Source organism: Chiloscyllium punctatum, chromosome 27 (genome assembly GCF_047496795.1).
Source record: "Chiloscyllium punctatum isolate Juve2018m chromosome 27, sChiPun1.3, whole genome shotgun sequence".
NCBI classification, from domain to species: domain Eukaryota; kingdom Metazoa; phylum Chordata; class Chondrichthyes; order Orectolobiformes; family Hemiscylliidae; genus Chiloscyllium; species Chiloscyllium punctatum.
In genome coordinates this window covers 38,457,970-38,602,148 of record NC_092765.1, presented here as the reverse complement: position 1 = coordinate 38,602,148, position 144,179 = coordinate 38,457,970, and the positions used below count along the sequence as shown (strand labels likewise).

The window sequence follows — 144,179 nt, the reverse complement described above, 5'->3', positions numbered from 1 at the left end:
AAGCCACTCACCATCCTGACTTGGAAAGATATCGCCTTTCCTCCACTGTGGCTGGGTCAAAATTCTGGAATTCCCTCCTTAAGGACATGTGGACTGCATCAGAGAATGAAGGCAGCTCACAACCACCTTCTCGATGCAGTTAGGGGCAGGCAATACTGGCCCAGCAGTGACGTCCTGAGTCTTATGAGTGAATTTTTAAAAACTCACCCTATCAGATCCCTTAGCTCCCACTACCAATTACTGTCAGGCATCCAGCCCTTGAAAGTTAACAAGAACGTAAGATTACAAAAGAATATAGGCATCATGGTACCCCCCCGGGTATATAGAACCTTGTTCCATGTTGTAGTACCAGTATCAGGGATCATTTGACCATTGATGGATTGGAACTTTTCTTTTGAAATTCTGTTACATTATGATATCAGCTCACCAATGTATGGTCTATCATGCCCTGCAACTCGGGGGATGCCAGCACATTGGCAATGTCTACAGCCAGGCTGCAACACAGACCACATCATGGAGAAATTAGATGAACCAAAATAATCTCTCACCAGTTGCTTCAGTAACCCTCGTCTTGATGTATTTGTGTGGTGAGGATTGGGAGATTCCTCAAAGGTCCCCAGGAAAGGAGCCAGTTGCGTAAAATATAGCACGGCTGTCACCTTGACAACCACTGGGATGGGACAGCCACCCCAGATCTTAATGTCACTGTATCCACTCTAGCAGCCCAGTGACAGTGCCTCAAGTCATCCTCAGCCTGTACTGCACTCCATCTCACTCATCCAGAGGGAATAGCATTGAGGCCAAAGACCTTAGCACTTCTGAACTTCCTGCATACCCTGGGTGGAACCTTCTACTGTGACCTCTTCACATTGCAGGCTGCTTGGTATCTGCTGGTCCTAGGCTTGCTGGTACATCTGTTCACCTCCATATCTCTGTGGCCTTTGTTGCATCTCAGCAACAGCAACAATAACCCTTGCATAGCTGGATCCATCAGTCACATATGCAATGAACCTGAATGGGGAACAAAAAGAACAGAACAGCTCCTTAACAATGCAAGCAATCAATGTTTGCAACCATCATAAATATGAGCTTAGCATACCCATTCCTGCAATGGGCCGTGGAGTAGTCAGACATGGATATTTCACATAGGAGCTTATTAAGATAGTGCAGCACCAGTCATGTCATAAAGCGATAATAGGAGATTAGGGTTGCTGTCAGAAAACTAAGAACCTGTCCTCCATCACCCAAGAAAGGATTCATTGCATGTAAGAGCATGTTGCTGAATAGTTATGTTTCAAAGTGAGAAGGAATCTGTTCTATGCCCCTGTGCAGCTTAAGAAATATTGCACCATATTTGTACTTTATAGCTCAGAAGGACCACTCAGTAAAGATCATCTACTAGGTAAAAACAATGACTGCAGATGCTGGAAACCAGATTCTGGATTAGTGGTGCTGGAAGAGCACAGCAGTTCAGGCAGCATCCAAGTAGCTTCGAAATCGACGTTTTGGGCAAAAGCCCTTCATCAGGAATAAAGGCAGTGAGCCTGAAGCGTGGAGAGATAAGCTAGAGGAGGGTGGGGGTGGGGAGAAAGTAGCATAGAGTACAATGGGTGAGTGGGGGAGGGAATGAAGGTGATAGGTCAAGGAGGAGAGGGTGGAGTGGATAGGTTGAAAAGAAGATAGGCAGGTAGGACAAGTCCGGACAAGTCAAGGGGACAGTTACTGAGCTGGAAGTTTAGAACTAGGGTGAGGTGGGGGAAGGGGAAATGAGGAAACTGTTGAAGTCCACTTTGATGCCCTGGAGTTGAAGATCATCTACTGCCCATCCCTAAGTGCCCAGAGAGCAGTTAGGAGTCAACCACATTGCTATGTGTCTGAAGTCATATAAAGGGCATTGATGAAACAGATAGGTTTTTACAACACCAAAAAACAAAGCAGTGGTTAAATTTCGTTTACTTGTTCATTTTTGTGGGGTGTGGGCATTGCTGGTTAGGCCAGCATTTATTGCCTGTCCCCAGATTCCCTTGTGAAGATGGTGGTGAGCTGCCTTCTTGAACCACTGCAATCCACCTGCTGTGGGTTGACCCACAATGTCATTAAGGAGGGAATTATTGGAGGATGGTCATTACTAGACTAGCTCTTTCCCCCTTTTCATTGCATTCAAATTTCACAATCTGCAATGGGGGGACTTGAACCCATGTAGTCAGAGCACTAACATGAGATTCTGGAATATGAGATCATACTGAAGTAACCATTACACTACCTTCCCTTCCCTGCTTCACAGAGATGACTATTTTCATTCTGCAATGATTCATGACATGGTCAATGTTGCTTGGGGCCACCATTTGCACTCCACGCAGTTGCACTGCACAGATTTCACAAGCACAATGTTATGATTACAGATGACTCCAACATGACTGTGAAAGTATCTCATTAATGCAATTGTCCCTTGATGGGCCTCACTTCATGCACAAATAAATCCTATGTGCTCAGACAGAAAATGAATACTCACTCTGCCCTACTCTGGGTGTGATCACAACACTTTTCCATTTGCCGTGAGTAGCTATATGCCTCTTGAATATGGAACACAATGCAGCTCATGATTGGTCCAGTGATTCAAAATTATCATCTCTGAACTTTTATGTCCCTTTCTCCCTGACACTCCATCCCATTGGTACTGATCGTCCACATGTTCTCACATACCAACTGGAGTTACGTCTGCTTCTCACATCACTATCCATCCCCACCTTTTATTCATGCCCACCATTATGTTGCACAGTCACCCTGCCAGGCCACAGTGATTGCTATTGCCACCCTCTTTATATATCCCTTGGCCTCCCATGCACTAACATCTCCCCAAACCTCATATGTAAATATTCTCCTTGATAATTCTCATCTCCTCTGCCTCTCAAGTTGCTGTCTCCAATCTCCAGCACTAAGTTCCTCAGCATTAAGTGTTTCTTCATAATCCTATCTGACCTGCATTAAACTCACCCTCAGACTTGACCGTGATCCAGCCCCTAACAGATTTAGACAGACAGCCCCTACTGACTTAAGTGCAGCTCCCCGACTGGCTTGTCACGAGTGACTGGGTCCCTCCCCCAGGGTGTAGACCCAAACTGTGTCTGTCTCAAGTGATCGACAGACTGTGTCTCAGTCCCTGGACTGAGATCGAACAATGCCCTTGACTGGCTGTACTGGGACACCCTGAATGACAACAGCCCCTTTTAACTGAAGAAAATCCCCATAGACTTTGAGACATGGCCATTTGGTTGATGTACAAACAGTGTATTTGCCACGTAATTTGCTGACACATTCTGTAGGTATGCCAGACACTAACATGTCCACTCCCTTGAGGGGACCAGTGTTAACAAGCACAACCACCTGCATGACTTTGTGTCTGAGCTACACAGCAAGACAAATCAGAAGACAGAGTAGCTTTTCTGCTCTGGCTGAGGAGACAAAGTGTCCTTGCAGCAGCATTACAATGAAAGGTGCCAGTCAGCTCTAAAGTGAAGGATCGAAGTTCAGAACCACATTAGAATATAATTGATTTGGATTGTACCACGTTGATGCAATGAAGTTGTTACATGGCAGATACCAAGGTATGTGTTACGTGGCCATGAAGATGTTGGTGCCTGGTTTCCAAGATGTAGGTCTGAACGAGCAAAGGGGAAGCTGGAGTTTACAGGTAACTGCTCTAACTGTCATGTCGGGAATTTGTACCACCTAGATTCTAGTCAGCAGTTGGGAGAATGGGAAAAATATTTCTAATCAGCCTGTTCTGCGATGTTAATGTTAGCTCTGTGGGACCTGAACCCAGATCTCCTAGCTCAAAGGTAAGGACAATGCTACAGCACCACAAGAGCCCCTGGGAGAATGGGAAACTGTATTTTAATAACGTGAGATCAGGTGATGATCATATATGCAAATAGGCCTCTCACTGCTCACTAACAAGAACCTTATCTTGCCATTCAACAATTGGTTGGAAATGGGACTTTTTGCTCTCAATATCAATAAGGTCCTCACTGAACATCTCACATAACTTGCTCAACCTTCCTGCTGTTGCCCACACCACTTAGAGGTTGGGAAGATTCCACCCTTTCTCCTGTTATTTTCTTACATGACCTTTACTTGTCCTTCCTTCACACTTCTCCAGATTAAATTTAACTGTCTTATGTCTGACTTTTTCACCAGTCTATTTCTTCTTGAGGCGAAAGTAAGGACTTCAAGTGCTGGAGATTAGAGTCGAGGGTGTGCTGCTAGAAAACCACAGCAGGTTAGGTAGCAGCCGAGCAGCAGGAGAATCGACATTTTGGGTAAAAGCCCTTCATTAGGAATCAATTTCCTCTTGAGGACTGTCAATATCCATCTATCATTTCCTGATACTTCCAAAATTTGTGTCACCAGAAATTGTGTCCTGCCCATTCAAAACTAGGACGTTAATATCAATCAAGAAAGGTATTGGACCCAGTATTGACACCTGAGAAACACTTGTATACCTCTCTCCAATGCAAAAAATAATCCATCACCACAACTCTGCTTTTAGTCTCCATTCTGTCAGTTACTCTTCCAGTCCGTGAATTTCAATTTTGCTGACAAACCATTTAACAAATACCATTTGGAAGTTGAAGTGCACCATATTACACACATCAACATCCCCTGCTTGTTCATCGAAAAACAGTCAAGTTGGTTTCACAAGATTTGCCTTCCACAAATCCTTAGTGGCTTTCCTAAATTAACCCACATTTGTCCTAGTCCAAGTATCATTGAGCATCTTTGTAATTCTCATCATATTTTGTGGGAAAAATAATTCATTTTTATCAAGTGGTTAGTGTTTTTGTTGCTTTTTTAAGTATAGTAATGAATTAGGGATATTGCAGGGTTATGGGGACAGGGTGAATGCTGAGTCTGGGTGGGTTGATCTTTGGAGGTCGGTGTAGACTCGACGGGATGAATGGCCTCTTTCCACACTATAAGGATGCCATAGTTTTATGGTTCTATGATTTCTAGCCTTGCTGCAGTCTCTCAACATCATCAAATAACTCCAGTTTGCTTAGTTCAGGTCTTGCCCTGCATGCTGATCGTGTAATTACACAGTGTTCCTGTTCAAATATTTATCTGCACTTAGATACAATAAAAACAAGTTTGTACGGTAACTATCAAAATAATTAAGATTGCTGAAACTTTCTGTCTCAGATCATGAAGTTAACTTTCCTAATAAAGTGTATACCACTTGCACTTTCCACAGTTGTTTCTCTTATTCTTTCACTTTGCTAGAGAGAAAAGCTTAGTTAGTTCAAGAACTGAGATTCAGCATCAGTTGCTGCTCCAGTGACTTGTAGAGCCCAGAAGGACTACAACAGATGGTGATCAGCTATATCATACTCCATTTGTAAGCACATTCATACTCACATGGGTCATAAATTGGTGAGGATTGTATTGTGTTATGGCACTGCAGCAACCATTGTTCTGTGATGTTCCACAATTTGTATACCTTTAAGAGATACTGTGTGTCTGTATACCTTTACAAGATATTCTCATGATATCATCTCTATGATATGACCTGAGGGTGTAAAGTTCTCAGATACTAACTTACTAGAGATAGCCTGCAACATGACATACTATTGAAAGCATGCTGCCCTGTTATAACCAATTGCCTAATACCAGCCTACATTTCTAGGCATGTGACTTAATAGTTGTAGCTATCAGTGATTGGTAATAAACATCTGTTGCGGTCTTCGATTTCATACTCACACCCAGTTTCTAGTGTACTCTGCAAGAGGTGAAACCCATTTCAATTCAAGGTCCTGAATGAACAACCCAAATGTCATTCGTTATTTAACTTTTAACAAATGAATCGCTGTTAAATTAGTGAAAAGCTTTGTTTTATGTGCAGTACCATACAAAGTGCATTAGGGTCATAGAACAGTGAAGAATACAACATTGATTAAATGGATTGGTAAGTCTGTGGCAGATGGTTTCTATTTGGCAAATGTGGGGCCATCCATTTTGTGGGACCTAAAAAAGATGCAACAGAGTACATTTTAAATGGTCAAAAATGAGAGACAATGTTGGACTGAAGAGGCTCAGGGATACAAAATTCATAAATCATTAAAATGTCACAAACAACTACAGAAAATTTTCTGAGCGGCTACTGGAATAGTGTGTTTTGTATCCACAGGACTGGAATGCAAGGGAACTGAAGTCATGATCTATTTATATAATAATCTCAACTGTGAGAAAAAAAAGACAAAGGGAAACTGGAAAAACAACTCTGTGGTATTTGTTTACAAGATTTGTTTGGTACATTTTTGCTGTTCAGAAGGTTTCTCCCCAACCTTCATTTTTTCAGATTCATTTCATTGTTTTGCAAAAGGCTCAGGGTGGCTGGGCCATTGAAGAGTGGTTTGGTTTTTGATTTAGCCAATTCAAATTCACAACTTCTAGCATCCGCTGAAGGAAATATTAAATTGCTTATCTCAAATTTGAAGTGGCTAAGTGCAGAGAACTGAAGGAGAGGGTTTCTCCACTGCAGAACTGCTCACTTCGTTTCCGATCTGACCCACAGGTTGCTCTGGTATAATATATATTTCATCAATGTGATTGGCTGTAACGTGATTGATGAATTGTGGACATTGTTTGGATAATGGCAACTTTCTACTGAATGGGTACAGTGCTTTTCTATAGCAATCTTCTACAGTGCAATTTTCCATAACAGTTTTTCATGGCACAATTTTTCTACAGTGCGAGATTGCAGAGGAACATAATTGTCATATTATGCCAGAACACATTGTACTTTTCTCTGTTATTCACAGTGTAAGCTACTTAACTACCTGGGGACAATCATACACTTGCTACTGAGTTCCCAGCGATAGACACGACCTGTTAGCTACAATATGTTTTGGTGTTTATGGTCAATGTTATTCGCTGAGCCGTTGGTGGTGGGGAATTCAGAGACGGTAAACATTATTATTGACTTCAACTGTTCTAGATCTCCCTGATATTATGCTCAGTGAAATATTGCCCTGATGTAAAGGACAGGCATTCTGACCTTTCCTCTCTTGAGTTCAGCTCTTTTGCCCCATGTATAAACAAGAGGTCAGAAGCTGAGTGGGCTTGGCCCAATCAAGTTGAGATCGGTAAGCAGATTATTGCTGTGTAAGTGCCATTTGATAGCATGTCAATGACACCATGCATTAGTCTTCTGGCACACAGGAGTGAATTGATAAGATGCTTATTGGCCAGGTTGGACTTATCCTGCTGTTTGTGAATAAGACATAGCTGGGGGAAAAGGAGAGGGTGGATTCTGTCACTTGGTTCCCTGAGCAGACTGTCAAAATCATTTGACAGAATGCTCCATCACCAGAACTTTCCAACAAGCACGAAGACATTGCTTGGCTATTGAAGAGAAGGGCACTATCTGTGAGATCCTTCATATACATTCTGACTCTCAGAAGCACCACACGCCTTGAAGCAGGTGTGGGCGGTCTGGGGGAGGGGGGTTTGGTGTGGACATGAGGGAACGGAGTAGAGTCTATCACATCCTTCATTCTGGAATGTGCCTTTGCAAAGGAAGCCTGGAGAGAGATGCGATGGTTTTTGTCGGGATTTGTCCCAAGCAGCTCCATGACACAGGTCTCTGTGCTCTATGGTCTGTTCTCTGAGACGCACACTGAAACAAGTATCGCCTGGAGGACCATCAGCTCAGTGAATAATGCTGTCTGGTCTGCCTGAAACTTGCTAGTCTTCCAGAACAAGAAGCTGACTTCAACCAAGAGTTGCAGACTGGCACATTCCAAGGTCCAGGACTACGTGCTGAGGGATGCATTAAAGCTTGGGGCAGCTGCTGCCAAGATGCAGTGGGAAAAGACCACCATTTGAGGTCTTCCTGCTGAAGGTAAATAGGGATCTATTCAGTTATCGGGGGACCTCAATCACAAGTACTTTACAGGCAGGGTTCAGGGGAATGTTTTACCTCAATGGACCCCAGCAATTTCTTCAGGCACAGTCGAAGGCAATGTTGATTGTGGTTGTAGCTGGGGTCTCCCTTTCTTCCTGACTGTCAAGAAACACTTGAAATAGCACCCTTACCAGAGGCAATAGTTCCCTTCCATTGTTGAGGAGCACCTGCAAACCTGTGTTGTTGTTGTTAAGTTTAAATCAGGATCCTATTTGCAACCTAAGAGCCTGATTTCAAGGGCAGAAACTTACAAAGGTCTGAACAATGTTAGCTGTGATATGAAATTGTGTATTAGGTCCAGAGAGACCTATCTTAGCTTTGGGAGCATCTAATTTTATTTATTTCACTAGTTCTGAGTGTCGAGATTTGTGCTCAATAATGGTGAGGTGCCAGTTAACACAGATTAATATATGTAAATAGCCTCATTAACACCGATTCTTGCCTCATTAATACAGCCTCCTATTTTCACTCTTGCCAAAAGGGAACTAGTCATCAATAGTTCCTGACATGTAAGTCTGAGCAGGAACCTCACTGCTTGTACCTCCAGGCATTGTATCTTGGTCACTACATCTCAGGGCACTTTCCAGGGCAAGAGCGCCATGTGCCTTTTGTACAGAGACACTGGCATCTGACACCTGCCAACCTCTTCCAACCCTCATGGCACCTCTTTGACCAACTTGCAGAATGCTGTTCCTCAGTGCATGCCAACAACTAGCATTGAGGTGCTGCCAAGGGCACTTTGAACTCAGGGAAATGCTCACTCACTCGAGGGAGTGATGCATCTCACCACTGTTCACCCACTGTTCTTAGCACTCCTTCAATTTGAACCTATCTGAATGCTCACTGAGTCCTTGCTTTGCCTTTTTGTGCTTTGCCCTCTTAGCCGGAGATAGCAGACTTACATTACTTCTGTCTTTGCCAGTTAATAGAGACACAGAGCAAGGAAGTTTGTCATGCTTACCAGCAGTCCTCAGTCACATCCGAAGATGCACCCAACAGCTGGGAGCCCCATTAAAACTAGGGCAGACTCCGAAATGTGTCCAGGAGTTTTAGAACATAGAACATAGAATTTTACAGCACAGTACAGGCCCTTCAGCCCTCAATGTTGCACCGATCTGTGAAACCAATCTGAAGTCCATCTAACCTAGCCTATTCCATTTTCTTCCATATGTCTATCCAATGACTATTTGAATGCCCTTAAAGTTGGTGTGTTTAATACTATTGCAGGCTATCCCATGCCCCTAATCTGAAGCTGGCAGGACACGCTTAGTCAGCTACTTGGTGTGGTCAGCATCAGGATCCTCTCCTTGCGAGTAGTGAGGATAAAAATGTCAGGTGACTGAAGATCCATCCCATGAGGGAAAATATTACAGGCAATAGTGAGTGGGTTAGAGCTTGACCTACAGAAGGTTTAATCAGTGGCAAAGACAGAGTGAGTGTGAGGTAGCAGACTGAAGATGGTGGCTCTTACACTGTTGGAGTAAGGAATATAATTGACCATCTTCTACAGTGTTGGGCAACCTCCAGGTGCCCTCACTTGGGTGGAAACTTTGAATCAGACTTTCAGGCTCTGGTCTTGTGGCATTCACTGCTAATCCTGAGGGAAGGGGATTATCCTCCTCTACGTCATCCCATTAACCAGGACCTTCAGGTCCCTGTCCACAAAGTGGATTGGCACTTTCTTCTTCTCTGCCACGTCCAGGCCAAATATCAGTCGCCATGCAGGATAGCACCAAACTGATCATCTTAGCTGGGCGCCCAATAGGCTGTAAAAGCTAATGCCAGCACCAGGGATGCAGTCATTCCAGGATAACACGGCTGTGGCATGTTCTCAGGGTCTGGCATGGGAGAGTCCTGCTAGCTTCAGTTGGGAGCTTCACTATAGGGTGGGGTAGGTAGTTATTGAGGCGAGTTTAGAACAATATGGAGAAAACTCCCAGTGGGCTTTGCAGAGAGAAATGCTCTGTGAAAGTCAACAAAATCAACACTTAGCCAAAATGTGCCAAAGGTCAGCTCTGTATGTCAGTGAAGTGTACAGATTCTCCAAGTTTGGACACTCGTGCAGCATGCTACTGGAAAAATGCTGCAAGTTGGTCATATGTTCTCTATTATTTTGCAGTTGTAAATTACCCTGACCTATGCCTGTCTGTTATGGGGGCATGATTAATGCCCAAGTCACTGGGGTGAGGTTCAAGCCTTCTGATTCAGAGCTGTGAGAGTTTACTTTGCGTAGTCACTTAAATTTGATTTTCCTAATCACATTGGATATTTGTAAAAACTCTAGAATAAATTTGCATGTATTTTTCATCTCTTTAAATTATCTATGAAATTTCCTTGCTTAGTCTCAAGCCAGTTTCTCAGAAGCACAGATATTTCATTAGACATGAAGTTATTAATCAGAAAGGCAGCATTGCTTTTGTATTCGTCTGTATTCCTTTCGCAAGGCCTTTCGAAAGGGGTCAGTTCCATTCTCAGAAGGACTACTATATTGGTTGTTGCATGCAATAGCTACCACAAGCCACTATTGCATCCTCTTCCTTGAAAGATTCATTTTTGGTGTGATACCAGATAAGCAAAATACCAAGAAAGAGAAAGAAGCCAGGATAAAAGGATCAAAGGAAAGAAGAAGAAAGCAATTCTAAGTAATTGCTAAAATATATACAGAACGGCTGAGAAATGTCACAATGAGATATGTTGCCGGGGAAGAATAATTGAATGTCATTCACGTAATCTCGACGTTTGTTTATGCCTAAAACAGAAAATGTCCCAAGGTCCAGTACAAATAGCTTATGTCTTGTTCAGCACGGCATCTGCTCAAAATGACCACACCGGTGAATAATGCTCTCCATCATCTTCTCATTCTCATCATCGAGAAACCAAAGACATAGCTGCAGTATTTACCCACAGGAGAGGGGGATAGAGGGAGCAAAAGAGGATAGGATTAGTTTATGACCATCTGCTGAAGGCACTGAAGAACCTTTGGAGAAATTCAGTCCCACTTTTTTAACAGGAACAGTAGACCTTCTGCTAAGGACGCAATTTAAATCAAGTAGCCTCTACAAAGTGGACCAAATTCAGAGATGAAGTAAAACTTTACCTAAAAGATTTCCAATTGACAATGGAGTCTACTGCTTTACTGGGTCTACAGATTATTGATATTTATCTATTAGCCCATGTGACGATGTTGTCACTTTAAAAAGGTTATTTTGTCCTGGGTTTTGTTTTGGAGAGAGGTTGTAAAGATGGAGGTGTTGACCTGGCTACTAAAAATGACTTAAGCAAATAACTTTGTTTTTTTTTAAACAGCTGGAACAATGGAAGAACAGCAGCCAGCTCTCACAGACTGGGTTTTCTGGGGCTTTTTTAGCTGTAGCACTCAGAAGCTGATGGGGATTCCAGAAGGGCTGGAGGCTTCAGCAAATGATTCTCATCTGATACTACCTCTGAAATCTCTCTAGATGTTGTTTCCTCTGGATTGGAGGACTGCATGTAAAAATCTGTGTCTGAATTTACCTTTTTGAAAAGGTGCATGTTTATGGGATGTTACTATTCAGCTACATTTTCCAATAGTTGTTATTCTAAATTTCCCTTTACTTTGTATTTTACCTATAGTGTTTAAGTAAATTATGTTCTGCTTAACGTCAAGTAGTTTGATCAGTCACATCACATCTGGAGCACAAACCTCACATCTACTTTTAAAATAAGAAAAAGTTAAGATCTAGGCTATTTTCTTAAAATATTTTGAGGAGGTCTGGTCAGGTCCATAACAAATGACTGAAAGAAATTTACTTTAATAGGTTGTTCTATGTTGTGTTTGTCATTGCATTCATTTTAAATTTATTTGTTCAAAGGATGTGGATTCCAGTAGCTAAGCCATTGTTGCCTTTCTCTAATAACCCTTGAGAAGGCAGTGGTGAGATACCTCCTTGAACTGCTGCACTTCATGTATGGTAGCTCCCACAGAGCTGGGACAAGAGTTTGAACTGTAATCTACATTACACCAGCTCTAAGTTTTGGCCTTTATCTCAACTCTCCTCATCATCATTTGATGAGGCCAATATCAATTTCATAGTTTCCTACTGACTGTTCAGCAATTAACCCTTTACACTACAAGTTGTGCATATTATTTTATAACTGCAGAAAAAGTATTAGTTACATTCACTAGCAGATAATTAGTGAGCATTATGCCTGTGATTCCTAATTGCTTAGTATTCACTCATAAAATTAAAACAACAGTCTTTTTGAGAAATTTAGGGCACATTTTCATCTAGTTGAAGGAAACATAAGAATTTTAGTCAATGATTATTCTTCCTCATATTTCAGTTGAGAGATACAGTAGAGAAGATAATGTGCAACTTCCTGAACATGTTTATAGAACACGGAATAGAGATTAGTTCATAAGTGGAAAAGTTGCTTCTATTGCTCTGGACACAGTGTGGCAAGTGATGCCAAGGAGTGATAAGTAATGTTGTCCAGTCTCGACCCAAAGAGTGAGTTCTGATGAAACACTGATAAGAAGCCAGATACTGTACTTCCCTGCATAAAAAAAATGTGTAATTTAATACCAACTTTCACTTGGCTTCTCTTCACTAGCTAAAAAGGTAAAAACAATGACTGCAGATGCTGGAAACCAGATTCTGGATTAGTGGTGCTGGAAGAGCACAGCAGTTCAGGCAGCATCCAAGAAGCTTCGAAATCGACGTTTCGGGCAAAAGCCCTTCATCAGGAATAAAGGCAGTGAGCCTGAAGCGTGGAGAGATAAGCTGTAGGAGGGTGGGGGTGGGGAGAAAGTAGCATAGAATACAATGGGTGAGTGGGGGAGGAGATGAAGGTGATAGGTCAAGGAGGAGAGGGTGGAGTGGATAGGTGGAAAAGAAGATAGGCAGGTAGGGCAAGTCCGGAGCTTCAGGGCAGAGGAAATGACCTGGGAGTTGCAGTGGGAGAGGGACTCCCTGAGATTCTTGTAGAGAGAGGAGGAAAACTTCTTCAAGGCAGGCATCCTTGCAAGAGGATTCGCAGTAGGATTAAAATCAACGAGGTAAAAACAATGACTTCGAAGCTACTTGGATGCTGCCTGAACTGCTGTGCTCTTACAGCACCACTAATCCAGAATCTGGTTTCCAGCATCTGCAGTCATTGTTTTTACCTCGTTGATTTTAACCCTACTGCGAATCCTCTTGCAAGGATGCCTGCCTTGAAGAAGTTTTCCTCCTCTCTCTACAAGAATCTCAGGGAGTCCCTCTCCCACTGCAACTCCCAGGTCATTTCCTCTGCCCTGAAGCTCCAGACTTGTCCTACCTGCCTATCTTCTTTTCCACCTATCCACTCCACCCTCTCCTCCTTGACCTATCACCTTCAACCCCTCCCCCACTCACCCATTGTACTCTATGCTACTTTCTCCCCACCCCCACCCTCCTCTAGTTTATCTCTCCATGCTTCAGGTTTACTGCCTTTATTCCTGATGAAGGGCTTTTGCCCGTAACGTCGATTTCGAAGCTACTTGGATGCTGCCTGAACTGCTGTGCTCTTCCAGCACCACTAATCCAGAATTCTCTTCACTAGCTACCAGCACTCAATAGAATTACATTGACAGATGATTAAGGATATATCACCTGCCTGCTCATCCTGTTACTTCTTGTTAGTCAATAAGCAACTTGAAAAATGCTAACATCTCCCACCCCCTAATTTTCTCCATTATGCATTTCCCCACCAGAGAACTCTGTCAATAATGACTTCCCATTCAGAACTTCCCAACTGTTTCTTTTGAACTATCTCTGTACCAGATTCAACAATCATTTTGACAAACCTTCCAGTACCTTCACCTCTCACTGTGTTAACTCCTTGGCCATACTTTTTTTTATCTCTGGGAGAACTAACCTGTTGGATGACAGTGTTGTTTATGTTTTTGAGATTAGATTAAGATGAATTAGATGTTGCAAAGCTAAAGATCAAACTAATAATCCCATTGTTCAGAGTGTGATTTGCTGCCATAGTGATTAACCATCTGTCTGTTTGAGAAAGTATGGGGATTGAATTTCCCAAATTTTGCTTTCCTCAAAGAAAGAAGCCATTGGATGAACATTCCTGGTACTTGTTTTTGGGGAAAAGTGAAGGTTTTTAAGATTTTGCTAATTGGTGCATCTTGCCCTTAAGTCAGGTAGCTACTTACTTAAGATTCAGTTTGCAATTCAGCAAATATATTTTGATTAGAGCTTTATTGATAGTCCTCATCTCTCATCAGAGATGCTATCTTTCAGCTGAGATGTTCAGATGAGGCTCTGTCTTGTCTGTCCACACAGATGAATCAAAAGGATTCCATTCTACTATTTGAAGAAAACAGGATCTCCTAAACTCTAGGCAATGTCATTATATTAACCCTCCAAACAGTGATTAACAAAGAAAGGGCTGTGACGGTAAATTTTGAAGAGAAATATCAGCTAACTTAGATTCTTTATCTGCCCATTTTGCCACAGAACAGTGAACAGACAATGGACTGCTCACTACATTCAAAAGCTGTTGCAGAGACAAGCCATCTTTTTTGATTCAACTAAGGATCCGGATTTTGCTGGCTGGGTTAGCACTTATTGTCCTGGAAAAGGTGGTGGTGAGCTGCTGCAGTTCACATGATTATTTAGTCAATGATTATTCTTCCTCATATTTCAGTTGAGAGAAACAGTAGAGAAGATAATGCTAACTTCCTGAATGTGTCTATACCTGCTTTGCTCTTGGGAATGTTAAGTGCTGATACTTTCCAGGATTTTGACTTGACATAATCTGGATATGGGAGACACCCTTCCCATAAGACAACATCTCTGCCATCTCGGCCCAGGTTTGGGAGACAAATAAAAAAGGTAAAGTCACCCTAGTCCCGTTCACTCATTAGAGAGAGATTGGTAGTTTAACTTTAAGGTCACTGCACCTCAGGGGAGGGGTGAGGGCTGAAGCTGAGAACGATCAACTAAGCCAATTGACTGTCCATTAGCTACATGCCGGATTAATTGCAATGAATAGTACCTAGTAGCAGGAGCTGGACCATCCTGATTTCACTCATGCCCAAGCTGGATGTCTCCATAAAGATCTGCATTGACTACCAAAATGTTAATGCAAGAACCAGAGCCAATACCCCAGGCTGAAGATTGAAAACACAGGACAGTTAAAGCAGCCTGCATTTCTAACATTCATTTATTCAAAGAATACTGGTAGATTCCCTTTACTGTCTACAAGAAGGAAATCTCCAGATGGGTTATGTCAGTGTTGCGTCGGATGCTGAAATGTCAAAGGCTGATGAACCAAATAGTGGCAGGCTTATGTAATTGCATAGTGTGCCAAGGTAACCTCCTCGTGTACAGTAGTGACACATAGAAAACACACTAGGAGCAACTTGAAGCCTCCTTCCAGAAAATACACTCGTCTGGTGATCAATCTTAAAAACAATGAATTCACTAAGATCCAAGTGACCATGTTGTGGGCTCAAGGATGAGTACCACCCTGGATTGCAAGGAGAGAAGCAGTGACACAACTTTCCATTCCTACAGCAAATCAGGAAATTGAATAAGATTGTAGGTACTCTGTTCAGAACTTAAAGAGACGCAGTTAGAACTGATCAAATTACTCTGATGGAGGCACGCTGTGTGTGTTTGTTCTGTTATACATTTAATTCTTCTTCACGCTTAGAGTCATAGGGTCATAGAGATATACAGCACAGAATCAGACCCTTCGTCTATGCCGACCAGATATCCCAACCCAATCTAGCCCCAACTTCCAGCACTTGGCCCATATCCCTCCAAACCCTTCCTATTCATTTGCCCATCCAGATGCCTTTTAAATGTTGCAATTGTATTAGCCTCCACTACTTCCTCTGGCAGTTCATTCTATACATGTACCAACCTCTGCATGAAAACATTGCCCCTTTGGTCTCTTTTATATAACTTTCCCTTCTCACCTTAAACCTACGCCCTCTAGTTCTGGACTCCCCTAACCCAGGGAAAAGACTATGTCTATTTATCCTATCTGTGCCCCTCATGGTTTTATACACCTCTATAAGGTCACCCCTCAGCCGCCCATGCTCCAGGGAAAACAGCCCCAGCCTATTCAGCCTCTCCCTACAGCTCAAATCCTCCAATCCTGGCTGATAGCTAAGTTCGGTACCCATAGGGAGGGCCTCAGTCGGGACCTTGGGTTCATGTCGCATTACAGGTGATTACCATTGCACTACACACACACAAAGATATTCCTACACACACACACACACACTCTCACATACACATGCTCACAGGTACACACAGACCGCACACAGACACCCACACACACCCTTATAGACACACACACTCCCACACCCACGCACGCACCCCCTCACAGACGTAAGACGCTCTGCACTCACTACACACACACACACACATATTCTCACACTCACAACCCCCACCCCGGACAGACAGACAGACACACACACACAGACAAAAACCCACATGCACACATATATTTTGTGGGGTGAATTTGTTCTTGCAGAGTTACATTGCATTTTGCTCAAAAACTGCATACATTCATGTAGAACTCTGAGCTCAAAAACTGCATGAATTTATGTAAAACTCTGTCATCTCACTTTTTAGATTAGAATCAATCTAAACATCAGGTCATAGACAGAGAACACAGGGTGCTAACACCTTCAACATATTGTCTAGCTATCACCATTGTTAACAGCTAACCCGAGAATGCAACTTTTAAAAAAAGGTTTTGTGATTTACACATGAAAGAAGTGAAACTATCCCTGTATTCTAACAGATGAAAGGCTTAACAGACAATCAATTTTTCAATGTATAATTTCAGTTCCATCACACTGCAAATTTTTGCTATAAATTCTGTGTTACGATCGAGCCCTCCACAATCACCAGATGAAGGAGTGTCACTCCGAAAGCTAGTGCGCTTCCAATTAAACCTGTTGGACTACAACCTGGTGTTGTGTGATTTTTTTAACTCTGTACACCCCAGAAAACACCAGCATCTCCAAATCAATCCTGGCAACATCCTTGTAAATCTTTTCTGAACCCTTTCAAGTTTCACAACGTCTGTCCGATAGGAAGGAGACCAGAATTGCACGCAATATTCCAACAGTGGCCTAGCCAATGTCCTATACAGCCGCAACATGACCTCCCAACTCCTGTACTCAATGCTCTGACCAGTAAAGGAAAGCATACCAAATGCCTTCTTCACTTGTAATGAAATGAGAATAGATGTCGTTTCATTCATTCTGCAGCCAAGTGTGATGATGACAGATCAGAGCTTTGAAGTGACACAGTAATTCTTTTGACTTTCAATTCAAAAAAAGAACTGCTACAGCCTGAACAGAAACTATGGATTTAAAATCAATGCTGTCACGCAATGTTTTGTGTTGAACCTAGGAAATGTCACACCCATCGAATGTCAGGGATACTTCAAACAGAGAGAGACGTAACAGGATGAGGTAATGAGGTGCAGGCTATCTTGCCCCCTCACAGAAAAAAGACATATCTTGCAGACATTTTTTGTGTTTTGCCCTTCCAGGAACATACAAAGGGAAATGGGATTACAAAAAACTGACTGCAAACCTGGTCTGTGTGCATTAGCAAAAGAATATGAGCTGGTAAATTGCAGTTCATGTATACTAGCCTGGTGTCAAGCACAAGTATCACAATCAAAGAATTACCCACTAGTCATGTCTGCATTTCAGGTAAAAGTCTCATTCTCTCCCTGAGTGCAACTTTCAACACTCCACTAACTCCTCTTCAAAAACACCCAGAGATACCACTCCAAATGTGATTTAATTTAACACTATTTTTGAACTCAATCCTGTATGTATGTGTGCTAAGTCATTATTTTTCACATTCAGAGCGAAGAAACAAATGTTTTTGTAAATTCAAAAAAGGCTTGGTGGAGTAGTCTCTACCAGGTGAAAGACAAAGACTAATTGATGTCCCTATGGAGCTTGTTGAGTAAGGGTCATTCGGGGACAAAGCGTGAAAGGGTATAGAGAGCAATGAGTGAAACTGTTTTTGAGGGCAATGAGTAAAAAGGTCACCCAGAGTAGTTAATTTGACACAGTGAGTGAAAATGTTTCTGAGAATGACCATGAGTCATTATACAACAAGGAACTCAAACTGCCTATTGAGGGTTATTCCAGAATTATGACAGAGTACTATATGGTTCCAATATGCTTCATGACTTGCACACATTGTAAATCAAGGCATTTATTTCAATTATTTCCTTGTTATTGGAAGAAATAAACTTGATGCAAATTTTCAGGGAGGCTCCCATGAAGGAAATTTGAGTCCACTGGAGCATGTAGACCTGATACTTCGCCAATAATTTGCATAGAAGTTAATCTTGGCACAGCTTGAAGATCTTGCTCTGCAGGTCAGGTGGTGTTTTGCATGGAACACTTAAATTTAAATAGGTATTTCCCTGTAGCAACGAAGTCAGCCGAAAGTTAATAATTGGTCAGATTTTCCGATATAATGAGATCAGAACGATATGCAGTAAAACAGCTAGGCTAGTAAGCAAATTTCATCCTTACATAATTATTCCTGTGTGATTTATTTTATTGACATTGTGGCAAGTATTCAAATTTGGAATTGAAGTTGATCACCAGATGTCAGCTTTGAAACATTTCTGAAGTATGGGTGTCAATCCTGAAACTTTGAGCTCAAATGTTGCACATGAATGCATCCAAATTTTGTCTGTAACATCTTTTTTGCCTGAAGTGCTTGGAGTTACCTTAGCTGAGCTGCTGAGGAAACATCCTGACAGCTAGTTTCAGCGATTTCACACAGGCATCTCGTTCTCTCTAATCTTTTGTGGTGCATCCCTTGCCTCAGGATTCTCTGTGGCCATTGCTAAATCATAGTATTATAGAATCATATAGAGCAGAAGAGGCCCTTTGACCCCTTAAGTAAACTACTCTAAGTCAACACTAGTCTGACTTTACAGCACTTTGTCTATACCTTTGAATTTTATGACATTTCAGGTGCTCATCCAAGTATTTTTAAAAGTTGTGAGGTTCCTACTTCTCGTGCCTTCTCAGGCAGTGCATTCCAGATTCCCATCACCCTCTGGGTAAAGGTATTTTCCTCAAACCCTCTTGAAATGTCCTGCCTTTCTCCTTAAAATTATATCCCCTTGCTATTGATCCTACAACTAAATGGTCAGCTGTTTTCTATCCACCATGGCGTGCCCTTCACAGACTTATATACCTCAATCAGTGACCCTGTCAGCCTTCTCTGCTCCACAGAAAACAACTTGAGCTTATCCAGCCTCTCTTCATTACTGAAATGTTCCACCCAGGCAACATCCTGGTGAATCTTCTCTGCAACCTCCCCCATCCACTAACGACCCAGAGCAATGACATCCTGCCTAAATAGTAGTGACCAGAACTGCACTTCAGCTGTGGACCAACCAAAGTATAGTAAAGCAACAACATGACCTCCTGGCTCTTGTAACCTATGCCATGACTGATAAAGACAAGTATCCCATATGTCTCCTTAACCACCTTATTAATCTGTCCTTCTATCTTCAGGGGTCTGTGAACCAGCTCCCCAAAATCCCTAATTTCCTCCGAGCTTTCTCGTGCCCCTCCATTAAATGAGTACTCCATTGTCTCCAACTTACCAGGGTTAAATTCCACCTGCCACTGATTGCCCATCTGACCAATTTGTTTATATTTTCCTCACTATTAACCACCAAGCCAATCTTTGTGCCATCCACAAACCACTAATCATCCTTCCTCCTCCTCTTCCTCCTCCCTTTCCCCTCCACACCACATTTTCCTCCGTATCATTTTTATGTATCATGAACAATAAGGGACCCAGCACTGATCCTTCCAGTATCCACTAGACACTTGGGCGTGAGTCACTCAAACAGAGTTCTACAGTTAACCTTCATATCTTACCACTAAGTCCATTTGGATCCAATTCACCAACTTACCTCGGATCCTGTGTGCTTTAATCTTCTTTATCAACCTCCCCCGTGGGATCTTATCAAAGACTTTGCTGAAATCCATATAAACTATATCAACTGCACTACCCTCATCTACATACATGGTCATCTCCTCAAAAAATTCATTCAAATTTGTTAGGCATGACCTCCCTCTGACAAAACCATGCTGACTATCCCTGATTAATTCTCTCCTTCAGAATTTTCTCCAATAGTTTGCCTACTGTTGATGTGAGACTCATTGGACTATCATTCTCTGGTTTATTTCTACCACCCTTCTTGAAAAGTGGAACCACATGAGCTATCTTCCAGACCTCTGACATCTACCTTCTGGTCAGAGAGGAATCAAGAATTTGGGTCAGAGTTCTGGTAATTTCCTCTCACCTCCCACAGCAGCGTGCAATACTACTCATCTGGATCACTTTTAAGCCTGGCAAAACCTCCAATACTTCCTTACCATCCATGTCAGTTTGGTCAAGAACCCCAACGTCCCACTCCCCCAATTCTGTACCTATCTACTCTTCAAAAGTGAAGACAAATGTGAAGTATTCATTGAACGTCTTACCACAGTCATCTGGCCCCACGGACAAATGGACTATTGATCCTCTCTTCAGAAACAAAGCATTTCAACCCAGGCCAATGTCTTGGTGAATCTCCCATGTACCCTCCTTGGAGCAATCACATCTTTCCTATAGTGGGGTGACCAGAACCAGACTTAGTATTCTGGCTGTGACCTGATTAACATCTAATAAAGATTCATCATAACCACCCTGCTCTTGTAATCAATATCTCATTGAATAATAGCAAGTATCCGACACAACAGCTTAACCACCTTGTTTACTTGTAATGAAAATAACAAATACCGTTGATCACAATGGGTCAGGCAGCATCCATGGAGACACAGCAAACTAACGTTTTGATTCTAGATAAGTCTTCGTCAGAGCTCTTGATCAGATTCCCAGTATCTGCAATAATTTGTTCCTACTTATCTACTTGTCATGTTGCCTTCAAGGGTCTGTGGACATGCATACTGAGATCCTTTTGATACTCTGTAATTAGGATCTGAAAGGGAAACAAAAGAGTGTGGGGGAGTTGCATTGCTGTTTAGGGATGATGTCACAGCTTTGTTGAGGGAGCATGCTTCAGAGGGATCTTGCAGTGAGGCATTATGGGTGGAGGCTCAGGAATAGAAAGGGGGAAATCACAATATATTCTATAGATCTCCCAACAGCCCATGGGAGACAGAAGAGCAGATATGTGGTCAGATTTTGAAAAGGTGTGAAAAAAGGGAGGTAGTTGTGGTGGGTGACTTCAACTTTCCTTTTATTGACTGGGATTCCCTTCAAGCCAGGGGCTCAGATGGAGAGCAAAAAGCCTCCATGAGGGCTTTTTGTGACAGTATGTTGACCATCCAACCAGAGAGGAGGCTATACTAGACTTCATAACAGGAAATGAGCCAGGATAGGTGATTAATGTTTCATAGGAGAGCATTTTGGGCTGAGTAGTCATGGACAACAACAAGAGTGACCCTCAGTTGAGGATGCTCAATTGGGCAAGGGCCAATTTTACCCAAATTAGACAGGAACTGGGTAATGTAGATTAGGAACAGTTATTTAAGGGCACATCTACGTCTGGTGTGTGAGAGGTTTTTAAAGACCAGTTGATTAAAGTGTGGGACATGCATGTCCCTGCAAAACTGAAGGTAAGGAATGGCAAGATTCAGAAGATTCTTAGTCAAAAGGAAAAAGGAAGCAAAGGTCTAGGCAGCTATAAACTGACAAAGCCCTCGTGGAGAAACTTGGAAGAAACGTAAAACGGGAAATTGGGAAGGCTAAAAGGAGTCTTGATATGCCCTTAGCAAACAGGGTTAAGGAGAATCCCAAGGTTTTATATGCATATATTAGAAGAAAAAACAGGTAGCAAGGGAAAGAATAGAGCTACTCAAAGACAAAGGAGGGAAGTTACATGTGGAGCCACAGGAAGTGGAAAAGAATCCTTAATGAGTATCTTGCATCAGTATTCACCAAGGAGAAGGATATGGCTGGTGTTGAGGTCATCTCTTATAAATGTCATATACCAGTAATGATGTGAGTTTTGGCTGTGAAGTGTTCAACACAGGCCATCAACCTGAAATGTGAACTCCCATTTGTTCTCCGCAGTGGGAACAAAACTGCTGAGCATTTCTAGCATTTTCAGTTTTTACTTAATTATTTTGCAGAACAAGTGATTGAAATAACTGAATGCATGAGAACTCTCCTACATCATCAGGGAAATTAGCAACAGAATTCTGATTCTAATATCTTGTTCTGCAGTTGAAAACAGTACCTAGAGGTAGTTCTCTAATGCTGTAGCTGCGTTCCAGTGAAACCTCGCTTAAAAGAAAATTGCTTAATAGCGAAAATGGGCCCATGGGAAAAGTGGAGTCAGGCAGACCAACAGAGAGAACACTCACAATCACTCAAAGATCATCCAAAAGCCTAACATAAAGTATAGCACAGCCTGAATGATGGTTTTAATCATATTTATTTATGAAAAAAAAGTAAATTTAGCACATTACATTGAAAAAAAAATTGTTAATGCAGGGACAGAGGATCATCGTCATCACCACCTTCAGGTGCAGTTGTGGTTGCAGAGATGGATGGTTGTGGTTGATTGTCTTCTGTCTGTTTCTTGGGGGTTGGATTAGATTGTGTGATATGCAGGTGCAAGAACAAATTAGAACGGCAATGGTATATATAAAAGTAACGCAGTGCTGCAGGAATTATACAGGCCTTATACAGGAATTATACGAGAATAGTCTTGTCTCAGAGGGATAGCAATGAACATTCATTAGCTTAATTTTTGAGATGAAGCTGCCTCAATGTATAGTACTGTACCTCTCACATGCTCTGATGGTGCTGATATCAGCGCATTTGCAGAACGAAACGTGCAAAACGATCACTGCTGGAATTGCGCTATTGCGAACAGAGATAAGCATTCTTGAAAATACTGTTCCCTAATTCTTCAGCAATCTTACAGCCAAATTGCACTGCCGAAATGCATCTTATACGAGAACTACTTGAAAAGTATTTCATTTCGGCACTTGTACCAGACCAGTTTGGATTAACCTAGATTCCAGGTTTACATCTAAACCCATGCATAAAGCAAACGCTTCGATGTTTCCATGACAATCCCTTCAGATTTTTTTTCTCTTCCCGACACAGTGATTCAAAGTGAAATGATTTGTAAATATTATCTTTCTCGTTGTGTGGATCTGGATAATAGCTATCACTGGGATGTTTGGAGAGGATTACAGCCAAACCTGACTCTGTTGCAACTTGACAGTATATAAGTATGTTGCCAAAGGGCTCAATGGAAAGAAACCAATTTAACATTGAGGAAATAACGATTGGAACAGTTTTTCAAAAAATATTTCTTCTTAAGATATAGGCATCATTAATTAAGCCAGCATTTATTGCCCACACCTAATTGAGTGTGTGTGTGTGTGCGTTTGAGGATGGTACATGCTTTCCACAGGAGCTGGCATGTGTAGAATTGCAGGAAATGGCTGAGATACGAAACAAGTGGTTTGCCTCAGTATTTACTGTGGAGAAGGATATGGAAACTAGAGAACTTGGGAAATAAACAGTGATATTTTGAAAAGAGTTCAATTAACAGCTGGGTGGCAGGATGAAATGTGATGAGGATGTTAGGAGATTACAGGGTGACCTGGACAAGTTAAGTGAGTGGGCAGATGCATGGCAGATGCAGTTTAATGTGGATAAATGTCTGGTTATCCACTTTGGTGGCAAGAACAGGAAGGCAGATTACTACCTTAATGGTATCAAATTAGGTAAAGGGGCTGTTCAGAGAGATCTGGGTGTTCTTGTCCACCAGTCAATGAAGGCAAGCATGCAGGTACAGCAGGTCGTGAAGAAGGCTAATAGCATGCTGGCCTTCATAACAAGAGGAATTGAATATAGAAGCAAAGAGGTGCTTCTGCAGCTGTACAGGGCCCTGATGAGACCACACCTGGAGTACTGTGTACAGTTCTGGTCTCCAAATTTGAGGAAAGACATTCTGGCTATTGAGGGAGTGCAGCGTAGGTTCACGAGGTCAATTCCTGGAATGGCAGGATTGCCTTACACGGAAAGACTGAAGCGACTGGGCTTGTATACCCTTGAGTTTAGAAGACTGAGAGGGGATCTGATTGAAACGTATAGGATTATGAAAGGATTGGACACTCTGGCAGGAGGAAACATATTTCCGCTGATGGGGGAGTGCCGCACCAGAGGACACAACTTAAAAATACGGGGTAGACCATTTAGGACAGAGATGAGGAGAAACTACTTCACCCAGAGAGTGGTGGCTGTGTGGAATGCTCTGCCCCAGAGGGCAGTGGAGGCCCAGTCTCTGGATTCATTTAAGAAAGAATTGGATAGAGCTCTTAAAGATAGTGGAGTCAAGGGTTATGGAGATAAGGCTGGAACAGGATACTGATTGGGAATGATCAGCCATGATCATATTGAATGGCGGTGCAGGCTCGAAGGGCTGAATGGCCTACTCCTGCATCTATTGTCTATTGTCTATTGTCTATTGTCTAACAGAAGAGGAGGTGCTGGATGTCATAAAATGCATAAAGGTAGATAAATTTGATCAGGTGTAGACCAGAACCTTGTGGGAGGCAAAAGAAAATTGCTGGGCCCCTTGTTAAGATATTTTTTATCATTGATAGCCATTAGTGAGGTGCCGGAAACTTGGAGCTTGGCTAACATGATGCCATTATTGAAGAAAGTGGTAAGGAAGAGCCTGGGAAGTATGAACTGGTGAACCTGACCTCAATGGTTTGTATGTTGTTGGAGGGAAATCTGAGGCAAAGGATTTACATACAGTTGAAAAGGCAAGGGCAGATTAGGGAGAGTCAATATGGCTTTGTGCATGAGAAATCATGTCTCACAAACTTGATTGAGTTTTTGAAGAAGTGACAAAGAAGATTGACGAAGGCAGTGCGGTGGACGTTGACGATGTGGATTTCAGTAAGGCATTTGACGATATTTTGCATGGTAGACCGGTTAGCAAGGTAAAATCACGGGGATTAAAGGAGAATATTAAATTAGCCTGGAGCAGTGTATTATAGAGGAATAAGATGGTGCTATTTTCTGGGTCTGTAGATTGGAAGAAGCAAAAATGGTCTTTAGTAGAGTGATATGCTCTTCTTGTCGGATGTGGGAGTTTAGGGAGAGTTTACACGTTGCTGAGGATTATATCTGCAATAAATACCATTGGTTGTGAATCCTATCAGATTGAATGAATTGGTTGGAGTGCCAGATAAAGGCGTTGAGGAATTTAGAAGAGCAAGGGGCTGTGATGGATGGTAGTTATAAGAAGGGAGAAAAGCTGCAGGTACAGTTACATTGATTGTTTAGCTCCAGGAAAGATAAGAGTGGTAGGCTGGTAGGACAGGAGTCTTCTGTGGTTATCCCCATTTCAAACAAGTGTGTTATTTTGGAAAATATAGAAGGTGATGGATTCTCAGGGGAATGTAGCACGAACAGCCAAGTTTCTGGTATCAAGACAGGCTCTAATGTAATGAGAGGTACGTCTGGTTCCAAGTGATTGATTGTGTTAGGGGACTGTCTAGTCCAAGGTACAGACAGACGGTTCTGTGGCCAGCAGCGAAAAATCAGAATGGTGAGTTGCATCCCAGGTGCCAGGATAAAAGATCTCTCCAAGAGGATGCAGAATGTTCTCAAGGGCGAGAGGGGCCAGCAGGAGGCCACTGTATACATTGGAAACAACAACATAGGAAGGGGAAAGGATGAGATTATGAAGGGAGGATATAGAAAGTTAGGCAGGAATTTTAAAAAGGAGTTCCTCAAGGGTGGTAACATTTGGATTACTCCCAGTACTACGAGCTAGTGATGGTAGGAATAAGAGGATAGAGCAGCTAAACACGTGGTTGAGGACCTGGTGTATGGGAGGATGATTCCCATTTTTGGATCATTGGAATTTCATCTGGGGGAGAAGTGATCTATACAAGAAGAATGGATTGCAACTGAATTGGAAGGACACTAATACACTGGCAGGGAGATTTGCTAGAGAGGCTCGGCAGGATTTAAACTAGTAAGGTGGGGGATGGGACCCAGGGAGATAGTGAGGAAAAAGATCAGTCTGACACTGGTACAGTTGGGAAAAGGATCAAGTCAAACAGTCAGGGCAGGCAGGGACAAAGCAGAGAACAAGGTAGGACTGACAAATTAAACTGCATTTATTTCAATGCAAGAGGCCTAACAGGGAAGGCACATGGACTCAGGGCATGGTTAGGAACATGGGACTGGGATATCATAGCAATTCAGAGACATAGCTCAGGGATGGGCAGGACTGGCAGCTTAATGTTCCAGGATAGAAATGGAAGGATAGAAAGAGAGGCAAGAGAGGAGCAGAAGTGGTGTTTTTAATAAGGGATAGCATTACAGCTGTACTGGGGGAGGATATTCCTGGAAATACATCCAGGGAAGTTATTTGCATGGAACTGAGACATAAGAAAGGGATGATTGCATTATAGACCGCCTAATATTCAGCAGGAAATTCAGAAAAAAATTGTGAGGAGATTTCAGTTATCTGTCAGAATAATAGGGTGGTTATAGTGAGGGATTTTAATTTTCTAAACATAGACTGGGACTGCCATAATGTTAGGGGTTTAGATGGAGAGGAATTTGTTAAGTGTGTACAAGAAAATTTTCTGATTCAGTATGTGGCTATACCTACGAGAGAAGGTGCAAAACTTGACCATCTCTTGGGAAATAAGGCAGGGCAGACGATTAACGTGTCAGTCGGGGAGCACTTTGGGCCAGTGACCATAATTCTATTAATTTTAAAATAGTAATGGAAAAGAATAGACCAGATCTAAAAGTTGAGGTTCTAAATTGGAGGAAGGCTAATTTCGACAGTATTAGGCAAGCACTAAAGCTGATTGGGCGCAGATGTTCACAGGTCAAAGGATGGCTGGAAAATGGGAAGCCTTCAGAAATGAGATAACGAGAGAAAGTATATTCCTGTTAGGGAGAAAGGAAAGGCTAGTAGGTGGAAGGAATGCTGGATGACTAAAGAAATTGAGGGATTGGTTAATAAAAAGAAAGAAGCATATGTCAGGTACTGACAGGATAGATCGAGTGAATCCTTAGAAGAGTATAAAGGCAGCATAGAGTCATAGAGTCACAGAGATGTACACCGTGGAACTAGCCCTTCAGTCCAACCCGCCCATGCTAACCAGATATCCCAACCCAATCTAGTCCCACCTGCCAGCACCCGGCCCATATCCCTCCAAACCCTTCCTATTCATATACCCATCCAAATGCCTCTTAAATGTTGCAATTGTACCAGCCTCCACCACTTCCTCTGGCAGCTCATTCCATACACATACCATCCTCGCATGAAAAAGTTGCCCCTTAGGTCTCTTTTATATCTTTCCCCTCTCACCCTAAACCTATACCCTCTAGTTCTGAACTCCCTGACTCCACGGACCAGACTTTGCCTATTTATCCTATCCATGCCCCTCATAATTTTGTAAACCTCTATAAGGTCACCCCTCAGCCTCCAATGCTCCAGGGAAAACAGCCCCAGCATGTTCAGCTTCTCCCTATAGCTCAAATCATCCAATCCTGGCAACATCCTTGTAAATCTTTTCTGAACCTTTTCAAGTTTCACAACATCTTTCCGATAGGAAGGAGACCAGAATTGCACGCAATATTCCAGCAGTGACCTAACCAATGTGCAGTACAGCCGCAACATCACCTCCCAACTCCTGTACTCAATACTCTGACCAATAAAGGAAAGCATACCAAACGCTTCTTCACTATCCTATCTACCTGCGACTTTACTTTCAAGGAGCTATGAACCTACACTCCAAGGTCTCTTTGTTCAGCAACATTTCCTAGGACCTTACCATTAAGTGTATAAGTCCTGCTAAGATTTGCTTTCCCAAAATGCAGCACCCCACATTTATCTGAATTAAACCCCATCTGCCACTTCTCAGACCATTGGCCCATCTGGTCAAGATCCTGTTGTAATCTGAGATAACCCTCTTCACTGTCCACTATACCTCCAATTTTGTTGTCATCTGCAAACTTACTAACTGTACCTCTTATGCTCGCATCCAAATCATTTATGTAAATGACAAAAAGTAGAGGACCCAGCACCTATCCTTGTGGCACTCCACTGGTCACAGGCCTCCAGTCTGAAAAACAACCCTCCACCACCACACTCTGTCTTCTACCTTTGAGCCAGTTCTGTATCCAAATGGCTAGTTCTCCCTGTATTCCATGAGATCTAACCTTGTTAATTAGTCTCCTATGGGGAACCTTGTCGAACGCCTTACTGAAGTCCATATAGATCACATCCACTGCTCTTCCCTCATCAATTCTCTTTGTTACTTCCTCAAAAAGTTCAATCAAGTTTGTGAGACATGATTTCCCACGCACAAAGCCATGTTGACTATCCCGAATCAGTCCTTGCCTTTCCAAATACATGTACATCCTGTCCCTCAGAATTCCCTCCAACAACTTGCCTGCCACCGAGGTCAGGCTCACCGGTCTATAGTTCCCTGGCTTGTCTTTACCGCCCTTCTTAAACAGTGGCACCACGTTTGCCAACCTCCAGTCTTCCGGCACCTCACCTGTGATTATCGATGATACAAATATCTCAACAAGAGGCCCAGCGATCAGTTCTCTGGCTTCCCACAGAGTTCTTGAGTACACCTGATCAAGTCCTGGGGATCTATCCACCTTTACCCATTTTAGGTATATACCTAAGAGGGAAATCAGGAGGGCAAAAAGGGGACATGAGATAGCTTTGGCAAATAGAGTTAAGGAGAATCCAAATGGTTTTTACAAATGCATTAAGGACAAAAGGGTAACTGGGGAGAGAATAGGGCCTCTCAAAGATCAGCAAAGCGTCCTTTGTGTGAAGCCGCAAGAGATGGAAGAGATAATAAACGAGAGTTTTGCATCAGTGTTTACTATGGAGAAGGTCATGGAAGATATAGAATGGAGGGAAAAAGATGGTGACATCTTGAAAAATGTCTATAATACAGAGGAGAAAGAGCTGGATGCCTTGAAATGCATAAAGGTGGATAAATCCCCAGGACCTGATCAGGTGTACCCTAGAACTCTGTGAGAAGGTAAGGAAGTGATTGCTGGGCCCTTTGCTGAGATACTTGTATCATCGATAGTCACAGGTGAGGTGCTGGAAAATTGGATGTTGTCTAAGTTGGTGCCACTGTTTAAAAATGGTGGTAAGGACAAGCCAGGGAATTTTAGACCAGTGAGCCTGACATTGGTGGTAGACAAGTTGTTGGAGGGAATCCTGAGGGACATGATGTACAAGTATTTGGAAAGGCAAGGACTGATTAGGGTTAGTCAACATGGCTTTGTGCTTGGGAAATCGTGTCTCACAAACGTGATTGAGTTTTTTGAAGAAGTAACAAAGAGGATCCATGAGGATTGAGCGGTAAAGTGTTCAACAAGGTTCCCCATGGGAGACTGGTGAGCAAGGTTAGATCTCATGGAATACAGGGAGAACAAGCCATTTGGATACAGAACTGGCTCAAAGGTAGATGACAAAGGGAGATGTTTTTCAGACTGGAGGCCTGTGACCAGTGGAGTTCCACAAGGATCAATGCTGGGTTCAAAAGGTTTCATTATTTATATAAATGATTTGGATATGAACATAGAAGGTATAGTTAGTAAGTTTGCAGATGACACCAAAATTGGAGGTGTAGTTGACAGCGAAAAAGATTACCTCCATTTACAACAGGATCTTGATCAAATGGGCCAATGGATTGAGGAGAGTCAGATGGAGTTTAATTTAAATAAATGCGAGGTGTTGCATTTTGGGGAAAACAAATCTTAACAGGACTTATACACTTCATGGTAAGGTCCTCGGGAGTGTTGCTGAACAAAGAGACCTTGGAGTGCAGGTTCATAGCTCCTTGAAAGTGGAATCGGAGGTAAATAGAGTAGTGAAGAAGGTGTTTGGTATGCTTTCCTTTATTGGTCAGACTATTGAGTACAGGAATTGGAAGGTCATGTTGCGGCTGTACAGGACATTGGTCAGGCTACTTTTGGATTATTGCGTGCAATTCTGATCTCCTTCCTATTGGAAGGATGTTGTGAAACTTGAAACTGTTCAGAAAGGATTTACAAAGATGTTGCCAGGGTTGGAGGATGTGAGCTACAGGGAGAGGCTGAACAGGCTGGGGCTGTTTTCCCTGGAGCATCAGAGGCTGAGAGGTGACCTTATAGAAGTTTATAAAATCATGAAGGGCATGGATAGGATAAATAGACAAAGTCTTTTCCCTGGGGTGGGGGAGCCCAGAACTAGAGGGCATATGTTTAGGGTGAGAGGGGAAAGATATAAAAGAGACCTAAGTGTCAACTCTTTCATACAGAGGTTGATGCATGTATGGAATGAGCTGCCAGAGAAAGTGGTGGAGGCTGGTACAATTACAACATTTAAAAGGCATCTGGATGGATATATGAATAAAAAGGGTTTGAAGGGTTATGAGCCGGGTGCTGGCAAGTGGGATTAGATTGGGTTGGGATAGCTGGTCAGCATGGACAGGTTGGATCGAAGGATCTGATTCTCTGCAGTACATCTCTGTGACTCTGACTCTAACTTGTCATTTGGATACAAAACTGGTTTGGACGTCGGAGACAGAAGCTGGTGGTGAAGGGTTGTTTTTTGGACTGGATCACTGATTTTAGTCATTTGTATAAATAATTTAGATGTGAATTAAAAGCAATGCTTAGTAAGTTTGCAGATGACACTAAAATTGGAGGTGTAGTGGGCATAGAACATCGAACATAGAAATGTATAGCAACAGTACAGGCCCTTCGGCCCACAGTGTTGTGCCAAGGATTAATCCTACTCTAAAATAATCTAACCTATGCTCCCTTCAATTTACTGCTGTCCATGTGCATGTCGAGCAGTTGCTTAAATGTCCCTAATGACTTTGCTTCCATGCGCTCACAACTCTCTGCGTAAAGAACCTACCTCTGACATCTCCTCTGTATCTTCTCTCTAACACCTTCAAACTATGCCCCCTTGTGGCAGTCAATCCTGCCCTGGGGAAAGGTCTTTGGCTATTTACTCTAACCATGCCTCTCATTATCTTTTACACCTCGATCAGGTCACCTCTCTTCCCCCTTCTCTCCAGAGAGAAAAGTCTGAGCTTAGTCAATCTCTTCTCATTAGACAAGCCCTCCAGTCCAGGCAGCATCCTGGTAAACCTTCTTTGCATCCTCTCCAAAGGCTCCACATCTTTCTTATAATAGGATGACCAGAACTGGACACAATATTCCAAGTGTGATCTCACCAGGGTTTTGTACAGCTGCAGCAAAACCTTGTGGCTCTTAAAACTCGATCCCCCTGTTAATGAAAGCCAAAACACCATCTGCCTTCTTAACAACCCTATCCACTTGGGTGGCAACTTTGAGGAATCTATGCACTTGTACACCCAGATCCCTCTGTTCCTCCACACTGCCAAGGATCCTGTCATTAATCCTAAATTCAGCATTCGAGTTTGACCTTCCAAAATGCATCACTTCGCATTTATCCACGTTGAACTCCATCTGCCATTTCTCAGCCAAGCTCTGCATACTGTCAATGTCATGCTGCAGCCTGCAATAGCCCTCAATACTATCAATGGCATCTCCAACTTTTGTGTCATTGGCAAACTTACTAACCTACCCTTCAACCTCCTCATCCAAGTCATTTATAAAAACTACAAAGAGCAGAGGCCCAGGAGCACAGCCCTGTGGGATGCCACTCACCACTGACCTCCAGGCAGAATACTTTCCAACTACAACCACTCTCTGCCTTCTGTCAGCAAACCAATTCTGAATCTAAACAGCCAAATCTCCCTGTATCCCACACCTCCTGACTTTATGAATGAAACTATCATGGGGAACCTTATCAACTACCTTGCTGAAGACCATGTACACCACATCCACTGCTCGACCTTCATCGACACGTCTTGTCACCTCCTCGAAGTACTCAGTAAGATTTTTGAGACATGACCTTCCCCTTACAAAGCCATGCTGACTGCCTTTAATCATGCTATGCTTTTGCTAATAATCATAAATCTTATCCCTCAGAATTCTTTCCAAAACTTTGCTGACCACAGACATAAGACTGACTGGTCTGTAATTGCCAGGGATTTCCCTATTACCCTGCTTGAAAAGAGGAACTACTTTCTCCTCCCTCCAACTCTCCAGTACAACTCCCGTGGAGACTGAAGAAATAAAGATCCTCCCCAGTAGCTTAGCAACCACCTTTCTTGCTTCCCGGAGCAACCTAGGATAAATCTGGTCTGGCCCTGGGGACTTATCAACCATAATGTTTGCCAAAATTTCCTGCACATCAACTTCCTCAATCTCAATCTGTTTGAGCCTGTCTCCCTGGTCCTCAAAGTTCTCATTCACAACAAGATCTCTTTCCTTCATGAAAAACTCATTTAGGACTTCCCCTATCTGCTCAAACTCCACACATAAGTTCCCTACACTATCCCTGATCAGCCCTACCTTCTCCCTGATCATTCTCTTATTCCTCACGTATGAGTAAAATGCCTTTGGGTTCTCCCTAATCCTTCCTGCCAAGCCTTATTTGTGCCCCACCCTGGCTCTTCTCAGTCCATTTTTGAGCTCCTTCCTAGCAAGCCTGTAATCCTCTAAAGCTGTGCTGGAGCCTTGCTTCCTCTACCTTACATAAGCTGCCTTCTTCCTTTTGACAAGAAGGTCCTCTGTTCACATCATCCAAGGTTCCTTAATCTTACCCCATCTTGCCTGCCTCAGAGGAACAAATTTATGCATCACCCGCAACAGCTGGTCCTTAAACAGTCTCTACATGTCTATTGTGCTCATTCTGTGGAACAATTGCTCCCAACTCTGTACTTCCCAACTCCTTCTGATAGCGCCATTATTTCCATTTCCCCAATTAAGTATTTTCCCATGGTAACTGCTCCTTTCCCTCTCCATGGCTATGGTAAATGTGAGGCAGTTGTGGTCACTGTCACCAAAGTGTTCTCCAACCACAAGATCTGACACCTGTCCTGGCTCATTGCTGAGTACCAAATCCAAAATGGCCTCTCCCCTCATCAGCCTGTCTACATACTGAGTAAGGAAACCATTCTGAACACACCTGAAAAAAATGGCTCCATCCAAACGATCGGCACTAAGGAGGTTCCAATCAATATTGGGAAAGTTGAAGTCATTCATAACAACAAAGTTCCATTGGCACTTTTCCAAATTCTGCCAGCCTATGAGTTCTTCAAACTCCCTACAGCTATTAGGGAGTCTGTAGAAGACTCCCAGTGAGGTGGCTGCTCCCTTGCTGTTCCTACCTTCCACCCATACTGAATCAGTCAACAAATCGTCCTCAACAAACTTCATTTCTGAAGCTGTGATGCACTCGCTGATTAGCAATGCTACATCCCCTCCTCTTTCTCCCGCCTCCCTGTTCTTTTTAAATGTTCAAAACCCTGGAATGTCTAGTAACCATTCCTGCCCCTGTGAAACCCATGTCTCCATTATGGCCACAACATCATTGTCCCAAGTACTGATCCATGCTCTAAGTTCTTCACTCTTATTTCTGACACTCCTTGCATTAAAGCAGACACCAATCCCTCTGTTCCATCACATGAAAAACCTTCCCGATAGATTCACAAGATCCTGTCACTGCCTCATCTACAACTACCTCCACCGGTTCCCCCCCCCAGCCCCGCCCCCAGCTGTGTAGATCTGATTCCCACCCCTGCGAAACGATTTTCAACCCTCCCGAACCACTCGAGCAAATCTTCCATCCAGGACATTTGTGTCCCTCCATCCAGTTCAGGTGCAACCCGTCCTTCATGTACAGGTCCCACCTTCCCCTGAAGGCATCCTAATTGGTCTAAGTATCTGAAGGCCTCTCTCCTGCACCAGCCATGCAGCCACGTGTTAAGCTGCACTCGCTGTCCATTCCTCACCTCACAGTCTTGTGGCACCAGTAGCAAACCTGAGAACACTAGTCAACTCGTCCTGCTCTTCAGCTTCAATCCCAACTCTCTGTCATCACTCTTCAGATCCTCAATCCCTTTCCTGGCTATGTCATTGGTGCCAATATGTACCGCGATTTCTGGCTGCTCATCCTCCCCCTTCAGAAACTTGTAAACCCGATCAGTGACATCCCGGACCCTGGCATCTGGGAAACAACATACCTTCCGGGAGTCCTGTTCCTGACCACAAAATCTCCTGCCAATCCATCTAACTAATGTATCCCTTACTACTAGCGCTTTTCTATTCTCCCCTCTTCTCTGCTGAGCCACAGTGTCAGGCTGAGTGCCAGATAATTTTTCGAGTTCTGGTAGTGAAGTTTACCTCAGAGTACAATGGGAATTTGATCAAATTGGCAAATGAGCTGAGGAGTGGCAGATGTAGTATAATTTAGACAAATGTGAGGTGCTGCATTTTGGGAAGACAAATCAAATTGGGTCCTGGGGAATGTGGTTGAACAAAGAGACCTTGGTGTATAGGTTCATGGTTCTTTGAAATTGGTGTCACAAGCAGACAGGATGGTGAAGAAGGTGTTTGGTATGTTTTCCTTTATTGGTCAATTCATTGAGGATAGGAGATGGGAGGTCATGTTGTAGCTATACAAGACATTGGTTAAGCCACTTTTAGAATACTGCATGGAATTCTGGTCTCCCTGTGAAACTTGAAAGTGTTACAAGGATATTGTCAGGGTAAGAGGGTTTGAGTTACAGGGAGTGGCTGAATAGGCTGGGTCTATTTTCCATGAGAAAGTGAGGACTGCAGATGCTGGAGATTAGAGTCAAGTTTAGAGTGTTGCTGGAAAAGCACAGCAGGTCAGGCAGCATCCAAGGAGCAGGAAAATTGACATTTCGGGCAAAAGCCCTTCATCAGGAATAAACCTTTTCCCTGGAGTGCCAGAGGCTGACCGGTGACCTTCTTGAAATTTATAAAATCATGAGGGCATGGATAGGGCGAATAGCCAAGGTCTTTCCCCTAGAATAAGGGAATTAAAACCAGCGGGCATTGTTTAAGGTGGGAGGGAAAGATTTAAAAGGGACCTAAAGGGCAACTTTTACACACTGAGTGTGGTGCATGCGTGGAATGAGCTGTCAGAGGAAGTGTTGGAGGTTGGTACAATTACAACATTTAAAAGGGTGCATGAATAGAAAGAGTTTAGAGTGATATGGGCCAAATGCTGGCAAATGGGATTAGATTAATTTAGGGTATCTGATCGGCATGGATGAGTTCAACCACAGGGTCTGTTTCTGTGCTGTACAGCTTTTTGCCTCTATGACTCCATGAGGTGTTGGAGTTCCCATTTACCTGCTGTCCTTGTCCTTTGAGATGTTGGAGGTCACAGGTTTTGAAATTGCAATTGAATGAACCTTTGTGAGGTGCTGTCATGCTTGCAAATGGTTCATACTCCTGCCACTATGTGTTGCTATCTAGGGAGTGCATGTTTAAGGTGATCGATAGGATGTTAACCAAGTGGGTTGCTTTGTTCTGGATGGTGTAGAATCTCTTGAGTGTTGTTGGAGCTGCACTTACTCAGACAATTGGAAAGCATTTCAACACACTCCTGATATGTGCCCTGTACATTGTGGACAGGCTTTGGGAATCTGAGGTTGAATGGCATGCCACAGAATTCCTAGCTTGGTGGTGGATTATCAGATGTAAAGTCAGTGAACATTTTCTGGCAGTCAGTGACCTCCGGATGCCTTCATGCTGCTACTTATCCCAAAAGATCAATAGTCTCACTGTTTACAAAAGTCTATAAAAATAACACTTCAAAGTTGACATTATACAAGGTGCAAACTAAATTAGTTTCTTCCATTTCTTTATGCTACTTGTTTCATTTCCGATTAAGATAACATTTACAAAATTCATCACAGATTACCTATAGAGCTCAAGGGGTTCATTTCTTTTCAGCTCGATGGTGCTAGATTAAATCCAGTCCAAACTCTGGACAAGAAGGCACACTTGATGTTGGGGTCTTTCTAGTACTTTATGGTGCTTGCCTCTTCTGCCATTACATTGTACAAGGTAAAGGGATGTTTCCTGCCACCAATCCTCCTTTGTCTTTGTTTTGTTTTTGGACTGATGTAGCCATTTCCCACAAAGAAAAATAACCACTCCTCGTCTGCCCTGGCAAGTCCCTTAAGAATCTATATATTTCAATCAGGACTCCTCTCATCCTTCTAAACTTCAGTGAATACAAGCCCAATCTTGCCAGCCTCTCCTCAAAAGAAAAACATTCCAGCCTGAAAGCAAGCTTGTGAATCTTATTTGGACTGCCTCCAATGCCAGTGTGTAAGTTACATAACAATTACAACATCATTTGGTTCGATGTAATTATTAGGACTTGGTATTGATATATATACTTCCTACGAAAGCTGGAGTAGAATTTGCTGTCTCCAAACACAGACTTGTGTGTAATCAGTAGAATGGATGGAGACAATGTTTCATGATCATTAATCCCTTCAGAACCATTACATGAACATATGCAATCTGAGAGTTTTATGTGAAAGTAACATGAAGTCAATTCAGTGTAGGAGCTATATTATAATGATAATTGCATAATTATATATTATAATTGCAATTTTTCAGACCTTAACTTATGAAGAATCCATTGGCCCTCTGAAATGTTGTATGACCAAGAATATGCAAAGCTCTTAGAAAATCAAGAGGAAAAGGTATTTTGGAAATTAAAGCGTACAACAATCATGGTCAAATTCCTTGCCTCTTCTTCCCTTCCAAATTTCCAACAAATTATGATCTGATCAATCTTCACAATTACAAATTTGAAATACAACTTGTCTTGGGCAGTTTTACGAATGTCTTGAAATAAAGAATCTCACTTCAGGGGCATGCATTGTACTTAAGTCTTGAGATTAAGCAATCACAATCAGACATTTGCCAGACTAATTGCAATGAATGCAGCATTTGCTCATTTAGAGTTCAGCTTTCCCATCAGTTTAAGGAGGTGACACTGGAAACAGGTTTTGACAAGCTTTTCATAACCCAATTACTTATTCAAAATATTCAGTCACACGGTTAGGCCTGCTGAAAACTGAGCAGTTTGGCTGGTTGTGTAACCTTGGGTTTTTAATCAGCGCAGGCAAATAAAGTACAGTTTTTCACATCAATCATGTTGTTGCAACAATAAACCAATATCTGTTAATAGTTGTATCAACCACAAGTCAGCGGTTGAACCATGCAAACCTTCAATTTTATGCAAGGTATTGCATGCAGAAGCTCTTTTGCCTTCTTAGTTCAGAGACCATCATCTTTTCCCTTAACTTTTGAAGGAGAGCCACCAGGCAATCTGCTGTCTAACCTCTAGCTATGTACAGATGTAAAAGCTTCAAGATTTTGATGTTAGTCTTAGTACAGTGATGGCATGTTCAAAAAGCCTTTGGGTTAAACTGCAGAAAACTTGAGCGTAATATCTAGTCTAAACACATAGTACAGTTGAGAGCAAGTGCTGCACTGCTGGAGGTGCTGTCTTCTGGAGGACAAGTTAGATTGACTATCTGTTTTGTGGATGAATCAGGCTCCACCACATTATATTGATGAAGAATAGAGGAGTCCTTCTTGGTATCTTTATATTTATTACTCAATCAATTACATCAAAACACGGTATCCAGGTGTTCTCATGTTTTTGTTTGTTGTGTACTTGCTGTGCATTTTCTAAATTAAACAGTGAATACGCAGGTAGACTATCTCAAATCTGGCAACCAAAATGCAGCATTTTCCAAAAACTGGGCATTTTCCTTGATTGGTCTAGTCTCATCTTAAACAAGTTGCATTGATGTGAAGAAGTGAGAGAATCACTAAAGGTTTAGTAAATACAATGCGTGCGAAGTGAATTCATATCAACAGCAACATGGGCATTAATCTAAAATATTTTGCAATTATATCAGTTGACTTTCCGCTATTCCCTATTCACTGAATTAAGGCATCCCATTTTCAAAAAGTGCTTTCCAATTAACTTTCCTTGGACAACCCTTTTTTCAGATGGAGAATGTCTGCAGCATTCTGAGGTAGAAAGATCTAGCTGTTCCAATGCACAAGTCCTAAGAAGTTAGTACTGTATGCAGGTGCAGCATGTAACCAGGAAGGCTATTGGGATGCTAGCCTTTATTATAAGGGGAATTGAACATAAAAGTAAGTGAGTTATGATCCAGTTATAGAAAGCATTGGTGAGACCATATCTCCATATACTGTGTAGAGCTTTGGTCCCCTTATTTAAGCAAAGACGTAATTGTGTTGATGAAAGTTCAGAGGAGGATTACTAGATTAATACCTGGAATGAATGGATTATTTTATGAAGAAATATTGGACCAGCTCGGCTTGTTGCTATCGAGTTCAGAAGAACGAGGGGTGGTTTGGTTGACGTTTAATAAGATTAAAAGTTTACAAGTATGGTCTTGACAAGGTGGACACAAAAAGGATACTTCCTCTTGTGGATCAGTCTGCGACTAAGGGGCAGTTCTAAATTAAAACTAAAATTAGGGTTCACCTTTTTAGGGCAGAGATGAAGGGAAAAGAAAATTCCTCGGAAGGTTTTGCAAGGCTGAAACTTTCTGCCTCAGAAGATGGTGAAGGTGGGCTTTTTGAATATTTTTAAAATAGAAGTCGAAGATTTTTGGTAGGTTAGGGCATCGAAGTTATCCAGCATCAATGGGAATTGGAATTTGAAACAGAAAACAGATCAGCCATGAATTAATTGAATGGGAGAGCAGGCTCACAAAGGGCCAAATGGTCTACTTCTGTGTGTGTTTGATTGAACAGTACAAGAACCATCTGACATAGCTAAAGGGGACTAAAAGGTTTGTGATGAATTTTCTGATCCCACACTCCCATCAGAGAGCAGCACTCATAGGGAGTATGAGTCCGAGGTTAGACTAAAACGTTCTGAGCTCAGCTACCCCTTTTGAGTCTGGATTGGTAAATTTGTTCTTTGTTGAGACTCACTAGCCTGTAGCAAAACTGTGAAAGTGATAAATCACAGTGTTTTACTCAACTGTATGTTTTTTTGAAGAATCAAGCAGTACTTAGATTCACACGACGTAGTGTCCATGATAGGCTAATTGGATATAAAATTAACTGTTAGTGTATAAATCTGATTCAAGCGCCAAATAAACTTAGTCCTGAGAAGGATTGTGTCTCAAACATGAAGTAAATTTATTTCTAGCTGTTTCCTTTAGGGTAGACAACAGCTGATAGCTAATCTAAGAAGAAATAAATGATAATGCTTCTGACAAGTGCTTGGGTCATTTTATTCTATTAAAGGCATTATATAAACCTGAGAAACTGTTATTGTATATTGGTATGGTATACTAGCTTCTTCTCAGGCATTGTTCAGAGCAAACAGCCTGCACTGGAGTAACTCTAATCTCTTACAAACTGTAGCTGTAACTATTTCTCTTTGTGGAAGATATATGGTTTTGGCTCGATATCATTCACTTGGATGAACCAAAGCCTCTTCTCAGGATAAGAGCTCAAAATATGCTACAAGACAAGTGGTCTGAGTGAGACTGTATGTAGGGATGGCATATTGAATAGCTTTCAGTCCAGTTTGGCTGACACTACCTAGGTTTCCCAGAGAAGTTGTGTGCTGAGTGACATGAGATGCTGCCTCAACAGTGCTCAGAATTAATTCAGCAGATCCCTTACCTCTTGACCTTTCTAGACCTTGTTTGAGATGATGAAGTACCTGCCGCTGGAGAGCACTGATATCATCCATTGTGGCTGTAAGCTCTGATACTACATGAGAATGGCTCTCTTCTCCAACCCTAGCTTGTTCCCTAATAACTGAACAGGCTACAGATACATCAATAATTGAATAATTAATCAGCCGTGCAGCAAAGTGAAAAGATGGTGGAATTGATTCCCCCTTCAAATTGAGCATTTTGGCTACATACGGGCAAAGGACAAATCATTTACTCTCAAAATATCATGAATCAATGCTGGGTTATCAAGTCAACCTTTCTTCATAACTGTATATGTACCTCATTGGAACACTCAGTCACTTTAACTGTGCATCAAGCTTGATTTCACAGCCGATATTATTTATTTTGATTCCAACTTCTTGTATTTACAACCATAAGCCATTTATTTGTTTTCTGCCAGCCTGCAACACAGGCCTAACAGAGTGTTAGATGGTAGGCTGGTTCAGTGTCTTGGTAGTGAATTATTTCATATGACAGTACAAGCTGTCAATTCCTGCCCCTTATCTTTCAATGCCAGCTGAAACTCCTGGCCAAGAGTAGAACAGCAGAAAACATCCTAAATGATCCTATCTTAACTGTCACTAATTGTGACAATTCAGACTTTCCCCACCTCCCACACTGCCCTCCCCACATTTCTCAGCAAACTCATATCTTCTCAAAGATTAAACTTACATTCTGAAACATGACACATGTCTCCTATGAAGTGGAGCCTAAAAGACTGTGCTGAACAAGGGCAGTCTGTTGTGCCACATGAACAATGCTTACCCTTCAAAATGACATTTTATAATATTTTGCCCATCTTGTAGAGCATTAGTTTTTACCAACATCAGTCATGTTCAGTTTATTTGTAAAATTTCTTTGCAAATCAGACAACTACAGAGAACTCAAAATGACCTGACAGTACACGTATAATTTATACATCACTGAAATGATGTATAGTGAAATAGGGTCAACACAACAGCAATGTTTAGTTGACAGTAAAGGCTGTATTTTTAAAATTTTTCGGTATTTTTGATTGTGGACTGAAGGAAGGAAAGAATATTTTTTAAAACCAAAGTTTACTGAAGGATTACTGCATTAAACCAAGTGTGGACAAATCTGTCATACTGGAATTAAAATGGTGAGCAGAATCTGAGTCTGCGCGGGCAGAAAATAGGAATTAACTTGACATTACAACTGCAACTGAATGTGCACAGATAGATCAAGACACCAGATTGCTGTTAGGAACATACATTGCAAATCATCAAACACTATCACTATACTCAGGGATCAATCCGACTCTCTTTAAGAACAACTCACTGCTGTATTTTTTTATATAAGTAATTATCCAAGTTTCATTTGAAAGCCTTGACCAAATCTACTTGGCCCATGCTTTCGGGAAGTGTATTTCAAGCTCTAATCTCTCACTGCCTAAAAAAGATTTTTCTCATGTCCCTGTTGCTTCTTTTGTCAATGGCCTTGAATTGTCATCCTCTAGCACCTGATACTGACACCAGTATTGGACAGAATTTTTTTCAGGTGCCAGAATTCTCACCTGCTGACTGGAGAGATGGAGATGGTCCCATGGTGGTCTCTTTATGGGAAGGCCCATTGGACAATAGGCCAATCAGAGTGTGGTGAAGCCACCAGAAGGACTTTTTTTGGAATTATGGCCCCAAGGGTAGCAACGTGAGTGCTCCCTTTCAATATGAGCTTTTGAGTTTAGCAGCCACTGAGGAGGCTGTGAATGCTGCTGGGAGGACAACCTCAGATTCAAGGATTGCAGAGGGCAAACGCACTGCTGTTAATGTTCAGTGCTGTGTGGGGTTGTCATAGGCAGAACAGGGTACAGTGGGTTGAAATGAAAATGCAGGGGTATGTTTCCATTGGGTCCCTTCCTTTTCTGAGGTCCAGTCCCTTGAGGTGACCTCCTCAAGGAGATGAGTGATTGTTACATTTCGATCCCTCAGAGGTGCCATATAACAACAGGCTCACTTGTAACTCAGTTAATCCCAGTGTCAGTGAGATGAGGCTCTTAAGTGTACCATAAATAACCTTTTCATGGGCTCATCTGTTGACAGAACAGGAAAGTCTTCCCACCCAGAACGTAGTTCTGGTGGAGCTGGGATATGACACCATCCATCAAGTTGAATTGCTTTTCCGTCTCTAAACTTGCCACAAGTGAGATTCCACTCAGTTTACCTATCACTCTGTCCAGACACCTCAGAATTATGAATACACTATCAAATCTCCTCTTCAGCTTCTCTTCTGCAAGAAAAATGGCCTCCGTTTCACTAATCTTTTCTGCATACTTTCCAATATCTGAGACAAATTGAGAGGTATCTTACCTTGCCTTCTGCTCCTTTGCTGAACTGCCTGCATTTAATTGATTCTCATTGGAACGAGTACAGAGAAACCTCAATTATCCGAAGGACACAAGTGGGGAGTATTTCGTTCGGTTAATTGAATTCTGAACAATCGAATGCCAGATATTATGGTTTAGCCAAGCATCGGGACCTTGTGATCTTACCGGATAATCCAATATTAGAATAGTCGAATGCCGGATAATTGAGGATCTTCTGTATTCAGGTTGCAAATGCTGAAAAGTCTGTACATAGCCACATGCAGGTGGCCTACCTAGGAGGGTGCATACTTGTGCTTTGCATCTTGAAGAGTGACCAGCAACCCCCATAGGAAAAAGGAAACTTTGATCTTAACCTTCAAAGTTACCCAAAGCAATGGAGTGCCAATATTGCAGAAAGGTGGCTGTATAGGTGCTCAGTGACAGTAAGCTTGTCGAACGGAAATGTTCAGAAGTCATCTCATGGACTCCTTGGGAAGTAAATCTCAACCTTTGGGTCCTGACTGTTGCCACATCTCCCGCCAACGAAGTTGCAAAACAAGTTTTTGATCGTACAACCTGAGGCAATAATGGCGTGAAGCTCAAACCGGTTTCTGAGCTAAATCCTCACCTATTTCTCTCTTGGTGAACATGGTCCAGGACTGATCTCAGAGGCCTGATTAATGCTGTAACAAAAAGCCTGTGAACAGGCAGAAAAACCCTAGAAAGGAAGGTTAGCTGGAGGGAGTGAAGGAGGGAAACGTGGGGGTATAGGAGTGGGGGAAGAGCATGCTCGACTCATTCTATTACACTTGACAACTTTTGTACCCCAGTAAAATCGACGTTTCGGGCAAAAGCCTTTCAGTCCTGATGAAAGGCTTTTGCCCGAAACGTCGATTTTGCTGCTCCTCGGATGCTGCCTGAACTGCTGTGTTTTTCCAGCACCACTAATCCAGAATCTGGTTTCCAGTATCTGCAGTCATTGTTTTTACCTAACTTTTGTACCCCAAACATTTCACCCCAGGCTCACGGTATATCGAAAAGGGAGTCACACCAGGAAACCTTTGGAAAGTACTGTCTGAGGGGTGAGTCAAAACCAATCACCTAAATGGAATTAAAAGCAATAGAATCAAGGATACCAATTCAAAATGTTCTCAACATCCCACAGATGGATCAACAAACTCTCCTTACGTTAGCAATTTTATAACATTGAGACAAAAAAATAGAAATTGCTGGAAAAGCTCAGCAGGTCTGGCAGCATCTGAGGAGAGAATTCAGAGTTAACATTTTGGGTCAAGTGACCCTTTCTCAGAACTGATGGTAGCTGGGAAAGTGTTGGTTTATATGCAGAAGATAGAGAAGATGGTAAGGAGTAAATAATAGATGAGAATAGAGCCCAGAGAGGGAAGAGCAATTACACAGACAAAGGAATTGATAATGATCTATCGAGGAGGGTGAATAGCTGTTAATGGGGACTGTTAGTGGTTAACAACGGGTGATGTGCAGTAGCAAGGACTGATTGTGGAGTTTGCAGTAAGGACATGGAAGAGCTGAAGCCCTAAAATTATTGAAGTTGATATTCAGTCCGGAAGGCTGCATGGTCCTCAGATGGAAAATGAAGTGCTACGTTTCTGCATTTAATATTTCTGTATTTCTCTTTCTTGTGTTATTGTCCTACCATAAGTTTCAGACCCATCAGTGTAATTAGAATATCTGAATTCATATACTATGACTATATAAACACAATTCATGACCTCTCAGTTGTTCGGAGACTGAAGGAACTGCTCCTTGTCTTGCTGAAGCAGCATGAACCAAAGAAATTCCCAGTATATTCATGGGTCTGTGCTGAGTTAGGTGATCTCTAATTAATCAAAATATAAGCTCTTTTAAGTGGATTAGACAAGACATTCCAGAGGTAACCTAGAGGATCTAGTTCATAACCATGAGGGTGTAGACTGAATAGATCCTATGAGCAGCAAGATAAAGAATCTGGGAGCATTAATGTAAAACTATTGAGAAATGTACAAAAAGCGACATGAGGGAGAATTGTTTCATGCAGCCTGTGGTTGGGATCTGGAATGCAGTTGTCAAAGTGGAAATGAGTGGAGAAACACCTCCGGTTTTTTGACTCTCCCTCATGCTCCGCACATTTTTCTCTGATAAGAGAGGGAAGAGGCCCATGAGTGAGCAATGGAATATGTTGAGGGTGGAAAAGCTACATTTGTGGAGAATCAGAGTGAGGAACAAGTGTGATATTGTGTTTAAATGTAGCTGAGTCAGTATTGCATGATAAAGTGGGGATGCAAGAGCTGTTGAGACCTAGATGCAGTTGCAAGGTGCACTGGCACAGGGAGTGAGCAGAAGAAGGCTTGGGAAGACAATGCAACATAGTTTGGAGTCAATGTATCATCCTTTCCTGCTCTCATGTGGTCATGAAACGTCTTCTGATACTGTATCCAGCAATGTGGAAGCTCAATCCTGTGTTGAGCCCCTTCCCCATTTCAACCCCACCTTCCTGCTTTCAGAAGCAGATACAGAATAACTCTGGACCCTTATCAGCTCATGCAAAGTTCTTTCAGGGAAGGAGATCCTTACATGTTCTGGTCTACACATGACTCCAGATCCACAGCGATGTGGTTGATGATCAACGGTCTTTAAAAGAGTCAATAAGTGCTGGCCTAACTAGCAGTGTGCCCAGATCATGAACAGTTTTTTTTAAACAATTTTTTATACATGGCACTGCTTTGCCATGGTTTTAGAGGAGCTAAATTAACCAGGCTTCTTTCTTGAGTGAATAAAAGACTGAGTTTATTGGTTATTCAACACAAAAATAAATACTAGTGCATCTCTCTCTTTCTCCTTCTCGCACACACATTAGTGAGTTCAATAAAAGATAAACGCTAAAGGATAAACTAATCAGTCTCTCTGGATGGTTTGTGAAATCTCGATACCTTTAAAAGAAGACTGCTTAAGACAAAACATGAGTGCAGATGGAATATTATAGTTTAACAGCTGATTTCTCGAGTTTGCAATTAGTCAAAATCCTTTTGTCTAGTTTCTTTCTGACTAGCTTGCTGGCAAGTTGACTTCTAGCATTTAGGCATAGAGAGTCTTCCTATCTGCAAGACAGGGGTGACTAGTGATTGATTCTGAAACTGTGATCTTCATAGCACACAGTGTTTGAATGTAGGTTGGCATACATAAGAAACTGGTCACTGATACACCTTTTTCCATTGCTGCATCTTCTTCCACAAGCACACGGGAACCAGGCTTGGAGTCAGTTTTTAAACCTTTTTTTTAATCTATTCCAGTACTCTGAAAAAAATTAGAATGAAAAGTTATAATGTTCCCATAGCACTTCAGGATTCTCATCCACCACTATGTCAATGACATCAGAAGTGCTCTGCCAGAGTGATGGTAGGCAATACTTCACTCTGAGAACGAATTTACAATAGTATAAAATTTCAATAAATGCTTGCAAACTTTGGACCACATGACATGACTAAAGCGATTTTTTAAAAGTGCAATTCTGCTCTTCTGCTTAAATTCTTTGAGGTTCTGATTCTCATTAATGCACTGAGAGAGATTACCTGTTTATCTGAGTCAGTGACATTGTTTTCTGTGTCCTGAAAGATACTGGGAGTGGAAAGGTATAATTTCATACTGGTCTGGGTGCATACATTTCAGATGGTAGGCACAGCCGAACACTGTTGAATGTTCCTGTTGCATAACTTCAATGTATTTTGCTTGTTTCTGCAATTCAGCACTTCCCTGGGTTTTCCAGCATGACTAAGAGGAAACGGATATCTGTTTGTCTGACAGGACTCTGATTGTAACATGTCTGTAACCTTCAAAATGTTCCAATTGTGCAATGCTTGTTTCTCAGAACAAAATTATATGGAGAATACTGAAGACGTAGATGACCATGGAATAGGCCTTTATTTCAGATGATTCCACAATCAGAAAATCTTTGACTGCCACACCTCAAGAAAGTTCTGCTTAGAATCCGACAGTCATGGAGATATACAGCACGGAAACAGACCCTTAGGTCCAAACAATCCGCACCGCCCCTCCGAAGAGAAACCCATTCCCCTAACTAACGCACTTAACACTGTGGGCAATTTAGCATGGCCAATTCACCTGACCTGCACATCTTTGGATTATGGGAGGAAACCAGAGCACACCCATGCAGACACGGGGCAAAAGTGCAAACTCCACACAGACAGGTGGGAACCGAACTCAGGACGCTGGTGCTGTGAGGTAGCAGTGCTAATCACTGAGCCACCATGTCACCCTAACAGATAGCCTAACATAATCCAGTCCTATTTGCCAGCATTTGGCCCATATCCTTCTAACGCTTCCTATTCATATACCCATCCAGATGCCTTTTAAATGTTGCAAATGTACCAGCCTCCATCACTTACTCTGGCAGTTCATTCCATACACGCATCACCTCTGCATGAAAAAGTTGCCTCTCGTTCCCTTTTGAATTTTTCTCCTCTCATCCTTCTAGTTCTGGACTCCCCCACCAAAGAGAAAAGACTTTGTCTATTTACCCTATTCATGCCCCTCATAATTTTGTAAACCTCTATAAGGTCACCCTTCAGCCTCTGACACTCCAGGGAAAACAGCCCCAGTCCTTTCAGCTTCTCCCTGTAGCTCAAACCTTCCAACACTGGCAACATCCTTGTAAATCTTTTCTGAACCCTTTCAGGTTTCACAGTATCCTTCCGATAGGCAGTAGACCAGAATTGCGCACAATATTCCAAAAGTGGCCTAACCAATGTCCTGTACAGTCACAACATGACCTCCCAGCTCCTGTACTCAATGCTCTGACCAATAAAAGAAAGCATACCAAACACCTTCTTCACTATCCTATCTACCTGCAATTCCGCTTTCAAGGAACTATGAACCTGCACTCCAAGATCTCTATATAGCAACACTCCCCAGAAGCCGACCATTAAGTGTATAAGTCCTGTCCTGATTTGCCTTTCCTAAATGCAGCACTTCACATTTAGCTGAACTAAATTCCATCTGCCACTCCTCAGCCCATTGACCCATCTGATCAAAACCCTTTGTATTCTGAGGCAACCTTCTTTGCTGTCCACTTCATCTCCAATTTTGGTGTCATCTGCAAACTTAGTAACTTTATCTCTTATGTTCACATCCAAATCATTTATATAAATAACAAAAAACAGTGGACCCAGCACAGATCCTTGTGGCATACCATTGGTTACAGGCCTCCAGTCTGAAAAGCAATCCTCCACCACCACCCTCTGTCTTCTACCTTCAAGCCAAATGTATCCAAATGGCTAGTTCTCCCTGTATGCTATGAGGTCTAACCTTGCTAACCATTCTACCATGAGGAACCTTGTCCACAGTTCTGGCCTCATCAATCATGTTTGTTATTTCTTCAAAAAAATTCAATCAAATTTGTGAGACATGATTTCCCACGCACAAAGCCATGGTGACTATCTCTAATCAGTCCTTGCCTTTCCAAATGCATGTAAATCCTGTCCCTCAGGATTCTCTCCAACAACTTGCCCACCAATATCCAAGCTCACCAGTCTATAGTTCCCCAACTTTTCCTTACCACTTTTCTTAACTAGTGGTACCATGTTAGCCAACCTCCAGTCTTCTGGCACCTCACCTGTGACTATCGATGATACAAACATCTCAGCAAGGGGCCCAGCAATCACTTCCCTAGTTTCTCACATTAGTCAGTGGGAAATTGAGAATCAAATTTGTAAGGCAATCTCAGTTTTCTGTAAGAATAATGGGATGGTTATAGTAGGGGATTTTAAATTTTCAAACATAGACTGGGACTGCCATAGTGTTAAGGGTTTAGATAGAGAGGAATTTGTTAAGTATGTATAAGAAACTTTTCTGATTGATTAATAACGAGATCTGAGTTGTAACATGTGGATATTCACACCAATGTTCTCTGTCTAGAACTTTCCATAAAGAATAATCCATTGGATGAAATCCCACAGAGTTGAGAATTCATGTGAGATGGAGCCCAAGCATGAGCCAACATCTTCAAGAGATAAGGGAAAGATAAATGGAGGAGTTGAAGGGGCACTGGTCATCAGGTGAATTAATATATTGCTATTTTCTAACCTCTTGAATCAGAATCTGAATACAGTAATGAGTTTCTGGATTCCTGTTTTATCAAGCAGCAATTTCAAGTGACTCTCTCCAGGAGTTACCTTCAGATCTCAGAAAGTTTCTTCAATTCAGCTCCAGCAGTGAAGCTGTTCCAGTGAAACTCCTTCTCCCTGACTGTTCTCTCTGGCATTCTTGAAGATTCTAGCATGCAACAGCTCAAATAGAGTCAGTCTCCAACCCACAACCAGCTGTACCTCACCAAGCTAATCAGCCTATTTTCTCTGATGACCACAAAGAACTAGTGTTTGTCTGAGATATTCATTGATTTGTAGGGAAGCCTGTAGCCTGATCTCAAAAATGACTTCCTGCACCCGTTTTTACTCAATGGCAGTATGATGCACATGAACCTTACATTCAAACATAATTATCAATGAACAATCTTAGATCCTCAGAACTCCTTCCAACTCCCTTTCATTTTAAAAGTAAATGGACCATTTATCGCATAACTATTTCCAACTTCAATACCTCCACTACCTTTCTGGGACTTTAGGAGACTTCAAGTCTACCCATTATATACTCAGAGGCTGGTGTTATTTTCACTTAGAATAAATATAATATCCCTTGTTCTATGTAAAACCATCAAAACCTGCCTTTGATTTCTAACAATCAAAACAGACACCTCAAACATCTAAATTATTGCATATCTCACAAGGTCCCATTGCACTGAGCACTGCATTTAGAAGCCACAGCCATTATTATCAGACAAGGTAGACTTGAGGGAAGAAAAAGAAGCAACAAAGAAAGAGGAGCCTTGCTACCAGATATATCATAGATGAATTAATAGTGACTCCCTGCCCTCAGAACTTGCAGCATTAAAAATGTTCAATATCTAACTTCCATATCAACGATTTTCTGGGGCAGCTACCAGAAGATGCTGTTCAATTATAATGCAGGACAAAGTGACAGATGTAATAACAGTGATTTGATTTCTGTCATTAATTTCTAAATGGATTTATCAATCATTTGTGCTTTCCTTCATGGAAGGTTGGCTAATATATCATTCTTTCAGTGGTCTCGGCATAGTTGGTAGAACACTGATGTTCCTCATTTCATGGTCAGAGACCTCTGGTTGTTTGAACCTAAAAAGGGCTCAACAGAGGGGAATGCTGGTTTGTATTAGTTAAGGGAGGTTGGAGAGAATTCCAACTTCATCTGAACTTCTATCTCTATAGATCTGTCTCAACACCAAGAGGCTTCTTCAACTTTGGTTGTGTCAGTTTCACCAAATGACACCCATATTCCCCCCAACTGTTTTTTTGGTTGTGATGTGTTGAACAATATGCAGATAATCTGTTTCTTGATGGCGATTGAGGGATAGATATTGGTCAGGATACCGGCATAATTTCCTACTCACCTTCAATATAATGATAAAAGATCTTTTTGCTGTACGTGCAGATGGTGCTTGGGTGGGTGGAGTGCTCCCTCCGTACCTGCTCTTGAATAGCACCCTGATGGAGTGGGATATGAACCTGTGTGGCCTTATGGTTCAGAGATAAGAGACCTAACAACGAAGCCATGGATGACATCTGCTCTAACAATAAAAAAACAGCCTTGGAGCAGGACAATCCATCCCAGGTACCAACTCGAACATTGAGATCAATAGTGAGGTTGAAGAGTCTTTGCACACAATGAGACATCCAGCATCAGCCAGGACAATAGCAAGAAGCTACAAGTATGATGAAAGCGAGAAGTACACGCTGATCTCAGTATGACATGAACCCTGCCATAGGCTGGGCTCAATATATGTTGAGATTCTCAGAAGAGAAAACTGTAAAAGGTGACTGGATCCACCAATGTCTCCATGGTGGATCACAGAGTCTACAAGGCCACTCTTGATTTTCCAAAGATATGAATTATGTTAAACCAAACATCTCCTGGATGGTCTGGCTCCAACAGGCTTGGTCACATTGAATGGTGGTATAGGCTCAATACGCTCTTGTTGTTGATTTGTATAAAAGAAACTGAGCACAGCAGATGTTGGAGATCAAAGTCAAAAAGTGTGGTGCTAGAAAAGCACAGCCGGTCAAGCAGCATCCAAGGAGCAGGAGAATCAATGTTTTGAGCCTGTCATCATGGAAACATTGGTGGATCCACTCACCTTTTATAGTTTTCTCTTCTGAGACTATCAACATTCATGATGAAGAGATTATGCTCGAAACATTGACTCTCATGCTCCTCGGATGCTGACTGACCAGCTGTGTTTTTCCAGTGTCACACATTTTACTGATGCATGTCTGCATCCCTATAGTGCAGAAGCAGGCCATTCAGCCCATCGAGTCTACACTGATCCTCCAAATAAAATTCCACGCAGACCCACCCCATCCCTGTCACCTTGTATTTCCCATGGCTATCCACCTAGCCTGCACATTCCTGGACATTATGGGCAATTTAGCATGGTGAATCCACCTAACCTTCACATCTTTGGACTGTGGGAGGAAACCAGAGCACCTGGAGGAAATCCACACAGATACTGAGACAATGTGCAAACTCTAAGCAGACAGTCTGGTCCAAACAGAGATGCCCACACCCTATGTAGGAATGATAAAAATAAATGTGAGTGTCACTAGCAAGGCCAGATATCATTGCTCATCGAAAACTGCCCTCAAGCTAAGTGCATTGCCAAGCTATTTCAGAGGGTGACTTAAAAGTCCGTTGCACATATGTGGTTCTGGAGTAAAAAGGCAGTTTCCCATTAGAAACAAAAAGAGTAAGTGGTGGAAAAGCACAGCAGGTCTAGCAGCATCTGTGGAGAAAAATCAGGGTTGACATTTCAAGTTGGGTGACCTTTCCTCAGAACTGATGGCAGCTAGGAAAATGTCGGATTATATTCAGAAGATAGAATTGGGGGGAGGAGCGAGAAGTGGGTGATAGATGGGGAATTCTGTTTACCTGCTTTTAATGACTGCTGAGGAGGAAATCAAAGGCAACACAAACTTGGCAAACACGGGACAAAAATACAAGACTGCAGAGACTGGAATTTTGCAGTAACAGCAATATGAAATATTGGAAAAACCCCACACATCAAGCAGCTTCTGTTATGTAACAAACTAATTGTTACATTGGTACTGGGTCTGAAGGGGTTAATGTTCATGCTGCTTGACTCTCTCTGTTCTGTTGATCTCACCCACAGTCTATCATTAGAGAGAAGGAGTTCTACTCCCTTTCCAAGGGCAGACATATCACTGTACAGTTCCCGAAAGTCCAAGTAATTAGACCTGATCAAATATAGTTGTATTTACTGCTATAATGCAATAAACCTTCTTGTTATCTAAGAGCTCAGGTGATGGTGTATAATTTATCACTAGTCATTACATAGGCTGAAGACAAAGCAAAGATAAAGGGGGATCAGTCACAGAAAACTACATTAAAAGAAATTTAACAAGTATCACATGCCAGATGGCATGTAGAGATGGCCAATGGAGATGGCAAATACTGCAGAGTACCAGGATTTGGGAAAATGCCACAGCAATCAATGTGTTTCAGCGTCTTTAACTATTAATTATTTAACCTTTAATTCGACCTGAAGCATTTATTCTGGCTTTCTCTTCAACATTGGTCAAAATACATGGGGGCAGTGAGCAAGTCCCCAAAGTCTCAAAGTCCCCAAATCATCTTGGAAAATTCATTGATCAGGAAGACCAACCAGAGAAAAGCCCTCCCTACAAAGACAATGGAAGGAAGTGGTGGAGAGCTGAGCCTCCAATCTCAGGCTTGTTCTCGCCATGGTGATAGTTTCACGATACAAACTGATCAGCAGTAAACTCTTGTAGGGAAGTAACCTGTAAATGAAGGAGCAGCAAACAGCTCGGAAAATAAATGCTAGTAATGATACATTTACCACAGGCCTCCTTTTGTCAGGCCAAGATCAGGAAACTTTTGCCAGATCTTGGAGTTCTGCCTGCTAAGCCTAGGTTAGCAGGAAGGAAGGGAGGCAGCGACAGGAGGGTTGCAAGTACTATCAAGTTACAAGATGGTAGGTGAGACAGAGGGATGCTGCCAAGGTGAAAGAATAGTTTTAATCTGTCAATAAAGAAATACACTGGAATTCAAGAAAATTTAAAATCCCCGAGGATTGCTTGTAAAAACTGAAATAACTATAGAGCTTTAAATCAGAATCAAAAACAGAAATTGCTGGAAAAGCTCAGCATTTGTGGAGAAAAATTAATGTAAACATTTCAGGTTGAGTGACCCCTCCTCAGTTTTTGTTTTTGTTCCTGAATGTATTCCTTGTAAATGAATGTGGAATCTCTAGGCAATGGCTGTATAAGTTCAGGATTTACTATACTGGGCAAAAAAATGTTATGGATCCGATTGTAATGAGAATTGCATTAACTGTTAAATTGTTTGATATCTAAGGTATAGTGAAAAACATAGTCACAACCTAGTTTGAATGTTGCAACTTGTTGCATATGCACATAGAAACACATTAGCTGGAAAAGCACAGCACATCAGGCAGCATCCAAGGAGCAGGAGAATCGATGTTTCAGGCATAAGTCCACAATCCTGAAGAAGGGCTCATGCCCAAAACATTGATTCTCCTGTTCCTCAGATGCTGCCTGACCTGCTGTGCTTTTCCAGGACAACACTGTTCAACTCTTGTTGCCTTGTACCAATTTAGATACCCTGGTATCTACAAAATTCATATCCTTGTGCAATGTTGCCTTAAGTTTAATACAGAATTGTTTATTGTCAAGGCTATTGATGAATTATTTTAATTCTGTTTCTTTGTGAGTCCAAATACCATATGTCAACACAAATACAGAAGGATGTTGTACCCCATGATGATATCAACTATTTGATGAGTTTGTGAGTCTGAGAAAGTAGCCTTCAAAAACTGGAAGGTAGCTCTAGAGAAAACCTCAAGAGAAGCCCTCAAAAAGAGATGCATTCTAATCACTGCTCTTCACGGATATGGTATAACCTTCTGGATGCCATGAGAAATCAGCCAAATAGCAAGTCTTACATAGAGACCAGATACTGGATCAGGGAGTTTAAGAGTGAGGTACATATGCTGTTGTCTGAGTCTCAAATTTTCAGCTTGTTGCGGTATGCAGGCTCAGCGCTTAGCACTGCAGCCTCACAACACTAGGGTCCCAGGTTCAATTCCAGCCTTGGGCAACTGTCTGTGTGGAGTTTGCACATCCTCCCTGTGTCTGCATGGGTTTCCTCTGGGTGCTCCGGTTTCCTCCCACAGTCCAAAGATGTGCAGGTTAGGTGAATTGGCCATGCTAAATTGCCCATAGTGTTAGGTGCATTAGTCAGAGGGAAATGGGTCTGGGTGGGTTACTCTTCAGAGGGTCAGTGTGGACTTGTTGGGCCAAAGGACCTGTTTCCACATTGTAGAAATCTAATGTAATGATCACAGTGAATTAAATAAGCATTAAGTGTAGGGATTTGGAGATATCTGTTGTGCTTACACACTGTATGGTACTCCATAGCCATTGATAATTGCTTTTAATATTTGGCACAACTTAAGTATCATAGGACATGTATTAAACATGCTGATTTTCTTTGATGGGACGATTAAGAAGAGCTGATTGCTATTTTCATGATATGAGAAATAAAATTATTTTTGACATAATTAATGTATGCAACACTGTAATTTGCTAATACTTCCCCAAAGATGCTTCCCTTTTATTAGTTCTAAGTATAGTTTAATATCATAATTGTGTCACCCATAATACTTCCCTTAATTCTATTTATTATAAAGTTTGATGTTAACTTTTTTTGACAATATCATTCATACTTTGTAATTCTGCGTTCATGTCACTGTCCTTTTAATCTAATGAGCTTTAAATGTGATCCTAAGTCTTACACAGTAATCTCTAGTAATTTTATGCACACCAACAGCAATATCTAACTCACCAAACTATTTCATTACATCACCATCATCAAAATGGAACCAACTTGGTCAAACATTATTTTCATTTAGCAAATTCATGCTGACTCTTATTGACTAGTCCATACTTTTCCAAATGCCAATTAATTCTGCCTCAGATTAATATTTGTATATGTTATCCAACACTGAGGTATTATTTTGCATTGGCTCCATCCTGTACAGTGTGGAAACTGTCCACAGACTTAGCCTTGAAACAGTTTATTGCATCATAGGGAGAAAACAGTTCCACATTTCAAAGTTGAACTTCAACCCTGTTTACCAATCAGGAAATAATTTCCTCCTTGATCCAATAATGCTTTTAATTTCAAGGTAGCTTCTGGATCAGGAAGCATTGATGTTAATAGTGGGTATGTGAATTCTGAGAATGAATCTCCTAATTCCTGAAATTGTTCTACTCTCCGCACACATAGCAGGAAATCAGGTCATGTCGCTATCTCCTTACATATTCCACAGGGATTGTCTCAATCTGCTTCAACACATGTGTTTGATCTCCATGTCAAATGCTGAGTTTAGCATACCGCAAACAAAACACAAAATTGGAAGAGTCACAGTTGAATAGAGTTTTGAAACATGAGAACTGTTACTCGTAAAAGAGAGAAGAATTTGAGATTTTAAATCAAAAACATGAAATGCAGGGAATACTCAGTTGATCAAACAGTATCTTTCAATAGGAAAACCATTTAATGTTTCAAGTCAAATACAACTGAGGAAAGGCAGAAATGGGTGTGGTGATGAAGGGTTATAATTATTATTCATTATTATTGTCTGGGAGTTTTCATCCTACAATAAAAATAAATTGGCTTTTGGTCTTTAGTCTGTGAAGGTAACTTGTTTTTCTTAAGATTCAGAAATTAATTTCTTTAAACAGTGAGTCAAACCAGCGCTTCCAAGAAGTCATGTGACTTAAAACTTAATGATTTGAACAGATACCTGGCGAGCTAATTGCTGACATTTTGAGCTTGACTACCCAGAGAGAGAGAGGGAGAAGCCAGGAGCCAGTACAATTGAGAAGAAAAAACCTACACCAGCAGAAGGACAATGTAAATTTGACAGATTCCAAGGCATCAAAGCCCAAAATTAATCTTAAGTGTGTTCTTAAGCAAGACAGGAAAAAACATGAGCTTTTCTTAGAATTCAGTGAGTCACCCTATGTCTGCATCTTGGGGGAGACGGAAAGAAGAACATTTGAATGCGTAAAAAGTCACCAAGATACAACACTTGTAACCTTATTAGTTAAACAAGATATTAAAAAGTAAAGATTTGAGTGATATTTCATTGGGCTTTAGTGTCTGGAAGGTATATTGTGGGCAAAAATAGATCGAATCTTTCTTTTTACTGTTTGTGATAAGGTCTTTCCAAATTGTCATTTATCTGTTTATTTCTTTTCTTTAGTGTCATAAACTTGTATTCTTTTGCTGAACATACATTGGCAACCTTGTGTGAATGTATTCAATAACTGACTACTACAGTAAATCAAATTGCAAAAAAAATTATAAACTATCAAGCCAGGTTTCACTCTGCAATCTGACATATCCAGGAATACCATCAGCTGGGATCATAACAGTTTGTATTTCTATCTTTTAGTTGACTCATAACAGAGTGTTTTTCACTCCACTGTCGCAACTCAACTTGTTGAATATTTCCAACTTATTCTATCTTTGTTTCACATTTCCAGCATCACAGTATTTTGCTTTTATTATATATATTTGTCAGGTTTCCTTGTCATTGGAGAATAGTGATAGAATAGTTTATTCTCCAACTCCTAACCACTCTGTTTAAATGTAGACCTGACTACATTGATACATTTTGTGTGTGACATTACAGAATCAGTTTACCGGTTTAAAATTAATTTTGTATATCTTGTTTTCTTTCTATTTGTCAAAGTTTAGAATAAATAGTTTCAAAATGAGTGTTTGAATTATAGCACACCCATTGACATGATTAATAAATTAATCTTTCCTGTTAAAGACATTTTAAAACAGGAAGATCACAGATTCAGTTATGGACCAAAGTTAAGTTACCTCACCCTTGCTCATCATCACAACCTAGTGGTGACATTGGATGATGCATGTGTATCAACTTTGGAAGGAGTGTGTAATCAGATTCAATTCGAATGCCCATCAAACTTTGTGGCTCCAAGTACCATCCCAACTGCACTATTGTAGTGTTCATTGTTTGGTCATTTTATATGCAACATTGTGAACAGGAGTGCACAGTATGCATGTTAGGACTCAGTCTACCTGATTTAAGCTAACATCTGAAAAGGATTTCAATTTCTTCCCTGAGGTATGGATGAATCACTGCAGGTGGCCTTGACATGTGTCCAATAAAAGTACAAGATTATTTCACTGAAACTCAGTACAGAGATGATTGATGATAATTGCTTTGCAATTTCAAGTGTTGCTGCTTTAAAGAGAAATATTCCTCAGGGTGGGTTGAGCTTTGCTCTAACACAAACTCCCATTTCGTTAAGACAGCAAAGGCATGGATGATGATCTCAACAAATTTTGAAGAGTTGTTATTCATTGATGCAGCACTGTCAGCTACATGACTTCTCAATAGCTGATTGATTTTAAATGTTATTTAAATGCAAAACTGCTCAGGATCAGTTTTTGTTAATCAAGTTGCTGAAATGACTGATTAATTAACTGAATGGAGCAACTCTTGATTTTGTGTGACACTCTGCACCAGCTGATGGTGAGTTTGCAAGTCCTTTTGCACCACAATAGAGACAACAGAGGCTGTAGATTTTGCTATTGCATGTTTGTTATGATATACCCCAAATGCCTTCAACTGAATATACTAGACCCCTACTTCTCTGTCCCACACATAGATTGAGAAAATATATTCACTGATCTTACGTAGAATCATGGAATCCCTACAGGGTGGAAGCAGGCAATTCAGCTCATCAGGTCCATACCAACCATCTGAAGAACATTCCACCTTGACCCATCCTCCTTACCCTGTCCCTGTACCCCTGCATTTGCCATGGCCAGTCCACCTAACCTGCACATCTTTGGATTGTGGGAGGAAACTGGAGCACCCAGAGGAAACCCATGCAGACACAGGGAGAATGTGCAAACCCCATACAGGGAGTCATCCAAAGGTATAGGATGACTCCCTCTTTGTTTCTGAAAAAAATGGTAAATATTATTAGCAAAGAATGCACATGATGCAAGGAAATACATCACCAATAAAGGTTAGAAAGCCAGCAATCGTTAATTCAATAATTGTTCAAAGATGCCTTCATAATGATAAAGAAATCTTTCTCCAACAAACATGTTGGGTTTTCTTCTTAACTCAGTTAAAAGTTGGTTTCTTTATTTATTTTGAAGACAGAGTATATGTTGTCTTGGACTTAATTTCGGTCCTAGCTGACTTCTAACTTCTTTTTCACCCACCACAATTACGAACCATCTGATCTTTTATCACTTACAATGTCTCCAAGATGTCTCCTGCATTGTAATCCTCAACACTTTTTAGTGCTGAATAAAAGACCAAAAACCATCCAAGTATTGAATAGGTTTGTATATTTTTGGGGGAAAGCTGCTCTGGCATCTCCCTGATACTTCAAAAAGCAAACAAAAATTCCATCATCCTGCAATGTTAAACTCTAAAATATAAGTTTCACCAACAAAACAGGGATAAAAACAAATTTGACTGAATTTTCTCATTATCAATCGAAGAGTCTCATCAAACAGGATTCATGGTGTTCTGTGTGCTACTGCTCAAAGCAAGTTATCTTATGCAATCTTTTGATCTTCACCATGAGAACCCTTCAGCCAGGCTCTCATAAGCCTTTGTCAGGGAATCACATAGCACAGAGAGATGGAAGTGATTGCACTGCCAAAACATTGAGCTTTCATGCCTCTTAAACCATATTTGAAGCCCATCTCAGTTGCTGGAAGAGTCTTTGACTCTGAGTCTTGACTGTGGATATATCGAACTTTAATTCCAGCATGTATATTATCAAAGCAGACTCATGACTGCCGATGTAAATTAGTGGCTGTCTGTATAGAAATTCAGGAACGTTACACTGGAACTCCCTAGTTATGCTTGTGCACAAGCCAAACATCTCCCTGTATCAATGTTGCGTCATGCTTTTCAGTCTCTGAAATTCCCTAGTCACTTTTGAGAGTCGGATGATCGGATGTAGAGTAACTATACAGTGTACCTAGACAGCCTCCTAGTGTACAGTGACAAAGTTCTCTACCAGGAGGAAGAGTCAGCTGCCCTTAATGGTCAATCTAACGAAGAGTGACTGAAGGGACCTCTGCAGGCTATGTAGTGGATCAAGAATAAGAGCTGCCCAGGTCTGTAAAAGTAGAAACAGCAGTGCAGTTTCCTTCTCCCACAACAAAACAAGAGATCGTGAGGTTCTTGGGAATGTGCGGATTCTCCTGAAAGTTTGTCCCAAACTTCAGCACAGTGGATGGAGTGCCTTCCATAGAGCCAGGCAAAGGTAATATAAAGTGAAAAATGTAAAAACATTTTTTAAAAGCTAAAGGCCATTTTGATAAGTTTACTGTGCTGGCAGCTCTGAACTTTAAACAGGCACTTAAAGTAGTTGGTGTGAGTGTGACATTGATGTAGGAGCAATCCTCCTTCAGGAAAATGGATTCAGGATAGAAAGGTCAATCAGGTCCTTTCCCAAACAACTAAACTAACATCTGAGATGTAATCCACAGTAGAGAAGGAAAGTGTCAGCTTTAGTTTTACTGGCTCTCAAACATAATCTGATTTTCAACTTTTATTTGGTTTCCCTTCTTATCTCTAATCTGTATGTATATGTGTTGCATTAATATTTCTTCTCACAATTAGTTACAAACAATCTCACACATTTGTTAACTCAAGAGAGCCTGGTTAAATTAGCTTCTTTTAATATATAAATTAAGTTGGTCAGGGGAACGGCATTCATTTAAAAAAAGGATCATTTTTAAAATAACCTTGATGTTATCGACTGAGGAGTGGGTGAATAAAAAGGGGAAGCAATTCATCCCTTCGAACCTGAGAGTTTCATAGTTTGGGATGTCTCATCTGGAAATGAAATGAACTGGGGAGCCTTGCCAGAGTCTGGGTGTATTATAAGCCAGGACCAGCCCGTCACATTATAGTGCCTGACCCTCAACATTAAACACATGGATCGAAGGAACCCTATGCTCCCTCCTGTCCACTTCACAGATTGGGATCTGGAGATATTCACAGACAAGTGATAAAGAGAGCAGTTTTATATCTTGCTGGCTGCCACAGGAAGGCACAGACATATTGTAGCTTGGGTAAGGCAGTGTCCAATGTGAAATAGGGTGCCAGAAGCGCAAGAAGACAGTCTTCTGTGCCCCACATGGGTAAGCACCTCCATCTCCTCTCTGCTAACTGCCACCCAAAGGGCTACCACTCACTGTAATGCTTCCACTCTACATAGCACACAAAGCCTCATGCACTACAACTCTTACTATTGCAAGCAGATGTCATCTCAATGGATCTCACTCAACTCATGCTCCCAAACACTTTCTGAACTCTGCGTTTTAAAGAACAAAGACAAAGACAATTACAGCAGAGGAACAGGCCCTTTGTCCCTCAAAGCCTGCGCCGATTAGGATCCTCTATCTAAACCTGTCACCTATTTTCTAAGGATCTGTATCCATCTGCTCCCTACCCATTCATGTATCTGTCTAGATACATCTTGAATGACACTATCATGCCTTCCTCTACTACTGCCACTGGCAACGCGTTCCAGGCACCCACCATCCTCTGTGTTAAGGAATTTCCATGCATATCTCCCTTAAACATTTCCCCCTCACCTTGAACTCATGATCCCTAGTAATTGAGTCCCCCACTCTGGGGAAAAAGCTTCTTGCGATCCATCCTGTCTATACCTGTCATGATTTTGTAGACCTCAATCAGGTCCCCTATCAAACTCTGTCTTTCCAATGAAAATAATCCTAATATACTCAACCTGTCTTCATAGCTAACACCCTCCATACCAGGCAAAATCCTGATGAACCTCTTCTGCACCCTGTCCAAAGCATCCACATCCTTTTGGTAATGTGGCAACCAATATTCCAAAAGTAGTCGAACAACTGTAACATGACATGCTAACTCTCGTACTGAATACCCTGTCTGATGAAGGAAAGCATGCTATATGTCTCTTGACCACTCTATCGACCTGCGTTGACACCTTCAGAGTACAATGGACCTGAACACCCATATCTCTCTGTATATCAATTTTCCCGAGGGCATTTCCATTTTTAGATTTGATTAGATTCCCTACAGTGTGGAAACAGCCCCTTCGGCCCAACCAGTCCACACCAACCCTCTGAAGATAACCCACCCAGACCCACTACCCTCTGACTAATGCACCTATTGCTCTGGGCAATTTAGCATGGCCAATTCACCTAACCTGCACATATTTGTACTTACCGTATAGTTCGCTCTTGAATTGGATCTTTCAAAATGCATCACCACACATTTCTGTGGATTGAACTCCATCTGCCATTTCTCTGCCCAATTCTCAAATCTATCTATATTCTGCTGTATTCTCTGACAGTCCCCTTCACTATCTGCTACGCCACCAATCACTCACTCGGGATACCTCACCATTAGCTGCTCCTTCATTGCCACTATCTGCTTTCTCATCCACTTCCATTATTCTCATTCCCTCCCATTGTGTCATTACAGAACAATCAGATTCACCCCCTTGACTGATATCTCCACTGTACCCTGACTGACCTACCTGTAATCCCCAAACTGGTTACACTTGATCCACAAGATCCCTGGGGACACAGGTTCTCTTGGAGTCTGGGTAGGTCCAAGTAAAGAATAGTTAGATTTATCCTATGCAATTTGAATTAGTTGTATAATTTATCAACTCTTTGAACATTAGAGTCAAGGTAGAATTTTGTTAGGTAGCATATCACATCATGTAGAGAAGTGATAGTAAATGGAGTTTGAGATACAGATCAGCTATGATTTAGCCGAATAGCAAAAGAGACTCAAGGGGCTGAAGGGCTTACTGTCACTCTTAATGCTCCTAGATTCCTAAAGACAATGTTTTTCCTATCTATTCTTGAAAGTAATTGTGAAAAGTGCATTTTTTTTCCTAAATTATGTACACACAGGTTGAGCATTGATCCATCATTCCAAAAAGCAACAACAAAAAACTAGGAACAGTAACAGAAGAGCCTACCACTCAGCAATATCAGGTTTGGCAACATTTAGATTAGATTAGATTAGATTACTTACAGTGTGGAAACAGGCCCTTCGGCCCAACAAGTCCACACCGCCCCGCCGAAGCATACCCCTACATCTTACCCCTTACCTAACACTATGGACAATTTAGCATGGCCAATTCACCTGGCCTGCACATCTTTGGAGTGTGGGAGGAAACCGGAGCACCCGGAGGAAACCCACGCAGACACGGGGAGAACGTGCAAACTCCACACAGTCAGTCGCCTGAGGCGGGAAATGAACCCGGGTCTCAGGCGCTGTGAGGCAGCAGTGCTAACCACTGTGCCACCGTGCCGCCCACAAGGCGTGTGTCTCTAGGTTGTTGGTGGAGTTCTGTTTGAAGGATTAATAATGAGCTGTGTCAGGTAAACAATCAAATTCGTGCCTATCACTTTTCTCAATTGTGGGAGATGCTCCTATGCATTATTTCAACTCTGACAGGTATTTGACCTATTTAAATGTACCTCTTGTTTTTTTTTAATTTATTGGGATTTTCCGTTTTGGATTTGACTAGGATCTCAGAGTTGAGAAAGACACATTTCTGATCAAACTACATCTTTGATCTCCCCTTATCATCTCCACAATCTGTTACCTTCTTTTTTTTTTTGCCACCTTTCTGGAAACCACAGACGGAACCTTTGTTTATGTATCTCTGCTGATATTTTTCTAAAACATGGTTTCTAACGCAAAGAGAACTCCCCACAGCTGCAGATGAAAATCAGGAACTGTATAATGCTTTCTGGATATTCCTGACACAGCTTTATTATTCTTCAAGCATCTTCATGATTCTATTAATCTTTCTCCATGAAAAGCTGGTGATCTATTTAAAGTTCAGTGCAACGTGTCAAATGGAAATGAATCAATGAAACCATGTGAAGCTTTGTTTATTGCAGAGTTTTAATACAGTTCTAAATGAAATGCTTGTCTAAACATCTTGATTATATACTGTCCACAGGATACCCCATAAAAAGAAAGAAATATAAAACTACTCTATTTCTATTGTTTCCAACTTTACAACGTGGACTGAACGCCAAGACACCTTTAAAACGCGGAGGTCCTAGTGACTAATTTAAGAATGGAAGAATTTGCATTGCTTTCAGTCATTTCATGACGTCAGGACTTTCCAAGAAGCTTTATGACTAATGAAATATTCTTAAAATGTAATAATTGTTGTAATGCTAGAGATGCCATATCTAACTTGTGCACAGCAAGATCCCACAAACAGCAACTATTAAGGACCAGTTCATCTACTTTAAGTGATTCTGTTCTTAACACCAGATAGAACGTCACCTGCTGTTGCTCAAAATGGTGCCAAGGGATGTTTTATATCCACTTGAGAGGGCACATACTGGCTTCAGTTTAACATTTCACTCAAAACACTGCACCCCCGACAGTACAGCACTCTTTCAGTATTTCTCTGGAATGCCAACCAAGATTATATGCTCAAATTTCAAAAAGCTACTTGTGCAAAATGGTTTATTGTCGATTTTGAAAAGTGTGCCTTTTAAATAATGCTAACAAAATTGGGACCTTACTTTGGGTAACATTTTAAGAAATACAAGGGATGGTAGTGATCTGAACACTGAAGGCATAGATATTGAAGAGGTCTGGGATATTGTTGCTACCATTTGGACTGGTTCATGTCAGAGTACAGGTCCAAACTTTGTGTAATAGTGTAAATCCTGTGATAGTAAATTGGCAACTTGTTTCACAAAAACAAATTATTGAGGATGATGTACATCTGAATTCAAAACTGGAAATATAATAAGTACTCAGCCAGTCTGGTGACATCTGTGACAGCTGGTCAACCCATACTGCAGGTTTTCAGAGTCAGTTTCCTGAATTTCTTTTCTGCCTACTGTCCATAATTGGACAGTGAATGTGGAAGTGGCATCTTAATTGCATCAATCATTAGGCATTCCTAGAATTTATTATTCTTGAAGTGGTAGCAGGACATTCAGAAAATTATAATACAATCAGACAGAGCCTACGTGGTTTTGGGAAGGGGAAATTTGTTTGAAAAGGTTTTTTGAGGATGTTCCAAACTTTGGATGAATAAAGGAGAACAGGTAGATACAGTGTATTTGGGATTCTATAAGACATTTAACAAGGTGCCACTTGAAAGATTATTGCACAAGATCAAACTTTTGGTGTTTGGTTGATATATTAGCATGAATAGGGAATTGGATAACTAACAGGAAACAGAGAGGAGAGATCAATTGGTGATTATTAGGGGGTAAATTTTTGCACAGCCTCATTCCTGGCATCTCAACTGTTTTCTATCTACACTGATGACTTGAGTGAATAGACAGACAGCATTATGGCCAAATTGAGGGGAAATGATGGTCTAGTGATCCAGAAATCAAGACTGATTCTCTGATGGCACATGTTCAAATCTCACCAGAGAAGATGGTGGTATTATATCCAAATGAATATAAGTCTCTATCAAGTTAAAGGCTTGAATCCCACTGCTATCAAGTTCAAAGCCAATATTTTCTGCGTGGTGCTCTCTGAGAGTGGCAATTTGAGATGCTTAATGTTATTGTCGATCAGTACGATAATCAAGGATTATTGCTAAAAGGCAGAAAAGTGGAGTTAAAGATTATTGGATCACTGAATGGTTGAGCAGGCTCAATGAGCTGAATAGTGTACTTCACAAATTATTACCAGTGCAGATAGGTAGAAAAACAAATTGTGAGAAGGATAGAGTCTGCAAAGGGATATACTTGTGTAAAAAGGGGCAGAAAATTGGCAAATGGATATACAATGTGATAAAATGTGGGATTGTGCACTTTGGGAGGAAGAATAGGAAGGCAGAATATTATTGAAATAGATTGCAAAATGCAGCAGTACAAAATGATCTGGAAGTCCTTGTATATGAATCACAAAAAAAAGTAGAGTCCAAATAATCAAGCAGGCAATGAGAAAGTTGCCCCGTTAAAAGCTGGATGGAGCATCAATATAAGGAAGTTTGCTATAACTGTACAGAGCATCAAAGAGATCACACTTTATTTAAGGAGGGCTGTATTGCATTGGAAGCAGTTCAGAGACTTTTCATTAGGCTGACTCCTGAGATGAAGGAAGGAGCAGATTGGGTCTACACTCACTGGGGTTTCGAAGAGTGAAAAGTCAACCTGTAGATACATAAGATTCTAAGAAGGACTGCAGGGACGATGTTTCCTCTCATGATGGAATCTACATCTATGGGTCTCCCATGAAGGTGAGGAACAATTTCTTCTCTCAGAGTATGGTGATACTTTGAGATTCTTTCCCAGATTCTGTGGTGCCAGGCCTGGCCACTGATTAGAATCAAGGATGAGTTAGAGAGATTTTTGATCGACGAGAGAGGTAAGAGGGGAACAAAAACATGCAGTTCAGATCACAAACAGATCAGTGATGATCTTATTGAATGGTGGATGAGCAAGCTGGATGGGACCCCCTGCTGCTCTTCCTTTAGATTTCCTTTAGAAGGCTGGGTGCTGATGTCAAGATACAAGTGATGCCACAATATGGAAACAACCCTGATGCTGACAGGAAAATTCAACCCAACAATTCAGATCTGAGATCTTTCATCAGGTCTGATTCTGCTTGGCTCTGCACAGGTGATGCATCCCTGTCAAATATTCCCAGCATTTTCTGTTTTCATCCCAGTTACACGTCTCACAATTTTTATTTCTATTGATAACAAGGTAAATGTCAAACAATTCCTGCAACTTAAAATGAGCTGTTGATGTTGGTGCCATTTGTTTTACATTCACACAAAATCAAAAACTTACTTCCTGGTGTTTCATCAAATGATGACAGCAGTAATTAAATTTAGTTTGCGTCATTCAAAAAATACATGCATTCCTTTAAGTATGGCTTACATGCCTCAGTTCAAAAATAACCTGTTTTCATGCAATCTTTGAAAATGCTAAATACAAATGCACACAAATATATGTGTATGTGTAATGCACACATTGAACACACTCCTTTAACATTAATTCATTACAAATCAAAAACACCTGTTATAACCCATGACACACTGTGAGCCGCTACCTCTTGGTAGAAAGAATAAAAGCCCCAAATAATCTCGCAAAAAAGATTTCTAAATAAGATACAGGGGGCAGACGTATCTGGGAACACAGTTAACCAAATAGCGAGATTTAATGATTAAGGATAATAAGATGATAATCAAACAAAACCTAGCACTTGATGCTTGTTTCTCAAGAAAGAAAACTGAAAGGCAGAGCAGTTATGTTAAATTTGTATAGCCCCTTGGTTAGACTGCAATTGGAGGGAGCAGTTGTGGTTTCTGTATTATAAAAAAGGATAGAGAGTCACAGGAGGAAAGATGTACTTGATAACAAAACTGAGAAGTTATACCCATCAAAACAGTTTGAACAAGAAGAAAAGATTAAGAAGATTTAATAGAATTCTTCAAGATTATTAAAGAGTTTGGCAGGGTAAAGGAAAAGATTATGTTTCTATTTGCAGGAAGTAGTGACCAGATCCAGTCGTCAGGGCTCAGTACATTGGGAATTTTGGATTTGGATGCCATCCAACCAGCCTCTAGCAGGAGCCATTGTGTGGTGGGCTATATTTAATGTCTAAAAGGGAGAAGCATGTGACAAAATCCACTCCACATATTGCGTGTGAAGTTTTCCTGAAAGACAGTTTTATTAAAATATCAGAAATTTACAATGGAAATAAAATCTAGGAGCTGTACATTTATGAACAGAGGAGAAAGTGTATCATTTGTCATAGTAAATCAGAATTTGAAACAAATATCTTCACTGTTGGTCATAAACACATAATGGAGCCAAAATATTGAATTAGTTGTGTTTTGGAAATCTTCTTCAGCAGAACATCTGGTTTGCTGGATTCAGTACTTGAGCTGAACAGAAACTAAATTTCGATTAATGCTTCAGACGTTAATACAAGTTCAGGTTGGATTTCTCAAAATCCAGAAAGCCTTCCCCTTTAAGGAATCTTTGCTATTCGAGAACCATCAATACTTTGCTAAAACTGATGAAAATTCCTTGACTGGGCTTGCTGTATAATCAAAAACAAAGGCAGTAATAGGTCAGAACATTAAGTTTCAATTTTTAAAAAGCTTTACATGTAACAAGATTTGCAGATAGTAGAACAGGTCACACTAGTACTGACTTGATCAGAGACAAATTGGGACTGGTTAGTTATTTCATTAATTTACATGATTCACTTGAGGACAAAATATCTATGTTACCTATGAATCGCAGGCAAACCAAAAAATCAACTGAGATAATAGTTCAACTTTTGGGGATGTGTACGTGAAAAATAAAAGCAATTTCAGAGAGCTAAGGTGAAAGAGCACAAAATTAGGACTAATTAGAAGGCAGTTTCCGGAGCCTACATTAGAAGGAGCACCTAAATGTCGCCTTCCTCTGTGCAACTGTACGAACGGGAACTATTTCTGTCAAAGATGTACACATAATCTGTGCATGTGAGGGGAGTTAACTTGTGATCTGGAAGGAGCAAAGCAATGGGGAATTCAGTTGCCTCAGGTTTATACTTTTCAGCTGCACATTAATCAGAAAGATCTGCGTCAGCAAACAGCATTTTTAAACACAGAAAGCATTGAAAATGTTCAGCAGCCTGGCAGAATCTGTGGAGACAGAAAGAGTTAATGTTTCTAGTCGAATATGACTGCTTCTGAGTGATCAATCTCTCCAGACCTTACTGTTTTATTTCGAATTTCAAGCATCCATACAATTTTGCTTTATTTTATGTGTCAATAACATACCGATCAAATCCAGCCTATTTGTAAAGTGTAAAGACAAATTAGTATGTTTCATTAAAACTATTGCAAGCAACAGGAATTATGACAGAATGCTTCTGTCAGACAATCTATCTTTACTTTTTACATCTGCTGATGGGAAACAGCTGTCTATTTCCACGATTTTCTACTTTCATATCAATTTGCTAATGCTTGCAGTTTCATTTATCTCAGGTCAGATCAAACGGATTTTGTTTCAATGCGTATGAGATCAGCAGAGGGCACAAACTGATAATAAATCCACAGCTTTTCAAGCTGATAAATTAGCCTGCAGAGATAAACCTTTCACAAGTTGAACATTTCTGCTTCCTCATGCACCAAACAAAATTCTAAAGACCAACACGTCTCATTTAAAGACTATGTATTATTAGCACTCTTGCATTGAGGGAATCAGAAGAAAAAGATCCGGGAAACTCTGCAAGAAGCCACAACTGCATCTCTAACTGCATTTTCCTTCTTCTATGATTATCTGTTTTATCTATGATCATAACATATTGAAGTTTTAAGATCATTGTGATAAATAAGCTAAGTGTTAGAGAACTGCAGCAGAGAGAGGGAGAGAGGAGATAGGAAAAAACATCATAAAGGAAAGTTAGGGAGATTGATTCGAAGATAGGAAAGAAATGACTGGACATGGTCTTAATGAGACACAAAATAAACACAGGAGTTAAAAAGTAACATATACTGAGTAAAGGACATAAAAATAAACAAATTTTCAAATCATTCTAAATTCAGTGTTTATGTAAAGAAACCGTGCATGATGTTTAAAATTGATCATTCAGTTTAACAGTCTAGACAGGGAAACAAGTTGGGCTGTTGGACCTGCTAATTCTCAGCTTTGATGATGCTTCCATAGCAATGTTGGATAGTGAAGTTTAACTTTGTGTGGATACACCTGCAATGGAGACAGTACAGTGAAGCTTCACTCAATTAGCTCCTAGGATGAGGGGTTGAATATTAAGGCTGAGCTACAGGAAACAATTAAGAAGGTAAATGAAACATTGGCCTTTACAACAAGAGATTTTGGGTAATGATATCTTACGGCAGTTATACACAGAACACACCTGGAATACTGAGTGCATTTTCAGTTTCCTTACTCAAGGAAAGATATACTTGTCATTGAGGAAGGTTCTCCAAAGGAAGGATTGTCTTTTGCAGAAAGATTAAATAGTTTGGGCCTATACCCACTGGGGTTTAGAAGAATGATAGGTGATCACATTTAAACATGCAGAATTTTTTCAAGGGTTGACAGAGTGGCAAGAAGGATGTTTCCCCTCACTAAGAACCAAGTGACACAGCTTCATAATAAAGAGCAGACCATTAAGCACTGAGGTGAAATTTCTTCCCTCGGACAGTGACAAATTTTCTGAATCTTCTGTGGAGGCTCATCATTGAGTGTTCAGGACTGAGATTAATAGATTTCCATATATTGCAAACAACAAAGAATATGCTGATGATGCACTTGAGGTGCCATAGCCTACAGGGTATCAAGAATTGGAAAGTGGGGTTAGACAGGATAGCTCATTATTGGCAAAATGTGCTGTAAATGTTTTATGTTTCTATGCTTGTAACTGGACACACAGCCAACCCAGGATGGTTTATAACTAAACATGCATGAGTTTGTTTCTTCCTGACTGTGAATGCAAAGGGCAGTTAAAAATGTCTCATTTTACAGCCTTTGACAAAAACTCAGAATGAAGGGTGCACAACTCATGAAACAAAACTAATAAAATTAGTATATTGATAAAAGGGGATAAAGGGATGTGGGAATCATGCAGGATTTAATTTCTGTTTATGTGGGTGACATGCACCAACACAGACTGCTTTGGCCAAAGGATCTATTTCTGTGTTGTGATTTCTACATAATATGTTTTCTCCATGGAAATGGTTCAGTTGAAATTACAGTGGTGTGAATGAGATGGATCCTGTAAGAAGATTCCTCACAAACCAGTTATCTCTTAAATTAGCTTTCTATCTTGCTTGTGCAGACAACCCTCTGCTTCCCAACTACTAATATTATCTGCATGGGTATTGCATTTTGAGTAAAGTTGATACTCATACTCTCCATGCAAACTGATGTTCTCTCTGTTGCCGCAAACAAGTCATCAGCTGCTGCCTTTGAAAGGGCTTCTATGTCTTGGTCACTCAGGCCTCCAACACTTTGAGTAAACTCATCCAATGTGCTTTGGAACTGTTACATCTAGCTTTAACTTGGAATCAGAGACGTTTGCAGAGGGTTCCAGGAAGCAGTAGAATTTATCTTTTTCTGGACAATCCATGGAGAGTCACTATGTCATGATTTCTGCACAGTTCTGATATGCATCTTGTGTCATCCAGTCTCTGATCACCTGGAGATTGGAGGGTCTGAGCTATTGTTTTAGCCAAGTCATGGCTCCCTAATCACTGACTAAACATGAATCTGACCACCAAACGGTCTCGCAAGAGGAAAAGAGATGCTACCATCAGAGACTCTGCTCGTTTTGATGCAGTTATCCACAAGGATATCATTTCCTGCCCACTGTCACATTCTCCAATTTAAAAACACACCATCTCTTCTTCCCTTCCCTACCTGCACTCTGTATTTTATACAGGCTCACTTGTCCTCAACTGTTTTCTTGGGAAGATCTAACATCAATGATCTGACTTGAGAGAAGAAACACAAACGTTGACAGTAAGTTGGCCAAATGCACTCCTGAACTTCAAAGTGTAGTAAAGGGTGAAATCATCAAGGAGAATTAATAGCCTGATTTGTTGGCAAGGAGAGCTTGGCATGATCAAGGTGGAAGATAAATCTCACACAGGCAACCAAAGCCCTGAATACCTTCTGCCAGTTTTTCCCCAGATCATAACTGGCAACCAAGTTTCTCCCTCTCCTTAGCCAATATTCAATTTTGTCATCTTAACCATCAGCAAAAAAAACTGCCTCTGAGTTTCAGTCTACCCAGCCTCTAATTTCAACACAGTCACCCATCTGATTGCCTGCTCAAAAATGGAAATTAGTTATGATGTTAACTATTTCTTGTAATTCAGTGATTCAGCTGCTTCAGACATTAAGTAGCCAATAATCTGCAGGAAGCAAGCTTTCCTCTGTTCTCTCAGTATGGAAGTCTCATGCATATCAATCAAATTGCAGATCCTTAAAAGGTAAAGCAGTGAAAGTGCTGAGTTCAAACTCAGCGAAAAGTATGGCAACAATTCTCTAGGGTTTATCAATCTTATTGGTATTTGTTAAGACTTGCTGGGGAGGTGCTGATTTGGTGAGGAGTGAACACAGATCCAAGAATGACTATGAATGTTTGAATTCTCTATCTAGAATGACACTTTGGCAATATGTCAAATGGTTGGCGTGCCCAGATCCTACCTCTGTACTTCAGGAGAGAGAGAAAAAAAGAGAGAACTAGAGGAAAATTTCAAAGCAAAGGCAGTATATGAAGTAAAACATCAGGGTCATGAATTTCTCTTGATATCCCACTTCAATGTCAGCATAAAATCAGCAGAAACCTAGGAGAAACAGTAAAAGCCATTAGAGGGAGGCAATTCTGCCTTGTTGACCTCTGGCCCAAGGGTTCATTATCATGGATATCCATCCATACATCAATCTGAGGACTTCAAGCTTTCAATCAATTAAGAGTTATAGCAGAACGAGTGAAAACAAAAGATTGCAAAAGTGGCAAAAGATCAAAATGATTTCTTATAACAAAAATCATTTGTTAATAAAAGAATCCTTCACTTTCAGAAATAATTGTGATAACAAGAATCTGTCTTCAGAATCGGTGTTGGATTTGACAGAAGCATGGGATCACGCATACAATGATCCTCTACTCACTCAAAGAATACAGAAACCTCAGGATTGTTATTATCAAACATATTGTTTAAGTGTTCATTGTCTTTGATTACTGCAGTGATACCAAAAAAAGACAATGGGGTTCAAACCCCCAAACATTGAGATCTGAAGGATGTGTTCATTTAAGTTATTTGCATTGTTCATATTATTATTTCAGGTACAACAACAGTAATACAACAGAATATTTTTGAAACTCTATCTAGTGAGGTTTTCTGGTCCCAGGGACACCATTCAGTACCTTGTGTTTGAGTCTACCACTGGATGATATACATGGTTTAAACCAGAGTAGGTCTTTGCATGCTGAGTACTAGCACATGGAACTCTGTGCCTGCAGTCATCCATTAACTGGTCATTAATCATTTTCTGTTAACATAAGGATATGGATTGATAGTTCTCAAATGTCATCTTCCTGTGCCTGTTGTAATTAACTGGGCTGTCCTGACATGCATGCAATTAATTACTTGCTTGATAAAAATTCAAACAGCAATCTGATGCTTCTGGCAGTAGTACAAAGGTTATAAAACAACTCAGGAACAAGCCTTTCGGCCTACCAAGCCTGCGTCGACACATGGTGCCTTTTGCCTTTATCTGGTCTGTATTCTTCTATTCCCAGCCTATTCATATATCTGTCAAGATGCCTCTTTAATATTATTATTGTATCTGCCTCCACCACTTCATCTAGCAATGCATTCCGGGCACTTCCCACCCTCTGTGCAAAAACAAATGCCACCCACATCTCCTTTAAACTTACCCCTTTTTCCTCAAACCTATGCATTCATTATTGACATTTCTACTCTGGGAAAAAGATTCCGACTATATATTCTATCCACGTCTCTCATAATTTTGTAAACTTAGTTTGTAAACTTCTAGTAACACTATGTTCGTTGGAATCTTTCAGTGATCAAGACTTATCGTTTGCCATTTCTGAAAAACATTTGTGATTCTCCCTGTAGGGTTGAGCAAAAACTTTCCAATGCTTCTGGAGTCTACCAAGCCAAGCCCCTTGGGTATAAAGAAGAAGACATTTCAATACACTTTATCCACTAAATCATACAACCTGATGGCTGAGAGTACTTAGGAGAGTCCACATCTCCAAAAGTTAGAAAATGTTTTAAAAAATGAAATTTGCAGAGATATTTATTAAAACATACCAGCAGGAAGAAATTAGTAACCCCAAATTAGAAATGTTTCCATATTTACATAGCTCATAACTTACCAGGAAAAATAACAGTGCCCTGCGAACACTCCATTACGTAGACCATTTTCGGGAAAATCCAGTTCCACTCCAAAGCAGATTTCCGGCACCATAGGCAAACCACCAATATACTTCACCAGACCTGCTCCAATTTTGCCACTTGGCAATATAACTTTAACTCTGTGTCCAACCTGTATATCTAAGACAGAGCGAGGTGCATATGCTTTCAGGGGTCGATCACTTCCAGGGTCAGCCTTAAATCTGTGAGAGAAGCAGAAAATATTGAACGATGTTTTAGCAATGCCGGGCATTGTTTGTTTTCGGATGCAATATGTAGAGAGTTAGGACGCAGCATGGAATAATTACCAACTGGAGACATTAGAGGTAATTTTGATCTTGGCTGGTATCCTACTTACACATAAAGGCACATACACAGCCCCCAAGTGCATACCCTCAAAATGTCCATGCCTCTTGCACCCATTGGTACACATTTTGTTATCATAAAGGTGAGCATGGAGCTGGGAAAATATACTGACCAACCTTCCAGTTAGAGAATGGTTAATGGAATATGCCTGAAGAAGAGAGGGAAAATAATATTCTACAAATTGAGAGGAAAATATGTGCAAAATGGAATTCAGTCATTGACACACAAACTCAAAAACATCAGTACAGTCACACAATATGATCCAGACCAAATGCTATAGATCTGGGTGTTCTTGAACACCAGTCAATGAAAGTAGACAGGAAGGTGCAACAAGTAATTAGGCAAATGATAAAATGGCCTTAAAAACCTGAAGAACTGCAGATGCTGTAAATCAGAAACAAAAACAGAAATTGCTAGAAAAGCTCAGCAGGTCTGGTAGAATCTGTGGAGAGAAATCAGAGTCAATGCTTGGGTCGAGTGACCCTTCCTCAGAACATTCAGATGTATTGGCCTTTTAGAAAAGGATTTGAGTTCAGAGTAGGGATGTCTTATGGAAGTTATGCAGGACATTGGTGAGACCACACCCAGAGCATTGTGTACATTTTTGGTCTCCTTGCCTAGCAAGGGATTCATTTGCCATTGAGGGAGTGCAGTGATGGTTCACTCGGCTGATACCAGGGATACCAGGACGGTCCTGTTAGGAGAGGTTGGCTCAACCGGGCAGTATTCACCAGAGTTTAGAAGGATTTGAGGGGATCTCATTGAAACATATAAAATTCTAACTGGTCTGGACAGACTAGGTATAGGGAGGATGTTTTCCCCTGGTGGGAGATTCTAGGACTAGGGATCACAGTCTTGGGATATGGGTGTAGACCATTTAGGACTGAGATAAGGAAACCTTTTTGTTATGCAAAATGTATTGAACCTGTGGAATTCACTCCCACATCCACTGAATATATTTAAGAAAGGGATAGGTAAATATTGAGATTTTAAAAGATTCAAGGAATATGGGGAAAGGTAGGAGCATGGCATTGATGTCGAGGATTAGCCATCATCATACTTGAAGAAGTAAATACCCTGCTCCTACTCTGGTTTCTATGTTTTGAAAGTGGTTTTGGCAGAACATAGTATATATTGGTATGTACAAGTGATCCATGTTGTAGTTTTTGCCTTTTTCTTATTAAAAGCACTGAGTGTGCATTGCCATTGTGAGACATCTTATCTTAGAATATTGCTAGAGATTGGATTTATAGCCAGGTTGGAGACTCTCTTCTGTCGGATTCCTGCAGGGGTTTTCTGTAACCCAGCCTTGTTAGCGTAACCTACACAGATAAAATAAGTAGAATTGCTGTTGTTGATTTGGGCATAAGCACACTCACAGGAGAGGATGTAAAACACAAAATCACACTCTGCTAATAGCAAGCCCCTGCAAATAAAACAGATGTTGCAAGGATCACGAAAGAGGAGGAGGGAATTTCACTGGCCACTAGTTGTTACCCTTTCAATCAGAACTGATTTAGTACATTCCATTACTATTATCATATCTGGTGTTTTGTTCCAGCTGACTTAGCAACTGAACTGAACTCAATTTGACATAAACAGAACAATTAAACTCTGAGGCTTTGAGAGCACCTGTTCATTTTGGCTCAGACTCAGGGCCAGATTTTGCAATAGAAACAATGGCAAAGGTAACAGCACTATTATTTAAATGGAAATTGGACATCAATGCCCAGCAGCCACAGTTCAGCAAGAAGTTTGGAAGTTGCCTGTGTGGCCACTAGACATTTCCATTCAATGATTTGGAGAGAGGGAACAAAGGTATGGAAGCTAAATTTACAGATGGCAGAAAGAGAGATTTTAAAAAACGTGAATTGTGAAGAGGGATGTAAATAAGTTAATTGAGTGCACAAAGATCTGGTAAACAGATTACAATGTGGGAAAGTGTGAAATTGTCCATTTTGGCAGAAAGAATAAAAAAGCATATTATCTAAATGGTGACAGGTTGCTATGTTCTGAAATGCATGTCTCACAGAATGCTAGCATGCATGTAATCAGCAAAGCTAATAAAATGTTATGTTTTATTATGAGGGGCATAAGATGCAAGAGAAAGGAGGCTATGCTTCAGTTACACAGGGTAGCAGTGAAATTGCATCTTGAATAATGTTTATACTACTTGACATTACACTTAGAGAAGGATGTTAATATGTTGCAAATTATTTAGAGAAGGTTTACTGGACTAATATCTGCAATGACTGGATTGGCTAAAGAGGAAAGGTTAACCAGGCCAGATCTGTACCCTGAGCAGTTTAGAAGAGTCAGAGGTGACTTCATTGGAACATTTACGATCCTGAGGGGATTTAACTCAAGAGTTGTTTTCTCTTGTGGAAGAATCTAAAAATAGGGGTCATACTTTAAAATAAGGGGTCACTCATTTAAGACAGAGATAAAGAAACATTTTTTATTTCTCTAAGAGAGTTGTGAGTCCTTGGAATTCCCATCCTCAAAAGGCAGAGGATGAAGAATCTTTAAATATTTTTAAGGAGTGAGGTAGACAGATTCTTGGTTACCAAGAGGATGAAAGATTATCAGAGATATGCAGGAATGTAGAGTTGAGGTTAAAATCAGATCAGTCATGATTTTATTGAATGGCAAAGCAAGACTAAAGGGCCATGTGGCCTACTCTTGTTCAAATGTGCCTTCAAAGAGTCAGCACACTATCTGATTCCCCTACTCAAATAGAATCCATACAGTGTGGAAGCAGGGCATTCAGTCTATTGAGTTCACACCAATGCTCTGAAGAGCATCCCAACCAGACCTACCTCATCTCTGCATTTCCCATGGCTAATCCACCTAACCTGCACATGCCTGAACATGATGGGCAATTTAACACGGCCAATCAAGCCAACCTGCACATCTTTGGTCTGTGGGAAGAAGCCAGAGCAGCCGGAGAAACTCTCACAGACACCAGGAGATTGTGCAAATTCTCATGGCCAGTTACCCAAGGGTGGAATCAGCCCAGGTCCATGGTGCAGTAAGGACACAATGCTAATCACTCAGCCACCGTGCCACCCACCCATAATCTCCCAAATGCTGTGAATCATGTATCTTTACATCATACATACCAAATGAACTCACCAATACAAGTTATTACTGCCTAATTCCAATTGAAATACTATTTTAATAGTGTGACAAATGTGAAATATTGCCAGAACAACCCCATAACGCTGATGAGTAACATTTATACTCTTGTTACTTCAACATTTAAACATAAAACAATTACATTTTTTGTCTCTTTTATTTCTACTAATCCCATTCTTTCCCTCCTTCTATTTGTATTTTCTGTATTATTTGACCTTGAATTCACTGTTCTCAAGTGAAAGTCCTGGTTCAAGCTTTGGGCTAATCTGGTTAGTAATCTTTCAATCTAATTTATTACGGAAAATGCTGTTGTTTGCCCTGTTCATATAGGTCTCAAATATACTGCACTGTTGTGGTTCCATGTCTAACGTCTAAGGTGTGTGAACACCTGGCTCAATCCAGCTCAGAGTTCAGTCATGAAGCTGCAACATAGTAACTGCCTCATAAGGTTCACTACCACAATTTGCAGGTCACTTTATTACTATTTTCAGGCAGCAATTCTAATAACTTTACTCTTGGGAGATGATGGTGTAATGGTAATGGCACCATACTGGCATCCCTGGGAACATGGGTTCAAATTCCACCGTGCAATTTAAATGTGATTCATAAATCTGGAATTGAATATTAGTACCACAAGTAAAGATTATGATACATTAACAACTTTTGTAATACTTAATGTTCTTTAGTGATGGACATCTGCCCATCTTGAGCCAGACTGGCCTATATGCAACATCAGATCTATAGCAATGTGGTTGACTCTTAACTCTCTGCTGTAATGGCCGAGCAAGCTACTCAGTTCCAGGGGACTTAGGGATGGGCAACAAATTCGGGCCTTGCCAACCACATCCATGACCCATGAGAAAATAAACAGAAAAGAATTCTCGCAATAAAATAGGAAAATAAGACTTGCATGTAAATTCCGCATATTTATTTATCTTTCTAATTTATTATTACGGTTTTATATTTTTGAAGGTGTGTAATGCCTTTTTTTCCTGAAGAATTTGTACTCAAGAATCTTTACCTCGGTAACTTTGTACCTAAGATGGTGCCATAAGTGGCGAATTGTAAACTTTTCAGTGTACTCATGTGACAATAAAGCTAATTCTAATTCGCATATTTTGAGCACTGGATGTCTCAATTACTTGACAGCCATACAGTATCTTTTATAAGTGTGGTCATGATTGTAATGCAGAAAATGCAACAGTCAATTTGCACTCAGCAAAACTCTTTCCCACAACGATGAATGGAATAATGACCAGATTATTTGATTTTGTGATGTCAACTGAGGGTTAAATATGGGCCAGGATGTTGGGGTTAACTCTTTTGATCACCTTTCACATAGTAGGGTATGTAGATACTCTGTTACACCTAACTATCAGGCAGTTAGGATTAGGGGCCTCCGCATAAAATTTGATCCAAAAGATAGGACCTGTATCATTGCAACTAGAATTAACCCACAGTTCTGTACTGGAGAGTCAGCCTCAATGTTGGAGCCCAGAAACTCAGAGGGAGGAATACTACAAACTGAAACAGAGATGTGGTGGAAAAGCCATTGTAATTGTGTAATTGTTTAATAACTGTGTAATTGCACTGCCATCACAAAAACAATGCCCACTTATTTTGATTTGAATTGGAATCCCTATTTCCAATCCAGAAAGACTGAAAGTTGCCCCTTTACAGGGGTTTCCTGGGTTATGTTCCAAGGCAGATGGCTGAACACTGGAGGTAATGCAGCAAACCACATAGATAATGGCAGAGTGGATTGATTCTGAGACTACTTCTCCTTTTGCAGCAAAAGCTGCTGTATTCTGTGGCTTAAAAGTCATCAAGCCACATGACAGCAGGTAAGATGGGTTATGTGTGCCAAGTAAGAGAGGGTCTAGGGGTGTCAGGGGTTGGGGGCTAAGATGGTAAGTGAATGGGGATGTAAAATGGCAGGTTGATAAGGTGTTACTGATGCCAGGAAGATGAGAGGATTAGGGTGCCAGATGGGGAGGGAGGGGTGAGGATAGAGCACAGATTTGTGAAGGGCAGGATGCCAGGTGGTGAAAGGTACAGGTGCCTGGTGGATGAGGGGAGGCAGGTGCCAGGTGGGTTAAGGGATTAGGATACCAGGTTTGTGGGGGGCAATGTGCCTACTGAATGAGTAGTATGGGTGCCAGATGAGTGGAGCATAGGATGACAGGTTGGGCAAAGAGGTAGGATAACCAGTGATTTGGGGTAGGGTGCTTGGTGGGTGAGGACTGAGGGGGGATGGTGGTGGTGGTGAGGTTGGGGGAGAAGGGTACAAAGGAGAGGGGGTGCCAAGTGACTGTTGGGTAGGAGTGGGACTTGTCTGGGTGGGTCAGTTGCAGGGGTCATTGTTCGGGGATTGGGTGGAGCAGCGAGTTTGTAATCAGGTCAGGAGGGATAGTGTTAGTCAGATTGGAGTCCAAAAGGATATCCATGGGATGAGATGGGATGGGGGTTAGGGTCGGGATAGGTTAGGTGACTAGGGTGTCAATTGGGAGGCAGAGTTGTCAGATTGGATGTGGGTTGTATTGGGTGCTGGGTGTAGCTGTCATCAGCAGCAAATGGAAAGTTGGAAGGGTGTTGTTAGGCGAGGACTTTCCTGAAAATTACCCAAGGAATGGAGCAGGTTTTAATTTCTCTAACAGTTCCTGACAAACTCTTAAGGTAAGTAAGTCAGAAACTCTAATGTTTCTGATACTGACTCAGGACTGGGCACTTTTTCAGAATGTTCTAGATGCTGCGTTCTAGATGGCCATTGGAAGTTTCAACTTTTTGGGCAATTGCTGGGGTATAGAAATCCCACACAGTTCCAACATGCAATAGAAGTCAACAGTTAAGCAATGACAATCTTTCAATTAGAAGATATGGACTGGGATTTTAAAATATCAACAGATCGTAAGTTGGTTAGGTGCCTAAAGCAGCTTCAATGGGCAAGAAGTTACAATTTATGTGAATTATCAACTGGAGAATCATAAAATATCTTGAGGTTCTTCAAAAAGCAGTCATGAAGCAAACATTGATCTCAGATGCAGTGATATAAGGAGGGGAAACCAAATCTTCATCGCTAGGTTTTAAAGAGGGTCTTAAAGGAGGGAAAGGAATTTAGTTGTTGTGTGAAAGGCTTACTATTCAATTGAATGCAATGGGCAGCACCCACTATGATGATCTTATGACAGTGTAAGGTAGGATAATGTGAAAAACAGAAATAAGGTGAGATCCTCCCAACGGACTTTGTAGTAATGTAGAATCTATTTTTCGAAAACTACAAATAGTTTTAGGGAAGGAGTAAACTACATTATCTTTACATTACAAGACTCTTCTCATTAGACCAGAGGGTGGTTAACTCACCCACCCTAGATCACAAAGGAACCAAAAGTGTTGGAAGGTACAACAAACACACAACAATGGAGATGGGAAAGCTTTAGTGGGAGACTGATAAAGGTGAGATTCAGAGGAATATAATGATCTATGAGGGGTGTCTGTTCATGGTTTGAAACATTTTGGAGAGGCTAGGGTATGAGGGAATTTAAATATGAGAGTGACAATTGTGATATGTTGTTCCTGGGTCACTGGTAGCCAATGTAGAACTGGAGGGGAGAACTGGTGAAGTGGAACTTGGTATCGGACGGAGGCTTTGAATAGCATAGTATGATTTAATGGTAACAGTATATCTCCAGATGAAAGTGTGATATTAACAGAACAAATTATTGGATGAAATTGCCATGACAGTTTGTAATCCTTACCTGTCAGGGATTGTGAATTATGTGATGTATGTAATGTTATTGTACTCATAACCAGCCCATGCAAACACACATTGATTTTTGCATTTTTAAAAATTTATTAGCTTTGCTATTGTAATTTCAAATGCAAATCTGAACTGCTTACTCACATTGAACTAAATCAGGAAAATATGTCATCCTTTCGATTCATTCATTGCCAAGACTGTTTACATCTATTGCTGTTAAATCTTCCATCACTTCTGACCTCAACTGCATCGGCAGATCTCTCTCCATACTTTTATTTCAAAGCAATTCTTCTAAATTCTCCTTGACATCCTAATCCTCTATTCCCCACAAACTACACTCAGACAAAACACAGCCGCCAACTTCAAATCTTGCAACTGACAATGGCTTCCTGTTCCCACATGTATTTAGCTTAAGGTCTTATTGTTATCTCTGTACAAGCTTTACTGCTACTGAATTTTTACACTTTCCTTATATTGCTTCCCGCATACTTCAGCCCTTTAATTTTCATCCAGCTTCCTCACTTTGCTTTACTTGTGGGAAGACCCGACGGTTGTCCTGCTTTAACACCCTGGCATTCTCTTTATCGGTGGGAGTGCCTGGAATACAATCATTTGTAGAAAAGGTCTCATCTTCACATTGAGGATGCCCTCCAATGTCTCCTGTGGCATGACTGCTGTGTTGAATGGGATAAATGCTGAACAAATTTTTTAACTCAAAATTGGGCATCCCTAGAAACTGTGAGCAATCAAAGGCAAGAGATTTGTATTCAACCTGAACCTGTATTCTCATGGCCCAGTAATCCACACACTACCATTACCCTCAAGCCTGTTGCACTTTCTCTCAGTAGCTGTAACTTTACATCAAGCCTATTGGAGCAGAGTGCAGAAGGGATGCCTGAAGCAGCACCAGGCATGCCTGAAACTGAGGTATCAACCTGTTTATGCCACAACACAAGATGACTTGCACATCAAACAGCAGAACCAGTATGCAATTGATAGAGCAAGGTGAACCCATGGTGAACTGACCAGATTTAAAGTTCTGGATTAGTGGTGCTGGAAGAGCACAGCAGTTCAGGCAGTACCAAGTAGCTTCGAAATCGTCATTTCGGGCAAAAGCCCTGATGAAGGGCTTTTGCCAAAAACGTCGATTTCGAAGGTACTTGGATGCTGCCTGAACTGCTGTGCTCTTCCAGCACCACTAATCCAGAATCTGGTTTCCAGCATCTGCAGTCATTGTTTTTACCTCAGATTTAAAGTCCTGCCTCATCTATCATGGAAGGTGGTTGTTGCAATCCATCCCCAGGGTGGTTCCTCAATTTGTTATGGTTCCTGATGAAATACCATAAACTGTTAAGCTCCCAAGTGAGGAGGATTTTTTTAAAATTCATTTTGTGTGACGTAGGCATCGCTGGCTAGGCCAGTATTTATTGTCCATCCCTAATTGCCCTTGAGAAGATGGTGGGGAGCTGCCTCTTGAACGGCTGCAGTCTACCTGCTGTGGGTTGACTCACAATGCCCTTAGAGAGGTAATTCCAGGATTTTGACCCAGCGATAGCGAAGGAATGGTGGTGTATTTCCAAGTCAGGTTGGTGAGTGACTTGGAGGGGACCTTGAAGGTGATGATGTTCTCATACATATGCTCGACTTGTCCTTCTAAATGGGAGTGGTTGTAGGTTTGGAAGGTGCTGCCTGAGGATCTATGGTAAATTTCTGCAGTGCATCACGCAGACAATATGCTTTGCTGCTACTAAACATCAGTGGTGGAAGGAGTGGATGCAATGCCAAACAAACAGGCTGCTATGTCCTGGATGGTGTCAAGCTTCTTGAGTATTGTTGGGGTTGCACCCATCCAGGCAAGTGGGGAGTATCCCATCACACTCCTGAATTGTGCCTTGCGGATGGTGAACAGGCCTTCAGCAGTCAGGACGTGAGTTATTCACTGCAGAATTCCTAGCCTCTAACCTATTATTGTAGCCACTGTGTTTATGTGGTGAGTCCAGCTGAGTTTCTGATGAACTGACGTTCCTTCTTTGTTCACTCACCCTCCCAAATGGTTTCAAAAATGTTAATCTAAAGAAGAATTCCCTTATTTTAGTAACCCAACACACATATGCACTAACAGTTGATACCAAAGGGGTGGTACAGTGGCTCAGTAGATAGCATTGCTGCTTACAGCATCAGGGACCCAGGTTCAATTCCAGCTTTCGGTGACTGTCTGTGTGGAGTCTGCACATCCTCCCTATTTCTGCATGGGCTTCCTCTGGGTGATCCAGTTTCCTCCCACTGTCCAAAGATGTGCGGGTCAGGTGAATTGGCCATGCTAAATTGCCCATAGTGTTAGGTGCATTAGTCAGAGGAAAATGGGTCTGAGTGGGTGACACTTCAGAGGACTGGTTGGGCTGAAGGGCCTGTTTCCACACTGCAGTGGAATCTAATCAAACATTTACCAGAAGAAAAAGTAATTTGCCGCTGGGAACCAAGTCCATTTGTATTTACCAGTGTTTAAAAGTTATAAAAAAGGATCAATTTCTGAATTGTTTATGATGAATTACTTGCGAGCAGTTGAACTTTGCAGCTGTAGCAGTGGAAATTACCTGTAATGTTTATGTTGGTAGATAAACTATCAGCTTCATGATCTATAGTTTTGCAGATTGGCTGAATATCTGTAGCTTTAATGTCTTCCAGCCATGATAGAAATCCAGAATTCAAGGTCCTTTGTTGTCCTGTTTTCCTTTTAACTAGTTTACACCCGCAGAGTTACAAATAGTATAACAGAGGGAGAACTAGGGGATAATTCTTTGACAGGGACTCTCATAGTGAAATGGTACTCAGACCCACAATGCTTCACATAGAAGTGTTCAGTCCCACTAGTCCACTTCAGTAGTATTTAAACTGGCTTTTAACCCCTATCCTTTTATCATTCCTGAACAGTAAAACAGACATGTCTGCAAGATGGAACTTGCTGCTAACAGGTGAGGGATAGTTAGCCCCTTGTTATCTCTTTTTTGAGTCTTCCTTTGCTTGAAGTTTCTGTGAGAATTTACATGTTGCATTCCATTGGCTTGACTTTCCCAGACAGTCACTGAATTTAAAATTAAAAATCCCACAACACCAGGTTATAGTCCAACAGGTTTAATTGGAAGCACACTAGCTTTCAGAGTGACGCTCCTTCATCAGGTGATAGTGATGAAGGAGTGATGAAGCAGTGAGTGATGAAGGAGCGGCGCTCCGAAAGCTAGTGTGCTTCCAATTAAACCTGGTGTTGTGTGATTTTTAAATTTGTACACCCCAGTCCAACACCGGCATCTCCAGACCATGACTGAATTTAAAACCATTGATTTCTTTTCCTGCAGCAGTCCTTCTTATAAAGCTACAAATTTTGGAATTCATTTTTGAAAAAAATATATACAAATTGGGGTTTTGATCCATTGTCATAACATGATGAATAAGGAAACAACTAACAAGAGGTGAAAGTTCCACAAATATCCAGATCCTCAGCAGTGAGGGAGTCCAGCACCTCAGTGCAAAAATCAGTTGGAAGTAGCAAATGAACGATATATATCTGATCTACTTCTGAGGTCCTCAACATCACAGAAACCAGCCTTCAACCAACTCTATTCACTTCACGTGATATCAAGGAACAGCTGCAGGCAGTGCTTATTGCAAACAACATTGGTCCTGACAACAAGCCAGTAAAAGGTTTGAAGGCCTGTGCTCCAGAATTACCCATACCCCTAACCAAACTACTCCAGTACAGCGACACAACTGAAATTTACCCAGCAAAGTGGAACATTGTCCAGGTATGTCCTGTCCAGAAAAAGCAGAACAAATGTAACCTGGCAAAGTTTAGACCCATTCCAGATCATAAACAAGTGATTGAAGGGGCTGTCAATAGTGCTATCAAACAACAATGGATTGGTTATAACTTGCTCACTGATACCCATTTGGGTCTGTCATAGCCATTCAGCTTCTGACTTAGTTACAGCTTTGGTCCAAACATTGACAAAAGAGCTAAATTCCAGAGGTGAGGTGAGAGTGACTGTCCTTGACTTATCTACCAACATAAACATTACTGGTAACCTCCACTGCTACAGCTGCAAAGTTCAACTGTTCGCACTTGGTAAAGACCAAGTGTGATGTCAAGGAGCCTGAGAAAAACTGGGCTCCTTGGGATCAAGGGTAAACATTTCTGCTGGTTGGACTTGGACATAGCGCAGAGGAAGATGGTTATGGTTGCTGGATATCATGCATTTCAGCTCTGCAGGAGTTCCTCAGGGTAGTGTCCTTAACTCAATTATCTTCAGCAGCTTCATTAATGACCTTCCCTCCATCGTAAGGTCAGAAGTGGGAATTTTTGCTGATATTTGCACAATGTTCTGCACCATTTGCAACTCCTCAGATACTGAAGCAGTCTCACTTGTCCGGTGAATTCTGGACAACATCCAAGCTTGAGCTGACCAGTGGCAAATGACTTTTGTACCACACAAGTAGCAGATAATGACCATTGCTAACAAGAGAGAATCGAACTATTGCCTGTAACATTTAATGGTATTATCACCGCTGAATCCCCTACCATCAACCTTTGACCAACTAGACCCTGTAATAACTAGACTAGACTCTATAATAATATTGTAGCCATGGCAGCAGATGCTGTTAATTCCAAGGCAAGTAACTCAGCTCCTGATTCCTTAAAGTACTTCAACCATCTACAAAGCATAAGTCAGGAGTATCATGTAACTCTCTCCAGTTTCCTGGATGAATGCCACTCCAACAACACATAAGAAACTTGACACCATTCACGTCAAAGCAGCCCACTTGATTGGCACTATATCCCCAAACATCCACACTCACCATCACAGACACTCAGTAACAGCACTGCATAGAATGCAATGTTTTTTTTCACAAGGCACCTTCGTCAGCACCTTCTAAACCAACAACCATCTAGAGTCACAGGGGCAATAGCTATCTAGGAGTACCACCAGCTGCAAGTTCATCTCCAAGCCGCAAACTATTTGACCCTGAAATATATTGTCTTTCCTTCAATATCACAATGGTAAGATTCTGAAGCTGCTTCCCTAGCAGAATTGTAAGTGCACTTAGACCACATAGTGCAACTGTTCAAGCAGCATCTTCTCAAGGTCACTTAGGGATGGGTAATAAATACTGATCCAGTGGTCTGGCTGCTTTCATTGCTTTCTTTGGATTTTGTAGCAGTTTTGATACATTTGGCTTGCTAGGCCATTTCAGAATCCAATTAAGAGCCAATGACATTGCCGTGAATGTGGAGTTACATGCAGGCCAAATTAGATAAGGAGACACATACTTCCTCCCTTAAGCAAACAGAAACAGAAATTGCTGGAAAAGCTCAGCAGGTCCAGCAGCATCTGTGGAGAGAAATCAGAGTTAACGTTTCAGGTCCAGTGAACTTTCCTCAGAACTGCAAATGATGCAAGACCTGCTGAACTTTTTCAGCAATTTCTGTTTTTGTTTCTGATTTACATCATCCACGGTTCTTTCAGTTTCCTTCCTTAAGAGTATGCAACATTGCACGTCTGCATCACCACTAATCAGGCCCACAGAAATGCAGCTCTGTTTTTCTTGGCTTTGTAGCTGTTTTTATTGGCAGAGGTAGCTGAGATAAAGCAGAAACAAATCCATCAATAAACAAATGAAAACAAATATGCCATCTACCTGTGCAAGTAAACATCAAAGTGAGAACTTTCTTGTATCAAGTGACAAGTTTAAATTTCTGACAGTGTACCCACATAAAAGCTGGCATGCGTAATCCTGACATTTAACGACAAAAACACGTTAGTGAACTTTTCTTTGAAAGAAAAGCTTGTGCCTTTGTGACCTCAGGATCTCAGGAAGGATATCACAACCAATTAAAAACCTTTTGAGTGTAATGTTGTCATGATAGGGGAATTTCAGCAGCCAACTTACATACAACATGGTCCAAACAAAAGCATTGCAATAACAACCAGGTTATTTCATGTAGTCTTTTCAGTGGCAGTTCATTCTAAAGTGTAAGCAACTTATAACAAAGGTTACATGACTGCAGAAAGTGACACATTTACAGTGTTCTTACAAACACATTTGTCGAAACAGCCTCCTTTACCATTACGTTACCCAATAAAACAAAAAATTATAAATTGTAAATAAACACTATATTTCTTCCTGTCAGTGCCACATATGTCTGTTCCAGCACTTATATGTCACCCATAATCTCTATAACATTCTGATCTTTTAATGGCATATCTATGAGTTGGTGTAAGCAGTTCATCTAATATCTGTTCATTCCTGGACTGCAATTCCTTCTCCAGGGAGAGCTGGTCCCATTGTAAGTGCAGTTGCTATGGTAACTATAGTTTGATTCTAGTAAAAATTACTTTTTGCTTCAATGCCACTGTATACCCTTACAAGTGAGCTTGCATAGAGATTCATATTCTGATGACGAATTACACAAGGAGTTTATCAGAGAGTTCACAAATCCAACAAATCATTTGCATCTCTTTTCTGTTAGTTGTTGCATTTCTGCTGCAGTTATCACCTTGTCAACAATAATCTATATACTTGACCTCAGAATAATCAATTTTATCTTTTTCTGTTCATCTTCAGGCTCATCTGGCAAGCTACCTCTAGCCATCACACTATAATATGATCTATGACTATGATTATTTCTTCATTGTATCTCCATATCCATAGACTTGGCAGATCATCAATCAAATTATCCACTCTAGGAAGATCATCGACTATCTCATGTTTCTTTGTATTGATGCTGTTCCATAGCAGCGGAAATGCCAACCAACATGCAGAGCCATCTGTGCTCCTGAATGGCATTCAGAATGTAATTAGAAAGTTGTTGCTTTCACCCAGTTTCACTTGCCAGTATCCATCCTTTACTTCTGTCTTGTTGTGGCAATATTTATTAAATGATTGATGTGAAGCAACCTCAAAGCTTTATGGAGATTGTTTGGATTGATGCATACTGTCAGGTTTCCAGTCTTTTTCACTGTTACCATTCTGCTAATTCAGTTGGTAGGAATTATCACTTCCTTGATTAATCCCTTCTTTTTGACCTGTTCTATCTTGTCTTTTGGGCTAAATTGAGGGCCGCTGGAACTCTCCTCCACAGATATGAAGTTGGTTTCCCACTCTCATCCACTTTGATGGATGTTCACCAGGAAGACAACCTGAAAAAAAAATCTTTGCAACCTCTTCTGGTCAGCAGTCAATAGCATAATGTGGCTTGCAAAATGCTGCAAATCTCTTCTGGTACATGTAGCATTACCTTTCCAAACCTTAAATTTTCTTCAACTGAGATGAATGTCTAAACTATCTGAAACTCCAGATGTTAACTTTTCACATTGCACTGAGCTCTCAGCTCTATTTGTCCTCTGGGAACACGAATCATTCTCTTATATAACCTCAACTTTACGTGCAAGAGCTTCATTACAGGGTCATCATCCTGCGTCACTTTGCAAAAGTTGGAGAAGCACATAATCTTCCACATAGCAATGCCATTTATTGGCAACTTCATGTTCACTTAATGCTCACCTTCTACTGTCATCATTCTAATAGTCACAAGCTTTTAATCACCTTTAAACCAGATGCCATTATATCTGTGATCATTCAGCAGAATCCAGCAGCCATCCTTATCTGATTGCTTTGTTTCCTTCAAAATATATACTTGTGTGCAAAGTGATACAGCTTCTTAGGGAGACATTGTGGCTCAGTGGATTGCACTGATGCCTCACAGCAACAGGGTCCCAGGTTCAATTCCAGCCTTAGGTGACTGTCTGTGTGGAGTTTGCAGTGGGTGTGTGGGTTTCCTCTGGGTGCTCCGGTTTCCTCCCACAGTCCAAAGATGTGTAGATCAAGTGAATTAGCCAAGCTAAATTGCCCAGAGTGCTAGGTGCATTAGTCAGAGGGAAATGGGCCTTGGGATGGTTACTCTTCAGAGGGTCAGTGTGGACTGGTTGGGCAGAATGGCCTGTTTCCACACTGTAGGGAATCTAATCTTGTAGTTGGAGCACTGCTTTTCATACACTGGACATGCTCTCTTGCCTTTTCTCTTGTTTCCTTGTAAATATTTGCAAATACTTTTTCCTTTGTTCTAATGAAATTGATCTGATTATCATTCAAAAAACCCTTGTGATTGACTCCTTAATTGATTCGTGTGGGTGAACAAGTTGACCACATTTATATTGATGCAAATTGCTAGAAAGACCATTAAATATCCGTTGTGGCCAAAGAAGATGCTGAAAAGAGGAGAGCCGATCCTCATTTCGTGGTAACAGCAAATGAGGAAAAATTAGCAATTCACCTAGAATCATTCCCCCACCTTCTCTCTGTGATCCTGCATATTCTACTTTTTCAGATAATCCAATTACTTCTTGAATGTCTCAATTGAACCTGCCTCCACCATACTCTCAGGCAGATCTTAAACACTCACTGCATGAAAACAAATTTCCTCATGTCTCCATTGCTACTTTTGTCAGTGAATTTAAACTTGTGCCCATTTATTCTCAATCCTTCCATCAGTGATATATTTTCTTTATTCGCTCTGTCAAGAGACCTTAATGATTTTGAATACCTCTGTTAAATCTCCCAAGGAGTACTTTTGCACAGGTTAACCACCACTCCCTCCCCCACAGCCACATTATCAGAAACTTCTCCTACGTACCCTCCCTTCAGTCTCATGATGAGAATACCCCACTCTGCAATCAGACACCCCCTTGATCAGGCAATCCATCTACCGTGCGCACGCTATGAGATTGAAATTCCTAACTGGGTGAAAAGATTGGAACATCCTGTAAGGTGATACTGAGCTCCCCTGTTCCTGGCAGATCCCAGATTTATAACGATAAAAGGCTTAGAGTGTGTATGGAAAGTCAGGTGAACCCCTTGTTGCATACTGAGACAGTGTGTGTCAATTAACTCATCCAAGACTCATTAAAGATACATTGGGTCTGCCACTCATTTTGAGGAGAACTAAAGATAATTTCTTGAGACCTGGTGTTATGGCCAGCTTAACAAAAACGTGAGACAGCATAATTCATGGGGGCAATGAATTCCATCGGTATTTAACTTGCAATGTCCTGGAGTATGATTGGAGTGTCTGCAAATCTCTCTGCCTAGCAACTGCAGCTTCCTTCAACTACCTCCCTCATTTGCCTAAGTGTCACAATGATGTGATCTTTTTCTCTGCATGGAAATGAGCTCCAACGCCCAAGATTGGAGGTACCTCAAGGTCTTATCATTCAGATCTGAAATTCTAGGTCACGGTTCCCCTATTATATATATATATTTAACTCATTTATGAGAACGAGGCCATCTACTTGGCTACCACATGCCACATTTTTCTTAGCCAATGAAACCAGTCTCCTCCAAGGCACTCCCTTCTCCAGACCCGAACCCAGATTTTTCTCTCTTTTACTTGCACTCAAACTATCCAAATCCACCTTGTCATTTAAATCTTTCTCCTGCTCCCTCAACCCTATTCCCATGAAACTGATGACCACCCAATTTCTCTTCCTGGCTCCCACATTATCACTTTGCAGCTTTTGACATGGTTGTCCAAATCATCAACTTCTAAAGGTTCTCAAGCACTGTGCAGCTGGATGCAATGCAAACACCAAATTCCATTCTTATACATGTCACCAGAGTTTCACCTGCAATGGCTTCTCTTTCTGTTCCTGAACCATTACCTCCAGTATTCCCTTAAGATATAATTAAGACTCCCCTATTTCTTATCCTAGACTGCCTCTTAGTGATACACTCCATAAATAAACAGTTTTAATTAACACTAGTACACTGGTAATGTCAGTTTCAAGTCAGGTAAATTTGTGATAATCCAAGACGACCATAGGGCTGCTTTCTCATTAAAAGGAGACAACTAATGGTGAGGTGAACCAGATGGTCACCATGCCTCAGGTGAGGGGTGAAGTAGAAAAGGCGGGACTTCCATAGTAACCTCAGCCAGTGCAGGAACTGAACCTGCGCTGTTAATGTTACTCTATATCACAGATGAGTCATCTAGCCAACTGAGCTAACCAACCCCCAACAGCTCCAAGTCAGCACCAGATCTCTTGACACATCTTCCACCTCAAAATTACTATGCTGCTTGTTTGACATCCTGTATTAGATGAGCAGAAATTTTCTCCAAACTAAATATTAGGAATTCTACCACAAATCCTATCCTCTCCTGGTCAACTGTTTGCAACCCTGGTTTCATTTCTAATGATGAGGTGAGATTCTGATTATGTATCAATACTATTCTCCAGCCATTATATTTCCCTGCTTCACCCATGCCTGTGATGAACTGATGCCAAAACATTCATTTTTTAATATCTTTGTTGCCTCTAGTCTTGACTACTCCAACACAGACCCTCTTTCACCAAGTTCAGATAATCCCTTACTTATGTTGGCACCTGGTTGAACACCTTAGGATTAAAATCCTTTTCTTCACTTTCAAATTTGTCTATAGACTTTTGTCTCTTTACCTCCATAACTACCTCCATTCCTACAATTCCAACAGTCCTCCAAGACTGTGTTCCATTAATTCCAGCCTCCTGATTATTTCTAATTTAATTGTTTCACCATTCGTTGTGTCCCTCCAACTACTGAGGACCTAAATTACCTCACATATATCTCTCTATTTTATCCTTTAAGTAACTACTTAAAATCTACTTCTCACCTGCTAAATATTCCCGAATTTCTAACTTTGTCTGATGATGCTACTGTGAAATAAATTTGGGACATTATACTGTGTTAGTGTGTCTTATAAGTACAAGTTATGCTTTCTTAAAATTCTTTCAAGGGATGCGGGCACTGCTGACATTGCCAGCATTTATTGCCCTTGAGAAGGTAGTGATGGAACAGCCTTATTGAAATGCTGCATTCCATATAAGACCATAAGACCATAAGACATAGGAGTGGAAGTAAGGCCATTCGGCCCATCGAGTCCACTCCGCCATTCAATCATGGCTGATGCGCATTTCAGCTCCACTTGCCAGCGTTCTCCCCGTAGCCCTTAATTCCTCTAGACAACAAGAACCTATCATGTAAGTGCTGGTAATAAAGAAGTTGCATGTGAAAGATGAACAATATAGATCCAAGTGAGGGTGATATGTGACCTGGAGGGAAGCTTGCAGGTCGTGATACTCCAAAAGCACGTGCTGCACTTTCTCCTTCTAAGTAGTATAGGTCATGGGTTTGGAAGGTGCTGTTGAAAGACCCCTGGTGTGTTACTGGAGTGCATCTTGTGAACAATACACACTGCTGCAAGTAAATGAATGTTGAAAGTGGTGGTTTGAGTGCAAATTAAGTGGGCTGCATTGTTCTAGATGCTGCTGAGTACATTGAGAGTTGTCAATGCACTCATCCTAGTAAATGGAAAGTATTCCATCATTTCTGTCTTGAATGAGTCTGTTGCCAACTAATTGATCAAGAGTAATTGCAATGATTAATGAACATCTCTCAGTGTCATCATAATAACTACCACAGTGGTAGAAGATGAGCTGTATGGACCTTAGTTTCTCTTTGTCACCAGTTCTTTTATTTTTACAACACTGACAACTGACCTGTATGGAAGTGAGACAATGGAGCTGTTGCTTTCCAGTGACGAGGTGACAGAAGTGGTCCCATGTGGAAAGCTACGTAAAGGCATTGCCGTGATATAATGTTTGACATTGGGCTCACTTCTAAATGACATCATCTCGGCTTGATCACTTTCATCAAACTGTGATAGGAAATCTGTTAGATTACAAGCAAAGCAGAATATGTCTTACATTAGTAAAACAGCTTATTTATACATTAGGGAAAAATGAACAGTTTTAATAAATAATTTACAGTATATTTGAAAAATCTTACACATACGAGCAGTTCTTTTTATTAGTTTTTTGTTACACTTCTATTTAATTTTTGCAATATAAATTCTAATGTTCACTTTACAATGGTAATTATCTATGTAAACTTGTCACATTGTAACCACATCCTCCAACCAGTAGTGGTGCTGTATCTCCCGATTCTCAGCTTATATTGCAAAGGGAAGCCTTTCTGCTCCACACAACTCTAACTTCCAAGATGTGGTAAATTTTGCAACATATTGCTAAGAATGTAAAATCAAATTTAAATTTAAAATTGAAATTGAATTCTAGCCTTTATGGCTGAACATGCACTTTGCCTCAAGTTTACACATGGCTTTGATTCTTCATCTATAAAGTCTCCAGAGGTGAACTATTTAAAATTAAAATGAATTGAGCACAGCTTGTTGAATTTTTATTACTTCTACTACTTACTGCATTTTTTCAATCAACATCCCAGTGCCTGAAGGTGAAAAAAAAAATTATTTGTGAAATAGTGTCAGACAAAGTGTTTGCTGAATTAGAGGACAGTGAATGCCTGTGGATCATTTTCATCAAAGTCTGACTCACAAGTGATACTTGTTATAGAGCCATAGAGCTGTACAGCACAAAAACAGACCCTTCGGTCCATTTGTCCATGCTGACCAGATATCTTAAATTAACCTAGTCCCAATTTGGTTCATATCCCTCCAAACCCTTCCTATTCATATACCCATCCAGATGCCTTTTAAATGTTATAATTGTCCCAGCGTCCACCACTTCCTCTGAAAGCTCATTCCATTCAGGCACCACCCTCTGAATGAAAAAGTTGCCCCCTTGATCCCTTTTAAATCTTTCCTCTCTCACCTTGAACCTATGCCTTCCAGTTTTGGACTTTGCTATCCTGGGGAAAAGATCTTGGCTAGTCACCATATCCATGCCCTTCTTGACTTTATAAACCTCTGCACGGTCACCCCTCAGACTCCAACGCTCCAGGGAAAATAGATCCAGCCTGTTCAGCCTCTCTCCGTAGCTCAAACCCTTCAGTCCTGGCAATATACTTGTAAATCCTTTGTGTACACTTTCAAGTTTGACATCATCTTTCCTATAACAGGGAGACCAGAATTGAATGCAATATTTCAAAAGTGGTCTAACTAATTTCCTGTACAGCCGCAACATGATCTCGCAACTCCAGTACTCAATGCACTGATTAATAAAGGCAAGTGTGCCAAACACTTCTTTCAATTACCCTGTCGACCTGTGATTCCACCTTCAAGGAATTATGAAGCCACAATCAAAGGTCTCTTTGTTTGACAACACTATCCAGGACGCCACCGTTAAATCCTGCCCCGATTTGCCTTACCAAAATGCAACACTTCACATTTATCTAAATTGAACTCCACCTGCCACTTCTCAGTCCATCGGCCCATCTGATCAAGGTCCCATTGTACTCCGAGATAACCTTCTTCACATTCTATTGCACCACCAATTTGAGTGTGATCTTCAAACTTACTAACTACTCCTGCTTATTCACATCAAAATCATTTGTATAAATGACAAAAAGCAGTGGATCCAGCACCAATCCTTACAGCATACCGTGGGTCTCAGGCCTCCAGTCCAAAAAACTCTCCATCACCATCTTCATACTTTCAAGCCTATTTTGTATCCAGATGGCTAGCTCTCCCTGGATTCCATGTGACACAACTTTGCTATTCAGTCTATCATGCAGAACCTTATCAAATGCCTTACTGAAGTCCATATAAACAATGTTCACTGCTCTGCCTCCAGCAATCTTCTTTGCCACTTCTTCAAAAAACTTAATCAAGATGTTTCTCCTGCATTTGTCATATTTGTTATTGTTTTATTAACTGTTTACCTTTACTCTTCTCTCTTTATCTGAATATTTATATCCTTTTTTTAAAAATTCTGTCTGTCATTAGCTTTCATTATTTAATTTTGGAAGGATGCAAAGTTAACCCAGTTACTACTCAATAACCAAAAGAAGAAGCCTGCATTTATGCGATCTCTTTCATACCTTCAGGTTGTTCTAACTAAGTACTTTTTGAAGCGTAGTCAATATTGTAGTGTGGGAAATTAATGGGCTAATTTATACACAGCAAACTCCCACCACCACCATTTTGAAAATAATCAGATAATCTTTTTCTGAGATGTTGATTGCCATGACATTGTGGAGAATCTGCCAGCATTTCTTCAAAATTGTACCATGTGATCATTTGTGTATGATTGAGGGTTTGATGGGGCATCAGTGTAACTTTTTTTTATTCGCTCATGGGACATGGGCATTGTTGGCTGGGCCAACATTGATTGATTGTTCCTAGATACCCTTGAAAAAGTTATGATACAATACATTCTTGAGCCACTGAAGTCCATGGTAAACCCACAATGCCCAGGGAGGGAATTCCAGAATTTGGGCCCAACAGTCTTGAAGGAATGTGATATATTTCCAAGTCAGAATGACTTGGAGTGTGTTTCCATGTATTTTCTTCCCTTGTCCTTCTAGCTGGAAGTGGTCATGGGTTTGGAAGGTGTTGATAAGGAGCCTTTTTGAATTTTTGCAGTTCAGCTTGTAAGTGGTATACACCACTCCTATTGAACATTGGTGGTGGAGGGAATGGATGCTTGTGGATGTGGTACCAGTCAAGAGGGCTGTTATGTCCAGGATGGTGTCAAGCTTCTTGAATGGTACTGGAGCTGAACTCATCTAGGCAAGTAGTGAGTATTTTATCACAATCTTGACTCATGAATTGTAGATGCTGGATAGGCTTTGGGTTGTCAGGAGGTGAATTATTCACTGCCAGTTTCCGAGCTTCCAACCTGTTCTTGTACCAACTGTGTTTATATGGTGAGTGCAGTTGAGTTTCTGACCAATGGCAACCCATAGGATGTTGATAGTGTGGGCTTCAGTTATGGTAGCTCCATTGAATGTCATGGAGCAATGGTTAGATTATCTCCTCTCGGAGATGATCATTGCCTGGCATTTGTGTGACACAAATGTTATTTGTCGCTTGTCAGCTCAAACCTGGATATTGATTGGGTCTTACTGCATTTTGATCTGAACTCTTTCAGTATCTGAGGAATCGTGAATCATGCCGAACATTGCGCACTCATCAGTAAACATCCTCACGTCTGACCTAATGACATCGGGAAAGCTGTTGATGTAGCAACTGAAGATAGTTGGGCCTAGGATATTACCTTAAGGAACACCTGCAGAGATGTCCTGGAGCCTAAGATTATGTTCACTCTATCATCACACCCAAAGAGTAGCACTTTCTGGTAGCTATCTCAATGTTGCACTGAAGTGTCAACTGTTGTCCCATTGTTGGAACAAAAGTTTTGATTAGATTTCTTACAGTATGGAAACAGGCCCTTCAGCCCAACAAGTCCACACCGACCCTCTGAAGAGTAACCCACCCAGACCCATTCCCCCTGACTAATGCATCTAACACTATGGGCAATTTAGCATAGCCAATTCATCTGATCTATGGATTGTGGGAGGAAATCGGAGCAAACCCAAGCAGACATGGAGAGAATGTACAAACTCCATACAGACAGTCGCCCAAGGCAGGAATTGAACCCAGGTCCTTGGTACTATGAGGCAGCAGTGTTAACTGCTGAGCCACTTTGCCACCCTAAGTTCCAAGTGGCATGCCCACTCCAGGACTTGAACACATGCTGTGACTCCATTGCAGTCCTGAGGGAGGTGCTATCTTTAGGATGAAATGATAAACTGAAAACCCATCTGACTTGACAGGTGAATGCAAAAGATCCTATGCCACTAATATGAATGAGAATGAGGGACATTCCCGATGTCCTGGCCAGAATTTGTTGCACAATCAACAACACAGAAAACAAATATCTCGGTCATTAATGCTTGTGCGAAACATGGTTGCCATGTTCCCTACATAACAACAGCTACTGCATTTTATTGGCTGAAATGTTCCATTATGGAAAAACTAAATGACTTGTTCAAGTCTCAATAATGGGACTTGAATCCACCATCACTGGGAAGCATGAAAGAAAACTCTTAAACTCAGGCTCTGAATAACCCTGAATGCCTAGTCGTTGTGCTTTGCACTTCTCCCTCCAGTCTATACATCACCAACATAGTATGAATTACCATGTGCAACCACATTTTTGAAAGGATCCTCTACAGAGGTAAACACTTAACATGTTCTTGTAGAGCCTTTAGCTGAAATGGTGAACAGGATGAGGTATTCTCAGATTTATAACATTGCAAAATTTCGAGTAATTCTCAACCTCTGCAGGAATTCCAAACACATTCCATGGGAAATCTCCTGGCATCGCCTTTGTTTTCTGAACGTGAAAAATAAACCCTGTGATTTTTGACTGTGCTTGAGTTTGCTTTGTTCTTAAATGTTATTTTAGGGTCGTAGCCATGGTAATGGTTACAATAGAATGCAGGCCTGAACATGTCAACATCAAATATGTGCTTAAAGGCAAATTAACAGTCATCAACAGTGCACAGTGGAAATGATCAAGCACAGTGTAGTTGCAATCTTCTGCAGAAACTGCATTTACTATCCACTGCAATAAAAGTTCAGCAATTTGTTTCATATTTTGTAAAGGGGCAAGAAACCTTCTAAAATAAATTCTAAAACCTTCTAAAAAACACTTTCCCACACATCAGCTTGTGTTTAATAAGTTGTTCTTTATGTAACCTTGGATTGTATTCAGATCTTTTATAAAGAGATTAAAATCAACCCATGCCACAGCTTTTTGATTCTTTCTCTTGTTATGAAGAAAGGCAGCCATTAGATGAGGATCAGGAACAGGAGGAAGGAACATGAACCAAAGGCTATTTTGCCATCTCCTCCACAAACCTTTGCTGAAATCAGCATAGTAGATGCAGAGCAGAAATGAAGTTACAGCCTACCCTGTTCCATATGGTTAATTACAACACCTGTGGTGGGCAGCACGGTGGCACAGTGGTTAGCACTGCTGCCTCACAGTGCTAGAGACCCGGGTTCAATTCCCGCCTCAGGCGACTGACTGTGTGGAGTTTGCATGTTCTCCCTGTGTCTGCGTGGGTTTCCTCGGGGTGCTCCGGTTTCCTTCCACAGTCCAAAGATGTGCAGGCCAGGTGAATTGGCCATGCTAAATTGCCCATAGTGTTAGGTAAGGGGTATGGGTGAGTTGCGCTTCGGTGGGTCAGTGTGGACTTGTTGGGCCGAAGGGTCTGTTTCCACACTGTAATCTAATCGAACAGTGTGAAGTAGTGCAGCAGGAGACCATTCAATCTATTGTTGTCTTTAAAGGGCTGTCTAATTTGTTACATACGGTAAAAACAAGGACTGCAGATGCTGGAAACCAGATTCTAGATTAGAGTGGTGCTGGAAAAACACAGCAGTTCAGGCAGCATCCGAGGAGCAGGGAAATCGACATTTCGGGCAAAAGCCCTTCAGGAATATTCCTGATGAAGGGCTTTTGCCCAAAACGTCAATTTTCCTGCTCCTCAGATGCTGCCTGAACTGCTGCGCTTTTCCAGCACCACTTTAATCTAGACCCTAATTTATCACACACTCCACTCTCCCACTATTGTCCAGCATATTTATCCTTTTTCAGTATTTATTTAGTTCTCTTTGAAAGGCACTGTTGAATCTAATCACATCTACCTTTCAGACGGTGCAGTTGATTGTGGTTCCATGTTTGTTTAGCACAAATATACCAGTCTCATACCAGGACCGGTAAACCACTTGCAGGTTTTGTTTATTTGAAGCTTTATTACAGGATGTTGCAACAAACAGATTCACAATAAAAGTTTTGCCACGCTCTCACACCATATGTTGTAATCTTTGTGCATTGGCTGCTGGCCAAATGTTTAACATCATGATGACTTGCTCATTGGCATATTCCTTCTTAAAGTGATATTATAAACAATCCTGGTTACATCAATTTTGAGCTGTATTGAAAATAATTCATCTTCCTCTGCTTATTTTATGACATGTAATCTATGAAATCAGCCAGCACAGATCTTCATTCATTTCAAGGGTAGCTATTTGAGAGCAGGTTGTCAAATGTTACAAACAATTTTTTTATTTTGTAACTAAGTCAGATTTGTGCACTCAAACCATGCCAAAGTTTAGAACCATAGAGTCCTGACAGTGCGGGAAAAGGCCACTTGGCCCATTGTATCTGCAGTGACCCTCCAAACAGTGTCCCACCCAGACCCATGCCCCAACCAACCCCATGGCTAATCCACCTAACCTGCATGCCTTTGGACTGTGGGAGGAAACCTACTCAGGTGTGGGGAGAACAAGCAAATAGATTTTTGCAAGGTTTGTGAAGGTTTGTAGCTCAGGTTGAGGTTTAGGGTGTAGGTTTGCTCACTGAGCTGTAGGTTTGATATCCAGACGTTTCATTACCTGGCTAGGTAACATCATCAGTGGCGACCTCCAAGTGAAGCAAAGCTGTTGTCTCCTGCTTTCTATTTATATGTTTGTCCTGGATTGGGGTCCTGGGGTTTGTGGTGATGTCATTTCCTGTTCGTTTTCTGAGGGGTTGATAGATGGTATCTAGATCTATGTGTTTGTTTATGGCGTTGTGGTTGGAGTGCCTGGCCTCTAGGAATTCCCACCTAATTTGCAGCATGGTCTATAACAGATGAATCTGGGAACCAATATGTGCAGGATTAGTGGATGAATACTGGGAGTTTACTCCTGTCCTTGAATTGTTATTGGACATGCAATGAAATAACATGATAATTCAGACAGTTGAGACAGATGTGGGAGAAGCTGAGTATACTAACCTTCATGACACCATCCTTCTAATCTTGGAATGTATTCAAATCCCATTCAAAGTAATAAAAACAAAATAATTTCACTTCACTGATTCCTCCTCCTGTCATGAAGATGTCTCCAAGAGGCAGCACATGGGCAATGAATAAGAGGAGAATAACTGCAGTGGAGTAGACAGTCATTGCTAATGATGCATTAATTATATTGGCACATAGAGGAATCAAACCGTGAAACACTGGTGTCATGTAGGCAGGCCACAGACGAGGCATCGGGTAGTAAATGTAACGATTGTACAAGCACAGAAAGGTTGAAGATTTTAAATAACATTCTACACTTGGTTTCATATAGAATCTCACTGATGCATTCAAATTGGGACCAGTGGAATTACAGTCAGTAACAAGGCCTTGCGGGGAGGTTATTACTGGACTGCAGTTGGAAAGAGCAGGGACATTCAGTATCAGCTTGTTGAGGAAGGCATGATATCAGTTTTACAAGATGGGGACTTATGTTAAAATTCACGACATTTAAAAACAATTGGAAATGTCAGCATTTAACGCCCATTCCTATTTGAGAAGGTGGTAACAAGCTGCCGTATTGTGGCCCTGCAGTTTATGACTGTTATAGAGTCATAGAGATGTACAGTACAGAAACAGACCCTTCAGTCCAACTCATCCACACCAACCAGATATCCTAAATTAACCTAGTCCCATTGCCAGCAATTGCCCTCTAAACCCTTCCTGTTCATATTCCCATCCAGATTCCTTTTAAATGTTGTAATTGTACCAGCCTCCACCACTTCCTCTGGCAACTCATTCCATGCATGCATCATCTTATGCGTGAAAAAGGTTCCCCTCAGGTCCCTTTTATGTCTTTCCCCTCTTACCTTAAACCTATGCCCTCGAGTTTTGGACTCCCCCACCCCAGGGAAAAGACCTTGTCTATTTACCCTATCCATGCCCCTCATCATTTTATAAACACTATAAGGTCACCCCTCAGCCTCCGGCACTCCAGTGAAAATAGCCCCAGACTATATAGCCTCATCCAATAGGACAAGCCCTCCAACCCTGGCAACATCTTTTAAATCTTTCAGAACCCTTTCAAATTTCACAACATCTTATCTATAGGAGGGAGACCAGAATTGCACGCAGTATTCCAAAAGTGGCCTAACCAATGTCCTGTGCAGCCACAATATGACCTCCCAACTCCTATACTCAATAAAGGAAAGCATACCAAACACTTGCCTCACTATTCTATCTACCTGTGACTCCACTTTCAAGGAACTATGAACATGCACTTCAAGATCTCTTTGTTCAGCAACATTTCACAGGACCTTACCATTAAGTGTATAATGTTATGACACGGTGGTGAACCTCTCTGTAAATTAAACCAAACACCCAGAAAAGCTCACCGCGCCTCATAATCTGTGAAAATATGAGCGAGAGAGAACTCCAAAATTCCACTATTAAGGGAAAATAAAGTGACACAATCCTTTATCCAAAATCTGAAAAGCTCAGAAATCCGAAGCTTTCTTTGTGAAGTTTTTTTCTCATTAGCAAGGCCGTTTGGCATGCAAACAGTTAACCCAACTCCACACTCACTCAGCCCATGTCACTCACATGCGACGTGGCAGCATAGCCCAGCACTGGCAGGCGTCAATTCTGGCTCAGAATTCACAGTACTCACAGATGCGTCTGCTGTTCGGTAAGATTTTGTTATTTCACCGTGAAACTGCCACGTATTCTGAAATCTGAAAAATTCCGAATTCTGAAAACTAGCTAGCCCTGAGGGTTTTGAATAAAGGATTGTGTACCTCTAATACAAATTTATTCTTTAACTCTAAAAATGAATATTAAACAATAACTATTCATAACTCTAAGCCCCTCCCACCTTTCTCTTAACTGCTTATGATCTGCCCCCAAATCTATGGCAATATACTGTTCCAATAAAACACTTATTAAAATTACATCAACTTAATTTCAAAACCATACAGCAGTTATCATCATTGGTGTGTCTTCTTCTGGCTGAAGATCTTCCTGGGTCATCTTCTTTTGTTTTACTGCGAAGATGTTTCATATGAAAAAGTATCTTTGATAGAGTGTGTTTCGATGGTAGTTACTTTCAATTGTAGTTACTCTCTCAATGGCAGTTACTCTGTCTGACTTTCAAAATGCCTGCCTTATTTATATCCCCAATATTGGATGATCTCACTGGCTCAATGTTGGCAAAAACAATAAATTCAAACTTGATTGGGTTTTAGTATCTTGGGGCCTAATATGAACTGATTTGTCATATTCAAATTGTTGTCTGAACAGCAACCGACTCTGGTATCTATTTCACAGCCAAATTTTACATATTTTCAATTTTCCAGTACACTCTGAGACTGCTAATTAGTTATATGACAGGTGTTTGTAACTCTCAGTGCAATAAGTCCTACACTGATTTGCCTTTCCAAAATGCAATACCTCATATTTTTCTAAATTAAACTGCATCTGCCACTTTTTGGCCCCGTTGGCTCATCTGATCATGGTCCTGTTGTACTCTGATGTAGCCTTCTTCGCTATTCACTACACCTCCAGTTTTGATGTCATCTGCAAACTTACTAACATACCTCCTATGTTCCCATCAAAATCATTTATATAAATGATGAAAAGACAGCAGGTCAGGCAGCATCCAAGGAACAGGAGAGTTGACGTTTTGGGCATAAGCACTTTATCAGGAATATTGGGGAGCACAAAGGGATCTGAGAGATAAATAGGAGGGTGGGGGAAGGTAGCTGGGAAGGCAATAGGTAAATGCAGATGGGGGGTGATAGTGATAAGTCGGAGGGGAAGGTGGAGCAGATAGGTGAAAAGGAAGGTGGACAAGAGGCTGGTGCCGAGTTGGAGGGTTGGATCTGGGATAAGGTGGAGAGGGGGGACATTAGGAAATTAGTGAAGTTGATGTTGATGCCATATGGTTGAATGGCCCCAAGGCGGAAGATGAGGCATTCTTCCTCCAGTTGTCGGGTTGCTTGGATTTGATGGTTGAGTAGGCTCAGGACTTGCATATCCTTGGCAGAGTGGGAGGGGGAGTTGAAGTGGTCGGACACAGGGCGGCGGGGTTGTTTAGTGTATTTGTCTCAGTGTTGTTCCCTGAAATGTTCTGCGAGTTGGTGTCCAGTCTCCCTGATGTAGAGGGGACCATATCGAGAGCAATAGACACAGTAGATCAGGTGTTTGGATGTGCAGGGAAATCTCTGCCAAATGGAAGAAAGATCCTTTAGGGCCTTGGATGGAGATGTTCCAAACATTGACTCTCCTGCTCCTTTCCTGACCTGCTGTGCTTTTCCAGCACCACACGTTTTGACTCTGATCTCCAGCATCTGCAGTCCTCACTTTCTTCGTTTTACTGCACCCCACAAATTCCAGTTAATGTCTGTAATTCCTGGATCAAATCTATGTATTTTAGTTCGGAGGAACTCAACAGAGAAGTCAGGATGTATCCTCTGATTTTGAGGATCCTCAGGCAAAGTTTCTATGATTGGATACAACAATGCAACAAAAACAAGTATGTGTCTTCTGAGCTTGAAATCAGTCTCAGAACATTATGTCCAAGGACAGCCAGAAAATGAAGGATGAAATTCAATGCCAGAAGACGCTGTGAGATGTAGCAGAAACAAGTATGTTTCTGTGTTAACAGTCTCCATTGTCCCTGCCCACTGACTGCTTCTGCAAGTGTTCTATCAACATCTTCAATAGAGTTAAACTTCCCTTCTGGCTGAAATCCTTACCACATGGAGAATCACTTGGCAATCTCAGTTTGAAGACACAATGTTGCACAGCAGTCTTAAATTTATCTTGAAGTTCTCCTGCATATCTGTGGTGATATTAAACAGAGCGCACAAATTTCCAATTTTTACTTTGCTATGTTTTGGGGGTGTGGGGGGGGGAGCGTGGGGAGATGTGAATCAGCTCTCCCTCTTTTTAACGCCTCTATTGACAACAACAAAGTTTTTTTTTAGTATGCAGCTATACTTGAGAGGGGGGTAAGTTAGCTCACTTGGTGAGACAGCTGGTTTGGAATGCAGAGTAATAACAGCAGTGTAGGTTCAATGTCTGCACTGGCTAAGGCTACCTTGAGGACTGTCCTCCTCAACTTTTGTCCTCATCTGTGGTGCAGTGACCTTCAAGTTAAACTCCTGCCACCCATCTCTCTCTAATGACAGAAAGTATCCAGTAGAACTATGGTGACTCTTAGTTCTCTAGACCAAATTGAAGGAGCCATGTACAATGTGGACTTGAGTGAAAGAAAGAGAAAATTTATTATCTACTAACTCTGAGAAAAATAATAAAATGCAACATCCAACATAAAAGCACATGTATAAAGCTTAAAAAGAGATGTCTGCTACCATAGGAAGATGAAGAAAATGCAGTTTTAAAAGGTTCTAGAGTTGTATTGTTATAGTTGAACCCGAGACCACAGCTTTTTAGTTCATGTCTTGTATCTTCAGCAATCAAAAAATTTGAATTCTCTGGACAGTTTTCCAATTTGTTTTATCACTGGTGCTGGTTTTTAAAGAAAGAGAGAGAGTTGCCCAATCCCCACTATTCCTAATAATTTACTTGCTCTGCCAAGCAGCTACAGAAGTGCGATTTATTTGTATGTTCCTGAGTCTGTCTCCATTGTCTTTGCAATTTAGATAGTTGCAGGTAACCTTTCATATCCAATATGTATAATTTATCATACATGTCTAAATTAAAACAGGAGATATCAATTTTGTGATGCTTGACTCAGTTGGTGTCATGCCTTTTGATTAAATGGGAATTTCAGTTCAGATAATTTTATTTATTCCACACTGGCTTCCAAACCTGTAGAAGTCTGTGGTCAAGTGATCAGCTACAGCAATTTTAAATGTTTCGTCCTTTATTAAAAAAAAACTCTAGTCCATAAATGTCTCATGTACTATATCAGATAATGGAAGTTGAAACTTGATAGTTCACATTAACCACCATTGTGACTACTTTGAACTTTTGTAAAAAGTGAACAATGTATTTTGATTATCACAACATACTTAAGAATGTGACTAATCCTAACAAGGTACCTAATGATAACAAAATAGAACTCAATATTCCTTTTAGTTATTAAGTAGAATAGAGAGAATGATTCAGAAATCATTTGTTCAGCACTTCCAGATAATGCAAAAGCTGCAAGGAGAGGAGCTGAGTATATGGTCACTTAATTAAAAATGATCAAAAATGAACTGTAGTTGATACATTTGCTATCAACCATCTGTAAAACTTTATACAACTGAATCAAAAGCAAGTGATTGACTTCAACAGTACACAGATTGTTGAATAAATAATTGCCATGGAAAAATACATTAAAGATATCTTGGTGCTTGATGGCAGAAATATTATAGGACCACCCCTCACACAACTACAGGGATAGCTCCAGCAGAGTTACTTATGGGGAGGAGACTGCTCATTAGGTTAAACCTGATCTTCCCGGATCTGAAGGGGAGGGAGGAGGACGAAATAGCATCAGGAATGCCAATACTGGATACAAAGGTCGGCGAAGCGAGAGACACTGTTTACTTCAGGGGACAAAGTTTGGTGCTAAAACCATAGGAATGGCCCTGCATGAGTAAGAGGCATGATCGACATGTGGTCAATTTGACGACATGTCTTTTAATGGGATTAATTTGGTCTTTTTTTTAAGCATTTCAAAAAATACAACATTTTCTGGAAGAATTTACATGGACTCAATGATTCTTCAACGGACAGGCAGCAACAAGCAATTTGCTAAAGCAAAAGTAAACACGAGGATGCTCTTTATTTTGAGAAATGGCAAACAGCCTGAGGCAATATCATCAAACTATAAACTGCTCTGAACACTCTACAATAAGCTCCCGGGTGGGATCAGGAGTGAAGCATGGATATAGAATTATGGGAGGCATGGTGGCTCAGTGGTTAGCACTGCTGCCTCATGGCACCAGAAACCAGGGTTCCATTCCAGCCTCTGGCAACAGTTTGTGTGGAGTTTGCAATTTCTCCCTCTGTCTGCGTGGGTTTCTCCGGGTGCTCCCACATTCCATGCTAAAATTGCCTATTATGTTCAGGGATGTGCAGGTTAGGTGCATTAGTCAGGGGTAAATGTAGAGTATTAATGTTGGGGAATGGGTCTGGGTGGGTTACTCTTCGAAGGGTTGTTGTGGACTGCTTGGGCCAAATGGCCTGTTTCTGCACTGGAGGGATTCAATGAATATATTCTGCCGTAAGCTCAATATGAAACTGGATCATACTCTGACTCTAAATATAGAGGCTCAACAAAAATCAATCAGTGACTGTTAATGAATCAATGTATTCATTACTGAGATCTCAAAGGATAGATTGCTGTCTCCTTCCCAAACAACCTGAGGTAACACTATCAAACTTTAACATACATTTACTACACCATTGTAGCAGTGCACAGTCTAGCCTGGGCCAGAGCAGGCATGAATAAATGGGGCTTATTTTTAAGGTAGGAGGAGAAAGGTTTAGAAAAGACATGAGAGGCAACTATTTTGCACAGAATGGTTCATGTGTGGAATAAGCTGCCAAAGGAAGTTGTGGATACAGGTACAGCTACAACATTTAGAAGACATTTAGATAACTTCCAGAATAGGAAAGGCTTGAAGGGATTTGGGACAAACACAGGTGTGGACTAGTTTAGTTTGGGATTGTGGACTGGTTGGACCGCTGGGTCTGTTTCCATGCTGTATAACTCTATGACTTTATAGGCACAGCATTGATTCTCTCTTCCAGTTTTGTGTCTCGGTTTCTAGACTGTTATTTTAGATCTTCCAAAGAGAGAGATTATTGAGTGACGCATAGAGATGTGTTGATCAAATGTTTGCTTTGGATCACGCTAATATTTTCCAGAATGCTACATTTGTATAAGAGCTCACTGACAATTGACATGGCAAATTCCAATAAAATTACTTTCACAATAACATAGGTCTCAGGAGCAGAAGTAGGCCATTCAGCCTGAAATCACTCCTCGAACGCCGATATCTTGTCACCAATCCCCCTTTGTTTATACGCGCGTAGTATATAATACTTACCCAGCTAGCTCAGAGCCAGCTCCTCGAGTGAACAGAACCCCTGAAACTCCTGTTTATATCTGTCAGCTAAGGCTCCCTGTTTGGAACAGGCTAACAGCCCCAATCAGGGAACTCATAATCTATGAGATCCACCTGACTGGCCTCGTTCCCATCAGTACATCCTCCTCTCCTGGAATGTAGGCCTATTCTTTTTCTTGAAGCTTCTACTGGGGCATTGTCTGGTTCCTCTGACTCTGCCTCAGATTCTGGCAGTCTGTCCTAGACCGTAGGCCGCCCCTTGCGCCTGGAGCGTCTCAGCTGAAATTCTTCTTCCTCAGGTGGTAACAGTATCGGGCTGCGACATCTGCCGTGTCCCTCTTGACCTCAGAGGTATCTCCGACACTAGGCAGAGAGGGAAAACCCTCAGGTTCTGACAGCTTTGCCAGATGTTCTGAGGAACCAGATATGTTTTTGCTCCCTGCCCCGTTTGCAAGGCTGCAGCTTTCATGTGGTCCACATGCTTGTTCAGGACTGCCTCACTGGCCCAAACTTTGCACATCACGGGACCTGACCTCGCTTCAACCATAGCCTCATGCAGAGCCATTCCCGTGGTTTTGACAGCAGACTTTTTCCCATGAAGTAAAGCACCTGTCTTGCTTAGAGGAGCCTTGTGTCCGGTATTGGAATTCCCCATGCCATTTCATCCTCCCTCCCAGATCCAGGATGATCAGACTTACGCTGGTGTAGAGTCTTCTCTCCATTAGCAACTCTGCTGGAGATGTCCCTCGAGTTGCATGAGCAGTGGTCCTGTAATCAAACAGGAACTGGGATCGTTCGGTATCGAGTGAAGCTGTAGGCTATTTCTTTAAGCCTACCTTCAAAGTTTGGATTGTTCTGTCTGCCAGACCATTGGATGATGGACGGTCTGGAGCTGTCCTTCCATGCAAAATGACATTTGACTTTTGGAAACACACAAATGCTCTGCTGGTTAATGATAGCCACCTTTGCGAATCCGTGAATTGCAAAAGATGCAAAGAAAAAGGCTTTTCAATCATCGACCTTGTGTTTGACAAATTAACTCTATGCATGAGCAACCATTTCGAATGGGTATCCCCAATGACTAAAATCATAGAGTCAATGAGAGGACTGGCATAGTCAACGTGTGACCAAGTACAGGGTTTACCCAGCCATTCCCATGAATGCGAGGCAGTAATGTGTCCTTATTGATATTCTGGGCACTGCCCAACCAATGTGGCAATGTTGGCACCAGACATAACTTCTTGCCAATGTCTTCATTTTGGAAACATCTGGATGACCTTGGTAGATTTCAGCCACTATTTGGTGGTGATGTTTGCTCGGGACAATCGTTCTTGCTCCCCATAATAAAATGCCATTCTCTTTTGTGATCTGGTTTCCTTGAGTCCAGAGAGATTTCAATTCTGGTTGTGATGGCCCTTTTTGCTTGTCCCATCACCACCAGCTGTTTTAGTTTTGCCAGGACTGAATCATTGTGTGTCCACAGTCTAATATTGTCAACAGTGACTGGGTGTCCAGAAAGTTTAATACCAGAAATGACTGCTCTAGCGATGACACCACCGATCATGGATCTTCCAGGGAGAAGCGGCTCAAAGCATTGCCATTTTCTAATGATAAAGCCCGTTGTCATACGCGTTTGAAGTCCAATTCAGCTTCAGCTATTAGACACATTTGCATGGTCACATCATTAATCCCAGCATCCCACACTCGTCACCACTGAAGTAACTCCACAAAAGCCAGTATCCTTTCACCAAGCCACCCTTGACTTACATGTGCACAGTATACGACACTGACTCAGCTAGGTCAGAGCTGACCCTAGAGTGAACAGAACCCCTGATGTGCCCATTCTTATTTGTCAGCTGGGGCTCCCTGATTGGACAAGGTTAACAGCCCCAGTCAGGGAACTCATATTCTATGAGATCCTCCTGACTGACATTGTTCCAATCTCTGTACAGCCATTTGAGCCTGTTCCACCATTTCATTAAGACCATGGGTGATCTGGTTATGGTCTCATCTCCTCTTTCCTCGCTGTGCTCCACACGCCTCACATATACGCCTTGCCAACTTGTCAGTCAAGCCTAAATAAATTCAATGATCCAGGTCCCACCACTTTCTAGGTAGGGAAGAGAATTGCACAGGCCAATGATAATCTTAGAGAAAACTATTTTCTCTCTCTTTGTCTTAAAAGGGCAAGCTCTTAATCTTAAACTATATCCCTTAGTTTTAGTCTCGCAAACAACAGAAAATATCCTCCAGGCGTCCAACCTTTTCAGTTCCCTTAAGATTTTCTATGTTTTCATAAGATCTCTCTCATTCTAAACTAGGCTCCAACAGAGACACACCTAACCTTTCAACATGTCTTCATAAGAGAAGCTCTTCATCTCAGAATGAGTTGTAGAAATCTTCTCTGAACTGCTTCTAGTGCATTCATATCTTTTTCAAATAATGAGACCAAAGCCGAACACAGTTTCTAATTCTATTTGCATTAAGTGCCAACATTCTATTTGACTTTCTAGTCAGTTGGTGCAACCACACACCAGCATTCTTTAACATATGTACTGGGACATCCAAATCCCTCTACATCTTCAAGTTCTTGAATCTTTCTTGAGCTATATGATGTACTACTCTTCTAATCTTATTGCCGTTGTGCACAAGTTCACATTTTCCCACATCTGCCAATTGTTCTCCCTGTCAGCAAACTTTTCTTTACCCCCTTTTGCTGATTTACTTTCCTACATATCTTGCTGTCATTAACACATTTAGCTACCATACCCTTTTATCCAAATTAGTATAGACCAACGATAATTGAGGACCCAGCAATAGTTCCTGTGGCACTCCACTTTACATACTGCCAAAGTGAAAAATTGTCCGCACTTTCTGCCTCTTGTTAGTTAAGTAATTCTTTATCCATGCTGATATGTTACCCCAACTCCATGTGTTATGTGTAATGTTCCTATCACACCTTACTGAATTGGAAATCCAAGTTTACCACAGCTACAGATTTCGCTTTAGCCACTTTGGTTATAACTTCCTCAAAGGACTTGAATAAATGAGTTAAACATGATTTCTTGTTCGAAACCAGATTGATTTGAATTTTATTTTGTCATAATATCCTGCTGGTCAGGAGCCAGTGCCAGAACCATCTTCCCTAAAACTTGATGACTTCAAAGTCAATAACAAAGAAAAATAATAAAGAATAATAATGTACATTTGAAAATTATTCATGAAGTACCTGTCTGAGTAACCTGTTCATTGCAGCCATGATCCACTCCGTTCCTTATTGCATGATCTTTCCTCTGTTGGCGTGTGACATGCTGAGACTGGATTGCTACTTTTGACATCTTGGGTTTCAATGTTTCATCCATCTCCTTACTCTCCACTGTTTGCTCACTGCAATCATTACACACCTGCAGAATTCAATGAGGAATAGCAGATTGTTCTGAGTTTTATTTTATCGTTTTCTTTGTTTTGCTTCCTAGTAATCAAGGATTCATAATCCACAAGATTTATTGGATTGCAATATCATGTCACTAGTACTGAATGCAGCAAGGTACAAATCAGTCAGCATTTGGAAGAGAAAAAGTAGTAAACGTTTCAGGTGAGAAGGTATGGCAAAGATTTTCACTGGAAGTGAAAAGTGAAGATCTTTTCCCTTTAAAATCTGACTGACTTAATGCTCAAACAACTTGATTTTAAATTAAGCTTTTCAGCATATTTTACTTACATTTTGAATGTAATGTTTTACTTTAAAGTCTGTCACACATCAGTGTGAAACTGGCTGCAGTGACAAAACCTTCACTGTAGGGTACCCACTACTCAAGTCAAGTGCAGCTGTGGTTGTGGGCAAATTGTAGAATATATCAGCCATACTCTATCCACAGCCTTTTGTTAGGTAAAGTAGCATGGGGTGTGTCACCAAGAAGGGAACTGAAATTAAGATGCATTCCAGCTCTGAGTGTCAGAATAGGCTCGGGGATTGAATGATCTACTCCTGTTCCAATCATTTTATGTACACTTCTTGTAACGTTTGTCACACCACACTAAGATGATAACACTTCTACTACTTTTAAAGGGGAGGTTTCCCTTATCGATATTATCACAAGATTAGTAATCCACGGGTTGCACAGTGGCTAGCTCTGCTGCCTCACAGCACCAAGGATCCGGGTTCGATTCCAGCCTCAGGCAACTGTGTGGAGTTTGCACATTCTCCTGGTATCTGTGTGGGTTTCCTCCCACAGTCCAAAGATGTGCAGGTCAGGAGAATTGACCCAGCTAAATTGCTCATAGTGATAGGTGCATTAGTCAGGGGGAAATGGGTCTGGGTGGGTTACTCTCGAGATGGTCAATGTGGGCTGTTGGGTCAAAGGGCCTGTTACCACACTGTTGGGAATCTAATCTAATTAAAAAACTCAGCTAATGTTTTATGGACCTTGGTTCAAATCCCCCCAACGCAAATGGTGGAATTTGAATTCAATAAGAAAAGAATTTGCAATTAAAAATCTACTGTTGATTATTGGGAAAAACTGATTCGTTAATGCCCTTCAGAGAAAGAAATCTGTCATCCTCACCTGGTCTGGCCTACATGTAACTCTAGACCACAACAATGTGGTTGACTCTCAATTACCCTTGGAAATGGCCTAGCAAGCCACCCAGTTCTACCAATTGCTACGAAGTCTCAAAGAAATGAAACTAGACAGATCACCTGGCCTTGATCTAGATACCAAAAAAGACAACATCAGAAATAGCCTTGTCGACCCTGCAAAGTCCTCCTTGCTGACATCTGCGGGCCGGTGCCAAAATTGGGTGAGCTGTCTCATAGGCTAGTCAAAAAATAGCCTGACATGGTCATACTCATGGAATCATGCCTCACAGACAATGTCCAGACACCACCATTACCATCCCTGGATATGTCCTTTCCCACCTGCAGGACAGACCCAGCAGAGATGGTAGCACAGTAGTATGCAGCCGAGAGGGACCTGAAATAGAAGTCCTCAACATTGACTCTGGACCCTGTGATGTCTCATGGTGTCAGGTTAAACATGGGTGAGGAAACTTCCTACTGATTACCATGTAATGTCCTCCATTAACTGATGAATCGATACTCCTCCATGTTGAAGAACACTTGGAGGAAGCACTAAGGATGGAAAGGGCACAAAATGTATCCTGGATGGGGCGTTTCATTGTCCACCACCAAGAGTAGCTCAACAGCAGTACTACTGAACGAGCTGGTCAGCCCTAAAGGACATAGCTGCCAGATGGCAGGTAGTGAGGGAACCAAAAAGAGGGGAAACATATATTTGAACTAATCCTTATCAATCTGCCGGCTGCAGGTCCATAGGTCCACAACAATATCAGTAAGACTGACCACCACACAGTCCTTGTAGAGATGAAGTCCTGCCTTCACATTGAGAATAACCTCCATCGTGTTGTGTGGCACTATGGCCATACTAAATGGGACAGACTTTGAACAGATCTAACAACTCAAGACTGGACATCCACGAGGTGCTATGGGCCATCAACAGCAGCAGGATTGTACTCCAGTATAATCGGTCGCCTCACGGTCCAGCATAACCCCCAGTCAACCATTACCATCAAGCCAGGAAATCAACCCTCGTTCAATGGAGAGTGCAGGAGGCTATGCCAAGAGCAGCACTGGACATACCTAAAGATGGTGTATCACCCTGATGAAGCTACCAAACAGGACTACTTGCATGCTAAACATCATAAGCAGCAAGTAATTGACAGAGTTAAGTGATCCTATAACCAGTGGAGAGATAAGCTAGAGGAGGGTGGGGTGGGGAGAAAGTAGCATAGAGTACAATAGGTGAGTGGGGGAGGGGATGGGGGAAAAGATGATAGGCAGGTAGGACAAGCCATGGGGACAGTGCTGAGCTGGAAGTTTGGAACTGGGGTAAGGTGAGGGAAGGGGGAATGAGGAAACTGTTGAAGTCCACATTGATGCCCTGGGGTTGAAGTGTTCCGAGGCGGAAGATGAGGCGTTCTTCCTCCAGGCGTCTGGTGGTGAGGGAGCGGCGGTGAAGGAGGCCCAGGACCTCCATGTCCTCGGCAGAGTGGGAGGTGGAGTTGAAATATTGGGCCACAGGGCGGTCGCACCAATCAACCACACTGCCCTGTGGCCCAACATTCCAACTCCCCCTCCCACTCTGCTGAGGACATGGAGGTCCTGGGCCTCCTTCACTGCCGCTCCCTCACCACTAGACGCCTGGAGGAAGAACGCCTCATTTTCCACCTCGGAACACTTCAACCCCAGGGCATCAATGTGGACTTCAACAGTTTCCTCATTTCCCCTTCCCCCACCTCACCCTAGTTCCAAACTTCCAGCTCAGCACTGTCCCCATTGACTTGTCCTACCTGCCTATCTTCTTTTCCACCTATCCACTCCACCCTCCCCCCGCCCCCGACCTATCACCTTCATCCCCTCCCCCACTCAGCTATTGTACTCTATGCTACTTTCTCCTCACCCCCACCCTCCTCTAGCTTATCTCTCCATGCTTGAGACTCTCTGCCTTTATTCCTGATGAAGGGCTTTTGCCTGAAACGTTGATTTTACTGCTCCTCGGATGCTGCCTGAACTGCTGTGCTCTTCCAGCACCACTAATCCAGAATCTGGCTTCCAGCATCTGCAGTCATTGTTTTTACCTACCTGATCCTATAACCAACAGATCGGATCTAAGCTTCGCAGTCCTACCACATCCTGTCACAAATGGTGTTGGACAATTAAACAACTCACTGGAGGAGGAGGCTCCACAGTGATGGAAGAGCTCAGCACAACAGTGCCAATGATAAGGTTGAAGCATTTGCAGTAAGCTTCAGCCAGAAATGTCATTTCAGCTCCCTCCAGCAGTGCCCACCATTACAGGTACCAGTCTTCAACCAATTCAATTCACTCCACAGGACATCAGAAACAATTGTAAGCACCGAATACTGCAAAGGCTATGGGGCCTGACAACATTCCAGCTATTGTACTGAAGACATGTGCTCCAGAGCTTGTCGCTCCCCTAGCCAAGCTGTTCCAGTACAGTCACAACACTGGTATCTACATGCCAATGTGAAAAATTGCCCTGGTATATCCTGTACATAAAAAGCAGGACAAATCCAACCTGGCCAATTACCACCCCATCAGCCTCCTCTCGATCAGCAGTAAAATGATGTAAAGCGTCATCAATAGTGCTATCAAGAGCACCTGCTCAGCAATAATCTGCCCAGTTTAGGTTCTGCCAGGGCCACTCAGCTGCTGACCTCATACAGCCTTGATTCAATCATGAAGAAAAGAGCTGAATTCCAAAGGTGAGGTGACAATGACATCCCTTAACATCAAGGCTGCACTTGACCAAGTGTGGCATCATGGAGCTCCAGCAAAACAGAAATCAATGGATATCAGGGCCAACTTTCCAATGGTTGGAGTCAGAGGAGGATGATCATGATTATTGGAGGTCAATCATCTCAGCTCCAGGACATCTCTGCAGGATTTTCTCAGAGTAGTGTCCTGGGCACAACCATCTTCAGCTGCTTTGTCAATGGCCTTCCCTCCAACATAAGATCATAAGTGGGAATATTCGGTAATGATTGCATAATGTTCAGCAATATTCGCAATTCCTCAGACACTGAAGCTCATGTTCAAATGAAGTGAGATTTGGACAATATCCAAGCTTGAGCTGACAAATGGCAAGTAACATTTGCACCACACAAGTGCCAGGCTTGAGCATCACCAATAAGAGACAATCTAACCACTGCCCCTTGGTGGTGTTACCATCACTGAATCCCCAACTACCAATATCTTGTGAGTTACCATTGACCTAGAAACTCAACTGGACTCACCACATAAACACAGCGGCTATAAGAGCAGTTCAGAGGTGATAAATACCGCGACAAGTAATTCACCTCCTGACCCACTCTAGCCTGTCCACCACTGACAAGTCAGGAGTGTGATGAAATACTCCACACTTGCCTGGATGAGTGCAGCCCCAACAACATGGAAGACGCCTTGACACCATCCAGAACAAAGTAGCCCACTCAATTGGCACCACTGACACTCAGTAGCAGCAGTGTTTATGATCTACTGGATGGACTGCAGAAATTCACCAAAGATTCTTATATACAACCTTCCAAACCCACAACCACATCTATCTAGAAGGACAAGGGCAGCAGATAGGTGGGAACACCACCACCTTCAAGTTCCCCTCTAAGTCACTCACCATCCTGATTTGGAAATATATTACCATTCCTTCACTGTCGCTGGGTAAAAATCTTGGAATTCTCTCCCTAAGGATATTATGGGTCAACCCATAGCAATGGGCTGCAGCAGTTTAAGAAGGCAGCTCACCACCCCCTTCTCAAGAGCAAGTAGGGATGGGCAATAAATGCTAGCCAGCCAGCGATGCCCACATCTCGCAAATGAATAAGAAAAAAGCAATTCTCTAATTCACCATGCACAAGAGATTTACTATTAATATAAAAAATGTGATTGAAAGCTTTCAAGTAAGTTCAAGACTTTACTAGTATTAACTCTTATTTTCTTACTGTTGAATATTCATTCAGAGCAAAATACTCCCAAATGCACAAAGGCCAGAATACACCAGAAGTAGGAGACTGGGGAGAGGAGTGTTAGAGGTGAAGTAAAATGAAGAGGGTTGGGGGAGGGGGATGGGACCTGTGTCAGAATGGCTTAGTAACCATGCCCTGGATGGCCAAGGCATTTCATCTACAGTGGGATAAGCCAATTCGAAATGAGTTGCTATCACAAAGAGGTGGAAAGCAAACTTAAGCATTCAAATACCCCATTGGACCATTTTACCGCCCCTCTCAGCATTTTGCCAATAACTCAGCACTGGATGGGGAAGTTTCCATTTAAATGCGGGCAGCTGGGATGGGTGAGGAAAAGCACTCAAGGAGTGGACACTGTACAGAGTGATGAACTTGGAGAGGATTTCCCTCTGTGAATATAATTTGTGTATTTTAAGAAACATCTTTTCGGCCTATCTGGTGCAAACTACCAGGCACCTGCCTTTCTCAGACATAGCCACTGTTCCTGGTGATGCCGCTGAACTGATGGCATTCTGATCAGGCTGGCAGCTATGTCACGTGGGTATGGGGAGGAGCTCACCAATGACCTACTCATTGTGAAAGTAAGAGGGCAATCCCATTGGCCAGCTGTGGACACTGCCAATGCACTGTTCTTTCCAAGATGCCAACCTTTTTAAGAAAACGCTGCCCTCTGTAACGGCATTTTGTAATATCCTTGGTTTTGTTATGGCACTAAGCAATCCTTATCAAGTCTTCTGAGGTCAGGAAAGGATTAATTATATTTAAGAAACAGTATACTATAGCTTTACCCTGCCATGAAACTTCATAAAGATCATGTGACATTATAATACTTCTTTTGATAATGTATTATATAACCCTGTCGTTCAGTCAGACTTAACCTCTTATGCTACACTCCACGCCTCCCCCCCTCCCCCAAGTCTCTGATTTTATTCATTATATTATATGTTCTACAAGGTAATGGTTCTGAAGCAATTAACATTGGACACTGCAGTAGGCTCTACTGAGGAGAAAGTGAGGACTGCAGATGCTGGAGATGAGAGTCCAAATGTGTGGTGCCAGAAAGCACAATCGGTCAGGTAGCATCCAAGTAGCAGGAGGGTCAACGTTTTGAGCATAACCCCTTTATCAGGAATTCCTTTTTCCTCATCAGGAACACTTTTTGACTCCACTCACTCTGATGAGATTACACTGGCCCGGGTGGGCTATCACACAGATCTATATCTATAGCTCTCCTTATAATCTTAGTAACAATGGCAAAACCTTTGTAAGTGCCTGAATAATGAGGGCAAAGGCGAGAAAGTCACGAGAGGTGGTGAGTGAGGAGCTTCTGAATGTCAAAAGTAAAAATTCCATTCTGCAACCAAGTATTGAACGGCGAATTAAGATTCTCACTGGCGAGCAGTGAGAGGTCTATTTTCATGCATGAGCAACCATTAACATCCTGATTATAACTATCCTGCCCCATCAATATGCAGCTTTCAATACTTCCACATGATAGGTAGAATCTGGAGGGCATCAAAATCCAATGCAGAAGTCAGAGCAGTAACTATGTGACTCCAGCTTATTGCTTGTCCTCCAGACCTCCATCAGTCACCAATATCTCAAAGTATGCTCCAGTTACCTAATTCCTTTTACTTGACGTACCAAGGCCAATTGACAGGAATCGTGCAAGGCAGCTGTGGCCTGACAGCACCTTGACTGGGGGTACAGATGCCAGGAATGCTGGGAAGTCCCAGCAGTGGCTAATACTTATGTCTGTGGTAGGAAAATACTATTGTGGGGCACCATAACAATGTGGTGCATAGGTAATAAAGCAAGGTTGGGAAGGTAGCGTAAGAAAGCCCGCAAAGGCTTAAAGAGAGAAACCACCATGAAACTTTCCCAATGCCTAATGAACCAGTTATTGGTGCAAGATAAACTATGTCTTATTCAGTGAAGATCTTCTTCTTGTTAAGACACAATAGTTGCTATTTGTCTGCCACTGTACATTATTAAGAACTTTGAACCAGTGGAAAGATGATTAGTTATAGAGCCATAGAGTTATACAGCTCGAAACCAGACCCTTTGGTCTAACCAGTCCATGCCAACCATCATGTGATAACATCTTTTTATCCACAAACACCACATTACAGATTTGAGATTTGTGTGTGTGGGTGAATCTGTATGATTGCTTGTGACTTGTGTGTGCTTGAGTGTTTCCATGTGTTTATCTGAGTGGATATATGTGTGAATAAATGTGGATATCGGCGTGGTGGTGTGTGTGCATATGTTGAGAGAAGAATGTATGTGGAGATGGAAGGGAAGCATTGCTAGTTTGTTAGTTCAGAATATGATAGAAGTTCACTGTAACATATTTATATGTGCCTGACTGAATCTACTATGCCTGTGTTTTATGGATTATCACTGGTTATAACTTTCAATTGATAAACTTGAATGTTTAAGTGTGAAGATGGCATTGTCATGGATGCATTGAATGAAAGTTTAAAGAATAGGAATACTGGATTCTAAAGCTGAAAAGGGAGAAATAGTTTGATTACCTGCTCTTTGGTGTCACTCCATTCGGCCAATAAGTAGTGCTGTCTGTATTCCCACTCCATTTGCAGTTTGGCCAGTCCTGATCTAATACATTCAATGTCATTTTCAATTCTTATAATTCTCTTCCTCGACTCTTTACTTTCCTCTTGCAAGCTAATGAACTTTTGAATCACCCCATCTGCAGAAACATTAAATCAAACATAAGTGAATGAAGGAGACTGGTAAAAAAAAACTTAGCATTGGTTATGGTAGCTGTTGATTACAATATTGGACTGGTAGTATCAGAGAGTCATACAGCATGGTAACAGACCTCAAAGGCTTGGAGTTAGAAGCAGAAAAAGCTGGAAAAATGGAGAAGGTTAGATAGCAGCTGTAGAGAGAGAAACAAGATGAATGTTTCAAGGCCCCTCAGTTATGATGCAGGGTACAATACTCTTAAGTATTTACTGTTTCTCTCTCCACAGATCTGTCTGACCTACTGAGCACTTTCAACACTTTTAGCTTTTATTTCAAATTTCAAACATTTGCTGTATTTTGCTTTTCGAATGAAATGGTCCTTAATAACAATTCCATCACAAGAGCCACAGAATTTAAAGTAAATGAGTAAAGTAAATCAGAAAACTATCAAATTTTCAAAAAAAACCTCACTCATTCTGTTTTTGGGGTTGAAATCTGCTGTCCTTAACTGACCTGATCGACATATGACTCTAGTTGGTGGCTCTTAGTTGACCTCTGAAGTGGCCTAGCAAGCAAATAATTCAATTTTATTCAAGGAAGTGCCTCAGCTCCACCTTCTCAAGCACAATAAATGGTGGCTTTGCTAGCAACACCTTCATCCCATGAATGAATATGGAAGACACAACATTGGCCTTGATTAAGAAATACTGCATGAAGCTCATTTTACCAACAATGTATTTCCATTAAAATTTGCTTGAAATTATTTGTGCAGAATTTACTGGCTTTGGACCGGTCACCCTTAGAACCTTTAGGTTGGTTTGGCCAAAGAATGTTGTGACCTCAGTACCTGGTTAATTCTTGCAACGTCCATGAATTTTATTCATCATATCTGAATGACTTGATCCAAGCAGAAAATTACAGGATTAAATTCCACTTCAGAAACGGAAGCTTGCTACAGAGGGAGCACTGCACAGCCAGAGGTGCGATCTTACTGTTAAGATTTTTAACCAAGATCCTATCCATCTGTTAGAGTGGATTTTAAGGACCCTAGGTTACTCCTTCCAATGCTGGATTAGTGGTGCTGGAAGAGCACAGCAGTTCAGGCAGCATCCAACGAGCAGCGAAATCGATGTTTCGGGCAAAAGCCCTTCATCAGGAATCTTTCACTGCTCGTTGGATGCTGCCTGAACTGCTGTGCTCTTCCAGCACCACTAATCCAGTATTTGGTTCTCAGCATCTGCAGTCATTGTTTTTACCTTTTACTCCTTCCAATGGCCAAGCCAACTTCAACTAAAAAGCACTAAAAACCAATTGTTATCCGTGGAAGCTTCCAGTGTACAATCTGGTGGTCCTGTTTTCTCCTTTACAACAGCAAGTTAATCTAAAACATTCTGCATTAGCTGTGAAGCACTTTGGGACATCTGTAGAATGTGAAAAATGCTTTCAGTATGCAAGCTGCTTTTCTCTTTCAATTGACTTTACAGGAAATGTGACCAGTTAACAAGAGTTCTTTGCTTGTGAATTTGAGGTTTAATATGTTGTCCAAGCATGTCTATTGCATCACTAACTCATACCAAGTCTGAATATGATGGTGACAGATATGAGACTTTCCCACTTCTCAGAATAAAGTATGTGAAAAAAAGTGTAAATTCTTTTTTGAAGTAACAGTATTCAAGGATTGAAAATGATTAAAGCTTAACATTGCATTGTCACAGTGCAATCATGCCAAAGCATCAAACAGAAGCTGCATACAAACCTTAAAGGAAGTGAGGGATTAATTGGCAACATGGCTTTGTATATATGAGCAGAATATATAACTAGTGTTCAGTAGGTCAGGCAGCAGTTTTCACTTTGTTCTTTCCTCCACAGATGCTATGTGACTTCTTAAATATTTCCAGCTCCTTCTTTTTATATTTCAGACTGCAAGGATCTGCAATATTTTGCTTTTATACACGTGAAAGCTTTGAAATCTTGACTTTTAGTAAGTCACTGAACTTGTCCTTTCAGAGGTTATATTCAAAAAGATGTGGGCCAAAAGAAGTTCCAATTCTGTGGCTCTTGCTCACTTCGAGGATATTCAATGCAGTATCTTCTACGTTGTCTTTAGATGTTGCTTTTAACAATCATTAATTAAAATATTACAGCTTAATGGGATCAACTGACAATGGCTCCACGTTTCTTAACTCTGAACGTGAGAATCTGATTATTTTGCAATGAAATCTAATGTGACCAAATTTCTACAAACGCAGAAATGTTGTTGTCTCAAAAAGCCTAATGTTGATTTTGCTAATGGGGGAATATTGGTATCTTTTAGTAATTTTCTCATTTAAAAAAACAGACCTGTCTGCTTTTGCTGTGATTCCAAAGTGAGTGTGAGATCTTCATGCAGTTGTCTTGTTGCTGCACTTGGAGCTGGGCCTTTAAACTCAACCTTTAAAGCAAAGCATTTGATGAGTTGTTAAGAATGTAAACAATGGGTTTCACTTTTCACCAACATGCGCCAACAATCAATGAACTCTGTCCATTAGAATACAGCCTGATAAGAGATGGGAAATATTTATATATATTTAAAACTGAGTTCAGAAATAATTAATGTTAAATTCACATTTATTATCAATTTCTGCTCTTTACGATATAACTTATGCACATGTTCAGAAGTATGGTAAACCAAGTCCATAAAAGATGATCATTTCTTCATGAAAATCTAAACTTATCCAATTTACTTTCGAGTCAATATTACATGAGAGCACAGATTGGTTTCAGTTTGTAATGAGAATTGTGTGTGAGGTTACTTGAAACCAGTTAATGCAGAAATATCGTTGTGTGGGGCAAAACAAAACATAACCCATGATAACTGTCAGGAGATATTATAAATGTATAGCTCTATTTGCACAATGTGAAGGGTATTTGAAGCCTCTGTATCTAAAATGATAATGGTTAAAATTATATGTGTTCGACTTCTTCAATAGGATAACTTGTACATTAAACAGATCTAACTGTGCAAATGTTTACCCTCCAATTCAACATGGCTATGATTATCTTAACCTCCATGAGTGAATGTAGGCAAGGGGATATTTTCTGTCCTACTAATTTGACGGGAGATGTGATGAGAATATAACAAAACTTCCAGTATTATTGGCTCTGTAAAGTTGCACATTCAGTTCTCAAGGTGTGCTCAAGGGAAATTAGGTCCACAACTTGTAGAAAGCTAAATAAATTTAAAAGACCTGAAATTAAATAATCCATTTCTTTGTCTTCCAATCAGCTCACACTAAACTCAACACGCTGCACATGTGTCAAGCAGGTATTTACAATTTCAGCATGACCAATTTCACTCTGAGTTTTTACATTGACTTTCAATAAAAAAATCATCACCATGCTTAGTCTATTTCTAATTAGTGCAATCCATTGTGCAATGTAATAGCGTCTTCTCATCAAAATGGCACAAACGTAATCACCAATGAGTTTGCTTCTATTCTTTTAGATTTCCTTAAGTTAAGCAGTATGATCATTCCTGTTCAAATTATTTGAAGAAGTCATAATGGGAACTATTGAAAGAACTTCATTTTATCTTTCTTGGTGGCCATTTTGAGCTGTCTCTGAACACAGAGAGATGTACCTGCCTGGAATTTAGGAAAATAAGTTTTCAAAGGGCAATAAACATTTAGAATAAAATTTTTGCAAGCATGGTATTACAACTCAAGGCAGTGGAGCATTTGGAATCCAATAGTACTAGACTAACAAGTTGCAACCAGGGACAGGTCACCAAAGATTCTTGTCTTCCACTCATCAAGACAAATTTTAGAATTCCAAATTTTATGAAGAAATCACAACAACCTATATTACAGGAGAAGATGGTTTTGATCCGTTAGCAGGTTGACTCAGATTGCCGAAGGCAATTCCATGGAGAAACCAGTGGGGAGCCCTAGGTTCCTCACACTTCTGGGTAATTCAAAATAAAAGGTACAAGGATTGGCTATATTCCTTTTGATGGCAGAGAAAGGAAGAATGCATGTCACTTGTTGCATGCATAAATGAGTGACATTATGAGCTTAAGTCTTTGTCTTAAATTGATTGTTAATGTAGCCAGTGATCCATTAAGGATTATTCAGCAAGTACAGTGTTAAGTGAGCACTATTTTCCATGAATACCATACAATTGATGTATGATTTTCAATATTAGTATGATGCCAATTGCATGGGAGATCTGTCCCAATGATTGGCTGAATTAATCAAATGACACAGTTGTAACAGGCAAAGTATAAACCGTATACAACCAGCCCATGCTTGCAAACTCCAATACAAGTGGTCACAGAGTTGGGACTGTGTGTTTTGGCAGCATTTGTTGAATAATTTTGAAGGTTATAACAGCTACAATAGCTAATTTTAAGGTAAGATAATCAATTTAAGATATTCAGTGAAGCTCATAATGTGGCTTCGTTACATTTGCTAGAAGTCATCTACATTCACATACCAGAACCTAGTCTCTACAAACAGAAGAACACATGGAGGCTTTTTTGCATTTTGAGCTATTTTGAAGCCCATTGTTGTCTTCTTAGCAATGCTTTGAACAATCACTGTCAACTTACCAATCAGTCAGCACCGTTTTTCTCCTGTTGTATAAATTGTTGTAATCATTTGAAATTTGACATTCTTGTACTTGTTCTGATGGCAATATGTCTCTCTTTTCAGGAATATTCATGTTATGTATTACCAAGCACCTGCGAGGAACAGGCTTTGATGGGATCAATAATCATTGCTCTTCAACAGGCAATTCCTGTGGTGAACACTGATGCCGCTATTACATCATTAAACTCAGGGGCTAAGGTTCAGAGTCGGAAAGAAGGATTGAGCTGAATTACCTGTTTTTGGCCAACTGTAACACAAAAGGACAAACAGACATTTTCTGACCCAAAGAGAGTCATAGAGTCATAGAGACGTACAGCACGGGAACAGATCCTTCGGTCCAACCTGTCCATGCCATGAAATCTAATCTTGCTAACCAGTCTCCCATGAGAAACTTCGTCGAACACCTTGCTGAAATCCATAAAGTCCATAAAGATCATGTCTACCCCTCTGCCCTCGTCAACCCCCTTTGTTACTTCTTCAAAAAACTCAATCAAGTTCATGAGACACGAATTCCCATGCACATGCTGACTATCCCTAATCAATCCTTACCGTTCCAAATTCATGTAAATCCTGTCCCCAGGATTCCCTCCAACAAGTTGCCCACCATTGATGTCAGGCTCACCGGCCTGTAGTCCCCTGGCCTTTCCTTACCACCTTTCTTACATAGTGGCACCACATTAGCCAACCTCCAGTCTTCTGGCACCTCAACTGTGACTATCGATGATACAAATATCTCAGCAAAGCGCCCAGCAATCATTTCCGAGCTTCCCAGAATTCTATACCTGATCAAGTCCTGGGCATACATCCATTTTTATGCATTTCAAGACATCCAGCACCTCCTCCTCAGTCATATGGACATTTTTCAAGACGTCAACATCTATTCCCCCACATTCCATGTCTTCCATTTCCTTCTCTACAGTAAACATTGATGCAAAATATCTCCCCACCTCCTGCAGCTCCACACAAAGGCTGCCTTGCTGATCTTTGAGGGGCCCTAGTCACTCCATCGTTACCCTTTTGTCCTTAATGTATTTGTAAAACCCCTTTGGATTCTCCTTAACTCTATTTGCCAAAGCTATCTCATGTCCTCTTTTGTCCTCTGATTTCCTTCTTAAGTATATTCCTATTTTCTTTAAGGATTCATTCAATCTCTCCTGTCTATACCTGACATGTGCTTCCTTCTTTTTCTTAACCAAACCATCAATTTCTTGAGTCATCCAGCATTCTTGACACCTACCAGCCTTTCCTTTCACCCAAGCAGGAATATACTGTCTGTAGACTCTCGTTATCTCATTTCTGAAGGATTCCCATTTTCCAGCCATCCCTTTACCCTGCAAACATCTGCCCACAATCAGCTTTTGAAAGTTCTTGCCTAATACCGTCAAAGTAGTCTTCCTCCAATTTAGAACTTCAACTTTTAGATCTGGTCTATCCTTTTCCATCACTATTTTAAAACTAATAGAATTATGGTCACTGGCCCCAAAGTGCTCACCCACTGACACCTCTGTCCCCTGCCCTGCCTTATTTCCCATAAGTAGGTCAAATTTTGCACCTTCTCTACTAGGTACATCCACATACTGAATCAGAAAATTTTCGTGTACACACTTAACAAATTCCTCTCCATTTAAACCCTTAATGCTATGGCAGTCCCAGTCCATGTTTGGAAAGTTAAAATCCCCTACCATAATCACGCTATTATTCTTACAGATAACTGAAATCTCCTGACAAATTTGTTTCTCAATTTCCCGCTGACTATTAGGGAGTCTATAAGACAATCCCAATAAGGTGATCATCCCTTTCTTAATTCTCAGGTCCACCTAAAAAACTTTTTCGGATATATTCCCAGGAATATCCTCCCTAAGTACAGCTGTAATGCTATCCCTTATCAAAAATGCTACTTCCCCTCCTCTCTTGCCTCCCTTTCTATTCTTCGTGTAGCATTTGTATCCTGGAACATTAAGCTGCCGGTCCTGTCCATCCCTGAGCCATGTTGCTGTAATTGCTATGATACCCCAATCCCATGTCCCTAACCATACCCTGAGTTCATCTGCCTTCCCTGTTAGTCCTCTTGCATTGAAGTAAATGCAGTTTAATTGACCAGTGCTACCTTGTTCTCTGCTTTGTTTCTGCCTGCCCTGACTGTTTGACTCGCCCCTTTTCCCAACTGTACCAGTCTCAGATTGATCTCTTTCCTTACTATCTCCCTGGCTCACACCCCTCCACCTTACTAGTTTAAATCATTCTGAGCAAATCTCCCTACCAGTCTATTAGACCCCTTCCAATTCAGGTGCAATCGGTCCTTCTTGTACCCCTGAAGAGATTCCAATGATCCAAAAATGTGAATCCTTGTCCCCTGCGCCAGTTCCTCAGCAACACATTTACCTGCTCTATCCTCATATTCCTACCCTCACTAGCTTGTAGCACTTGGAGTAATCCAGATATTACTACCCTCGAGGACCTCCTTTTTAAATTCCTTTTTAAATTCCTGCCTAACGTTCTATATTCTCCCTTCAGAATCTTATCCTTTTCTCTTCCTATGTCATTAGTTCCAATGTCTCCTGCTGGCCCCTCTCCCCCCTGAGAACATTCTACACCCTGTCTGAGACACCCTTGGTCCTGGCACCACGGAGGCAACACACTATTCCACTCTGCTCAATACTGCAGACTCACAGCAAGGTTACACCTTAAAAACTAAGCACTTATCTGTTCCTGTGCTGTGAGCTCTCCCAAACATGTTCTTCCAAGGTCAGCTGTGAATTTCACTGTTTGTGCATTTTTCCTAGATGCACTCCGATATCCAGAGATACATGAACTCAAACAGTCAGTGAGTGTGCAGATCCACTGCTGTATCAGTTAGCAGGGTAGGTTTCTTTCTCTCTCTTCCTCACTGACCATGTGGTCACTGCCTTTTGTCTGTCTTCCTCTTTTTTAAAAGTGTCATTGTTTTGATCCTTTTCCCTTCAAAGTTCCAAAACAATGCAACAGCATATAAAACAGTGATTGCTGCTCCTGGAATTTGAGGAAATCACCTCCAGCACCTAAAATACCGCATAAAAGGAGCAGCTCTTATTTCCAGTCCTCCATCTTGAACTAATTCAGTGCACAGTCAATGTATTCTTACAAGAAGTACATTCTGTAATGAAACTTTCAATAACATTTCATGCTTGGTGCTGGAACATTTAATTTTTCAAATCATTAGATTAGATTACTTACAGTGTGGAAACAGGCCCTTCGGCCCAACAAGTCCACACCGCCCCGCCGAAGCGCAACCCACCCATACCCCTTCATCTACCCCTTACCTAACACTACGGGCAATTTTAGCATGGCCAATTCACCTGACCTACACATCTTTGGACTGTGGGAGGAAACCGGAGCACCCAGAGGAAACCCACGCAGACACGGGGAGAACGTGCAAACTCCACACAGTTAGTCGCCTGAGGCGTGAATTGAACCCGGGTCTCTGGCGCTGTGAGGCAGCAGTGCTAACCACTGTGCCACTGTGCTGCCCACAAATCATGTAATTCCATTTCAAATAAGTTTCATTCAAGTTACAGTTTGTTTCAATGAAAATATTTGATAGCTTGTAAACATTTTGACTAATAGTTTTACACAGGATGTAGGCCCTCAATGTAGAATGACAGAAGAGCACCAAATTGTGGCCATTCCCCATTATCATGCAGCAATAAATGTGCAACTTCAACACTGCTAACCCTACAATTGGGACTAAATAGCCTTGTACTGATTTGGATGATTCTGTTTATAAGGTATCACTTCCATAAATGTTCTGTGTTTAAAGAAAAGGGAGTTCTCAATTCACCTCCCAAACTGCAGCTATTCACTCATACTATCATTACATTAATGCAGCATCATTGGAAAAATCTGTTCCACTTAATGACTACTCTCCAAAGCTGATAGATATATTGCTAGACATTAGTTTCAACAAAGTAGCCCAAGGCTAGACCTGCTTTTGTTTGTTAAAAAAAATCAACATTTGAAGACTTCCTCATCATTTCAAAGTTATTAGGGCACGTTGCTTTGAGATTGAACATGAAGTAGATATATGGTATGTGAAACCAGATGTAAGACATGTGAAACTAGATGTATGACATGTGAAACCAGGTATATGGTATGTGAAACCAGGTGTATGGTATGTGAAACCAGATGTATGTCATGTGAATCCAGATGTATGACATGTGAAACCAGGTGTATGGTATGTGAAACCAGGTGTATGGTATGTGAAACCAGATGTATGACATGTGAAATCAGATGTTTCATATGTGAAACCAGCCTGATTACTTGAAAGGATGCCTGTGTTAGACCAGAGAGCAGAAATAACATTGTGCAGAAATATGCAACAGGGAGGTGTTTGTTACATTACTCTGAGATGAAAGTCATGATATTAAATGCCCTTTTATTTTATTAAACAAGGGGTGAATGATATAATCGAGTTTAAATTAAAATCAACTATAAACTTGTTCTATGCTTGTTCAGCTGACTGCATGTACTACAGCAGAAGTCAATTAAATTACCTATCGGACTTTTCAGAAATAAGTTCTTGTTTTTTTTGGCACTATTGGTTCTACTAATTGTATAGACAAGGTCTCTAACAGATTTAAAACGCCACCTCCCCCACCTACTGTCACAGAGTCATACAGTCATACAGTATGGCAACAGACCCTTCAGTTCAACTCGTCCATACCAACCAAGTTTCCCATGATTCTATAAACCTTTTCTATTCATATATCTGTCCAAATTTCTTCTAAATGTTGTAATTTTAACTGCATCTACCACTTTGGCAGTTTATTCCACATTCAAAAAGGTGATGGCCTAGTGGTATTACCCCTAGACTGTTAATCCAGAGACCCAGGTAATGTTCTGGGGACCTGGGTTAAAACCCCACCATGGCAGAAGATGGAATTGTAATTCAAAAAATACCTGGAATTAAGAATCTAATGACTACTACAAATCCATGGCCAGTTGTCAGGAAAAACCCATCTGGTTCACTAATGTCCTTTAGGGAAGGAAGTCTGCCATCCTTTCCAGGTCTGACTGCAGACCCGCAGCAATGTGGTTGACTCTCAACTGCCCTCTGGGCAATTCGAGATGGGCAATAAATGCTGGCCTAGCCAGCAAGGCCCTCATCCTGTGACAGAACAAAGGAAAAAAAAACTAGCTTCTGTTTGAAAAAGTTGCCCCTCGAATCCCTTTTAAACTTTCTCCTTTCACCTTAAAAATAAGCCCCCTTGTTTTGAACACCCTACTCTCGATAAAAAGGTCATTGCAGATCACCTGATCTATGCGCCTCATGATTTTATAAACCTCTGTAAGGTCATACCTCAACCTCCTAACTTCCAGTGAAACAGGTCCCAGCCTATCCAGCCTCTCCTTATTACTCAAACACTCCAGTCCTGGCATTAGCTTGGTAAGTCTTTTCTGAACTCTCTCCAGTTTTAAAATATCCTTTATATCAGAACTGTACACAGTACTCCAAAAGTGGCCTCACCAATGTCCTTTACAACCTCAACATGATGTTCCATGAGCAGAAGATTAGCATGCTAAACATTTTCTTAACCACCCTGTCTACCTGTGATGCAGGTATTTTGATTATTTGGAGCCATTTCCTCTTTCAACCAGTTCTTAGCAATTGCCAGAATTTAATCTTTACCCCTACAATCTGAAAGCTGCAAAATATCAGGAATCAGTTCTTGTAAGATTCAAGGACCCCAAAAATGGCACCATGACTACCAGACTAACTTTGTACAATGTTTCACACCATAATCAGAAATATAAAAAATATTAAACACAGAGCAGAAAATATGCAGGATATAGCAACTATTTACATATGGTTCAATTGAACTATGATGGACAAAATAATGTGACAAATCTCATGACTATAAATATTAAGGGTAAATATAATTAGCAAAGACCTGACAGAGTATGTGTTCTTAGAAAGTATTGTACATGGAGAATAATAGAGAAACTGGATTGGCAATTCTGCCTTTGTTCAACCTGTCATTCTGTTTCAGACTTGGGATGAATTGATTCAAATTGTTGATGTGATGCATGTCATAAAAGTCTGGCATGATGACTGATTGAATCACAGAGTTCAGAATTAATTACTTCAAACATAGAAATTAGAACAAAGAATCATACCATTCAAGTCAAGCTGTCTATACTGATGTTTACCTTCTGCATGAAGAAACACTTCCAATCACATTTACCTGGCCTATATCATCTTTTCCTTCAACAACCGTATAATCTCATTCAGACTGTGAACACAATTTCTGTCTCAACTATTAGCCCTGAAAGTGGTCCCCCAGTCTGACAATTCTCTATATAGTTAAAAAAATCTCTGTTCTTTGTTTTCAATATCCAACACTTAACCTTTATTGTTTTAAACAATTTATTGTGTTGTTTTGTAATAGTGCACTCTTTAAATTGTTAGGTCATCAGAGTCACCCATCCAGGAATATTTATCTTTGTGGCAAATACAAACAGTGACATATTTTACTCAGTGAACAGTGCTTTTCAATGTTAGTAGCTGTGTTTTTACCAAGCATTGAGAAAATGTGCAGGTCCTACACCTTATGAGAACACCTCTTCTATTTAAGTAATTGCAGCATCTTGTCAACACCAAGATACATTTTTATCTGTGTAGCTTTCCTGCATAAATGTATTACCAGGAAAAAAGCTCATCAGACCACCTTATTTAATTGTTTGAGAAACAGAGAAATTCTTTATTTCAATTAACGCCAGTATTCACAATTTAAAACAAAGTCTACTGTATGAATTGATTTTTGAAACTATCACAATTCTTCTTTTAGTTTTCCCTATTTTTTGGTTTGAAACTGTGAGTTGAGAATTGAATACTGAACAGCTACTTATTTTTAAAAGGATAGAATAATGTTAGGTGTTTACTACAGAAACTGGCCTGGAAAGATAATGCAGGTTAATTGCTGCTGTAAGGATACCGCCAATGATTCGGCACCAAGATATTGTTGTTCTCAGAGATAAACAGCTGGTTGGATGATGAATTGGCAAATCAAGGGAGAACCAATGCTGGCCTGCAAACCACAGAGACATTTGAAAAACAAAGAGAAATCAAAGAACTGGTTCTGATTGAGTTTTGAGCAGCAGGCAGTTTTGTATTGCGAAATGTTCGGATTATGCTGCTCTTGTTTTGCTCTCTGTCACTAGTTTTATTCCAATTATTGATTTGTTGAATGCTCTGAGAGGAGGAGCTCAGTCTATAAGAAGTAGATGGGTGGCATTGTAACTCAGTGGTTAGCACTGCTGCCTCACAGCACCAGGGATCCAGGTTCAATTCCAGCCTTAGGTGGCTGTCTGTGTGGAGTTTGCACATTCTTCCAGTGTCTGCATGGGTTTCTGCCAGGTGCTCTAGTTTCCTCCCACAGTCCAAAGATTAGATTAGATTCCCTACAATATGGGAATACACCCTTTGGCCCAACAAGTCCACACCGACCCTCCGAAGAGCAACCCACCCAGATCCATCTCCCTCTGACTAATGCATCTAACACTATGGGCAATTTAGCACGGCCAATTCACCTGACCTGTGGATTGTGGGAGGAAACCCACTCAGGCACGGGGGAGAATGTGCAAACTCCACACTGACAGTTGCCCAAGGCTGGAATCGAACCTGGGTCTCTGGCCCAGTGAGGCAACAGTGCTAACCACTGAGCCACCATGCCGCCCTAGGTGCAGGTTAGATCAATTGGCCATGCTAAGTTAACCATAGTGTTCAGGGATGTGTAGATTATGTGCATTAGCCTTGGGGAATGCAAGGTTACAGGGATAGGATAAGGGGATGAGTCTGGATGGGGTGCTCTTCAGAGGGTCAGTGTGGATTTGTTAGCCACGTGACCTGTTTCAATACTGTAGGAATTCTATGGTAAGTGGGTGAATAATTCTGCAAATCTGCTGAGGCTGTTTCCATTGGCTGGTGACTTTGAAACTCAAGAAAGATATCCAGTCCAAAGTGTCTATCATTTGACCCACTGTCCAAGGATTTAATGAAGGCTGGCATTCTTGTTGAAATGGTTATCAAACAGTCAAATTATGATTCTTTGATTTTCCTTTTTAGTTTATCCCTTAACTGTGTTTCAGAATGAATCATTGTCTTCATCTCCACTGGACCTGCTTTGTTATAAGAATGTCACACAGATGGGTGGCACCCAGTTCAGAGGCACAACGTGACAAGGATAGCACTTGACAGTTGAAGGTTCAAAGCCTTGTTCTATGTCCTCCAAATATGGAAAGTGATCACCTGAATGGATCGTCCTGTCTCTGCCTGATGTTCGTACTGAACACAGGCAACCATACCTTTGAGAAAGGCATATAGAGAAAGATTAAAGGGACAACCTGGAACATCATCACCTCATTCTGCTTTCTGAATCTTCTTCAACAGCACTTTCGACCAGCAGCTGAGCTGCACAGCATCTCCAGCTCCTTGTGCCTCGTGATGAGCATCATCAGGCTGACCAGACCCAGAGACCACTGCAGTGAGACAACCCAAAGAATCCAGGGCAATGGCCATCGGTTCTACCTACTTTTAGCGGGATTGGAAGAAGCAGATCCCGATCTTTACCCTGTAGCTCCCTGTTGATTAGTGCTAGTCCCAGTCACTGTTCCTGATTCTGAGTAAGTCCCAGTCACTGATCCCATTTCTGATCCCGGATAAGTCCCAGTCACTGATCGAGGCCTATCTCTGAGCCTGTCTCTTTTGAGGCATTGACCTCAGAAGCTGGCTCACAGCTGTTCCTACCCATCCCGACTGGGAGAGAAAGGTCTCAGTGTACAGCAGGCCTGAAATAAAAGGGGTGGATAAAAGTAGACTACCCGAGAGAGGATCCAGTGTAGTGTTCTAGCCCAGAGCCCATGAATGAGCCGGTCCCTTTATGAAGCATTCAGTCCAGCATTCCAGCCAAGATATCATGGAAGAACAAAGCCCTGGTTAGGGCAACCCTCCCAATGAGGCAGGAAGCTTCCCTCAGCACAGTAAGCCCCATTCATACATTGACTCTACCCTGATACATCCTCATGTAATTTATCACGTATAAAATAACTTGTAAATCGTTTGATCACCACTGCGTGCAGACTCCACTTTACCATGTATATAACTATTTGTACAATATTTAAGAAATGACTAATATATTTTTTTTCTATTGTTAAGTGTAGGTTGGTGTTAGACGTTTAGATCTTTTGCCTAGAAACCTGGTAGTTACCTGTACAATGGCGTGACCCAACTCATGGACCAAGTGCTCCAATGGACAAACAGTGAACAAAAATAGACAATTTGGCATCGAAACTGTTCTGCATTTCATTAAGATCCATGGCTGACCTGATTTTATCCTCAACTCTACATTCCTGCATATCTCCAATAACCTTTCATCTGCTTCGTTAGCAAAAACTGTCCAGTTTACATTAATATTTTTCAAATAAATTTAAGAGGTTAATAAGTAAACTCAACATGGGTTCAAAGGGAATTAATGAACTTAGGGGTTTCAGTGGGGAGTCAAGTTGAGGTTGAAGATTAGCCATAGTCTCACCGTCTGGTGAGGAGGTTTGAAAGACCCAAAGGTAAAAACAATGACTGCAGATGCTGGAAACCAAATACTGGATTTGTGGTGCTGGAAGAGCACGCAGTTCAGGCAGCATCCAACGAGCAGCGAAATTGACATTTCGGGCAAAAGCCCTTCATCAGGAATAAAGGCAGTGAGCCTGAAGCGTGGAGAGATAAGCTAGAGGAGGGTGGGGGTGGGGAGAGAGTAGCATAGAGTACAATGGGTGAGTGGGGGAGGAGATAAAGGTGATAGGTCAAGGAGGAGAGGGTGGAGTGGATAGGTGGAAAAGGAGATAGGCAGGTCGGACAAGTCCGGACAAGTCAAGGAGACAGTGCTGAGCTGGAAGTTTGAAACTAGGATGAGGTGGGGGAAGGGGAAATGAGGAAGCTGTTGAAGTCCACATTGATGCCCTGGGGTTGAAGTGTTCTGAGGCGGAAGACCCAAAGCCTACTTCAGATCCTTTTCCCTATGTTCTTCATTGATATGTCTTCCTATCTTTGATTTTATTGCCCGCCCCAACCCCAGCCCCACATTTAAATTACCCCTATTGATCACTTCAGATGTTCAACTCAGTTTATTCATCCTTCTCCTGACTGCTGTTGAGCTGTCAATTCACAGGTACCATTAGCTTTCTTCCACTTCAGACTGCCATCTGTTTTGTTTGATACAGAACAGCACATTATAACGACATTCGATACATCCACACACATTACCATTGAAGGAGTTTGCACAACAGCAATGTTGAGATGTTTCAACTAAGAGCCTCCAGCAACTGCACATTGCACCTTGGTTTACATTCTCATGGACTCCTCTCTAACAGGGAGCTCAAATTTAACAAATACACTTGATGGTTTTGTTCCTCAATCATTCACATCACAACCACAATGAGAAGTTTTCACCTCCTTCACCATTACATTACAATACAATCTAACCAGAAATTATAAAATGTAAAATGTTTAACACAATTATTCACTTAATTTAATATGCTTTATTAAGGAAAATTAAGACTTACTGCTTTTGTCACGTAGGAGAAAGGTTCAATTTTAAATCTAGTCGAGTGCAGTTTGGGCTGTGAGGATAGTAGAAGAGAATTAATCGTTTAATACATTCAAGGAAACATCGGAACAGGACTTGCTATTCCGCCCCTCAAGTTTGTTCTACTGTTCAATCAGATCATGGCTGGTCTATGAACTAACTCCATCTGCCAGCTTTGGTTCCACTATATAATACCCTGACCTAACAGCAAATCAATCTCCCTCAGTTTTTTTCATTTTACCCCTGAACAATTTGATACTAATCATGGGGCTATTCCTCCTCACTCTGCACTCCCCTACCATGGAAACAGCAACTAAATGTCAACTACTAATGTTTCAATTAGATCACACTTTATTGTTATAAATTCAAGGGAATGAAACCTCAGTCTTTGCAATCTGTTGCTGTATCACACATTATATCTGCTCTAAGGAATATATCCTTTCTAAGGTGCATTATTGAATGCTGATCACAGCATTCAAGATGGAGCTAACTAAAGTGCTGTACAGGTATGACATAAATTTCAACTCTTTCTCTTTGTCTTCTTAATATAAAGGACATTTTTTGAACCTTTACGTTTTGCTTAGCAGCTCATAAAGTTTCAATGATTTCTATACACGGACCTCGACATCTCTCTGCTCCTTCATGGTTCCTGGCTTCTGACCATTCAGAAAATGCACTGATCTAACTTCCTTAGATGGAAAATGGATGACATTGCATTTTCCCTGATGGAACTCCCTCTGCTACAGTTTCGCCCACTCACTTAATCATCAACCTTGTTTCACAAGTTTCTGTTCCTCTTTGCAATTTTCTGCTCCTTTGGCAATTTTCGTCACCTTTACTGTCAAAGCTAACTAGGTACTATCAGCAAATGTAGTGAGAAAGTTCTCTATTCTTTTTTCAAAGTCACCAACAGATATAGTAAAAGCAAAGGTTCCAGCACAGATTCCTGGGTGACATTCAATTTAGCTCAAATAATGGTTAGACATTCACTATTTCCAAACTGCTATTTAATCAAAAATATTTATATTTACATTTCAATAGTATATGCACATTTTGTAATATAGCATTCTTCACACAAATGTTGATACGTTATCAGCTTGAGATAAACAAATAACTAAGCTAGTTCAGCAGAGACATCGAATTTATTTTACTGAAATATTTTGTGACAATATTGCGTGCTGAAAATTTCAAGAGTAAAGAAAGTCAGTACCACCAACATATATCTCCACCAGAATAAAACACTGTTGAAAATCTTCCTTAAGACTGAGCGAGTGTACTGCAGGACCATTGTCTATTTGGCGTCTTTCTGTGGTAAACAATTGTACATCTGCTACTGGCTTGATGGATGTTGCAGGTGGTTTACACAATGGGGAAGTGGTGTTTATCCACCTTCGTGATGGGACTGAAAGAGAGTGAACAACATGATTACTTCCTTTCATTATGTACTATATAACCCTAACCCTGTTCTGGATTAGTGGTGCTGGAAGAGCACAGCAGTTCAGGCAGCATCCACGTAGCTTCGAAATTGACGTTTTGGGCAAAAGCCCTTCATCAGGAATAAAGGCAGTGAGCCTGAAGCGTGAAGAGATAAGGTAGAGGAGGGTGGGGGTGGGGAGAAAGTAGCATAGAGTACAATGGGGGAGTGGGGGAGGGGATGAAGGTGATAGGTCAAGGAGGAGAGGGTGGAGTGGATAGGTGGAAAAGAAGATAGGCAGGTAGGACAAGGCCGGACAAGTCAAGGGGACAGTTACTGAGCTGGAAGTTTAGAACTAGGGTGAGGTGGGGGAAGGAGAAATGAGGAAGCTGTTGAAGTCCACATTGATGCCCTGGGGTTGAAGTGTTCCGAGGCGGAAGATGAGGCGTTCTTCCTCCAGAAGCGTTCTTCCTCTTCCAGCACCACTAATCCAGAATCTGGTTTCCAGCATCTGCAGTCATTGTTTTTACCTCGTTGACCCTAACCCTGTTGCATAATTAGTTTCTTCAGATGATTTTGCTTATAATAGAAAACCCTGTCACATATAAGAGAGGGTAGACTGAATAGATCTTAACATCCACCCAATTTACAGATGTGACATTCGTCTAAAATTACAGGAGAGATAGAGCAAATTTCGCCACACAGCTAACCCAAATTACTGACATGAAAATGAATCTGTATACTTCTGATGTAGATGCAAAGGTGCTCCCAATAAGCCAGAATCCCTATAGTGTGGAAGTAGGCCGTTCGGCCCAGTGAATCCACACTAACCCTTTGAAGAGCATCCTATCCAGACCCACTCCCCTACCCTATCCCTATAACCTTGCATTTCCCTTGGCTAATCCACCTAGCCTGCACATCCCTGTATACAGTTGACTGATTCAGTATGACCAATCCACCTAACCTACACATCGTTGGACTGTGGCAGGAAACCAGGACACCCAGAGGAGGTCCATACAGACACTGGAAAAATGTACAAACTCCACGCTGACAGTCAACCGAAGGTGGAATTGAACCTGAGTCCCTGGTGCTGTGATTGCTGCCCACCGCGGGGCCTGCACTGAGTGGGATAGGATGATACCTAAGGTCCAAGAAGGTCCAGTTTCAATCCTGTCTGATTGGAATTCAGCACTCAATGAGGTATAAGCTGTCCAAGATTAATTCTGCAATTTAGATGGACCACTTGAAGCTATGACTTACACACAAAAATGAGTAACAGATTCCCTGGAGTGAGCACGTGGCTTCACAAGAGCTAAAGCCAAATCTGTTGCTGCTCGAAATAAAAATAGAAAGCATTTAATATTCTCAACAAATCTGTGCAAAGAGAAACAGCATTGATGTTTCAGAATGTTAAAGTCAAGGTGCTCAAATTGTTTACCTTTCTGTATTTTTGTGGAATTCACTAACACAATTAATCCCACCCTTGGGTGACTGTATGAAGTTGGCACATTCTCTCCGTGTCTGCGTGGGTTTACTCCGGGTGCTTTGGTCTCCCCTTTCAGTTCGAAGATGTGCAGGTTAGGTGCACTGTCCATACTAAATTGCCCATAGTGCCCAGGGATAGGTAGGTTAGGTGAATTGGTCATGGAAAATGCAAGGTTACAGGGATAGGCAAGACGGTTGGGTGTGGGTGGGATGCTACTCGAAGGATTGGTGTGAGCTCAATAAGCCAAATGGTTTGCTTCCACATTGTTGGAATTCTATGAACATTTTGTTGTGTTCTGTTTCCTTTAAAGTGCTCCTCCTTCCCCGCCCCGCAGCCCCCACCCCCCACCCCCACCACCTTCCAATGGGAACAAACTGAACAAATTTATATGCACTAAATCAGAACACCAAGTGAAAAGAAAAACATCGAATGGTTTTCAAATGATGCACTGGGACCTTGAGGAACGTAGACCAGCCAACCAAAACTGTGACATTGATACTGCCCTTGTTCTCTGTCAGAAGATTGTGTTTCCTATTCTTCATGTATTTATACTCAATGGGTGACAACCTTGTGTTAACATCTTCCCCCTTGTTGACATCAAAACCCCTCCCACTTATCCCTGAACAAAAGCTGCTGACATTCAGTTGCAAAAAAGCTATGATGTGACTGTCAATGGAGGTGGGAATTCGAACACAGTTTAAGTGATTGGGAGGCCATTGGCCCAATGTTGTAGTTACAAGTAACTAGGTAACTGTAAAAGTATTGCAGAAATGCTCAATTTTCCCCTCCCCCGAGAAGTTTTATGCTCAAATACAAACAGCAGGATTGAAGAAGCCTGACAATGAATAGAATGTGTCAAATACATATGGATTATTTGTAGGAGGCAATTAGTTTCTTTGTGATTTTTCAGTTGCAAAAAGGTCAGAACTGAAAATTGCCACCTTCGCATGAGCACACAAAATGGAAAATGGGAAAAGAAAAATTGACAATCCTAGAAAAAGAATTATTTCAGAATCCAAATGAAAATAATTTAATAAATAAAGAAAACATGGTTTCCGAAAAGCAGATTTCACCTAAGCAAACCTTTGAAGTGGTGGCATACCAAATTGAAAGAGAAGCTGCTTAATGTTAAAACCTGGAGGTTTCACATGAAAGGCTCTTTTGGAAACTATGATTGTATGGGTATGACAGGGAAGAAGTGGGTGTTGAGCTCAGTGGGCAAAGTGTGTCTCTGTGTCAGAGGTTTGTGCATGCCCACCCCCATTCTAGAGACTGAAATAGATAAGCAAGGTTACACTCATGCAATCATGAAGGAGTGTTGCACTGAGGCATAGAGTCATAGAGATGTACAACACAGAAACAGACCCTTCTGTCTAGTTCATCCATGCTGACCAGATTTCCAAACCTAATCTAGTCCCATTTGCGAACATTTGGCCCATACCTTTCTAAACCCTTCCTATTCATATACCCATCCAGACGCTCTTTAAATGTTGCAATTTTACCAGCCCCCACCACTTCCAATGGTAACTCATTCCATTCGTGTACCACCCTCTGTGTGAAAAAGTTGCCACTTAGGTCCCTTTTGTATCTTTCCCCTCTCACCCTAAACCTATGCCCTCTAGTTCTGGACTCCCCCACCCCAGGGAAAAGACTTTCCATGCTCCTCAATATTTTATAAACCTCTATAAGGTCACCCCTCAGCCTCCGACGCTCGAGAGAAAGTATCCCAGCCTATTCTAATTTTCCTTATAGTTCAAATGGAAGACTCAGGTGTTTTATACAATAAACTGCTGATCCAAGAAAGCTGATTTTATTCCTCCAATGAAACTAAAAGTTCCAGCATTGATTTCCAATGATGGGTCCTCAGTGTAATGAAAGAGAGAGAAAAAAAAGATGGAGAGGAATTTTCAGGATCCATATAGCATAGTTTCACTGGGGCTATCCCAGCTTTTTGCTATTGTCTGCTGATTGGTGACTGTCCATTTGAGATCGCTTTTGAACTTTGTGATTGATAGTTCCACTTATTTTTCCACTTTGCATTTAGTATATTCTCTACCTGTTGTGTTAGGAAAACAGACTTGAGAAAAATCATGTGCAAAAGTCTCATAAATGTGACACACCTAAAAGGTGATGACCAAAATTGCAGGCTAGGGAGAACACTTTTACAAATAATAGATTGGTTGAGATATGTCTAACTAGTGATGTTGCTGTTTCTCTTTGCTGGTAGAATAACTTGCAAACTATTTTGCATCCTCTGCTGGCCATGAAATGTTACCACAGTTGTAGAACATTAGTTGATGCTTCTGCTGCAAAATTAACCTCCAGGCGCTCTGGTTTTCTCCCACAATCCAAAGATGTGCAGGTTATGTGAATTGGCCAAGCTAAATCGCCCATAGAGTTCAGGGATATGTAGGTTAGATGCATTAGTCGGGGGAGATGTAGGGTAATGGGTCTGGGCGTCAGAGGGGCAATGTGGACTTGTTGGGCCAAAGGGCCTGTTTCCACAATATAGGAATTCTAATTCGAATTCTTAACTACCAATGAATGGACAAATCATAAATAACTTGCCCGAGATTGTGCTGACAGCTGTTGTGTTTAGTTCATTTTTTCAATTAATATGTAAAAAGCTTTTTGTTTTTCAAGAACTTATAAAACATTTCAATCTCCTTGGTTAGGAGTTTGCTGTTATTCTTATATTCACTTTCTCTTTCCCCACTATGTTTTATAGTTGCCATTGACTTCATGGCAAACAGACTAGCGATAACTGATTGAGCGGAAGTAGTGAGTAAAATTTCAATTTTGAGTAAAAGTGTAGGGAAAACTTAGCTCTTTCCTCAAAGCAGCTTCCAACCTATTCCGTCAATTTTACCACCCTCCTGTGAATCTCAGAAAACCCAGAGCCTTCTCCAATCAATGTGTCAGTAAACTTGTCAGTGTTAAATGCACACTATCAATATTAATCCTGTTCATTTTGTTTATTTGGTAAACATTTTTTCAGTTAGATAATAGTCTTTTACTGCTTTGTAAACAGTGTAATTAGCCCTGTGTTTCCTCTAAATTTAAATAATAGTTTATAATTTACACGGATTCACAAGATAAAGGTGAATAGAAAGTTCCATTTGATCAAATTTGACACTGGAATCATAATACCCTGATGTCCTTGTTAAACTGCTTTGTATGGTTTTTGTTTTGTAATTCTTTCATGAGCTTAAAGAATAATTCTAGGACAGAATTTAATATTCTCCCATAAATACTCTTTGGAAGATGGTGGTGTACTGCCATTTTGAATATCATTGAATGAGTTATTACACAATTTCATTGTTAAGAGTTAATCACCTTGCCTAGAGTCTAGAATCACAGACTGGAGAAGACAGATTTACAACAAGTTAATAGTTCTATGGTCACTATTACGAATATTAGCTTTATTCCCCAGCTGCCATGGTGTCTTTTGAGCTTGTGTTTCCAGATTAATAACCTAGGTCACTGCATCATTAGTCCATTAACATAAGTATGATAATATTGCAACATTGACCATGATAACTGTGACTTATTAATAGAAACATATAGTGTAGCAACCAATGTTCAATGAAAATAAATCAATAACTCTAAGACTTCTGTGACTACCATAATTTGTAAAAGAAACAATATCTACGATCTTATTGTCATTCATTACTGGAGTTCAATCTCTACATATAGTATGTGCACAAAATTTTCAATATTTCATCTGTTCCTACTATGTCTAGAACACATAGCTGGTCTCTCACTTTCAGTATATCTTATACATAGGACAAAACCTCTGCCTGTTTCTGTTTAAATTGACATTGGCAAAGGAAGGGGTTACAAGGACAGCTGGCGCAATGATTGCTACTGCCTTGTTGCTGACTTGTACAATGAGCAACATAATACCACCAGAGGAAGGCAACATTAAAAAGGTACAGTTTAACACATCATGTACAACTGGGGATAAGAGAGTAACTGAAGTACATTTACACCAATTACCTTGAACTTCTATCAAGCTGGTAATAAATGCTGTGTATATAGAGAAGTGAGGTCTTCTGGCAAAAAAAAATGCACAGCAAGCATCATGCAAAATCCTACCTTTGTATGTCAGAGTTGAAAAGAAATAGAATGATCTTATCTGAGCAAAGCTTGTTTGGTCATTCGAAGAAGTGTAAGAATCCTGCACAGATTACTTCAATTACCTTTTCAGCCTGGTTTCCTGACACATGGTCATTCTGAGCAGCAGTACGCCAGCTCTCAATCTGTTAATCATGTGAGACCTCCAAGTGTGTACACATACCGCCTAATGTTGCCATGTCACTCTTAGTAACTGCATGACTGATCTGATGAGTAAACAAACACAGGAGGCAGCAAAACATAATCCAGGGCTTTATAATCATACATCGTTTTAATCCATCTTCCACATCTTAATGCCACTATTTTCATGAAAGCTTTGTCATTAAAAAATTGAAAATTTGTCGAAAGTAAGTACTTTTCCCCCACTTCTAAAACACTGCGGGGGCAGTTAGATGCACAACAATTAGTTGTTCAGTTGTAATGCCTTATTTGATGAGATTTAAGAGCTTTAATAAGTTGGCCTGTTAAACTGCTCCACGACTGGATTTGGAGAAGCTTTTTAAAAATAATCATCCATGTGATTATTGTGACAATTGAAGTACACACATAACTGCAAAACGAAACAATATTGACATGTTACAAATTGAAAGAAAATTAAATTGTCAAAAATAATGTTATACCAGACATCACTGTTTGAAAACTGGAGAACAAGGAAATAAAGAGCAAAGTGAAGCAAAATCATAGCAGTTTTTCTTTATAAAAATATCTATTCAGGTTCTAACCATTAAATAGAACTATGAAGAGGTTGAGCTTTGCTTTTCAAGCTGAAATTTCTATTAGAATCTGTTTATACCTTTGCCAAATTGGCACTTCACATAGCATCCAACAGAGGAAATTGCAATTCCTACAATTGATTTCACAAGTTTTTCAAAGTTTTGATCAAAGCCATTAAAGAAAAGTGATACAACTCATTTTGAAAGAATTCAGGAGTATCTTATGTATCATCCATCTTAATGCAGAGATTCAACACCACCCCTCCTCCCCATCACCCACCTCCATCATCTCCCAATCCAAATATTTTGGCCTTCCTTCACAAGTTGATTAAATTGGAACCAGTCTGCATTATCTCATCAAAGTGACATTTTTCGTACCATGGAAACATGCCACTGAATGTCAGGAAGCTCTTTGAGATTCAGTACGATTGCTCAGATGATCAGTCGCCCACCAATTTCCATCTTCCTACATGTCTACCTTCCAAAAGTTATTGAATAATGGTCAGCAATATGACATTGACCGATTCCTCCATTCTTAGCCTAGGGTTCCAAGGTCAACTACAATATTTGCACCTTGTCAAAGTTAACTGCCCATCCCAGTTACAAATTTCTCCAGGGAGGAATGATTCAAAGGCTTGCATTTACATTTCTTTTCACACCCTTAGAAAAATCCAAAGAGCTTTGCAATCCATGAAGTAATTTTGAAGTGCAGACACTATCATTATGGAGGAAATGTGGCAGCCAATTTTTGCACAGCAAGATCCAATGAAGAATAATGTGATAATAACCAGATTATGTGGGCATTTAAAGGGACATTTTTAAGACAAGTATTTGCCAAGACAGAGGAGAGCTCACTTGTTTTTCGAAAGTGTTATGGGGTATTTAATGTCCACTTGAGGGGACTAACTGGCTTAACATTTCACCCAGAAATTGTCACTGCAACCCATGGGATTACACCTGACATACTCTGCACAAATTCCAGGATTGGGGTATGAACCCACAACCACCATGTAGCACACTTAGGCTACTGAGCTATCAGTAAAGACAGAGAATCATTGTATTTTGTTGAAACATATTGTACAAGGACACCACAGCATATCAATGTGGTTTCACTGCAGTGAGCTTATAACCTCATCATTCCTCACTTCTTCAGAGAGTGAAGAAGAAAGGCAAAACAAAATGTTTTCAAACAGGAAAACCTGTTACAGACCTCAGTCAATAACTATATCTGCATGGTTAGAACCAAGAGGAAAATATATATTATCATTTTATTTGAAGGGCAAGTGAGTGATGCATGAATTTCCTTGATGAGATACTTTTAGAGTCAGCCACAGTCTTTGCTAAAAGCTTATTAGAATCATATAATTGCACAGTAGCACAGAAGGCTATTCAATCTGTTGTGTCAGAACTGTCCAATTTAGTCCCACACCTAGCTATTTCCCCCTAAATTTAATTCTCATCAAACAAATAGTAACTTTCAAATAGCAATTGCCTATGGAAATCTATTTTACTCTCTTGTAGTGCCATGATGTCTGTCTAAAGGAGTTGGGTTTTAAACAAATTGCATTTACTGTGAAGATTTTCTCATTTTAAATCATGATTAAAAGCAAAGCGATCCAATTATTAAATAGAGTCAGTGATGACTGAACATATTAATGATTTTTATGTATAATTTCATGCCAGGGAAGCAGGGCAGAATCTAAACACAAGGAAGTCATAATTTATTACAGTGTATGAAAGTGGTTCACAGAGTAGGAGCGTAGTTTGTCACTCTTGTCTAGTTGAGGGAGTTATACATTGTCAGAGGTATCATTGTTAAAGTCCCTTTCTTCACTCATAGATAGTTGCTAAACAGCCAATGGCACTATTACAAAAACAAGTGACTCTCGACTAACATCACCATCACAGATGATCCTATCATTATCAAATTGTGCATCTCCTATATTGCAGCAATGACTTGTGAAGCATTTTATTAAATGCAAAGTACTTTGCAATAACCTGAGGTCATGTCAATTGCTACCCTTTCCTTCTTGGTTGCATTTGTCACACAAAAAGCTCAAATGTGCTCTTTAGTGATTCAACAGCACTTCCAGTATGGGTGCCAGCTGCTGAACACAGGAGAGGTTCCTGGCCTGTCTGCAGTAGCCAGGTGACACCATGTCTGTGCATTAGTGCAACCACATTTTATTTCTACAATAGATACCTAGATACATTTACTCCACACTCAATAATTTGTTACAACATGGCATAAAATGTAGCAGAAACAGTGTAAATTGTGACAAGTTAAAACACGAAATGGCACTATAATTGCCATATATATATATTCGAATGAACCTGTTCAGAGATGTTGAACCCATAGATTGAGCTCAGGCCTCCTAAGCTCAGAGGCACCAACTGAACCACTGTACAATAGTTCCTACTGCCAGTCATGCATACTTGTAGGTATGAAATCAAGTATTAACTACAGTGCTAACAAGATAATAAACAGGAGCAACACTGAACAACATAGGAAACCAATGACAAAACCGACCAAACAAACCACCCCTTCCTTAACCACTGGTCACCAATTGATGACGGATTCAGGAATGTGGGGTACTTGTGCAAAGTTAGGACCATAATATTATCATCTAATAACATCAGAAAAGGTACCTGAAACCTATTGGAACAAGGGACCACGTGACAGATGCATTAATTAAGGGATAATTGAATATGAATATGTTACATATATATGAGGAGCCAGTAATCAGTAGGGTGAGTGTTTCTAAAGTAAAGCTCTCTCAAAGTGTGGACTCTGACCCTCTATTTAAATAGTTACCTTCGACTGTATAATACATGAAACATGATTCCCATGCACACGCTTGTTCTATTGAAACTTGCAACTGAAAACAACACAAGTTTGGCACAATCACAATTCTAACCGTATAGAACATAGAACATTACAGCGCAGTACAGGCCCTTCGGCCCTCGATGTTGCGCCGACCTGTGGAACCAATCTGAAACCCATCTAACCAAAACTATTCCATTCTCGTCCATATGCCTATCAAATGACCGTTTAAAAGCCCTTAAAGTTGGCAAGTCTACTACTGTTGCAGGCAGGGCATTCCATGCTCCTACTCCAACATCTGACCTATATCTATCACCCCTCAATGTGAAGATATACCCCCTCATGCTAGCCACCACCATCCGAGGAAAAAGGCTCTCACTGTCGAACCTACCTAACTCTCTGATTATCTTATTTGTCTCAAATAAGTCACCCCTAAACTTTCTTCTCTCGAACGAAAACAGCCTCAAGTCTCTCAGTCAGTGCTCATAAGACCTTCCCTCCATACCAGGCAACATCCTAGTAAATCTCCTCTGAACCCTTTCCAAAGCTTCTGTGACCAGAACTATACGCAATACTCTAAATGTGGCCACACCAGAGTTTTATACAGCTGCAGCAATACCTCATGGTTCCGAAACTCAATCCCTCTACCAATAAATACAGACTGTATGCCTTCTTAACAACCCTATCAACTTGGGTGGCAACTTTCAAGGATCTAGGTACCTGGACACTGAGATCTCACTGCTCATCTACACTATCAAGAATCTTACCATTAGCTAAGTACTCTGCATTCCTGTTACTCCTTCCAAAGTGAATCATCTTACATTTTTCCACATTAAACTCCATTTGCTACCTCTCAGCCCAGCTCTGCTGCCTATCTAGGTCTCTCTATAACCTACAATATTCTTCATCACTATCCACAACTCTATCGACCTTAGTTTCAACGGCAAATTTACTAATTCATCCTTCTAAGCCTTCATCCAGAACTCCATAGACAAGTGGAACCAAAACAGATCCTTGTGGTACCCCACCTAGTAACTGAACTCCAGGATGAATATTTCCTATCAATCACCACCCTTTTTCAGCTAGCCCATTTCTGATCCAAACCGCTAATTCACCCTCAATCCCACACCTTTGCAGTTTGTGCAATAGTGTACTGTGGGGGCATCTTATCAAACGCCTTACTGAAATCATGCACACCACATCAACCACTTTACCCTTATTAACCTGTTTGGTAACCTTCCCAAAAGAGCTCAGTAAGGTTTATGAGGCACAACCTACCCTTCACAAAACCATGTTGACTATCCCTAATCAACTTATTCCTCTTCAGATGATTATAAATCCTATCTCCTATAACCCTTTCCAATACTTTACCCACAACCAAAGTAAGGCTCACAGGTCTATAATTTCCAGGGTTGTCTCTGCTCCCCTTCTTGAACAAGGGAACAATATTGCTATCCTCTAGTCTTCTGGCACTATTCCTGTAGACGATGATGTGTTTATAATGATCATTCTCTTCACATAGCTGATGACAGTTTACACAGATTGAACAGCAGTACAAGGCATGCTACTCACAAATACCAAAGGAACCTAAAAACATATTAGACGACATGGATTTTTCTTAGAAAAGTGAAAGAATTTGGCGAATTTATTTTAAAGCGAGAGCTTTGTAAAGGCTGGTAACACCCCCTCAGCACTTACTTGGACTCTGGCATTATATCATATAGTAAAGAACACATGTTCTATCCAACAACTTTCTGAAAATGCTGAATTAACTGGAGAAAATTGTGAAGTAAGGATTCACGGTGGATATGGCATGTTCCATGCCTTCCATGCATGTTCCAAAGCATTTTAAAACTCTGTACTTTTTTTTTTAAGTGTAATCACCATTGT

General features: G+C 41.1%; 1 protein-coding gene across 3 annotated transcripts; it reads right to left on the bottom strand.

The window, feature by feature from the left end:
- Positions 1–62,218: 62,218 nt before the first annotated feature.
- On the bottom strand, positions 62,219–138,928 carry LOC140453655 (uncharacterized). 3 transcript variants are annotated; one of them, XM_072548539.1, is made up of 9 exons: positions 138,818–138,928; positions 132,926–133,117; positions 131,693–131,749; positions 118,812–118,902; positions 116,297–116,472; positions 108,427–108,601; positions 91,062–91,233; positions 72,179–72,418; positions 62,219–66,355 (listed from the first exon to the last, which is right to left on the bottom strand). In XM_072548539.1, the coding sequence occupies exons 2-9, from the start codon at positions 133,001–133,003 to the stop codon at positions 66,298–66,300; spliced, it is 1,047 nt and encodes a 348-aa protein (XP_072404640.1). In that variant the 5' UTR covers positions 133,004–133,117; positions 138,818–138,928; the 3' UTR covers positions 62,219–66,297. The 3 variants fall into 3 exon arrangements, with proteins under 3 accessions (XP_072404640.1, XP_072404641.1, XP_072404642.1); XM_072548540.1 differs by lacking the exon at positions 138,818–138,928 and adding an exon at positions 138,714–138,803; XM_072548541.1 differs by lacking the exon at positions 138,818–138,928 and adding an exon at positions 138,615–138,704.
- Between the last annotated feature and the right edge of the window lie 5,251 nt (positions 138,929–144,179).

Excerpts from the sequence above, each read along its gene's own strand:
- LOC140453655 (XM_072548539.1), bottom strand. The coding sequence starts at position 133,003 with ATGGTCCTGCAGTACACTCGCTCAGTCTTAAGGAAGATTTTCAACAGT. Across the intron at positions 116,473-118,811 it reads ATCACAGCAAAAGCAGACAG|ATGGGGTGATTCAAAAGTTC; the intron begins GTCTGTTTTTTT and ends ATGTTTCTGCAG. Across the intron at positions 66,356-72,178 it reads GGGCACTGTTATTTTTCCTG|CAAGCCCAGTCAAGGAATTT; the intron begins GTAAGTTATGAG and ends TTGATTATACAG.